Below are 144,179 nucleotides of genomic sequence, written 5' to 3' on the forward strand. Positions count from 1 at the left end.
AAAAACTTTTGTGGACCAAGCAGGTTGTGTGTTAGTGATTAGCAGACTGTACGTCAGTCCCTATACCAATGAAGGACTGCTGCAGTATAGGGCAGCGGTCAGCAGTAGTGCACGGCAACCCTATGTATTGTGGACCGATAGCGGTCCTTACAGAACAGCAGACTGTACTGCACTCAGGCCTATGTACCGTAGCACCCTATACCAAGTTACCAGTCCTTATAAGAACTTTTGTGGACCAAGCAGGTTGTGTGTTAGTGATTAGCAGACTGTACGTCAGTCCCTATACCAATGAAGGACTGCTGCAGTATAGGGCAGCGGTCAGCAGTAGTGCACGTCAACCCTATGTATTGTGGACCGATAGCGGTCCTTACAGAACAGCAGACTGTACTGCACTCAGGCCTATGTACCGTAGCACCCTATACCAAGTTACCAGTCCTTATAAGAACTTTTGTGGACCAAGCAGGTTGTGTGTTAGTGATTAGCAGACTGTACGTCAGTCCCTATACCAATGAAGGACTGCTGCAGTATAGGGCAGCGGTCAGCAGTAGTGCACGTCAACCCTATGTATTGTGGACCGATAGCGGTCCTTACAGAACAGCAGACTGTACTGCACTCAGGCCTATGTACCGTAGCACCCTATACCAAGTTACCAGTCCTTATAAGAACTTTTGTGGACCAAGCAGGTTGTGTGTTAGTGTTTAGCAGACTGTGCGTCAGTCCCTATACCGCTGAAGGACTGCTGCAGTATAGGGCAGCGGTCAGCAGTAGTGCACGGCAACCCTATGTATTGTGGACCGATAGCGGTCCTTACAGAACAGCAGACTGTACTGCACTCAGGCCTATGTACCGTAGCACCCTATACCAAGTTACCAGTCCTTATAAGAACTTTTGTGGACCAAGCAGGTTGTGTGTTAGTGTTTAGCAGACTGTGCGTCAGTCCCTATACCGCTGAAGGACTGCTGCAGTATAGGGCAGCGGTCAGCAGTAGTGCACGTCAACCCTATGTATTGTGGACCGATAGCGGTCCTTACAGAACAGCAGACTGTAACGCACTCAGGCCTATGTACCGTAGCACCCTATACCAAGTTACCAGTCCTTATAAGAACTTTTGTGGACCAAGCAGGTTGTGTATTAGTGTTTAGCAGACTGTGCGTCAGTCCCTATACCGCTGAAGGACTGCTGCAGTATAGGGCAGCGGTCAGCAGTAGTGCACGGCAACCCTATCTATTGTGGACCGATAGCGGTCCTTACAGAACAGCAGACTGTACCGCACCCAAGCCTATGTACCGTAGCACCCTAGACAGACCAAGTTACCAGTCCTTATAAGAACTTTTGTGGAACAAGTGAGTTGTGAATGATTAGCAGACTGCAGCAGAAGGGCAGCAGTCAAGTATAATATTCTTTCTATATTTGGAAGAAAGAATATTATACGTGTACAAGCCTATTACCGTACCACTGATACCAGTCCTGAAAAGAACCTTTGTGGAACTAATAGTAACAGCAAGTCTTTAAAATTATCCTCACTGCCTGACACACTGCTTCCTGCCTGTCCCTATACAAATTGGCAAAAAAGAGTAGGCTGGAACGATTAGCTGGAACAGCTCTTTTGTGGACCTGATAGTAACAGCTAATGATGATGATGATGATGATGATGAAGAAAGACTAATCTGGCTGAGCTGTCCCTAAAATAGCAGCATACAGCGCTCTGTCCCTTTATCTAAACTGACAAAAGAAACTCAGGCTGCTGACCTAACACCTATACCAGTCCTGAAAAGAACTTTTGTGTACCAAATAGCTAGCGTTTTCTCTGTCCCTACTCCACACAGGATCCTTTCCCTACAGTGACAGAAGAAAGAATGTAAAATGGCCACCGGATCGGGTGTATTTATAGGTTAGGGGGAATGTCCAAGTGTCCATGAGCTGTCATGTCTCAATTGGTTGTCCTGTAACACATGATAAACGTGTCACGAAAGGTTAAAGTTCTTGTATACATTAAACACGTAAGTCCGCCGGGGCGAACGACGGAAAAAGGCGTTCGAACCCGCGGACGGCGAAAGTCGGAAATTCGCCGCGAAACGACCGCCGGGCGAACCGTTCGGCCATCACTACTCTCCACACTTCTCTCCTATACATAGTGCCCGCTGTCATACTCTCTACACTTCTCTCCTATACATAGTGCCCGCTGTCATACTCTCTACACGTCTCTCCTGTACATAGTGCCCGCTGTCATACTCTCCACACTTCTCTCCTGTACATACTGCTCACTGTCATATCCTACACACTCCTCTCCTATACATAACGCCCGCTGTCATATCCTACACACTCCTCCTCTCTTGTAAATAGTGCCCACTGTCATACACTTCTCTCCTGTACATATTGCCCACTGTCATACCCTCCATACTCCTCTCCTATACATACTACTCACTGTCGGACCCTCCATACTCCTCTCCTATACATAGTGCCCACTGTCATACCTCCAACACTTCTCTCCTATGCATAGCACCCACTGTCATACCCTCCGCACTCCTCTCCTGTACATACTACCCACTGTCATACCCTCCGCACTCCTCTCCTGTACATACTACTCACTGTCATACCCTCCATACTTCTCTCCTATACATAGTGCCCACTGTCATACCTCCAACACTTCTCTCCTATACATAGCGCCCACTGTCATACTCTCCACACTCCTCTCCTGTACATACTACTCACTGTCATACCCTCCATACTCCTCTCCTATACATAGTGCCCACGTCATACCCTCCCTCCACAATCTTCTCCTGTAATTACTGCTTACTGTCCTACTCTCCACACTTCTCTCCTGTACATAGTGCCCACTGTCATGCCCTCCACACTCCTGTACATATTGTTCACTGTCATACCCTCCACATTCTTCTCTTATACATAGTGCCCAATGTCATACCCTCTACACTCCTCTGCTGTGCATACTGCCCACTGTCATACCCTTCACACTCCTCTCCTGTACAAAGTGCCTTCTGCCATACCCTCTGCACTCCTCTCGTGTACATAGTGCCCACTGTTAGACCCTCCACATTCCTCTCCCTCACCTGCACATACTTCCCACTTGTATACCATCCATACTCCTCCCCTATGCCTCTTAACCACAAAAACTGTTCCTTAAAATTATACTGAATATCCTCAATGTTACCAGCTCTAGAATGGGCACTTTTGTCAGTTCAACTAAAGGAAACCTCACAGTCCTCATATTTGTTCTGCCCCATTATTAGTACTTATTTCATTTTGTAATTACTATTGTGATGTATAGAGGAACACGGGGGATGTCAGCTACTATAAATATAGCACTTGTAAAGAAAAGCGTCCCTGAAAATATTTTTGAAATGTTGACAACTATGCACTTAGGCACTGCCCAAGGGCCACAGGGTCAGTAGGGGGCCCCATGAGAGGCTCGTGATATTAAAGCGGTAGTAAACTTTTCTAACATTGCGACTTTTTAGAGGCCCTGGGGTAGGTTATGCCATAATGTACAAGTATGCACAGCATATTAGCACATTAGGGTACACTTAAATTGTCAGACTGAGCCCTCCAGTGCTGTGCTGTGATCAACCGGCGGGGCCCCGTGCACTTCCATCTTCACCCGGTCTTCCTTCTGGGTTCTGTGCCTTCGGTCACTTGCCTTGGCCAGGCTGCGTTGATGTCATTCCCATCCTCTCTCTCTCACGCCCCCCTTTCTCTCACATCCTCCCTCCCTTACCCCTCTTTCACCCCCTTTCTCTCTCTCATCCTCCCTCTCTCTCTTTAATTTAATTTGTTATCACAAAAAATAGTTAGCATTTTTATTTATTTATTGTTTATAAAAGGCCCCACCAAAATCCTCAGCACCAGGCCCATGATGTTCTTAATCTGGCCCTGCCATCAGTGCCGCCTTAACTGTGCCTATCAGTGCCCATAAGTGCCCTATCAATGCCCACCAGTGCAGCCTATCAGTGCCCACCAGTGCCGCCTCATCAGCGCATATCAATGAAAGAGAAAAATTACCTGTTTGCAAAATTTTATAACAAACTATGAAACATGATTTTTTTTTCTCAAAATTTTCCTTTTTTTTTCCTTGTTTTAGCAAAAAATAAAAACCCCAGCTGTGATTAAATACCACCAAAAGAAAGCTCTATTTGTGGGAAAAAATGATAAAAATTGAATTTGGGTACAGTGTTCTATGACTGCACAATTGCCATTCAAAGTGTGACAGCGCTGAAAGCTGAAAATTGATCTGGGCAGGAGGGGGGTTTAAGTGCCCAGTAAGCAAGTGGTTAATATATGTAATGTTTAAGAGGGCTGTCAGAAACGGCAGACCTAATAGAGATAATGAGTGTCAGAGAGTGTGGACATGTTAGGGATATGCTGCAGAAGACAATACAAAACTGGGAATACGAGGCTAGTAGAGATATATGCTATTACTGTATCTTGTTCCCACTACAGACTTTTGAGGTCCAAAGGCCGCACATCATATACCAAAGGTCCACATTCAGCCAATAGGGCTGTAGGTGGGGCACTAGGGGTGTAAATAATAGCTGGTCTTGCTTCCTAGTGATTTCAATGGGGTTTGTTTAGGGTTTATGGACCTTGCACTGGGCTCTCCATACCTCCTAGAAACTGAACCCGCCTCAGCTTGGTCATCCCTACATAAAATGGAACAGAAAAAAAGGAAAAATAGAATAAAACACCTATCTGGACACACTTCTGTCTATAATTAAACATGTAATAAAATTGTAATAGTATTTAAATCAGCAATTTTGGAAACTTGCTTTTTTATCTTTGCTTTTCTTATGTAAAAACATGCACAAATATATTTAATTATCATATCTCCTTCATTTGCACTTTCTTAACTAGCCTATAGCAAGTATAAAAAAATATATACAAATGAAAGAAAAAACAAGTTGACTTTGTGTGACTTAGTGAAAGTTCAGGGCCTCAGCTGCCACTATCGATGAAATGTCTAGCATTCTGTTAATGATATGCTTACCACTGCTCTTCCTTTGGAAAATAGCAGGGTGGATTGGACTAACCCATTATTATTTCATCCATACTAGCAATTTATTTTTGATGTGCCTAGAGACACTTTAAAAAGGAACTGCATATGAATACATAAATATATAAATATATATCTCTATATATATACACACCTTAGCCACTCGCTGAGGCTTTAGAAGGATTGACCTGCCTGCCAATAGTTGGTATTGTACATACATGCAGGCTAGATAGTAGTATAGCAAAATGGATAGATTCATTAGGTGAAATATCTCTGATATTTAGAACTAGGCTCTAGCAGTATAATAGATACTAAGCATATTTTTTAAATATAAACACATTTAAAACAAAAAAAAACATTATTTATTTGCTTTTATTTTCTACTGTAAATTTAAAGTTTTAATCTTTTTAATGTCATAGTATATAACGATTAATCTTCCTTCTTTGTCTAATAATGACTTTTTATGAACAGTCTCTTATTGTTTTGGTATTATCCTTACATTTCCAACCTTTTATTGATGCTGCTGGAAGTAACTCAAGCGTTAGCTGTACTCTAGGAAATTCTACCTTGTACAACTATTTCAGAGATGGTGATATTATCCTAGGAGCAGTCGTATCATTGCATAGTTTTCCTATTTCACGAAAATATACCTTTACTGCAACTCCTGAGCCATCACCTTGTCTTGGGTAAGCTTGTAAATATAGCAGCATGACTTTGTAGTTGGTATGCTTTTTTTGAAAGAATGGTGGTATTTGTTAAAAAAAAAATCCACCGAAAATATTACTGGTAAGTTTAAACATCCCACCAGCTTCTTTACTGGGGAGACTCTGGTGGTAAGATGCTTATATTCCCACATTTGTTTGAAGAGGTCTTGTGCTCCTTGTGTGATTTTTCCTTCCGTGATTTATGGTTAATTTTATATTATGGAGAATGCAGCAGGAATAGTGAGTCTGCATAGAAGGGTGCAGAGCAGGGAACTGTGTCAGATCTAGATGACAGAGTATGTCTAAAGCTCCAAAAAATCTTTTTTGAATAAGGTAGGTAATAGTTTAAACCCCTGAAAATATTTATGTATTTATGTGTTTATTTACTTTTTATGTTTATTTTTTTTCCCTGTCTTTGCTCAATGGGAAAATGTTTCTACTGTTCCTGTTGTCTTGAGACACAACTGTAATTATCATTGTAAAAAGTTTTCCCATTGGGAGATTTCCTCTCTATTCCTGACATTGTGACAGCTTAAAATCTTAGATTTCCCCTTAAAAAAAATACCCAAAAGTGGTACTGGTAACTTGAACATCCCACCATCTTCTTTACTGGTAGGACTCCGGTGGTAAGATTTTGATGCTTATATTTCCCCATTTGTTCGAAGAGGACTTGGACTCCTTGTGTGAGTTTTCCTTCCATGATTTATGGTTAATTTTATATTATGGAGAATTCAGCAGGAATAGTGAGTCTCAATAGAAGGGTTGCAGAGAAGGGGACTGTGTCAGATCTAGATGACAGAGTCTAAAGCTAAATTTTTAATAAGGTATGGTAATAGATTAAACCCCTGAAAATATGTATGTATTTATTTATTATTTTTATTTTATTTCCCTGTCTTTAGCTCAATGTAAAAAAAATTCTACTGTTCCTGTCTTGAGACACAACTGTAATTGTCTTTGTAACACGTTTTCACTTTGGGAGATTTCCCCTCTATTCCATAGTGACAGCTTCAAATCTTAGATTTCTACTTACTTTGAGTCCTGGCAGAAATGTTCAGCACCAGGATAAATGAATTAGGTGAAAAACACCCTACTCCACACCATCCAAAATGGTTCAATAAGTTTTTATTGTTTCCAAAACGTGTGTAAACAAGAAAAAGAAGACAAAAAGGAACAGAAAAAGACCAGGTACCCAACAACGGGCTATCTGGTATAACATTTATAAGTCATTCAATAAGTAGTACAGTCAATGCCTTTTTATATATATATCCTGAGTGAAAGTCATTGAGGTAGGGTTATATACATTGTACAAGCAATGGTAGGACTGTGATCTCCCGTGGTCTGGGCACCCCATTGGGAGCCTGCTGTGCTCCGCAACCAGGGAGAACGATACACCATCCAAAATGGAACAAAATGGTTTTAGATAAACTTTAAAGCTGGTTGATTTTTTTTTCCAGGATTTTAAGTAATTCAACAATAAAGCTACATTTTATTATGCAGTCCTATAGTGTCTTTCTTTATTTATTAATGACAGGTATTTATATAGCACTGAAAATTTACACAGTGACGTTCTGTAATTTCATACAATCTACTTGGTTATGAAGATTTCTGCCTGATAAATGTAATATACGTCATTATACAAAGCTGCATTTTGATTATACAGCATATTATCATTAAGTGCAAGTCAGCAGACAGAGCACAGACTATTCCCAAGGCATGCTTCCAGCTTTGGTTTGGTCTCTGGCGGATTGCTGTGTAGCAGTAGCATCGCTTGCAGTAAAATGCATGCTTCATTATTTTCAGGAGATTTTATTCTACTAAATGATTTAGTTGGAATAGTTGCATAAACACTAGAATTTCCACTAATTTTTGTTGTGACCACTCATGCCTCCTGCTACTCCTTCAGCCAGCCACGTTAATACTTACAAATTAAAATGAAAAATAAATAAAAAGAATAAAATTAACAACATTGCTGCTCGTCAGTTGCAAGGATCAGTTCACATTTCTCTTGTAAACTTGCCAAAAGCAATATTGAATTCAGTGGTGTAGCAGCAAGAGTAGTGAAAGCAGCAACTGCTACTGGACCCATGACCCTGGGAACCTGATTCAAGAATGCTTCTCTCTTTTTCTCTGATATCACCAAAGAAGGCATTGAGATGGTGTATTTATTACCTAGAATAACCTTTCAGGCTCACATGTTTGTCATATTATATGAGGCATCTGTGGCCATCCTAGTTCAGATTTTGCCTCAGGCAGAAGACATTTAGCTGCTACTCTAACTAAGTCTGCATTTTGAGCAAAGAGTTTTAACATTGGGGTTGATTTATGAAAGGCAAATAGATTGTGCACTTTGCAAGTGGAGTTGAACTCTGCAAGGACCTTTGCTCCAGAGCTTAGTAAATGAGGAAAAACTTTATTTTGCAAGGAATACCCAATAAAATACAGGGAAAATGAAAAAACAGCACATGATTGGATGATGGGTGTCAGTAGAGCTTCCCCTCATTTACTAAGCCCTTGCAAAGTGCACAATCAACTCCAGTTTACATCATAGAGCTGTGCCAACAACAATACACAGTGCTAAATGGCAGAATCTCATTATTTTCCTGGCTATACTGGTAATCTAGTAAGTAAAGGGTCACTCATTCTAGTGTCCTTCTAAAAAAAACTCTAAAGCTGGGTTCACACTCATGTGAATTGGATGCATATTTCTCCACTTTAAATTCACAGGACAGGAGACTGTGACCATCTCGCAATGGAGCCGGATCACACATCTCCAGGGGAGCAGCGGAGAGCAAGACAGAAGGGTCCTGTGTGTTTTTGGCTCCATTTCTGGTCAAAATTTAGACCTTATTCACCCCTCAAACAGAGAACAGGGATGCACCGGACCCTCCTGCTGCCAGACGCGCCACACATAGTATGAACCCAGCCTTATACTGTTTCAAGGAAAAGCAACAAAACCCCAATTGAAGCTTTTTTTTTTTTTTTTTTACAATTTAATACTGTACATTTCTTTCTGTTTCTTGTTTTTTTTTCTGGATTAATTACTCCACATATAGATGGACATTCTGCAAAATCAGGCAAGTTTTACCCAAGGCTGGGCTCAGTTCATCCCCTTGGTCCAGGTTGTTTGTATCGTTACATACAGTAGTTAGGTTGAAAAAAGACACAAGTCCATCTAGTTCAACCTAAAAAAAGAAAATCTTCCTACACTATCCTATACCCATAGTTGATCCAGAGGAAGGCAAGAAATTAAAGAATTGACAAATTTGCTTCAGTGGGGGGAAAATTATTCCTTCCTGATCCCCCAAACTACCCCTGGCATTACCTATAAATATTAGTATCCAGTTATATATTGTGCATTTAGGAATGCATCCAGCTCTTAAAACAATCTACTGAGCTGGCCAGAACTGCTCCTTGAGTGTGAGTGCTCTGAACTGTGCCAGGGAAAAGTTACATGTACATTGCCTGGGACCACTTGGAAGAGGTTGCCCCGGGCACGGTTCACTTGTGATCTTGTATAGTTGGGTGAGTGCAAACCATGCCTGAACACAGAACTCTCCATAGATGATTTAGCACAGAAGCAAGGATCACTGTGGTCTGGATGGCAAATGTAATAATGTGGGTGTGCCCAGGAACAGTTTCTTATAGCCCAGTGTGAATGTAGACCAGCTGGGCATGGGAAGGTGGGATAGCTGAACAAGGGCACAGTTCAGTTCAACTGTTCCCAGAGTGATTGCAATCTAAGGCTGCATTCACAAAGGTGTTTTGCCCAAGTGTGAATGGCAGCAGTAGGAATCTGATAACAGACATAGACTATGATAACAAACATAGAACTTGCACCTCCCAAACAGGTCAGAAATGGTAGTTTTGATATTTTTAAAGACTATGGATATGCTATAGGTTTGGTTAGAGACTGGAGCATGCTGGAGAGACTGGAGGCATATTATACAGGTGATACTTGAAAAATTAGAATATCATGCAAAAGTTAATTTATTTCACCAATGCAACTCAAAAGCACAAAAACCTGGTTCAATGACCGTGGGATTATTGTGCTTGATTGGCCAGCAAACTGGCCTGAACTGAACCCCATAGAGAATCTGTGGGGCATTGCCAAGAGAAAGATGAGAGACATCTGACCGAACAATGCAGAAGAGCTGAGCTATTGAAGCATCCTGATCTTCCATAGCACCTCAGCAGTGCCATAGGCTGATGCCACGCCACATTGAGGCAATAATTGCTGCAAAAGGGGCCCAAACCAAGTACTGAGTACATATGCATGAGTATACTTTTCAGAGGTCCGATATTGTTCTATGTACAATTGCATGTAATATTCTAATTTTCTGAGATTGTGGATTTGGGGTGTTCATGAGCTGTAAGCCATAACCATCCCAATTATGACAAATCACAGCTTGAACTATCTTGCTTTGCATATAATGAGTCTATCTCATATATTAGTTTCACCTTTTAATTTGCATTAGTGAAATAAATGAACTTTTGCACAATATTCTAATTTTTTTGAGTATCACCTGTATAAGGCTTGTAGAGATAACTGCTATTACCCCTTTATAAATCAATACTCCCACTCCCACTAGACAAGCAGGTCAAACCTAAAAACTTTCAATTTGTATGCAGTCAGGCAGGCTCTTGCACTGCATAGTTGAAGATCAATCAGAAAATTGTATAATGTATGGCCAGCTTAAGGCTAAACATCAAGGCTTCTAGATAAAACATAATAAAATATTTTGGCTGGTGTTCGTCTATAAAATGTTTGGAATCATGCTGTATTAGGGTCCTTTCACACGGGGCGGATCAGTTCTGATCCGCCCCGTGGATATCCGTTTGCTCAGCGGGGATCACTCCGCCGATCCCCGCTGAGCAGGGAGATGACAGGTCTGTCTCTGCACACTGCGCAGGGACGGACCTGTCACAGCGCCGCTCTCCCCTATGGGAGATCGGATGACGACGGACCGCAGTGCCCGTCGTCACCCGATCCGATCCGCAGACGGATGGAAAAATAGCTTTTTCCTCCGTTACACTTTTTCGGATCGGAGCGGGTCGGATGTCAGCGGACATGTCACCGCTGACATCCGACGCTCCATAGAGCTCTATGGAGCACCCGTTCAGGTCCGCCTGAAAAACTGACAGGCGGGCCTGAACGGGACGTTAGTGTGAAAGAGGCCTTATATTAGTGAGAGTCTTTGCAAAAACCTCCTAAATAAAATAAAGAGGTGACTTATATGACTTATTGTTCACAAAAGAAAAGCAAAAATGTATAAGTATAAAACAGTTCACTGAAAATATTTGGTCTTCCTGGCTAGAAACACAATCTAACATCTCTGTAGACTGATGTTCCACTTGAAGTGCGCAGGGAGAATCAGTAATATAAATGACTAGACAGATTCAGGGGGCAAAAATTGTTTAGTAATCAAAATGAAGATAGTTCAACATGATATACAGTATGCTGTTTTTCTTGCATACAACTTGACACTGGTTGATCACATTTTTATATATCTTTACAAAATATTATTGTGTAATATCATTCAGCTGTATGGTTACCTATTTAAGTTAATACTGTTGTACTTCACGTGATTTTTATATAATTTACACTTTGTACTATATACTCAAAAACAAATAAAAAAAGAGTATAAATTCACTTAAAAAAAAAAAAAAGAAAATATATTTCATAAGTTATTAGAAAATACAGATGCAGAATTCCTAGTAAGAGTTCCCTTTAAAGTTGCTGTTTATTATTCTGTTAATTACAAATCTTCAATCTGTCAGGACCCAATTTTTGTAATTAGTAATGGAGCTCTTCTACATGTAATCCAAGTGACCAAAAATAACAAGGCCAAAAGTTGCATAGGTTATTTAAATCCTGCAAAGAAAGGCGGCAAAAGAATTGGGACCTTATATGAGGCGTGTATCCACTGGTAAATAAAGTACATACAGTATATAACAATATAACCATAATAACAAAAATAATAAATACATAAGAACAAATGTTTTATTATAAAGTATATTCCAGACAGAGATGGTATAATTAATGTATCACTGCTGTGTGCAAGTATCTGACCAGTGTTTTTCATTTGTACCATCTCTGGCTGGAATGTATTTTTATAATAAAGCATTTGTTCTTATGTATTTATTATTTTTTGTTATTATGGTTATATTGATATATATGTACTTTACCAGTGGATACACGCCTCATATAAAGTCCCAACTCTTTCCCCCCTGTCTTTGCATTGTTATAGGGCTAGAGACATATTACCATATGGCCTCATATAAAGTCCCAACCTGTCCCCCACTGTTTAAATCCTAAACTTGCAGCTTTTGATTGCTAAACACCCAATGCTGAAAATCTCTGCTGCCCTTCAAATACAAAGGGGCTTATATTCTAAAGCTGGAGAGTGCAAAATCAGACTCATTTCAGCATAGAAATCAATCAGCTTCTAATCTCAGCTTGTTCATGTCTTGCATACACATGGTCGCACAAAGTTGTTGGAAAATCCGATCGTTCAGAACAAGGTGTCGTAAAACACGTACAACAGGACTATACAGGGGCCAGTAGCCAATAGCTTTTGTCTCATAATTTATTCTGAGCATGCATGACACTTTGTGCGTCGAAATTGTCTACATATGATCGGAATTTAAACGATCGGATTTTGTTGTTGGAAAATTTTAGATCCAGATCTCAAACTTTGTGTGTCGGAAATTCAGACGGAAAAAGTCAGTTGGAGCCCACACACGATTGGAATTTCCGACAACATATTTTCCGTCGGAAAGTTTGACCGTGTGTACAGGGTATAACTTTGTGCCATTCTTTTTCTTTTTCGTTACTCAGTCTTTAGTAACTCCATCTAATAACATACATGAGTGCAGTATTCTTATGTCCGATTGCTTTTTATTACTTGTTTAATGTAAGTTTGTTCTTCCTGTTTGATTTTTCTTATTGAACATATACATGAATGTACCTATTTGTTGCTACGGTATGTACGGAATTTACAGGCTTTGATACTCCAGTGCTGTGACAGTTCCCTTTGTATACACTGTTTGTTGGTTTGCCACTCTATTGGCTTGACAAGAATACTGTAGTTTGTATGTGCAATTTTTCTCAATCAACTAAGTTTAAAAACAAAACAAAACTGGAAGCTGATTTCTATGCAGAAGTGAGCCTGATTTTTCACTTTCCAGCTTAAGTACATAAACCCGCAAAAAGTCAACAGTTGTTTACAGTGGAACTTCGATCCAAAACACAATGGGGTTTATTTACTAAAGTGCAAAATTCAGTGCAGTTCTGCATAGAAACCAATCAGCTTTCAGTTTTTTTTTTTTTGTCAAATCATAATTGAACCACCTTAAGTTAGAAGCCGATTGGCTGCCATGCACAGCTGCACCAGATTTTGCACTCTCCAGTTTTGGTAAATTAACCCCAATGTGTATTCACCTGACTCCAGCCCCCTCTCTCTAATCACAATTGGATATATTTTTTTAAACAAACATTTTTTAAATTTTTTGTGCTTAAGGATAGCACTTCCTCCTTTTTCACCAAGGTGAGAATGCATACAAATTGAGCAGATGTGCTGAAGGGCTCTGCCAGGCTTTGAGACCTGCCAGAGGCCTTTGGCACATCTGCGAAATACGTGGGTGTCTAAGAATGATGCAATCAAGGAGGTCCAGTGCATGCGTGCAACTCAGGATCCAAAAGGCTGGGCAGAGCCCTGCTGTCACATCTGTGCATGTGCCAAACCATCATTATAAATCACTAGACAGATTCAGGATGCAAAAGTTGTTTATTAATCAAAATGAAGACAGTTTAACGTGATATACAGTTTTCCGTGCATAGAAACAAGTGGGACAACTATTATTGTGTATACAAATTGACACTGAATAACCTATGGTTACAGCTATACATAGCTTTACTAAATATTAATGTGTAAATGTGTACTATCATTTAGCTGTTACCTCTTCTTAAGTGAATACTTTTTTTGTACATCATGGTTTTTTGTATACTTTATACCTTGTGCCTCATCCCCCTCAGAAAAATGTTTCACTTTTAACAAAAGAAAATCTCCTTTTTAAGTAATTACATGTGAACTATACATTAGTAATTTCATTTTTTTTTCCCTTTTTTTTAGAATAATCTTTCGTTACTATAGGCATATTCTGGCATTTATCTATGCAGTTGAGGAAATAAACACAATTCCTTCTCTACTTCCTAACATCACACTCGGATTTGAAATTTTTGATTCATGTGCATATGAAAGCAAAGCAATAGAAAGCTCTTTGAAATTACTGACAGGTGCACAAAATGCTGTTCCAAATCACCATTGTGCGAAGAGGGGTCCCTTGGCTGGAATAATTGGACATATGCTCTCCTCTTCAACTAAGACCATGGCCAAGCTTTCTGGGGTCCATTATCTCCCACAAGTAAGTATGAAGTTTATATCTGAGAATCAGTAAAGCATACCTCTGAACTGCAAAGGATAGAGTCCAGACCCAGAATATGTCTGTATTAGCACAAAGCATGTTTGTGCATTAAGGCGTTCTGTATTGAGGAAGCTCATTAATTCTGAACAGTGTACCTTAATGCATTAAAAAAAATGAACTGTCAATTTTTTGTTAATAGATCATACCACTGTACACAGATAGTTCTATAGATTGTGGTGAACAGGCATTTAAGTGTATTAAAAACAAATGGTACCAAGCTGTACTGCAGATCATGCATTACTGTAATGATTCACTGCATATTACCACAAAGCACAGATCAAAATGGGACCTAAAAGGATCTTAAGACACCTCTAGGATTTTGCAAATGTAAAAACTTAGTAAAGGATGGGTTTTCTTATAATTTAAACCTATTGCACTTTGCAAACATACAACCTATCTATATGTAAAAGTCCTTAGAAAAGATAGCAAAGTTAGGAAATGGATTAAACTATAAGTTAGTGGTGAGCACAATAGAGAGGGGTTAGAGCAAATTGTGCTATATTTGCTAATAAAAAAACAAAAAAAAAACAGACAGTAAGTGATAGTAAAGTATAAAATGTAGTGATAATTTTTTTTTTAATGAACTGCTATTGCTGATCATAGATAAAACTGATGTAGGTATAACAAAATCCTAGGTTAAAGAAACCAATTTCTCCTTTTCCTTCCTTGTGTTTAGCTAACTGACCCTTTTAACACTGTGGGCCTTATGACCCTGGCAAACAAGCCTGTCTCTCCTTTGATAATCTCTGGCATCTCTGCCCCTTCTTTTTGGTTCTCCCCTGGTGGGGCACCCTGCCCTGAGCTCCCGGGTAGAACGGCCCTAGTTGATCCCAATTCATTGCACCTGCCTATTCAGGAGAGGACTCTACTGTTTGTTATCTAACGAGTGATGCCTTTGACATCTCATTTGTTGTATGTTGGCTATCAGCTTTAAATTTGCTTTGTCTCCTAATGAAGTGAACCTTGCTTCATGAAACACATTGAGAAGCAATTTAGCAGTGTTTGATGCCTATTACATACCTTTGTTTTATGTGATGTATTATGGTGTATGCTAGTACACCTGTTTTTTTATTCAAAAGACTGTAAACTGTGTTTACTATGCTTTAGTTTGCGACTGAACAGGTAGCCAGTCAGCACAGAGGCTGCAGAGAAAGGGACTGAGGAATCTCTGTCCTCAGTCCCTTTCTCTGTCTCAAAAGTAGTTAGTGCTTTGACATGGCTAGGATTTTGTTTTTGACTTTTTGTCCTGTTTATTTTGTGGACACTGTACAGCACCTGTAAATAGCACCATTAAACACTGCACCGTTTGTTACTACATCACTGGACTGGTATCTGTGCCTGAAAGTGCGTTTACAACAGGGAGTTTTGTACCCGCTACCTATCCTCAGCTTATACTATATATATATATATATATATATATATATATATATATATATATATATGTATATATATATATATATATATATATATACACGCATATGTGTTTATGTGTTTGACCCTCTGCTGTTTCCCTTGTGGTGCTGCTGATCCCTTCGAATGAACCAAAGTTTTGGTTATATGCTCTGCTGGTTAGTCTGGGTAAGCATCTCCAGTCCAAAGTCCTACAGTCCACATTTCCCAGCATTCATGTTCCTCCTGTCCCTTGGCACTGTCTCCTCCACTGGGGTGCTTAGGCTGGAGATACAAGAGAAGCCACCCTCATAATTTCACTCACCCATCAGGTACGTGACAGTTGCCCTTACTTTCTGCTGTGCATCAATCAGTCATAATATTATGACCACTGCCAGGCAAAGTGAAGGATATGACTCCTTTTTTTGTGGAGTAGACGACCTAAGGTGATCAGATTTTTTGCCACAATTGTTTGGATATGAAGAAACATACTAGAAATGGGTAGGTTAAAACATGAAAATGGTGCACTAGATACCTTAAATTTACAGGTAATTTCAGGACGTGAATGGGTTAATATACAGGTCACATACAATGGGACGATGGAGATGAAGGGGTTAAGGTATAGATGTGCAGGACAAGGAATGTGAGGATTAATATACAGGTCAAGTTAGGACAGGATGGAGCTGACATATACTGCAGAGGGGTGAGGACAACAGAGGGGTGGATGACACTGTTTTGGGCTGTGGTTACACTTGTAGCAGTTAGAGGGATTAGACAAACGATTTAGCACTGACAGGGGTGCTTACAATGGTCAGCTTTTATTTATTTATGTAAAACCTTTATCCCAAAAGGAACAAAATTGTTGCTGAAACTGCTTGAAAAGTGTTAGAGTTTGGCTTTATTTTGGCAGTGTATCTAAATCTACTAGTATATCTAATGCCCCGTACACACGAGAGGACTTATGTCCGACAGACTTCCAAAGGAGTTCCGCCGGAGTTCCGACGGAGTTCTGGCGGACTTTTCGACCGAACGGACTTGACCACACACCATCACACCAAACTCCGACGGAGTCGAACGTGATGACGTACGACTGGATTCGACGTAGGAAGTTCATAGACAGTAGCCAATAGCTGCCCTAGCGTCGGTTTTAGTCCGTCGGAGTAGCACACACACGAGCGAATTTTTCGAAGGGGACCGGGTCCGGCGGAGTTCCGTCGGGAAAATTTGAAGCATGCTTCATTTCTAAAGTCCGTCAGACTTTAGCGAAGCTAAAGTCCGTTGCAGCCCACACACGATCGGATAGTCTGACGGACTCAGTCCGTCGGAGTTTGGATGTCGAAAAGTCCGCTCGTGTGTACGGGGCATTACACTCCCCTCCCCTCAGGACTAACAATGGTGCTGTTCAATTGTGTTTCTGTTTCTCCTTCATCCAGAGTGTAGGAATCCTGATACAGGAAATGTGTTACTGGCCAAAGCAAAAAAGAAAGTAAAAAAAAAGCCTAAAAAATCATTACCATTTTGTGTGCTGGTTACTGTCAGGAGCTTCCTTTTCATCTCACACCGCACTGTGTGAGATGAAAGTGTAAGAGGCAACTGACTGCAGCTAGTGTAAACGATGTGTGATCTGTGTGCTTGGTCACAGCAATCCCAAGGTACAGAGCCACTCTCGCTGGTCTGTACTGCCTATTAGATACATTGTGCATACTAAATGATGGGCACGAGCACCCAAAAGGAAAGTCCCCCGCTCACTTAGCTAAGCCATCCAGCCATGTACAATGGACAGACAGCAAGTGCTTAAATACCACCAATAGAAGACTCTATCTGTTTAAAACAAGATATCAAATTATTTGGGTATAGTACTAAGTAATTGTTAGTCAAACTGTTAAAAAGCAATGAAAACTAAAAGAATGGCTTGGTAATAAAGAGGTACAGTATGTACAGGCTAGTACTCATATGGTTCACCGTTATAGATGAATATAGAGCCAGGTGGAACATTTTATATTAGCGAAACAACAATTTCCACACTGAGACCTCAGAATATTTACAAATTATGTTACAGGGTAATGTGGTTTTTCATGCATATAACACGATTAGCCCCGTACCCAAAGAGTACAATGGGTCTCTTCTGAAAACCAATAGATGCTTTTGGAAACAACTGCTGCACAGATGCAATTTATTGCTAAGTATGCACTCTTGCTGCTCTCCAATTGAACTGGGTGTAATACATAAACAGGCTTTCAAACAATACACTGCATTACCCAATAAGCATTAAAACATATTCCATTGTATTACATTAATTTTAAATGGGCTGCCAATGCACCCCAGTACAGATTAAACCATACTTAATCTCCTTTTGGGTGCACAATATGCCATAATAGGTTACCTTGCATTGCAGCACGCTTTTAATTTTAATATAAAGATATATGTGTTTGTTCTTTTCTATATTAATGGGGACCCTGACATTTGAATGATTTTATTATTTTAAAGTTCATTTACTCATATTATATTGTGGAATGCAATACTGGAGCTAATATACGATTACATTTATTAATACGGAATATAAACTACAATAACAGATGTTAACTCTGGGGCTGCTATAGTACATTTTGTTTAGTTTTAGTTTTGTTTTTAGTTTAGTTTAAATTGCAATGAGAAAAAATAAACGAGTGCAATAAGTGTAGGAATCTTTCTATACAAATCATTAGGGCAGGGGTCTCCAAACTGCGGCATAGGGGCCAGATGTGGCCATTTACTTGCCTTTATCTGGCCCTTGGGCAGCATTATTCCGTCACTTGATATGACGGACCTTCCTTCCTTTGATGGCAAAAATAGGGCACCATTCCTCCCACTGACACCAATGATGGGTCACTATTCCCCCCAGGGCCACCAACGATGGGGGCACTAGTTCTCCCACTGACACCAACAATGAGGTACTATTCATCCAAGTGACACCAAAGATGGGAAACAATTTCTCCCACTGACATAAAATATGAAGCACCATTCCTCCAACTGACATCAATGATGGGGCACAATTACGCCCACTGAAACCAAGTATGGGGCACTATTCCTCCAACTGACACCAATGATGGGGCACTAATCCTCCCACTGACACCAATAATATATTTGTTTTCTACTCCCACTGGTCACAGTCTGACCCCCTTAATATTTAAAGGGTAAACTGGCCCTTTGTTTTGAAAGTTTTGAGACCTCTGGCTTAGGTTGAGTAATTGCATGAACACCTTAAGGCTTATGCACACTAGAACGCAGTACAGGAAAACACACTGGGTGTGTAATCTGCTGCAAGTGTTAATATATTCCTAACAACACTCCAAATGCGCACTGTGTTTCCCCTCCCTGGATCGCATGGTACCATAGTACCATGCAATTAGGTGCAATGGGGGTTATTTACGAAAGGCAAATATACTTTGCACTGAAAGCGCACTTGGAAGTGCAGTGGCTCTAAATCTAAGGGGTAGATCTGAAATTAGTGGAACCTCTGCTTATTTTATCATCCAATCATGTGCAAGCTAAAATGCTGTTTTTTACTTTCCTTGCATGTCTCCCTCAGATCTACAACGACTTTACTTCCAAGTGCACTTGCAGTGCAAAGTGGATTTTCCTTTAGTAAATAACCCCCAATGTGTTTTTAAAAAGTAGTGAATGCACTACTTTTTGTGTGATCCATAGTCAGACTGCATTCCTGTGCAGTTCAAGTGTGAACCAGCTCTAAAGGATAACCAAACCCAAGGGCAGAAAATGCAATATATTGTAGCTTATACTATTTTCAGCAAATACAGGAAATGCCTGTAAATCTTGCCAGAAATGCAGTGTGCTTGAAACTTAATTTGAGCTTCACCAAAGAATATCTCCCTCCCTAGCTATCTTCTGTAAACTACCAGTTGCCTTGTCTCCTCATGTAATAGAGAAGATGACGCAAACATGTTTGTAGTCCATATCAGGAGAGCAGCTAAGGTTGACAATCATGGCTCTCTCCACAGATCAGTGGAGACGTGACGTAGGCACCCAGGGACAGGAAGTGTGTTATTTGCAGGTTCCCCAAGTACAAATAAAGCAACAGAAGCTTGAAAACGAATGCAGGTTTTGGTTTTAGATACACTATAATCTTGTAGGTATTAAAAACGAAAATATTTAATTATCATTGAGATCTTCTCAAACACAGAAACGAAACAGTAGCAAGCCATAAGATTGTGAGGGAGCCTGGCAGCATGTGGGAACCAATACTGGGGTTGATTTACTAAAACTGGAGAGTGCAAAATCTGGTGCAACTCTGCATAGAAACCGGCTTCCAGTTTTTATTGTCAAAGCTTAATTGAACAGGCTGAAGTTAGAAGCTGATTGGCTATCATGCACAGATACACCAGATTTTGCACTCCAGTTTTAGTAAATGAGCCCTACTGTTTTGATATTTAATAGTTTATTGCAATAACATTTGCCAACGGCTTTAGGATAAATAAAAATAATGCATATACAGTTCAGACACCTATAACTAATTACCATGAAAGTAGCTAAAAAAAACTGCAGTGTTAGTTATAATTATAATAATATAATTTTAGTTAGAACATACAGTAGTAGATAGTAGTTGGGTTGCCTTTAAGCCAGGGGCGTACCAAACAGGGGGCGGGGGGGGGGAGTTCCGCCCCAGGTGCCACACATTGAGGGGGGTGTAAGTGGCTGGGTGGCATTGCTATGGGGTTCACTCTGCACTCAGACACTGTCTGACAGAATCCTGAAGGGAATCCCTGGCTCTGGCTGCTCTGTTTTTTGTGAGTTTTTTGTGAGCTGGAACACCCCCAGCACTGAGGCCGAAATAGTATGGTCTAGTTTCTGTTTTCACCTGCTAGCTCCACCCACCACTGCTGAGCAGCCGAGCTGAGTGTGTCATCATTCAGCGCGGGGGTGGCTGCTGTTACACTCTGTGTCCACACCATCTTCTGGAGTCTAAACCTCCCCAGCTGAAGCTGAGAGCCGAGGTGAGCTGGTGATAGGGGGTGTGTGGGTTGTGAGAAGACGCTGGAGGAGTGTGTCTGTCCTGCCATCCTTACTGTGCTGGCCTGTCATAGAAGGGGGGGGGGGTTGCTGTGTCCACCACCACCCAGGTATAGTGTAGCTGACCTGATGGGGGGTTGCAGAATACAGGCATGTGCTATGTACAGGTAGCAGAATACAGGCGTGTGCTATGTACAGGTTGCAGAATACAGGCATGTGCTATGTACTGGTTGTAGAATACAGGCGTGTGCTGTATAAAGGTTGCAGGATGCAGGCGTGTGCTATGTACAGGTTGCAGAATACAGGCATGTGCTATGTACAGGTTGTAGAATACAGGCGTGTGCTATGTACAGGTTGCAGAATACAGGCATGTGCTATGTACAGGTTGTAGAATACAGGCGTGTGCTGTATACAGGTTGCAGGATGCAGGCGTGTGCTATGTACAGGTTGCAGAATACAGGCGTGTGCTATGTACAGGTTGCAGGATGCAGGCGTGTGCTATGTACAGGTTGCAGGATGCAGGCGTGTGCTATGTACAGGTTGCAGGCGTTTGCTATATGCAGGATGCAGGCGTTTGCTATATACAGGTTGCAGACTCCAGATGTGTGCTATGTACATGTTGCAGAATCCAGGCGTGTGCTATGTACAGGTTGCAGAATCCAGGCGTGTGCTATGTACAGGTTGCGGAATCCAGGCGTGTGCTATGTATAGGTTGCACAATCTAGGCGTGTGCTGTGTACAGGTTGCAGTATCCAAGCGGGTGCTGTGTACAGGTTGCAGAATGCAGGTGTGTGCTATGTACAGGTTGCAGAATCCAGGCGTGTGCTGTGTACAGGTTGCAGAATCCATGCGTGTGCTGTATACAGGTTGCAAAATCCAGGCGTGTGCTGTGTACAGGTTGCAGAATCCAGGCGTGTGCTGTGTACAGGTTGCAGAATCCAGGCGTGTGCTGTGTACAGGTTGCAGAATCCAGGCGTGTGCTGTGTACAGGTTGCAGAATCCATGCGTGTGCTGTATACAGGTTGCAAAATCCAGGCGTGTGCTGTGTACAGGTTGCAGAATCCAGGCATGTGCTGTGTACAGGTTGCAAAATCCAGGCGTGTGCTGTGTACAGGTTGCAGAATCCAGGCGTGTGCTGTGTACAGGTTGCAGTATCCAAGCGGGTGCTGTGTACAGGTTGCAGAATGCAGGTGTGTGCTGTATATTGCTGTTTGACCACCACCCACCTATAGTAGCTGAGCTGTGAGCTTACCTGGTAAGGGGGGGTGGTGTTGCTGTGTTCACAAACCAGGTATAGAGTAGATGAGCTGGTCTGATAAAGGGGGGACTTACACCCACATCTTGCAGCCATCAGATCCGTCCAGCAAGCAGCAGGTTACAGCAGCATCTTGCCATCTTCCCTGCGGCCATCAGATCCCATCCACGGTCCAGCAAGCAACACGCCTTGTCAGTAGGTCAGTTCCCAAATCTGAATCAAATCATCAATGCCAATGCTGTCCTCAGGGACAGATTCGATCCAGAGATCGCCATACAGTGGGATATCTGGATCAGATCTGTCCCTGAGGACAGTAGATAATGCAAAGTATGGGCCATACTTTGTATTGTCAGCTGTCTCCCCTTCTCACTCTGATGTCTCCCTCATAGCAGCTCCAGTCCAGCTCTCCACTTTCCTGACCGCGGCACGATCTGTCCCAAACTGTGGCATCTGCTCACACCTGAGTGACTGACACCTCTGTCCTGTCCCGTCTATTGTCACTGGCTACCATGGATGAACAACATCGGCTGTTATTATAAGGAGCGGGAGGGGACGTCCCCATCCCCCCACAGCTCCGCCCAGGTCTCCCATCCTACCCGCAGACTTGAGCCACCAGCCAGCTGGCCAGAGACCCGAACAAAGCTGAATTTGCCTTTGATCAGGTCTCCAATGTAGAAAACTGGAAGCGACAGCACAGTGTCACTTCCGGTTTACTCGGTAGCCAACAGCGCCATTTAAAAAAGAAAGCAGAATTAAAAAACACTGATCTTGGCAGAGGAGGGTGTTTTTTGTGGGTGTTTTTACAGTTGGGGGGTGCCAGATATAGGATGGGCCCTGGGTGCCAAATGCTCTAGGTACGCCCCTGCTTTAAGCCAGTGTTTTTCAACCTTTTGTCAGTCAAGGTTTCCTTTAAACTTATGCACAATTTTAGGCACCCCATTTTAAAATGTAAAAAACTCAACTAATGATTTTACATAATGCAGCAACATCCACACACATCGGACACTCAACGCTAAAGGTGATTTATTCTTTCAAAACAAATACAGCTTTGCACACTTTTACTGACTATTATTCCAATATTCCTCTTCTGCCTCAGTTTCTCTCACTCAGCTAATGTGAATCTAGGGCAAACAAGGATGCTGGGCAGGCACCCAACGTCCTTCCTATCAACCAATGATTTAATTGTAATGGTGCATAATGAAGACCTGTGGCTTCATGTAACTAAAAGAAAGGCTTGATCCACCCACTGGCTTGTATACAATTTTTTGGCAATTTTTAGTTATTTTGCCAAGGCACCCCTGAAGAAACCTTAAGGCAGCCTGGTTGAAAATGGCTGCTTTAAGCCACCTTATCATTTTCATTAAAAATACTCACCCTGTAAAAGAATAGGCTGAAAGGAAATTTTGCAAGGAAAATCTTCAGGATTTGTGTGTATACTCAGAAAACCTCTCAAATATGTAAAAGGGACAAAAATACAATGTAGGAGTACCAGCATCCTGATTTAACAATATGAAAGAAACGGAGACCTCCCCCTATGGCCATACAAAATAAAATACAAACAAAATATGTACTATCGGCCTACACATGGAAGGGCCATCCAAAATACTAGACATGTGCAGAGTAAAATATTTCGTTTCGGAATTTCGTTTTCGTCCGAAAACTTAATTTATTTAGTTACTCCCGAAATTCGTTTTTATTTATTTCGTTTTTCGTTCAAAAATTGCATTCGTCCGAAAATCCACATGAATTACGGTCGAATCTGTCTTTGAAGGCTTATGGTGTCTGTCGAATGTATAAAGAAGATTCGACGGAGCTAGTATATAGCATACTTTAGAACCCAATTAAAGTCTATGGGACTCCAACGTTCAAAATCTAAAGTGCTAATTTTAAAGGCTAATTTGCAAGTTACTGTCCTAAAAAGTGTTTGGGGACCCGGGTCCTGCCCCAGGGGACATGTATCAATGCAAAAAAAAGTTTTAAAAACTGACGTTTTTTCGGGAGCAGTGATTTTAATAATGATTAAAGTGAAACAATAAAAGTGTAATATTCCTTTAAATTTCGTAGGGGGGGGGGGTTGTCTATAGTATGCCTGTGAAGGGGCGCATGTTTCCCATGCTTAGAACTGTCCCTGCACAAAGTGTCATTTATGCAGGAAAAAAAGTTCTTTAAAATCACTCGCAGCTATTATGAATTGTCGGCACCGTAATACAGAGAACACTCATTGAAAGTCATTGATAAAAAAATAAATAAATAAATAAAAAAAAAGCGTGGGGGTCCCCCAAATTCAATTACCAGGCCCTTCAGGTCTGGTATGGATATTAAGGGGAACCCTGCCTCAAATTTAAGAAAAAATCAGACCCCCAAAGCATCCTCCCAATGTTGAGGGCATGTGGCCTGGTACGGTTCAGGAGGGAGGGGGGGCGCTCTCTCGTCCCCCCCTCTTTTCCTGCGGCCTGCCAGGTTGCGTGCTCGGATAAAGGGTCTGGTATGGATTTTTAGGGGGAACCCCACGTCAATTTTTTTTTAAATTTGACGTTGGGTTCCCCTTAATATCCATACCAGACCTGAAGGGCCTGGTAATTGAATTTGGGGGACCCCCACGCTTTTTTTAAAATTTATTTATTTATTTTTTTATCAATGACTTTCAATGAGTGTTCTCTGTATTACGGAGCCGACAATTCATAATAGCTGCGAGTGATTTTAAAGGACTTTTTTTCCTGCATAAATGACACTTTGTGCAGGGACAGTTCTAAGCACGGGAAACATGCGCCCCTTCACAGGCATACTATAGACAACCCCCCCTACGAAATTTAAAGGAATATTACACTTTTATTGTTTCACTTTAATCATTATTAAAATCACTGCTCCCGAAAAAACTTCAGTTTTTAAAACTTTTTTTTGCATTGATACATGTCCCCTGGGGCAGGACCCGGGTCCCCAAACACATTTATTTATGTCGGATCTTTCGTTTTTCGGATTTTGTGCTTTCGTTATCGTTTGTCAAAACGAAAACGAAAATAGCTGAAATTCGGACGAAAATGCATTCGGACGAAAACGAATGCACATGTCTACAAAATACAAACATAAAATGGACTATCTCGGTACCCATGAACTATGTACAACAAAGGTTAAGACATCAATTGACAATTTTATTATTACAAAAAAAAAATTGTACTAATAAAATTGTCAATTGATGTCTTAAAATTTGTTGTACGTAGTTCATGTGCACGACATAGTCCATTTTATGTTTGTATTTTAGATGGCCCTTCCATGTGTAGGCCGATAGTGTGTCCCCAGTGGTTTTTTTTCCAGCCAGCCTACATCAGTACAAAACATAGTACTGACATAGGGGTCAGTGAGATAAACCACAGCACATGATGAGAGACGCACTAGCTGACAAGCCAAGAACAAATATTCCTCTTGCTTCCTACTTGCCAGGTCAGTATTCAGACTCTTCTTTTATTTATAGGGTCCATCTCACTGAGCTTTGCAACAACATGGTCACTTTAGGATGCAGGTTGGAAAGTCAAAGACCTCTGTTCCCTGGAACTTCCCATCTGAATTTCACAGAAACATTGCACTAGATATATATATTTACATCTCATTTAATTTTCCATCATCTTACATATTTCCTTTGCTTATAGGTAAGTTATGGAGCTCAGGATTCCGATGTAAGTGCTAAGTCAATATATCCAACTTTATTCCGGACTGTGCCATCTGAACAAAGTCAGAATGATGGTTTTGTACAGCTTCTCAAATATTTTGGCTGGATATGGGTTGGAATCATTACCACTGATGATGAAAATGACCTCCGATGGAGTAATGAAATGAAAAACATACTCATTAAAAATGAAATTTGCATTGCCTACTTCCAAATCATATCAAACAGAGCTCTCACGAGCCTGTACCAGGCAATGAATGTCATCAAAAGCTCATCTGCAAACGTTATATTTTTTTTCCCTAGTAACATAGACTTTATAAACATCATGTTTACTTTTCAGATATATTCCATGCCTGGAAAAGTATGGATTTTTCCATCAACGGTGACCCTCCCTGCACAGGATTCCTACTTAACCACATTTAATGGTTCGCTTGCATTTGCTATTCACAAAGGAGAGATCCCTGGATTAAAGGAATTTCTCTATAGCACTAACCCCCTCACCTTACCAGATGATATATTCACCGCCTTAATGTGGCGAAGTGCCTTTGCCTGCTTACCCATAAATGCAACCAAATTTAGAGACCAACTAAAGAACGTATGGAATTGCACTGGACAAGAAACAATGAAATCCTATGAGAATAATTTTGATGTCAACAACTTTAGATTAACTTATGCTATTTACAGAGCTACTTACGCGATGGCCTATGCAACACATGACTGGATATATTCAAGAAATAATCAACAGACTGATGTTATAACTTATCTCAAATCAAATTTTCATGCATCTAAGGTAAAATACATAGCCTACACTTAATTGAGGTTTTAAGCAATATAGTCTGCATTGCAAACAATACATTTCTGTCCTGTCCCCCATTCGCAAAAACTCGTAATGTTGTTGTCCCACAATTAGGGATGAGCCGAACACCCCCCGGTTCGGTTCGCACCAGAACTTGCGAACGACCCCCGCGTTCGGTACGAACGTTAGAACCCCATTGAAGTCTATGGGACTCGAACGTTCAAATTGGAAAGTGCTAATTTTAACGGCTAATATGCAAGATAGTGTCCTAAAAAGGGTTTGGCGACCTGCCTCCTGCCTCAGGGGACATGGGTCACTGCAAAAAAAAGTTTTAAAAACTACCGTTTTGGTGGGAGCACTGATTTTAATGACGATTAAAGTGAAAAAAAAAAGTGAAATATTCCTTTAAATATGGTGCCTGGTGGGTGTCTGTAGTATGCCTGTGAAGTGCCACGTGTTTCCCGTGTTTAGAACAGTCCCTGCACAAAATGACATTAAGCGGAAATAACACCATTTAAAACTGCTTGCGGTTTTAATGTTATATCTGGTTCCTGCAATATGGTTGAAAATCATTCAGAAAAATGGCATGGGTAGCCCTCCCTGCCCATTACCAGCCTATTTGGGTCTTGTACGCATATTAAGGGGAACCCTGTACCCATATTAAAAAAAGGAAATGCGTGTGGCCCCCAGGCCCTATATACTCAGAACAGAAGTATACAGGCGGTGCAAACAAGACAGGGACTGTGTAGGTTTGTTGTGTTAAGTTGAATCTGTTTGTAATTTTCAACTGGTACATTTTTAAAGTGTAGCTCCAGTCAAAAAAAATATTTTTAAGCTTTTTGGAAAACATAGGGAAGGGTTATCACCCCTGTATAATTTGTTTTGTCGTCCATCTTTTTTCATCTCACTTGCTGTTGTCTCCTTCCGTTTGCAAGTAGGAGATGTTTGTAAATTGGATGTTTGAAAGTAGGGGCCTGCCCTATATGCTCTGCAGAAATGGCGGAACAAGGTGTTGGTTTTGCAACAACATTGTAAGCCCTCAAAGTGACTCTTGGTGGGCGCTGGAGCGCCCTGCTGTGAACGATTATATCAAGAATTGTAATTACATGCCATTGTTGAACAGTGGTAGAAAAATTGACCTTTGGTGGTTGTGGTGCTGGTGCCACAACACTATAAGTCCTCACAGTTACTCTGGGTGGGCACAGGAAGGGGCCCTCCTGTGAAATATTATATCAAGAATTGTAATTACATGTCCCTGTTAAACAGGGGCAGAAAAATTGGGCCTTAGGCACTGGTGCCATCACACTGCAACCTCTGCCATACACTCTAGTTTTATTGCAGGAATTAGCCCTGCTGCAAAGCATTGCATCAAAAATTGTACTTAAACGCCCCTGTTAAACAGGGGCAGAAAAATTGGGCCTTAGGCACTGGTGCCATCACACTGCAACCTCTGCCATACACTCTAGTTTTATTGCAGGAATTAGCCCTGCTGCAAAGCATTGCATCAAAAATTGTACTTAAACGCCCCTGTTAAACAGGGGCAGAAAAATTGGGCCTTAGGCACTGGTGCCATCACACTGCAACCTCTGCCATATACTCTAGTTTTATTGCAGGAATTAGCCCTGCTGCAAAGCATTGCATCAAAAATTGTACTTAAACGCCCCTGTTAAACAGGGGCAGAAAAATTGGGCTGCTGGCATCACCCAGAACCAAAAATGTTCTTCCAACATATCAGCGGAGGAGGAAGAGGATAGACAATCAACATAACAGGACAGTCACTCAGCATCAGCATAGGCAGTCTTGAAGGGATGTGGTATTTCAAAAAAAATTATTCGGTTACATCAGCTTCAGGTGCTTGGTAGCTGTGGGTGATCCAAGACTGATTCATCTTGATGAAGGTCAGTCGATCAACTGATTCGGTGGACAGGCGCACCCTGTGATCGGTAACGAAGCCACCAGCAGCACTGAAGGTGCGTTCCGAAAGAACGCTGGATGCAGGACAGGCCAGTAGCTCAATTGCATACTGTGCAAGCTCTGGCCAGTGATCCATCCTCAAGACCCAGTAAGCCAGAGGATTTTCAGTGGGAAAGGTGTCCAAGTCTGACCTTGCCCCTAGGTATTCCTGCACCATGTAAATTAGACGCTGGCGATGGGTGCTGGAACCAATCATACCTTGGGGCTGCGGACTAAAAAATTGTCTGAAAGCATCAGTCAGACGGCCACCTTCTCCACCGCTCCTTCTGACTGATGCCTCAGCAACACGTTGTCCAGGACCAGGAGTTTGTGACCTCCCAGTCTCTGGGAACGCGTTGCACAGAGCTTTCTGCAAGGCCTCCCGGAGATGTCTCATCCTCTGCTCCCTCTGCGATGGCAAGATAAGGTCGGCAACCTTACCCTTGTACCGTGGATCAAGGAGAGTGGCCAGCCAGTAATGGTCCCTCTCCTTGATCCGAAGAATACGAGGATCCTTCCGCAGGCTTTGCAGGATCAGGGAGGCCATGCAGCGTAGGCTAGCTGAGGCATTCGGTCCGGAGTCCTCTGGGTCACTAAGGACAACATGATCCGCAGCTACCTCCTCCCAGCCACGTACAAGTCCACGTGTTTCTTGGGACTGTAAATCATCCCTATAAGACTGCTGCTGCTGATGCTGAGTGCCAGCCTCCACCTCCATGCTGACACAATCATCCTCCTCCTCCTCTTCCTCCTCCTCACCCTCTTCCTGTGTGATGGGTGGCACAGCAGGAACACTGTCTGGATAAAGGGGGCCTTGAGAGGCAAGGAAGTCCTCCTCTTCCTGCCTCTGTTCTGCCTCAAGTGCCCTGTCCATTATTCCACGCAGCGTATGCTCCAAGAGGTGGACAAGAGGTATAGTGTCACTGATGCATGCACTGTCACTGCTCACCATCCTTGTGGCCTCCTCAAACGGTGACAGGACAGTGCATGCATCCCTGATCATGCCCCACTGGCGTGGTGAGAAAAAACCAAGCTCCCCTGACCCTGTCCTGGTGCCGTAGTCGCACAGGTACTCATTGATGGCCCTCTGCTGCGTGTGCAGCCGCTGCAGCATGGCCAATGTTGAGTTCCATCTGGTGGGCATGTCACATATAAGGCGGTTCTTGGGCAGGTTCAACTCCTTTTGGAGCTCAGCCAGCCGAGCACAGGCATTAAATGATCGGCGGAAATGCACACAGACTCTCCTGGCCTGTTTCAGGACATCCTGTAAGCCGGGGTACCTGCCCAAGAACCGCTGCACCACCAGGTTAAGGACGTGAGCTACACAGGGCACATGGGTCAGTTGTCCCTGTCGGAGGGCGGAGAGGAGGTTGGTGCCATTGTCGCAAACCACCATTCCTGGCTTAAGCTGGCGTGGCGTCAACCACCTCTCGGCCTGCCCCTGCAGAGCTGACAAAACATCCGCCCCAGTGTGGCTCCTGTCCCCCAAACAAACCAGCGCAAGCACGGCATGGCATCGTTTTGCCTGCGTACTTGCGTAGCCCCTGCAACGCCTACGGAGCACCGCTGGTTCTGAGGACAGAGCACTGGAAGAGGCCATGGAGGAAGAAGAAGAGGAGGGGGTGGAGGAGAGAGGTGTGTCACAACCAATAGTAGCATTTTGGAGGCGTGGTGGCGGAACAACCTCCAACACTACTGCACCTTGTCCTGCATCCTTCCCAGCAGCCAGGAGAGTGACCCAATGGGCCGTGAAAGACAGGTAACGTCCCTGTCCATGCCTGCTGGACCATGAGTCAGCGGTAATATGCACCTTACCGCTGACCGCCCTGTCCAGCGAGGCAAGGACATTGCCTTCCACATGCCGGTAGAGAGCCGGAATCGCCTTCCGTGAGAAAAAGTGGCGTTTGGGGACCTGCCACTGAGGAACCGCACATTGTACAAACTCACGGAAGGGGGCCGAGTCTACCAACTGAAAAGGCAGCAGTTGAAGTGCTAGCAATTTAGCCAAGCTAGCATTCAACCGCTGGGCATGTGGATGGCTGGGAGTAAATTTCTTCCGCCGGTCCAGCAGCTGGGGCAGGGACATTTGTCTGCTATAATCGGACGTGGATGTACCACTAGCAGAGTTCCCGGAAGCACTTGGCTGTGACACACCTAATTCTACACCTTCATTCCTCTCAGAGCAGGTTTCAGAGAGGACTGAAGGTCTAGTGGGGTTGGAGATGCCAGCTGATGAGGAGCAAGGAGAGGTCCGCTTTGTTCTTTGGTGTGGGTCTTTGAGGTATGCTTGCCAACGAGCTGCATGGCAGGTCAACATATGTCTGGTCAAGCATGTGGTGCCCAAGCGGCTGATGTTTTGGCCACGTGAGATACGCTTGAGACATATGTTGCAAATAGCAGCGGTGCGATCTGATGCACTCGTCTCAAAAAAGGCCCACACCAAAGAACTTTTAGAATAACGCGCAGAGGAAGCGCTCTGCGCAGAGGAAGCGCTCTGCGCAGGCGGAGCTCTGCGGTGTGATTCAGTCGGTGTGCTGCCCCTAAGCTGGCCCCCGGAGGGCATCCTGCCTCGTTGGACATGTGCCTCCTCCTCCTCCTCCTCCTCCCTCCTTCCAGGCACCCACGTGGAGTCAGTGCCCTCATCATCCCCTCCCTCTTCATCGCTGTAGCAAACCTGGCAGTATGCTGCAGCTTGTGGAACATGACTGCCAGATTGCTGTCCTTCTTGAGCATCCCCTCTCTCTGTGCTCACGCTACTGCCTTCCTCTAGCTGAGTGTCATCATCAGAGCCCACCAAACACTGGGCATCCTCCTGGAGCATGTACCCAACACTGTGCTCAAAGAGTTCAGGAGACTCCTCAGGAGGACGTGGTGGGTCTAGGGAAGGAGTCACTGATGATGACATTGAGAGGAGGGACGACGATGTGTTGGCAGCTGCTTTTCTACTACCCTGAGACTGGGTGAGAGAGGATGAGGAGGATGAAGAGGGCTTGGTCATCCACTCTACCAAGTCGTTGGCATGTTGCGGTTCAACATGTCCAGCTGCAGAAAAGAAGGACAAGCATGTCCCATGGCCACGTGCTGATGACAATGCACCGCGTCCACGACCAGCACTGTTGTCTCTAGACACAGAGCCTGCTTGCCCTCTTTTATCGGCTCGCGCCTGTCTGCCTCTCCTTGCTGGCCTTCCAGACATGGTAATGGCCTGAAGGGAGTTGGGTAAAACAGTAGTTGGGTAGTTTATATTGTGCTGGAGGCACACAACACCCACTAACTCCTGCAGATGCCTTTTTTATAGAACAGCAGAGTTAAAGGGGTATATACAGATGTATACTGTGCTGTGCTGGAGGCACACACAACTTCCAATAACTCCCGCAGATGCCAATCGGGCCCAAATAGAGAACAGCTATGTAGGTGGATAATAGCGGTATGTACTGGGTACAGAGCAGGCACACAGCACGCACTATCTCCTGAGTGACACTACTGACTGCAAGCTCTATTGTTAAAGATGGACCACTAGCTATATAGGTGAGGTGAATATCACGGTGTATACTGCGGTCAGGGCACGCAGACAATAACCAGAAAACAGCAGAGTTAAAGGGGTATATACAGATGTATACTGTGCTGTGCTGGAGGCACACACAACTTCCAATAACTCCAGCAAATGACAATCGGGCTCAAATAGAGAACAGCTATGTAGGTGTATATAGTGGTATGTACTGGGTACAGAGCACGCAGACAGCACGCACTAACACTACTGACTGCAAGCTCTATTATTAAAGCTAGATCACTAGCTATATAGGTGAGGTGAATATAGTGGTGTATACTGCGGTCAGGGCACAGACAGTAACCACTACACAAGAGCAAAATAGTAAATCAGCCAAAAACGATTGGTGTGTAACTGTGTTGAAGGTACACAGAACACCCACTGCTTCAGATGCTAACAAACACTACACGAGGCCGCCTGAAAGGCAGCTTTATATAGTGTGGGGCGTGCACTACACAGCCTGAGCTATGATTGGCCACAGGCAGGATGCCTGTGGCCAACCATTGCTCTCCTCGCTACTGGCGCTGCGATTGGCCAAGCATGCGGGGTCACAGTGCATGCTTGGCCAATCGTGAGACAGCAATGCATTGCGCCATCGCAATGCATTGTGGGCCACACGAATTTTGCCGCGAACGGCCCAAACGTTCGGAATTCGGCGAACGCACGAACGACCGATGTTCGAGTCGAACATGCGTTCGACTCGAACACGAAGCTCATCCCTACCCACAATGCATCCTGTTCTGTGAACTGAGATGAAGCAGTTGAATGATATGGTCTCCCGTGCCCATTCACAGAATGGGATGCGTTGTGAGGCAATAATAGGGGGTGGGCGAGCAGCACAACTTTTCACAGTAGTAACAGCTACTGTTAACCTTTGCAGCCACGATAATGTCAAAGAAGAGAAACATTTGGAAACATGTTTCATTAAAGAGTATTGCATTCAACATGAAGAGGTAAGACAGGAGTTGGTTCTCTCCCACCTCTCCCCTGCTGCTGACTTCAGAAGAAAATAAGTTAGCCACCAGTCTCTGGTTACACGCAATACAAGGGATTAGGGCAAAAACCGAGCCTAGGATTATCCGAGTGGAATAGAGATCTTGGGAAACCCCCATAAGACCTGCATATTCTGGAGCTGTTTTTAAACTAAGCCAACAAGACCAGATTTTTGTGAATTTCGAAGGATTGTTGCATGAAATCGCAATCAGTTCTTCCAGAAAAGTTTTACCAGAAGCGATGGGATACACACTATACTGTAGCTCACAGCTAATAAAAAAAAAATTAAACTTCATCTTTAAAGTGTTAAGATCAACAAGCAATTGTGTTCTGCTATGAATGTGCATTAAAGTACCTACTAAAACAATGTTAACAATTGGGCACAACGCAGACACTTTGATGAATTACACACTGCGCAGAGAATTTCCTGATTTAGGACAAAATTCAAGCACCAGCAGGCTGACAGTGCATGTCACTGAGGTTAATTATTCAATTAAAGTGGTATTAAACCCAAAAGCCAAGATTTATTATGCTGTAACTTACTAATTCTTACATGTGCTGGTGATGTTAGTTTTCTTTTTTTAGGCTCTCTTTCTTTTTATTTTCATCTGGTGAGCCAACTAATTCTCCTAAAAATGTATCATCTATAGGGATGAGACAAACCATTAACCACTGGCAGGGGAACTTACAATGATCAGCCTCTATTTATTCATGTGAACCGTTATCCCAAAAGAAAAAAAAAATGCTGCTGTAAGTCCTTGGGTAACTGCAGTTGCTAGTGTATCTATATCTGCTAGTCCATCCAACATGACAATTCCCCTAGACTGAAAATGCTACTTTTCAAAGGTGCACCTTGTGCTCCTTCATCCAAAATGGGGGCACTCTAATACAAGAGGTGTATTACTGGCCAGATCGCCAGGCAAAAACAGATGGATAAAAAGCCTAAAAGAAAACCACTGCAGCCATCTAAGGATTGGTAAGCTGCAATATACACATTTTGGGTTTAATACCACTTTAACCTATTATACTTATATATATATATATATATATATATATATATATATATATACCACTGGATACAAGGGCGAGTTCAGAGGGTGGTGATACAGTAAATGGGAAATAATCGGAATGGTCAGGGGTTGGTAAGTGGGGTCCCCCAGGGTTCTGTGCTGGGACCAATCCTATTTAATTTGTTCATAAACAATCTGGGGGATGGGGTAAACAGTTTAATAAGACGTGGCCACTCACTAAAATTAGAAGAAAAGAGGCTTAACCTTAAGGTTCTTTACTGTAAGAACGGCAAGGATGTGGAATTCCCTTCCACAGATGGTGGTTTCAGTGAGGGGCATCGATAGTTTAAAAAAACAATTAGATAAGCACCTGAACGACCGCACCATACAGGAATATACAATGTAATACTGACCTATAATCACACACATAGGTTGGACTTTTGTCTTTTTCAATCTCCCCTACTATGTATCTATGTAACCATGTATCTTTAGGGAAACATGGGCTGTTCACAGCATCAGCCGTTGCAGATTTTTTTTTAAATGTCGCCTATGGAGATTTTTAAGGGTAAAAGTTTGTTGCCCTTCCACGAGCGGGCGCAATTTTGAAGCGTGACATGTTGGGTATCAATTTACTTGCCATAACATTATCTTTCACAATATCAAAAAAATAGCTAACTTTACTGGTGTGTTTTTTAATTAAAAAAATAAATAATTTTTTTTAAAAAGTGCGCTTGTAAGACTGCTGTGCAAATACAGAAAGTACTGCAAAGACCATTTTATTGATGAATTTGTTTGTAAGTCGGAACAGTAACTTTTTTTAAGTGCAACTCCAATCTTAGCCCTTGAACACACAATCGGATATTCCAATGGAAAATGTCCGATCGGACCACGTTTGTCGGATAATCCGACCGTGTGTAAGCTCCATTGGACTGTTTCCGTCGGAATATCCGACTGATAAAGTTTGAGAGCTGGCTATAAAATTTTCCGACAACATGAGCCGATGTGCGTCAGTTCTGATCGTGTGTAGCCTAGTCCGACGGACAAGGTGCCATGCATGCTCAGAATAAATTCTGAGATGGAAGCGCTCAGTCAGGTAAAACTACGGTTCGTAATCGATATAGCACATTCGGCACGCTGCAATGTTAAAAATTCTTTAATGCAGCACAGAATACTACAAGAATTAAGTTGTTTTGCTGCTCATATTCACACATACTTCTCCAAAATGTATTTCTTTATTCTTTTTCCTCATTACATGAATACAATATTTTAATTCGTCACATCTCCCCAATCATTCATTTGTTTTTTTTTGTTTTAAATTTTGTGGTTGTTTTTTTTAATCAAGATCTCCTTTTTTGACAGTTTGCTCATCTTTGGATTTTTTTTGGTGTGTTTTGTGTGTCAACTTAACACAACACCATTATTATCTTTTTATTTTATTGATTTCTTTTTTAATCTCTAGGAGGTTGTTTGGTGTTGGTGCCCCTTGTTATTAATTTGACTTTGTATTTTTGAAATGTACCTGCGTTCTCACAAATAAACTGTCCTTTTTGAAGTAAAACACATAGGCAAGTATTTCTTGAACCAAAAAAAACCTTTATTTGTCTTTATTTGTTTAGGTGTCAGAAACAAATAGAGGGAGGCAGCGCTGGAGAAACTGGGGAGATTAGCAAAGCTTTTGGCCCCCATGGCACACATCAACTATTTAAATGCAGAAATTGGTGGCCTGAGGAGTACATATTTGAGGGAGAACAGTCTGGTCCTGAAGAAATCCAGAACAGTAGCAGATGACATCTATGTCCCCAGGCTGTGGTCCTACAAGAGCATGCATCTTCTGTCAGACCAGACTGAACCCAGGCCATCACTCTCTGGTCTTCCTTCCATGCTTCCTTCCAGGCTGTGGCTATGGTGCTGGAGGTGTGACAGAAGGAGGAGGAGGAGCATGGTCCAAATCACACAAGTGTGTTGTTTGTGTGATTTGGCCCAACAACCCCTTGTTGAGTGTGTGGATAATGAGCTCCTCACACATGAGGTGTTGCCCCTCCTCCATTTGCTGGAGCTTGCAGGCATCCAAGGCAGCAAAGACCTCTTGATATGTGGGGGTGGCTTTGGGGGCCACTGAAGCCTCCCCAATTAGCTTCAGAGCCGACTCCTCCAAATTCCCCCCTTTCTGGCCCTTTTGGGTGGAAGGCGGGGGGGAGGGACCTGTGATTGAGTCAGGCTCCTAGGCCTGCCCACCTCTTGGCTGCCACTTACCCCTGCCTCCTCCTGGCTGCCACGTTCCACAGCCACCTCCTGGCTGCTGCATTCCACACCCTCCTCCTGGCTGAGGTCTTCCTCTGTATGAAAAAGGGGCCTAGTTTTAGTTTTTGGTTCATCAAACACACACAATTTTCAACTCTTGACTGTTGAAAATTGTTAACAAATAGAAAAGACTATCATTCTGAGCCCAGCATTTTTCATTCTTGGCCCAAATGTTTTGGCCACTACTGTCTATTGATATGTGAAACACTTTCTAAAATCAGCAATTAGTGAGTAAAAATCAAGTTAACATCATTCACTTTTACTCCAAAAATATGTAGAACAATACTATACCTGGCTCAAGCTGGGCTCCTCTAGTTCTTCCTGTCTGGAAGGCCCAGGTTGAGTGTCGGAAGACTCAGCAGGGGTAGAATGAAGCATAGAAGGAAGCGTGGAAGGAAGAGTAGAGAGGGATTCCCTGACCTCAACCTGGTCTGACAGAAACTGCATCCTCTCATAGTACCACAGCCTGGGGACATAAACTTCATCTGTTGCTGCTCCAGTTTTCATGGACTCCACCACCAATTTTCGTTCTTAAATATCTAATGTCTGCCCTGAGGACCACCGGCTTCACAAACTCCAGCAGTTTCTCCATCGCTGCCTGCCTCTTTAATTTGTTACTGTAGTGGGGATGTGTAGCTTGGCACAGACAGGTCAGCTCCCTGTACTTGTCGATGAACAGGGGGAGAAAGCTGTGGTCGTTAAACCCATCCATATTATCTGCAAGACACAACACAAGACAAACCCTAATGTCAGACTAAACTCTCCTAATCTTGTCCCAATACAGGCGTCAATCTAGAAGCAGTATAGGCTAGTGATGTACCAAGTTAAAATTGTACCTTCGTTTGAACGATCGGCGCATCAGCTTCTCCCTCTGCTCACAGATCTATGTACGACACACACGTGTTGCGTTTTATATACAGTGCGCATGCATGAAACTCCGCCTGCCCCTGACGTTCTTTCTAGTCTATTCCCCACCCCTTCTCTTTCGGCGCAGTGGGGAGAGCACATGGTGGAGACACAGCAGGGGCATGCTAATTCCACTAACGATGAGGAGGACGAGGAAAGCCCGGAGCCTGAAACATCCCGATCCCGGGGGAAAATATTTAAGGCCTCAAATATGTCTTTTGGAGAGATGTTGGAGATGGTGGACATATTGAAGAGGAATGACTATGATGGGAAGTATGGACCTTACCCAAACCCAAATGTCAGAAAGGCCAAGATCATGACTAAAGTTGTGAAGAGTCCTAAGAAGAATTTTGGGGTACGACGATCCAAGGATCAACTGAGAAAGTGCTGGTCAGACCTGAAACTGAGGGAGCACGATCAGTACAGAAGGATCAAGCGAGTTCTTCAAAAAAGTAAGTAGTGGTCGTGTGTTCATATTATTATTATTGCTTGCATACTGCTCCATGTGCTTTGATTTAATGTTGTACAGTTTAAAATGGGCACTTCCATGTTCATGGGTTCAATCGTTCGTAATAAACATTGTTCGTTAGCCCACTCCAAAAACGATGTTTTTCAAAATTGCACTCGACTACATTTGTTCACACAACAGGTAAGTATTCCAGCTTTAGAAAGTGTCAAAAATAATGTTTTCAGCTTTGAACTCTGCCAAAACAGTAAGTTAGAAAAATTTTACCAAAAATAATGTTTTATATACACCAAATATGTTGGTTTGTTGTAAAACCCTTTTCTAAACGCACATGTGAATGTGCTTTGATTAAAAAGTTAAATTATCAACAATGTGTGGCTTCCTTTTTCAATGCGCAAAAGCAGTATTTGTAGTAAATTTGTTGTTTTCTGTGGCAATGGGTGTTATTTACTAAAGGCAACTCCACTTTGCACTCCAAGTGCAGTTTCAGGTGCACTTTTGCAGTGCACTTGTAGTGCATAGTGGATTTGCCTTTAGTAAATAACACCCAGAGTGATGTTTAAATTTCCCCAATCACGCCATTTTCATGACCCCACATATTTCTGCCATGGTGCTGAAAATGAGCAATATTTTTGTCAGTAATGCACTACATAAATTAACAACAAAAACAAGGTGTGTGTGTAGCAGACCCACAAGATAATAAGATTATCTGAAGAAGAGACTGTCACCTCACCTCGCTCTGAAATTGGGTTTGCACTGTTGTAGAAAAAGGCCCAAAAAAACCCCAAATAAAACCTAGGAGACACCTTAAACAAAGCCAAGCAGTAAATGAAAACAAAGATTATTGGAGTTTCAAAGAAAAATTTATTTAAAAAATGCCTCTCAGACATTGTCTGGCATATCAATGGCCCCCCCTACCCTTAAAGTACTCCACATATCTTTATCTGACCTTGCGGGCGCTTTGGGGGGGCCAGCCAGGACAACATTTTCCGGCAAGTCTACATTAGGCCCAACTGAGACCACATAGTTTGCTGAGTGTTTTTTCAAAAAATTGTGCAGAATGCAGCACGAAAGCACAATATGATTGAGTTTATATTCCACCATGTATATTGGAGTCAAAAATAGGCAGAATCGGCTGGCCATTATCCCGAAAGTGTTCTCCACTACTCTTCTGACTCTGGCCAGCCGCAAATTAAAGATCCTCTGATCCGGGGTGAGGGTCCTCATCGGGAAAGGCCGCATCAGATGGTTTGCCAGAGCAAACGCCTCATCCGCGATGAAAACAAAGGGGAGTCCTTCGACATTCTCCTCTGGAGGTGGCAAGCTCAGACTGCCACTCTGGAGACGCCAGTAGAACTCTGTCCGCGCTAACACTCCACCATCCAACATGCGGCCATTTTTCCCCCGCGTCCACATACAGGAAGTCATATGTCACTGACACCACCACCAACATCACAATACTATTATACCCCTTGTAATTATAATAGTAGGACCCCGAGTTGGGGGTTGGGACGATGCCGACACGTTTCCCTTCAATTGCACCTCCACAATTGTGAAAGTCCCAACAGCTGGCAAAGTGGGAGGCCACAGTCTGCCATTCCTGTGGTATTGAAAGAAACTGTGGAGTCAAACAAGAACAAAAAATTAGTCATTTTGCACATCAACATTGCAAGCAGATTAGACACAAACATTTTTGGTCAAGATCAGTATAACATTTTTGGAAATAAGTATTTAACACCAAAAGTATAAGGTCCCCTTATCAGATTCCCCCCCCCCATCTGATGGGCCATTGCCAAAAATTGGGGGGGGGGGGATATTTTGGACAGCTAACCCTCTCCACTTCATTGAGAGCTGAATGCATAAATAATGTGTGATACTTCGGCCAGCCCCTCCTTACTTACACTATTGGCAGTGCATCGGACAGGTAAGAAGTGTCATAATACAAAAAAAAGGAACAAATGGAAGCACATTTTGACATTCTGCTATTACCTATCAAGATAATAATAGGAGAAAAAAAAACTTTAAACTGTAGCATTTGAAAGTATTGAGGCAGGCCCTTGCACTACATGCTTTGGTGAATTCATCCATAAATATCACCAGAAAAAAAGGTAGGTATAGTGTGTATTGGGTTTGGCAAAGTCAGCAGATAGAGGATTGCTATCAGCTGACCTAGCAGTTGGGGGGAGGGAGGATCCTAATGAGTGTGGCCCACCAAAAAAAACCTCTGGCACTCTGCATGAATTTAAACACACACATAACATTTGTACACATTTTAAGGGGTGTTTAGGGGAAAGCAATAGTATGGAGCTGACAAAATGCATTGCTAACTGACTAGGCTATAGGTTTATGGGCCCAAAAGAGCATGCTGGGAAAGTTAGTGAAGGCAAATATGTATGAAGGACAAAAAAAGGAACTTGAAAAGCTTCCAGCATGCATGAGGACAAAGGGGCCCAGCATATCAATTACAGCATATTGCAATCATGGTAATTAGGGAATGAGGAAAGAAATATAAAACTTTAGCAAACATTAAATATATAGAATGTAATGTTAAAGGAGAAAACTTACCTTAATATAGTCCTTCTGCAGGACCTGAATGATGTCAGAACAGGTCTCTGGAATAATGATTCCCAGAGCCTGGGGGGAGATGCCTGTCGAGAAATTCAGGTCCTGAAGACTTCTCCCTGTCGGTAAGTACCACAACGTGGCGATGAGCCTCTGCTCCAGAGTGATGGCTTACCGCATGCAGGTATCCTGCCTGCTAATATAAGGGGACAGCAAAGCCAGTAGACGGTGAAAAGCGGGGTCCGTCATCCGGAGATAATTTCTGAAATCATCAGGATTATTCTCCCGGATCTCACAAAGCAAAGGCATGTGCGAGAACTGGTCACGTTGGAGCAACCAATTCTTGGTCCACGAACTCCTCCTCGCCCTGTTCATGGACTGGGCTTGTGTCAAAGCTAAAAGCCCAACACCAAGCCCCTGCACAGCACACACTCTACGTCGCGTACGTACACAAAACATGGCTTAAAACGGTCGGCTGGTCAGAACGGACAACAGAAAGCACCGAAAAACAGCAAGGCCTGAAAGAACAAACTGAAAACCAGAAACGAGCGGACAATAAGCACTGTAAATCAAAGCATACTATACCAAGATACATGTGAAATAAAAAATAAAAAAGGTATGGCGCTAAACCCTATCAGTGATAAAATGAATTAACTTATCAAGCCCTAGTGTTTGTTTTTTATATATAAAAAAGGGAAGAGAAAAGAAAAAACTGTTAGTGCTACCGTGCAAAGATATCCTAAAGCAATTTTGTCCAAAGCAAACTATGTGTAGATAATGTGTAAATAATGTGAAATCAACATTCACATTTCATTATAATAAAACAACAAATGAGTGTTAGTTGTCCTGTGCGTATCAAGTTATTAAAAACATTCATTAAATGTGCAAAAAGGTGAAATTGTTATTAGTATTCGATGATATATTAGTTGAAAACAGATTGTGCAAACATGTGCAAAAAATTGTGCAAAAAGACAACTACAGATCAGAGCAACCAAGGATCAGAAATCATTCAACCAAAAAACCGCATAAAGGCGTTAAATGTGCAGATCAACAATGTTTTCAACCAATAATCGCATGAAGACGCTTCTGAGTCCAATATAAGTCCAAAATTAATATTTGGCTTGATAGTGCTGCCTCTTCGGATTATTGTTGTAATGATTACAAAAAATCAATGGGGGGTATTTGATTCACTTGTGCAAATAGTGTGGACTTTCACTTAGAAAACTTCATCCCCGGTGCGCCACTCTGTGCTATGGTATATAAATGCTCTCACCAGAGTTAATGCCCTCGTGGGGCTAGATGAACCTTCACAATGTAAGCCACTGTGTCGCTCTCTGGCTGCTGCAGGTGCACTGGGTGAAGCTTCGTTGTTCCGCCCGTGTAATATCCAACGTTAATGTATAAGGAAAGACATATCCATAGTGTAATACGTTCTTAACCAAATCGTTCGTTTATTAAATTTAAAATCTACTCACATTTTGTATTAAAAGCATATGCGTATAGTAAAAACTCCGTTCGTCTCAAACGAGTGCACACAACGTGGCCACGCCCTACGCGTTTCGTCACTACGACATCCTCTGGAGCGGCCATATTGGTGCACCTTATTGCTTAAATAGGGTGTAGTGCTCCACTACGCCTGCGCTGAACTAACAGCGCCATTTTGGATATGGGATGCCCTTTCTTTGCTAGGGATAAAAGCAATTTTGCCCCCTAGCGCCCTTAAGAAAAACCGATGTAATAGGCATAATTAGTCTTGGAGCACTGCAGCCTACCTATGAGCCACACTCAATTTAGATGACATTCCTTAGTCATTTCCCATTTGACCGGATGTTTATAATTAGTTTTTTCTTGTCTGGGAATAACACTAAAAATACAGTAAATAAATAAATATATGCATATAAATACATGTAGATTTCGCATATATAAAAAATACAAAAAATATAAAAAATACTTATATAAAAAATACTTATATAAAAAAATTCATATGTAAGCAGGGGGGTACACATTAATATTAGAGAAAACACATGAGAATTTATAAAAATTATATGAATTATAAAAATTATAAAAATTACATGAAAAGGTTTTTATGTATTTAAAAAATCTTTTGTACATACTAATAAAAGAGGGAATTATTCCAGAGGAAAGTTGTTTGGGGAGACATTAATTTAAAATAAAACTCTATATGGAGGTGCTAAGGAGATCTAACTAGCATCGTCCTATAGGTGGTTGTGATATTGTAACTGTATATTACGTTCAGGGGAACTTTTGGATAATTTTAAAAGAAGGGGGTCTTATTGTAGTTCAGACATCTCTAACGTATTTTGAATGGATAACATTCGACCTGAACCCAAGAAAGGTTGGGCCATGAGGTGTAGAATAGGCTACTATATATGTGGTTAGGTCTTGTCGGGATCCTATAATATGTGTGTGTATAGGTAACATTCGACTGCGGAATATTCGTCCAGCATTATCCAATGCTGGGGCGATCAGTTAATTGTTAAAAGTTAGTTAAGAAGCAATTGAGGTCTAGTTCTATGTTCATTCCCCTTGGCTGGAGGGTATCTAAATTAAAAATCCATTTAGTTTCGTTCCTGGATATTTTGATCGTTTTGTCTTCTCCTCTCCAGTGGCCTCTTATTTTGTCTATTCCGTAGAAAGTCATTTGTCCAGGATCCCGATTATGGAAATCCCTAAAGTGTTTGGAAACGCTGTGTTTCTGGAAGCCTTTTTTGATATTTGCAATGTGTTCCCTTATCCTGACTTTTAACTCCCTGGTGGTCCTTCCCACATATTGCTTGTGGCAAGGACATTCAATGACGTAAGTAACGTGTGAGCTGCTACAAGTAATCAATTCCCTGATTTTATATTCTTTTCCATTAGAGGTGGATTTAAAACTCGTTTTCTTTTTTTCAGTTTTTTTACTATTTCTACATGGAAGGCAATTTCCGCATTTATAGAATCCTTTTAAGGTCTCAGAGATTCTTATTTGTTTTGGTGGGTCCACCACATTCTTTACTAATTTGTTTCGGAGTGTTGGAGCCCTCCTGTAGATGAACCGTGGTTTGTTCGGCAACATGGCCTGGAGTGAGCTGTCTGCTTGTAGAATCGGCCAGTGTTTTTTAATAATACGTTCCACATCTTTATGTTGTCTATTATACCCTGTGAGGAATGCAATGTTATGGAGGTTTTGTTTTGGTTTTACTTTCTTGCCTTCAATTAATTTTTTCCTGTCCATATGTTTTACTTCATTTTTTAATTTACGGAGATTTTTTTCTTTATATCCTTTTTTTCTAAACCTTTCGATGACGATTTCCGCCTGCTCGTCAAAATCATCTGTTTTGCTACAGTTCCTATATAGCCGTAGAAGCTGGCCTTTGGGTATATTCCCTAGCCACCTGGAATGGTGGCAGCTATTTGTGGGAATATACCCATTGCGATCCGTGGTCTTGAAGAAGGTTCGGGTGCCAAGATTTCCTTCATGTTTGTAAATTTGGAGGTCCAAATAATCTACAGTCTGGGTGTTAAACTTTCCTGTGAATTTGATATGGTATATATTGTCATTAATTTCTTCAAAAAAGTCTTGTAGTTGTTCTACCGTGCCTCCCCATACCAATACGATATCGTCTATATATCGCCGGTAAAATTTCAAATTTTGCCTATGCACTCCATAAATTTGTTCTTCCTCCCATCGGTTCAAAAACAAGTTCGCCACACTTGGAGCGTACTTTGCCCCCATTGCCACGCCTTTCGTCTGTGTGTAGAAAGTTCCATTATACCAGAAATAGTTCGATGTCATTGCCATCCTTAGGCCTTCAGTGATATATTTTATTTGCTCCTGTTTTAAATCCGATAGTCCTTGTAATGCCCACTCCACACTGCTGATGCCATCCTCTTGTTTTATGTTTGTGTATAGCGATTCCACGTCTATCGTCACCAGTATGTCACTTTCACTGATAGGGATTCCATTCAAGTCCTCTAGTAATTGCTTGCTGTCCCTTAGGTATGACCTTCCTTTTGTTACCAGGGGCTGTAGGAAACCGTCCACATATGCCCCTAGCCTGGAAAACAAAGAATCAATTCCACTTATTATGGGTCTCCCAGGTGGGTGAGTTTGATTTTTGTGGATCTTAGGGACGTAGTAAATAACTGGGGTCTTAGCCGCCTTTGGAACTAGGTATTTCGCCTCTTTTTTATTCAGAATGCCTAGATCTTTACCTTTTTTGATATATTTCTTAAGTTTAGTTTCATATTCTGATTTCGGGTTTTTCTTCAACTTCTTATATGTGTTGGGTATGTTCAACAAGTTCTCCATTTCTTTCTCATAGTCATGTCTATCCAAAATGACAAGACCACCTCCCTTGTCTGCGGGTCTGATGATGATTCCCTTTCTTTTTTCTATAGATTTAATAGTGTCCCATATTCCTTTTCCTTTGGTTTTCCTCACCTCTATGTTCCTTAGGTCATGTTCGACCATCTTCTTAAAAACCTTAATGTTTTCGTCCTGCTGGACTTTGGGATTGAAGGTTGAGTTGTTTCTTAATTGCGAGTGCTGGTAGAATGTGTTATTATCTTCCTTCGTGTGGGGATTCTTGGCTGCAAAAAATTTTTTGATGTTGAGTTTCCTCACGAATCTTTGGAGGTCTATATATGTTTCAAATTTATCTAATCCCTTATCTGGGGCAAACTTTAAGCCCATGTCCAGCACCCTGAGTTCTTCCTCCGTAAAAACCACCTTACTTAAATTATAGATGCCCTCCCCTATTGTTCCCTTCTTCTTTTTCTGGAGGCCTCCTCTCTTTCCTCGTATGCGTTTTCTGCTCTTCTGTCTTGTATCCAGTGAGCTTCTTCCCCTCTTTGATTCCGATGATGGCCATTTCCCCCATAGTTCCTCCTCGTATTGTCCTCTCTGGTCCATCTCGGATTCCATCCACCATTTCTTCTTGGGTGTCCGTACTGTTGGTTCCTTATTGGATATCGAAAAGGTCTCCATTCTCTCTGGGGTCCATGTCTCGTATCTCTCGGGCCTGGTGGTCTGTGTTCCTGTCCCCTGGGAAAAAAATCTCTTTCAAATCTCCGGTTTCTAAATGGGGTGTATTGTGGGTATTCCCTTAAAGGAGAGTATCTGTTGTGGTGTCTCGGGATATTCGGTGTATGGGGAGTTTGGTTCCCCCTATACCTGTCTTGCTCATATTCTCCTATTGTCCTCCTTTCAGGTCTCCTATACCCTGGTGTATGTGGAATGTCATTTCTTACTGTTCCGTCTTGTATGTGTGTGGGTTGATTCCACTCCTGTTCTGTATCTTGGGTTGGATTTTCCCTGGATTCTTCCATTATGGATAATTCATTGTCTTCCTCGTTATAGTTGCCCTCTATTTGCCATTTGTAAACCTGCTGGCTTTTATAATCCAGCACATCCCTCTTAAATTTCTTTTGTTTCTTTTGTTGTATTTCTTTATCATACTTTTTTATGTGTTCTTGTAAAATCTTCTCCCTATCTGTATATTCTGCTGTTTCTTTAAATGGTATAAGTTGATCCCTGAGTTGTGATATCTCTGTTTCTATGTTTTTCAATTTGTGTTGGCGTCTGATTACTATTTTCTGTAAAAGTGCTCTTTCGCTCTGATTGAAAAACTGGTACCACTCTTCCATAAGGTGCCTATCGCTTATTGCATCATTTGGGGAAACATCCCATCTTAATCTCCTGGGGGTAATTTGTTCCGCTATGTACTTTTCAAGAATGGCCACATCCCACCATACCCTCAATTGCTTCTCAAGGCTATGTTTCAGGTGTTTAAATAAGCTGTCCAAATCCTGCTTAATGACCACATGTTCTTGATTAAATACCTCCACAAGATTTACCATTCTGCTATTAACATATTTAAAAATATCCATTGCTGCAACTTTGAATTAGGGTCCAATAGGTCCCTTGAGTATAGATAAATGAATAAATAAAGTCGCGCTATGGACAAACAAATCTCCGCTGTGATAGGAATATGTGGTAAAATTAAAAGAAGGAAAAGAAATATGCTGGGTTAGAGCTGCCTGTGCCTGAAGCCCTCACTTCCTTGTTGGGGAGGAGAGGGAAATGAAATGTGAAATAAAAAATAAAAAAGGTATGGCGCTAAACCCTATCAGTGATAAAATGAATTAACTTATCAAGCCCTAGTGTTTGTTTTTTATATATAAAAAAGGGAAGAGAAAAGAAAAAACTGTTAGTGCTACCGTGCAAAGATATCCTAAAGCAATTTTGTCCAAAGCAAACTATGTGTAGATAATGTGTAAATAATGTGAAATCAACATTCACATTTCATTATAATAAAACAACAAATGAGTGTTAGTTGTCCTGTGCGTATCAAGTTATTAAAAACATTCATTAAATGTGCAAAAAGGTGAAATTGTTATTAGTATTCGATGATATATTAGTTGAAAACAGATTGTGCAAACATGTGCAAAAAATTGTGCAAAAAGACAACTACAGATCAGAGCAACCAAGGATCAGAAATCATTCAACCAAAAAACCGCATAAAGGCGTTAAATGTGCAGATCAACAATGTTTTCAACCAATAATCGCATGAAGACGCTTCTGAGTCCAATATAAGTCCAAAATTAATATTTGGCTTGATAGTGCTGCCTCTTCGGATTATTGTTGTAATGATTACAAAAAATCAATGGGGGGTATTTGATTCACTTGTGCAAATAGTGTGGACTTTCACTTAGAAAACTTCATCCCCGGTGCGCCACTCTGTGCTATGGTATATAAATGCTCTCACCAGAGTTAATGCCCTCGTGGGGCTAGATGAACCTTCACAATGTAAGCCACTGTGTCGCTCTCTGGCTGCTGCAGGTGCACTGGGTGAAGCTTCGTTGTTCCGTCCGTGTAATATCCAACGTTAATGTATAAGGAAAGACATATCCATAGTGTAATACGTTCTTAACCAAATCGTTCGTTTATTAAATTTAAAATCTACTCACATTTTGTATTAAAAGCATATGCGTATAGTAAAAACTCCGTTCGTCTCAAACGAGTGCACACAACGTGGCCACGCCCTACGCGTTTCGTCACTACGACGTCCTCTGGAGCGGCCATATTGGTGCACCTTATTGCTTAAATAGGGTGTAGTGCTCCACTACGCCTGCGCTGAACTAACAGCGCCATTTTGGATATGGGATGCCCTTTCTTTGCTAGGGATAAAAGCAATTTTGCCCCCTAGCGCCCTTAAGAAAAACCGATGTAATAGGCATAATTAGTCTTGGAGCACTGCAGCCTACCTATGAGCCACACTCAATTTAGATGACATTCCTTAGTCATTTCCCATTTGACCGGATGTTTATAATTAGTTTTTTCTTGTCTGGGAATAACACTAAAAATACAGTAAATAAATAAATATATGCATATAAATACATGTAGATTTCGCATATATAAAAAATACAAAAAATATAAAAAATACTTATATAAAAAATACTTATATAAAAAATACTTATATAAAAAAATTCATATGTAAGCAGGGGGGTACACATTAATATTAGAGAAAACACATGAGAATTTATAAAAATTATATGAATTATAAAAATTATAAAAATTACATGAAAAGGTTTTTATGTATTTAAAAAATCTTTTGTACATACTAATAAAAGAGGGAATTATTCCAGAGGAAAGTTGTTTGGGGAGACATTAATTTAAAATAAAACTCTATATGGAGGTGCTAAGGAGATCTAACTAGCATCGTCCTATAGGTGGTTGTGATATTGTAACTGTATATTACGTTCAGGGGAACTTTTGGATAATTTTAAAAGAAGGGGGTCTTATTGTAGTTCAGACATCTCTAACGTATTTTGAATGGATAACATTCGACCTGAACCCAAGAAAGGTTGGGCCATGAGGTGTAGAATAGGCTACTATATATGTGGTTAGGTCTTGTCGGGATCCTATAATATGTGTGTGTATAGGTAACATTCGACTGCGGAATATTCGTCCAGCATTATCCAATGCTGGGGCGATCAGTTAATTGTTAAAAGTTAGTTAAGAAGCAATTGAGGTCTAGTTCTATGTTCATTCCCCTTGGCTGGAGGGTATCTAAATTAAAAATCCATTTAGTTTCGTTCCTGGATATTTTGATCGTTTTGTCTTCTCCTCTCCAGTGGCCTCTTATTTTGTCTATTCCGTAGAAAGTCATTTGTCCAGGATCCCGATTATGGAAATCCCTAAAGTGTTTGGAAACGCTGTGTTTCTGGAAGCCTTTTTTGATATTTGCAATGTGTTCCCTTATCCTGACTTTTAACTCCCTGGTGGTCCTTCCCACATATTGCTTGTGGCAAGGACATTCAATGACGTAAGTAACGTGTGAGCTGCTACAAGTAATCAATTCCCTGATTTTATATTCTTTTCCATTAGAGGTGGATTTAAAACTCGTTTTCTTTTTTTCAGTTTTTTTACTATTTCTACATGGAAGGCAATTTCCGCATTTATAGAATCCTTTTAAGGTCTCAGAGATTCTTATTTGTTTTGGTGGGTCCACCACATTCTTTACTAATTTGTTTCGGAGTGTTGGAGCCCTCCTGTAGATGAACCGTGGTTTGTTCGGCAACATGGCCTGGAGTGAGCTGTCTGCTTGTAGAATCGGCCAGTGTTTTTTAATAATACGTTCCACATCTTTATGTTGTCTATTATACCCTGTGAGGAATGCAATGTTATGGAGGTTTTGTTTTGGTTTTACTTTCTTGCCTTCAATTAATTTTTTCCTGTCCATATGTTTTACTTCATTTTTTAATTTACGGAGATTTTTTTCTTTATATCCTTTTTTTCTAAACCTTTCGATGACGATTTCCGCCTGCTCGTCAAAATCATCTGTTTTGCTACAGTTCCTATATAGCCGTAGAAGCTGGCCTTTGGGTATATTCCCTAGCCACCTGGAATGGTGGCAGCTATTTGTGGGAATATACCCATTGCGATCCGTGGTCTTGAAGAAGGTTCGGGTGCCAAGATTTCCTTCATGTTTGTAAATTTGGAGGTCCAAATAATCTACAGTCTGGGTGTTAAACTTTCCTGTGAATTTGATATGGTATATATTGTCATTAATTTCTTCAAAAAAGTCTTGTAGTTGTTCTACCGTGCCTCCCCATACCAATACGATATCGTCTATATATCGCCGGTAAAATTTCAAATTTTGCCTATGCACTCCATAAATTTGTTCTTCCTCCCATCGGTTCAAAAACAAGTTCGCCACACTTGGAGCGTACTTTGCCCCCATTGCCACGCCTTTCGTCTGTGTGTAGAAAGTTCCATTATACCAGAAATAGTTCGATGTCATTGCCATCCTTAGGCCTTCAGTGATATATTTTATTTGCTCCTGTTTTAAATCCGATAGTCCTTGTAATGCCCACTCCACACTGCTGATGCCATCCTCTTGTTTTATGTTTGTGTATAGCGATTCCACGTCTATCGTCACCAGTATGTCACTTTCACTGATAGGGATTCCATTCAAGTCCTCTAGTAATTGCTTGCTGTCCCTTAGGTATGACCTTCCTTTTGTTACCAGGGGCTGTAGGAAACCGTCCACATATGCCCCTAGCCTGGAAAACAAAGAATCAATTCCACTTATTATGGGTCTCCCAGGTGGGTGAGTTTGATTTTTGTGGATCTTAGGGACGTAGTAAATAACTGGGGTCTTAGCCGCCTTTGGAACTAGGTATTTCGCCTCTTTTTTATTCAGAATGCCTAGATCTTTACCTTTTTTGATATATTTCTTAAGTTTAGTTTCATATTCTGATTTCGGGTTTTTCTTCAACTTCTTATATGTGTTGGGTATGTTCAACAAGTTCTCCATTTCTTTCTCATAGTCATGTCTATCCAAAATGACAAGACCACCTCCCTTGTCTGCGGGTCTGATGATGATTCCCTTTCTTTTTTCTATAGATTTAATAGTGTCCCATATTCCTTTTCCTTTGGTTTTCCTCACCTCTATGTTCCTTAGGTCATGTTCGACCATCTTCTTAAAAACCTTAATGTTTTCGTCCTGCTGGACTTTGGGATTGAAGGTTGAGTTGTTTCTTAATTGCGAGTGCTGGTAGAATGTGTTATTATCTTCCTTCGTGTGGGGATTCTTGGCTGCAAAAAATTTTTTGATGTTGAGTTTCCTCACGAATCTTTGGAGGTCTATATATGTTTCAAATTTATCTAATCCCTTATCTGGGGCAAACTTTAAGCCCATGTCCAGCACCCTGAGTTCTTCCTCCGTAAAAACCACCTTACTTAAATTATAGATGCCCTCCCCTATTGTTCCCTTCTTCTTTTTCTGGAGGCCTCCTCTCTTTCCTCGTATGCGTTTTCTGCTCTTCTGTCTTGTATCCAGTGAGCTTCTTCCCCTCTTTGATTCCGATGATGGCCATTTCCCCCATAGTTCCTCCTCGTATTGTCCTCTCTGGTCCATCTCGGATTCCATCCACCATTTCTTCTTGGGTGTCCGTACTGTTGGTTCCTTATTGGATATCGAAAAGGTCTCCATTCTCTCTGGGGTCCATGTCTCGTATCTCTCGGGCCTGGTGGTCTGTGTTCCTGTCCCCTGGGAAAAAAATCTCTTTCAAATCTCCGGTTTCTAAATGGGGTGTATTGTGGGTATTCCCTTAAAGGAGAGTATCTGTTGTGGTGTCTCGGGATATTCGGTGTATGGGGAGTTTGGTTCCCCCTATACCTGTCTTGCTCATATTCTCCTATTGTCCTCCTTTCAGGTCTCCTATACCCTGGTGTATGTGGAATGTCATTTCTTACTGTTCCGTCTTGTATGTGTGTGGGTTGATTCCACTCCTGTTCTGTATCTTGGGTTGGATTTTCCCTGGATTCTTCCATTATGGATAATTCATTGTCTTCCTCGTTATAGTTGCCCTCTATTTGCCATTTGTAAACCTGCTGGCTTTTATAATCCAGCACATCCCTCTTAAATTTCTTTTGTTTCTTTTGTTGTATTTCTTTATCATACTTTTTTATGTGTTCTTGTAAAATCTTCTCCCTATCTGTATATTCTGCTGTTTCTTTAAATGGTATAAGTTGATCCCTGAGTTGTGATATCTCTGTTTCTATGTTTTTCAATTTGTGTTGGCGTCTGATTACTATTTTCTGTAAAAGTGCTCTTTCGCTCTGATTGAAAAACTGGTACCACTCTTCCATAAGGTGCCTATCGCTTATTGCATCATTTGGGGAAACATCCCATCTTAATCTCCTGGGGGCGTCTTCATGCGATTATTGGTTGAAAACATTGTTGATCTGCACATTTAACGCCTTTATGCGGTTTTTTGGTTGAATGATTTCTGATCCTTGGTTGCTCTGATCTGTAGTTGTCTTTTTGCACAATTTTTTGCACATGTTTGCACAATCTGTTTTCAACTAATATATCATCGAATACTAATAACAATTTCACCTTTTTGCACATTTAATGAATGTTTTTAATAACTTGATACGCACAGGACAACTAACACTCATTTGTTGTTTTATTATAATGAAATGTGAATGTTGATTTCACATTATTTACACATTATCTACACATAGTTTGCTTTGGACAAAATTGCTTTAGGATATCTTTGCACGGTAGCACTAACAGTTTTTTCTTTTCTCTTCCCTTTTTTATATATAAAAAACAAACACTAGGGCTTGATAAGTTAATTCATTTTATCACTGATAGGGTTTAGCGCCATACCTTTTTTATTTTTTATTTCACATTTCATTTCCCTCTCCTCCCCAACAAGGAAGTGAGGGCTTCAGGCACAGGCAGCTCTAACCCAGCATATTTCTTTTCCTTCTTTTAATTTTACCACATATTCCTATCACAGCGGAGATTTGTTTGTCCATAGCGCGACTTTATTTATTCATTTATCTATACTCAAGGGACCTATTGGACCCTAATTCAAAGTTGCAGCAATGGATATTTTTAAATATGTTAATAGCAGAATGGTAAATCTTGTGGAGGTATTTAATCAAGAACATGTGGTCATTAAGCAGGATTTGGACAGCTTATTTAAACACCTGAAACATAGCCTTGAGAAGCAATTGAGGGTATGGTGGGATGTGGCCATTCTTGAAAAGTACATAGCGGAACAAATTACCCCCAGGAGATTAAGATGGGATGTTTCCCCAAATGATGCAATAAGCGATAGGCACCTTATGGAAGAGTGGTACCAGTTTTTCAATCAGAGCGAAAGAGCACTTTTACAGAAAATAGTAATCAGACGCCAACACAAATTGAAAAACATAGAAACAGAGATATCACAACTCAGGGATCAACTTATACCATTTAAAGAAACAGCAGAATATACAGATAGGGAGAAGATTTTACAAGAACACATAAAAAAGTATGATAAAGAAATACAACAAAAGAAACAAAAGAAATTTAAGAGGGATGTGCTGGATTATAAAAGCCAGCAGGTTTACAAATGGCAAATAGAGGGCAACTATAACGAGGAAGACAATGAATTATCCATAATGGAAGAATCCAGGGAAAATCCAACCCAAGATACAGAACAGGAGTGGAATCAACCCACACACATACAAGACGGAACAGTAAGAAATGACATTCCACATACACCAGGGTATAGGAGACCTGAAAGGAGGACAATAGGAGAATATGAGCAAGACAGGTATAGGGGGAACCAAACTCCCCATACACCGAATATCCCGAGACACCACAACAGATACTCTCCTTTAAGGGAATACCCACAATACACCCCATTTAGAAACCGGAGATTTGAAAGAGATTTTTTTCCCAGGGGACAGGAACACAGACCACCAGGCCCGAGAGATACGAGACATGGACCCCAGAGAGAATGGAGACCTTTTCGATATCCAATAAGGAACCAACAGTACGGACACCCAAGAAGAAATGGTGGATGGAATCCGAGATGGACCAGAGAGGACAATACGAGGAGGAACTATGGGGGAAATGGCCATCATCGGAATCAAAGAGGGGAAGAAGCTCACTGGATACAAGACAGAAGAGCAGAAAACGCATACGAGGAAAGAGAGGAGGCCTCCAGAAAAAGAAGAAGGGAACAATAGGGGAGGGCATCTATAATTTAAGTAAGGTGGTTTTTACGGAGGAAGAACTCAGGGTGCTGGACATGGGCTTAAAGTTTGCCCCAGATAAGGGATTAGATAAATTTGAAACATATATAGACCTCCAAAGATTCGTGAGGAAACTCAACATCAAAAAATTTTTTGCAGCCAAGAATCCCCACACGAAGGAAGATAATAACACATTCTACCAGCACTCGCAATTAAGAAACAACTCAACCTTCAATCCCAAAGTCCAGCAGGACGAAAACATTAAGGTTTTTAAGAAGATGGTCGAACATGACCTAAGGAACATAGAGGTGAGGAAAACCAAAGGAAAAGGAATATGGGACACTATTAAATCTATAGAAAAAAGAAAGGGAATCATCATCAGACCCGCAGACAAGGGAGGTGGTCTTGTCATTTTGGATAGACATGACTATGAGAAAGAAATGGAGAACTTGTTGAACATACCCAACACATATAAGAAGTTGAAGAAAAACCCGAAATCAGAATATGAAACTAAACTTAAGAAATATATCAAAAAAGGTAAAGATCTAGGCATTCTGAATAAAAAAGAGGCGAAATACCTAGTTCCAAAGGCGGCTAAGACCCCAGTTATTTACTACGTCCCTAAGATCCACAAAAATCAAACTCACCCACCTGGGAGACCCATAATAAGTGGAATTGATTCTTTGTTTTCCAGGCTAGGGGCATATGTGGACGGTTTCCTACAGCCCCTGGTAACAAAAGGAAGGTCATACCTAAGGGACAGCAAGCAATTACTAGAGGACTTGAATGGAATCCCTATCAGTGAAAGTGACATACTGGTGACGATAGACGTGGAATCGCTATACACAAACATAAAACAAGAGGATGGCATCAGCAGTGTGGAGTGGGCATTACAAGGACTATCGGATTTAAAACAGGAGCAAATAAAATATATCACTGAAGGCCTAAGGATGGCAATGACATCGAACTATTTCTGGTATAATGGAACTTTCTACACACAGACGAAAGGCGTGGCAATGGGGGCAAAGTACGCTCCAAGTGTGGCGAACTTGTTTTTGAACCGATGGGAGGAAGAACAAATTTATGGAGTGCATAGGCAAAATTTGAAATTTTACCGGCGATATATAGACGATATCGTATTGGTATGGGGAGGCACGGTAGAACAACTACAAGACTTTTTTGAAGAAATTAATGACAATATATACCATATCAAATTCACAGGAAAGTTTAACACCCAGACTGTAGATTATTTGGACCTCCAAATTTACAAACATGAAGGAAATCTTGGCACCCGAACCTTCTTCAAGACCACGGATCGCAATGGGTATATTCCCACAAATAGCTGCCACCATTCCAGGTGGCTAGGGAATATACCCAAAGGCCAGCTTCTACGGCTATATAGGAACTGTAGCAAAACAGATGATTTTGACGAGCAGGCGGAAATCGTCATCGAAAGGTTTAGAAAAAAAGGATATAAAGAAAAAAATCTCCGTAAATTAAAAAATGAAGTAAAACATATGGACAGGAAAAAATTAATTGAAGGCAAGAAAGTAAAACCAAAACAAAACCTCCATAACATTGCATTCCTCACAGGGTATAATAGACAACATAAAGATGTGGAACGTATTATTAAAAAACACTGGCCGATTCTACAAGCAGACAGCTCACTCCAGGCCATGTTGCCGAACAAACCACGGTTCATCTACAGGAGGGCTCCAACACTCCGAAACAAATTAGTAAAGAATGTGGTGGACCCACCAAAACAAATAAGAATCTCTGAGACCTTAAAAGGATTCTATAAATGCGGAAATTGCCTTCCATGTAGAAATAGTAAAAAAACTGAAAAAAGAAAACGAGTTTTAAATCCACCTCTAATGGAAAAGAATATAAAATCAGGGAATTGATTACTTGTAGCAGCTCACACGTTACTTACGTCATTGAATGTCCTTGCCACAAGCAATATGTGGGAAGGACCACCAGGGAGTTAAAAGTCAGGATAAGGGAACACATTGCAAATATCAAAAAAGGCTTCCAGAAACACAGCGTTTCCAAACACTTTAGGGATTTCCATAATCGGGATCCTGGACAAATGACTTTCTACGGAATAGACAAAATAAGAGGCCACTGGAGAGGAGAAGACAAAACGATCAAAATATCCAGGAACGAAACTAAATGGATTTTTAATTTAGATACCCTCCAGCCAAGGGGAATGAACATAGAACTAGACCTCAATTGCTTCTTAACTAACTTTTAACAATTAACTGATCGCCCCAGCATTGGATAATGCTGGACGAATATTCCGCAGTCGAATGTTACCTATACACACACATATTATAGGATCCCGACAAGACCTAACCACATATATAGTAGCCTATTCTACACCTCATGGCCCAACCTTTCTTGGGTTCAGGTCGAATGTTATCCATTCAAAATACGTTAGAGATGTCTGAACTACAATAAGACCCCCTTCTTTTAAAATTATCCAAAAGTTCCCCTGAACGTAATATACAGTTACAATATCACAACCACCTATAGGACGATGCTAGTTAGATCTCCTTAGCACCTCCATATAGAGTTTTATTTTAAATTAATGTCTCCCCAAACAACTTTCCTCTGGAATAATTCCCTCTTTTATTAGTATGTACAAAAGATTTTTTAAATACATAAAAACCTTTTCATGTAATTTTTATAATTTTTATAATTCATATAATTTTTATAAATTCTCATGTGTTTTCTCTAATATTAATGTGTACCCCCCTGCTTACATATGAATTTTTTTATATAAGTATTTTTTATATAAGTATTTTTTATATAAGTATTTTTTATATTTTTTGTATTTTTTATATATGCGAAATCTACATGTATTTATATGCATATATTTATTTATTTACTGTATTTTTAGTGTTATTCCCAGACAAGAAAAAACTAATTATAAACATCCGGTCAAATGGGAAATGACTAAGGAATGTCATCTAAATTGAGTGTGGCTCATAGGTAGGCTGCAGTGCTCCAAGACTAATTATGCCTATTACATCGGTTTTTCTTAAGGGCGCTAGGGGGCAAAATTGCTTTTATCCCTAGCAAAGAAAGGGCATCCCATATCCAAAATGGCGCTGTTAGTTCAGCGCAGGCGTAGTGGAGCACTACACCCTATTTAAGCAATAAGGTGCACCAATATGGCCGCTCCAGAGGACGTCGTAGTGACGAAACGCGTAGGGCGTGGCCACGTTGTGTGCACTCGTTTGAGACGAACGGAGTTTTTACTATACGCATATGCTTTTAATACAAAATGTGAGTAGATTTTAAATTTAATAAACGAACGATTTGGTTAAGAACGTATTACACTATGGATATGTCTTTCCTTATACATTAACGTTGGATATTACACGGACGGAACAACGAAGCTTCACCCAGTGCACCTGCAGCAGCCAGAGAGCGACACAGTGGCTTACATTGTGAAGGTTCATCTAGCCCCACGAGGGCATTAACTCTGGTGAGAGCATTTATATACCATAGCACAGAGTGGCGCACCGGGGATGAAGTTTTCTAAGTGAAAGTCCACACTATTTGCACAAGTGAATCAAATACCCCCCATTGATTTTTTGTAATCATTACAACAATAATCCGAAGAGGCAGCACTATCAAGCCAAATATTAATTTTGGACTTATATTGGACTCAGAAGCGTCTTCATGCGATTATTGGTTGAAAACATTGTTGATCTGCACATTTAACGCCTTTATGCGGTTTTTTGGTTGAATGATTTCTGATCCTTGGTTGCTCTGATCTGTAGTTGTCTTTTTGCACAATTTTTTGCACATGTTTGCACAATCTGTTTTCAACTAATATATCATCGAATACTAATAACAATTTCACCTTTTTGCACATTTAATGAATGTTTTTAATAACTTGATACGCACAGGACAACTAACACTCATTTGTTGTTTTATTATAATGAAATGTGAATGTTGATTTCACATTATTTACACATTATCTACACATAGTTTGCTTTGGACAAAATTGCTTTAGGATATCTTTGCACGGTAGCACTAACAGTTTTTTCTTTTCTCTTCCCTTTTTTATATATAAAAAACAAACACTAGGGCTTGATAAGTTAATTCATTTTATCACTGATAGGGTTTAGCGCCATACCTTTTTTATTTTTTATTTCACATTTCATTTCCCTCTCCTCCCCAACAAGGAAGTGAGGGCTTCAGGCACAGGCAGCTCTAACCCAGCATATTTCTTTTCCTTCTTTTAATTTTACCACATATTCCTATCACAGCGGAGATTTGTTTGTCCATAGCGCGACTTTATTTATTCATTTATCTATACCAAGATACAGTTCGCAATGACCAACAAATGCGAACTGACTACACGCACTGATAATCAGATACGCGCCGACAAGCACAAACTGAAGAGCAGTAACGATCTGAAGCACAAATCTGAAAAGCGTCTCAGAATCGTCGCAGAAGGAGCCCAAAGGGTGCCGCACGTGGTGCTGAACCTCCCTTTTCTAGTCCCGTCGTACGTGGTTTACATCAGCGCGTTCTTGTCGACCGAGAATTCCTGCAACTTTGTCCAACCATGTGAATGCAACACCGCTTCCGGACTAAATCCGTCAGAATTTATCTGACGAATTTTGTGGTCGGAATGTCCGACCATATGTACAAGGGCTTAGAGATGGGAAGTGAGATTGAATCCATCTAATGAGGATACAGATAGCAGTAAAAACTTGCAGTGACTCTAACCCCACACCACACAGTACTGTACATACTAGATAAAAATAATAAATAAATACAATGTAAACAGGTGTTTGCTTTAACATATTATTTGTTAAATATGTCTATAGCTGGTTGTGGTTTATCAAATGTATCACCTTCCATTAATGTCTAGGACAGATATAACCTTTACCTGACCTTGATCGTTAATGCCTTGTGACTTTTGGGGAAACCGAGTATTGCACTGTGCTCAGTACTAATCCTCATTCCCTACACCCAGTTTGTCACACCTCATTATGCTCACAGTTTTGTCATAGCATTCCAATCTCTTTGCTGAGGTTTACATGCACATCTGCAAAGAAGTACCATGGCAGCTCCAATTTCTGTACATATAGTGGTTGCAATTTATAAGGCCTGGTTTCATACCTATGCAATATGCTTTTGATCTGTTTCTGTTTTAGCACATGTGTTTTTCACAATTTTTTTTTTGCTTTTTTTTGGCCAATTTCTTGTTGGGCAGATTTAAAAAATGCAAAACGCACCAAAAACGCATAAAAAAACGCACTTCATGCTTTTTTGTATTCTGTCTCCACTGAAATCTAGTAAACCAAAAATGCACTGTTTGCATTTAAAATAGTCCCTGACCCTTTCCAATTATGCAGCGGCTGAAAAAAGCATAGATGTAAATGTGTCCTATAGGAAACCATGTTAAATGAACTGTTGTGTGTTTCTGTAAAGAGCAAAAAGCACCAAAAAATGCATAGGGGTGAAAAAGGCCTAAAATAGCCCCCAGTGCTTGTCTGTACTGTGCTTCTAATAATAGGTTTCCATTATTGTGCTCAGGGCCAGATTAAGAGCATCATGTGCTTGGTGCTGTGGATTTTGGTGGACCTTTTACTGGGCACCCTTCTCTTTTCCAAGAGCCTGTGCTGGCATGCGCCCAAACTCAAAAGGGCACAGCCACACAGACATAACACTAGGGAAGCCTGGCATTTGATTTTCCACATGCACTTTGAGCTGAAAGAGTGCAGCTGTGCAGGCCTAACACTATGGAAGCCCCAGACTTCTGTAAGAGCCCTGCATTGACATGCCCCAGGCTTCTGTTAGGACTGCTCATGCAGTGCCCATTATCAATCCCCTCACCCTGCCCAGGCGGTGCATGTGGAATGCAGGGCCCGTCAAGGGAGATCTGTTCCCATGGGCCCATTGCTTTCCATTGGCAGTCTGCCCCTACGTTAATCCAGCCCTGATTGTGCTTACACCATAACATTCTCGCATACAACTGGCAGAGAGATATCATCTGCAGCGTTAGTACACATTTGCTTCTCATGAACAGGCAGCTTTTGCGCCAACTCTTCCCTCGCCCTCTTTCTTTTCCTGTACTATTGTGATGGTGTTAACTGTATCACTGCATGAGGTTTTTGGCACATACTATAGGTATTCAATTAATAATTGCACTGCTGATTGATACCTTATTAGTGTCTGTGTGCCCATTTCTGTAACTCTCTTGAGATTCGCTGTAGCCATAGGCGTGTGCACAAGGTGTTCCAGATGTACCTGGGCACACCCTAATCACCCCGTGCTTTACTAGTTCCCCCTGCTTCCTGGAACTCCCTGTCTTCTCCATGCAGTGCTGCCAGCTTCCCTCCTCTCCTCTCCTCTCCCACCAGCTGCTATGGGGAATGCTTCAGAATGGAGAGCAAGGGAAGGGGCCAGTAAATGAAATATTTCATTTACTGGCCCATTCTTTTTCTGAAAGAACACAGTGAGTGATCTGTAGTGATCGCTCCTGTGTTCATTCTTAACTAAAGCATAGTAAACTCAGCACAGAGCACTTCCCATTTCTTCACCATCCAGTGCAGCTGAGGCTGCAGAGAAAGGGACTGGGGAATCTCTGTCCTCAGTCCCTTTCTCTATTTCAAAAGTGAGACCAAAGGGGTCTGTTTAGACCCTTGATATTTCACCAAAGCCCCTCAATAGGGCTCCTAAAAAAATTGTAAACAAATTATAGAAAATATTGTAAAAAATCATTTTAAAAAAAGTTGTAAAAATAATGAACAAATAATAACGATAATAATAATAATAAAAAATAAAAAAACGACTCCACTGTTCTGCTGATATTCAAGTATGGGTGTTTGTGCTTCTGGGGTGAACACACCTTCAGGCAATGCAATAGGCTGCGCACACCAATGACTGTAGCTGACAAATATACTGTACCTTCCTTAGTGCAAGGTTCCATTTTGTACAGTATTCTTTAGGAACGTGTACATATGCTTAGCTTCCAATAATTTCTAATGTGTTTTAGGTTATGCGCCTTTCCATTTTATAGCAGTTCATTCTCTCTGCAGCACCATTTAATTCTGGATTTAATAGTAGAATTCCCTGCTTCCTCAGACATGCCTGCACCACTTGTGTACTCTATGCCATTATCTGTATTTTAGACATTTTGCCAATTGTGTTGCTAACTTTGACAGGATATTGCACATTTTATTTGGAATTTCATCCATGCTGTGTACATGCACAATATACCTTGGGTAGTCATCAATGAATACAGGAAAATACCTTTTCTTTCTTGGAATCTGAACTTTCATATGACCTCATAGATCTTAGTGAATTAAGTTCAGGAGCAGTCAGGCTCTGCTGTTATTTTTGGGAAAATATCTTCTGACCATTTTTCCTCTTATGCAACTGGTCAACTTCATTAATTAACTGCTTGGGTCATTTTATGCCACTGACATGCGTATCTCTAGCTACCTTCTTAAAGTTATAATAAAGTCTCAGTTTTTCTTCTTTAAAAGTAACAAACATGTCATACCTGCTCTGTGTAGTGGTTTTGCACAGAGCACCCCCAATCTTTCTCTTCTCGGATCCCCCAGCCGGTGCTCCTGGCCCCTCCCTCCTGTCAAGTGCCCCCACAACAAGCAGCTTGCTATGGGGGCACCCGAGCCGCAGCTCCCTGTGTCCATTCAGACACGGAGCCGTAGTTTGGCCCAGCCCCCTCTGTCTCCTCATTGGCTCAATGACTTTGATTGACAGCAGTGGGAGCCAATGATGCCATGCTGCCATCTCAGCCAATGAGGAGGGAAAGTCCCGGTCAGCCGAGTCTCTCCTGCAACATCGCTGGATCGAGATGGGCTCAGGTAAGTATTAGGGCTGCATTAAGTTAAAAAAACTTTTAACTTTATAACCACTTTAAGTTTCAGGTTTCCTGTGTCCAAGATGATAGTGCCAGGTTTAAGTACATTTAAATATGTTTTCCTCTTTGACAGTGTTAGGCCTTGTTCACATCATGGTGCAGAGATGTCAGTCTTACTGCATGTGTTCTACAAGGGCACCAAAAAAACAATTGTTCTCTATGTGCCTTGTTCACACCAAAATGTGCAGCTTTTTTTGCGCAGGAATTTGCAATGTGTATGCAATTTTCTGCAGGTGAAAAAAATTATTGGTGTGAACAGGGCACATAACTAACGCGCATGAAAACTGATGTCAACGTGCATGAAACAGAGTTTCACTCTGCAAGTGAAATCTGCACGGTTTTCCCTTTAGTTCTCATCAGTTTTCATGCACATATGCTGTGAACAAGCCCTTAACCACATTACTGCACTTCAGCTAATACAAGTCTACTGTGATTTTTCCTATAGCTAGGATGTGGCTTCCTTTTCTGTTAATACAACTGTGACCTCTGAATGTCACTACATTTCCTTGCTTGGTGAGCTTCTTCACTGACAATAAGTTACTTAGGAGAATAGGAACATATAGAGTACATCATTGACAGGTTTTTTCTGGTGACTGTTTGGGATAGAGGGCAGTGTAGATAACCTTTCCCTATTCCTTCTGGGATCAAATACTGTATATTTGCCACACCAGGTGGAAAATGATGAGGCACTCTCTTTGGAATAAAAGGCGCATTCAGCATCCAATGCATCTTTTATTACTTCTCTAAGAACTCTTGCACAGGGCCTTACATTATTGCGTATAGCTGTACAGAGTAAAATACACCTGAATATGTACCCAACCATCGCCAGTCCTGTCTGCATGCACACACACATGGGCCTATTAACATTTATTCACAAAATGGCTGAACAAAATTAGTCATAGTACCCCCTACTTATTCACAAAATAGAAATGTTGGTAGTAAATAAACACATCATTTTTTATTATTATTGTGCAGAGTGCCCAATTCAGATCTTTACCGGACCTTCATCTAGGATAAAGGTCTGGTATAGATGAATGGAATCCCCAGCTGCTTTGTTTATACACAGAATGAAGCAGTCAGGTGCCCTCCATGCCATTTGTTTGATCATCTGTGTACAATTTGATCATCATTTATGCCCAGGGATAGAGTTCTTTAATCTTCTGATCTATTCTGTACACTTATCTGTGGAATGGTTTGGTCTGGGCTCTTGTGTACACTTCTATGCACACTCTTATCAGCAGCATCTTTATTTTACACTTCTAGGTCTAGTAGTTCTGGTTTGTCAGATTAGCAACTTAAAATTTTAAATCAAAGGACAGTTGGTAGCCATTATACTGTATAGGCTTTCTGACCTTTCACTTTGTTGGATACTGTTTTGCTGTAACTCTGAGTTGCATCTGTATCAGCAGTAGTGGTACTTCGCTGGTAGCTGGACACATAACCTTTTAGAAAGCTGCTGCAGATATAATTTATCTGTCAAGATGGAGCTGGACACATGGCTGAGTCTTTACTGGAAAAGAACTTGAACACAGAGACAGGAAATTACATCATGACCACACAGCTCCATTAGAAAGAACATTATAATATTCAAGCATTGAACAAAACACTAGCGCCTAGTGGCAGAACCAGTAATCACAGTATGATATATAAAATATTTTCTTCATCTCTGTCTGTATAAATATAATGCTATCTATCTATCTATCTGTAAATGTTTGTACTTGAATCTTAATTGAATGGGGGTCCCATAGCTCTTTTCTCAAAGGACCTCTTTGGTTACTTTGTCCACCACTGGATCTAATGTGTATATGTTTTGTCTCAATACTATTACTTTTCTAGCTAAATAAATACCTCGACAATGTTACATTTAAAACATCATCGGGTGAGAATTTTCAGTTTGAGAACAGAGCACCTGCAGGCCAATATGAAATAATGAACTGGTTCATCACTCCCAATGGAACTATTCAATATAGACAAATTGGAAGCTACACAAGTATTTCACCTCCAGGAAAACAATTTTCTATCAATGAAAAGCTCATCCAATGGCATAAAATATTTAAAGAGGTAAATCCCCTTACACTTGTTATAACTGCTGAATTTGACCAACCTCTTGTCACAGCTAGGAATGAGGTTCAGATTTGCACAACCACAAACTCGTAGTGGATTCCTGAAATTCCAGTTTATCCAAATAGTGACATTTTGTCCAAATTAACAATCCATAATGCATGCATTGCACAGCCAGCAGACACAGAAGGACCAAAAATTGAACCATAGCTAAGACATTGGTGTTTTAATTTCCTTGGGGGTATATGTTTTTATGTTGCTAGGGCCTTTTCTAAGTTTGGGGTGCTCAAAGTGCTCCTGTTCTTAAAGCTTATATTTGTGGCACTCTGTTGCATTGCCTGAAAGAAAAAAAACTAAGTGCAAAAACACTAAGTTATAGATCTGGGATGGGATGCCATTCATAAAGATTGATGAAGTTCTCTTTGGCATCATCCCAACCAAAAATATAGAAAATACCCAACACAAGAGCAATGGGACTTTAATTATGCCTTTAAGAACTGAGCGGACACTAAGATTTATATAAAACATTATACATGTTAATAAATTACCTATTTAAAAACAAAAACACGTCATTAGGCATACCATGCAACATAGAGTAACAAAGTAAAACTGATACAGAACTTGAGTTCAGTTGATCAATTGTTGCATAGTAAGTTGGTCTACATGTTTCATGGGAGCCCATGCTTCTTCAGGACCATGTAACATGAATATCATTTATAGCTCTGACTACATATATCTAAAATGAGAGGAAAAAAAAGACCATGAACTTATCATAGAAAGTATACAAAATAATATATATTTATCTATATATATATATATACATATATATATATATATATATATATATATATATATATATATATATATATATATATATATATATATACATAAAGGGGTCAAGTCCTGGGGAAAAAAGATCCACTCCCCCACCAAAAAAATGTAAAAATGATACGCTCATATGCACGAACTTGGTATTTTTCATCCAATTTTCATATTGTGTGTATGAAGATTAACTGTTAGTACATAAAAAGAACAATCCTCAATAAACATAAATTAAACTTTGCCAGGTATTGTGCTCAGCTTACCACCCCAAACTGATGTTCCACCCTCAGCTCACCTCTCTCCCTGCATGTCCTGTGAGCAGAATAGCTGATCTACCCGTCAGCTAGACCTAGACCTGATCTACCCATCAGCTAGATGTGATTGACAGGTAGATCGAAGCGGAAGCTGTCATGGGGCCCACTACTGGCAGTGCCTGCATGGTTAGGTGTGCGGCACTTACTATTGCGAGCTGTGTCGGCAGCTGCTGGTGTAGCACCTGACACACAGCTCGCATACTTCAAAGTCTTGCAGGACACGGCTGCTAACGGGAACTGAGTTCCTGTTGTGGAAAAAGTACAGGAACTCCGTTCCCATGCATTCCCGCAGGACTTGAGCCCTATATATATATATATATATATATATATATATATAAAATATATTTAGTTTTTTATTAATTTTGTATGTTTTCTATGATGAGTTTATTGTCTTTTTTCTCTCATGTTAGATATATGTAGTCAGAGCTATATATGATATTCATGTTACATGGTCCTAAAGAAGCATGGGCTCCCACGAAACACGCAGATCAACTTACTATGCAACCATTGATCAACTGAACTAACTGAACTCAAGCTCTGTATCAGTTTTACTTTGTAACTCTATGTTGTATGATATACCTAATGATGTGTTTTTGTTTTTAAATATGTAATTTAATCAAATTTTGTATAATCATTTATATAAATCCTAGTGTCCGCTCAGTTCTTAAAGGCATATTTAAAGTCCAGTTGCTCTTGTGTTTGGTTTTTCCTATAAGTGCAAAAACAGTGTGCACCTAGACCACCTCACATTATATCAAACTCCCCCGTTCCCTTAGTAAAATAAAAATTAGACAGACAGGTTAGGCCTGTTCTCCCTGATTAAAACTGTCCTGCTCCTGGCCAATTTTTAAACAGCTGATTTGTACAGCTCTGCCACACAACACAGCCCTGCCAGACAGGCAGTAGACCTGATTTTTACATGTGAACAATGGTGGCACCGGCCATTGATTTGTACAGAGTATAAATCTGACAGCCGCTACTCATAGCAGTTAGAGTGTGTAGGCAGCGTTTAGTACCGCTGGCAAGTGAGATAATGTACATGTCACAGAAGTGAGCTGGTGGTAGGAACCCTGTTCTTTTCCTCAGATCCTCAGAATGAATAATGATGTGCTTATCACAAAGTGAGCTACGTTTGTCTCATGTAATGATTACCTGTGCTCATTTCCTCCCTAGGTACCTCGTTCTGTATGCAGTAACAGCTGTCTTCCAGGATACAGAAAAGCTCTCCAAAAGTCCCAGCAAAAATGTTGCTATGACTGCGTTCTGTGTTCAGAGGGGGAGATATCTAACAGAACAGGTAAACATCATCACTCATACATGATTTGTGCTGAAACCTTAGTAGTGACTCCGTCTACATATCAACTTTGCATAATTTTTAAAATGCATTAAAGTTTTTAAAGTATGTTAATATGAGAACACTCAAGTTTGTAAGATCTATTACTTAGTTACTCCTAAGACCATTTTGCTCTTGAGGGAAACGTGGTTCAACCTCCACATACAGAAAGACATCTTTACACTAAAGCTGTATACACACTCTATGAACTACAACCAGTTTCCTGAGGAACCTGTCAAAATTTACCACATGGGCCTGTCGACCTCAACCCACCTGGCATCCTTTAATTGAAAAATCGTAAGAGCCAGGAGAAACTCATCCAATCAGATACACATGCTGTTCAGTTATTCTTATGCCGCGTACATATAATCATAAATTCGGCCAGCAAAAGACTGATGAGAGCTTTTCATCGGAAAATGCGACCGTGTGTATGCTCCATCGGAATTTAGCTGGCTGAATTCCTGCCAGCAAAAATTTGAGAACATGTTCTCAATTTTTCAGACGGAAAAACTTTCGATCAGAAATTCTGATTGTGTGTATGCAATTCTGACGCATAAAAACTCACGCATGCTCAGATTAAACTACAAGATGGGAGATATTGGCTAGGCTACTGGCTATTGAACTTCCCTTTTATAGTCCTGTTGTACGTGTTGTATGTCACCATGTTCTTGGCGGTCGGAATATGGTGTGACCGTGTGTATGCAAGACAGCTTGAGCGAAATCCACTCGGAATTCCATCGGGAAAACCATCGAAGCTTTTTCTGATCAAAATTCCGATTGTGTGTACGCGGCATTACAGCCAGTGGTTGCGGTTGTCACAATACAATAGCAACAGCAGGAGATTCTTCCATCCGTATAGTGTGGGTGGGAGATTCTTTTAGATTATTTTTGTTTCACCCATAGGCTGAACAAAAATAGTTTATATGTGCATTCCCACATCAAATGCTGTAAAAATATAGGTGCCTTCCATAAGAGCTGGCTATAGCCAAATAAAGCCAAATGTGCTTCTAAATGCACAAAATATAAATGACTATTAATATCTATAAAGAATTGCATTTTAGGATTTTAATTGTGTCTGATTGCCTATGGAAATCAGGAAGGAATTTTTCCACTGTTAGAGAAAGTTGAACTTCCTTTTTTTAGGGGATTATGCCTTTTCTTGCATTGGCTGTAGGTTTAGGGCCTATCCACTTGTACGGGCAGCTGTGCATTGTGGTAGGCATTAATGTACATTGATTCATAGTAAATAATGCCAATGCTCCACAATGTATGGCCATGTGGTGTAGGTGTACTGCATTGCATTGTGCAAGTTTATTGGGGGTGCCTTTCAAAATAAATGGCACTGCTGCACACATGTTGCCATGTACTGGGATATCAACACCCATTAACACCTATTACAGCATTACTGGATGTTACTGTTACATTGTAGATTTGAAGGGGCCCTTAGACTTGTGAGGATGCAAAGCGTTTTTACATATTTATTTTGTTTTTGGTTGATCTCCATGGGCATGTATCTTTTTAGATGGTAAGCTCTAACGAGCAGGGCCCTCTATTTCCTCCTGTATTGAATTGTATTGTAACTGTACTGTTTTCTCTAATGTTGTAAAGTGCTGTGCAAACTGTTGGCGCTATATAAATCCTGTAAAATAATAATAATCTTTTTTTTTAACTGAATAACTATGGAATCTGCACAAGCCTCTCCTTTTGGAAATGTTCAAATTAGTTCATGGAGATGTTACTAGACCGGCCACCGCTGCTCCTAACTGCATGTCAAATGCCCTCAAAAGAGCAATCCACTATGGAACACTCTTTAGAGAGCAACGGTCATATAAATGAGCCTTTAATGTGATAGATTATGTGATTTTAGGTGCACTATGTATTTGATTTTTTTTAAATGACAGGGTAACTTTAATGCAGCTACATATTTTATAATACTTATTTATTATTAGATCTCTTTTATCTTGTAGATATGGAAAACTGCATCAAGTGTACTGAGCATCAGTGGTCTAATGAGAGAAGAGACAAGTGCATCCCCAGAACCATAGACTTTCTCTCCTATGAAGATGCTTTGGGAATTGCATTATCTATCCTTGCTGTTCTGCTTTCAGCCCTCACTGTAACAATTCTGTCTATATTTATCAAACACAAAGAAACTCCCATAGTGAAAGCCAACAACAGGGACCTTAGTTACATCCTTCTCCTCTCTCTCACTTTGTCCTTCCTCTGTTCTCTATTATTTATTGGACGCCCCCAGACCATTACTTGTTTCTTCCGCCAGGCAGCTTTTGGCATTATATTTGCCATTGCTGTATCCTCGGTTTTGGCTAAAACCATAACTGTTGTCATCGCTTTCAATGCCACAAAGCCTGGCAGCGAATCAAGAAAATGGATTAAGGCCCGGGTATCAACATACTTAGTATGCATTTGTGCAATGGGTGAGATCCTAATATGTTTTGTATGGTTTTTGTGCAATCCACCCTTTCCAGAGTTTGATACATCAGAAAGATCGCTAAGGATGACACTTCAATGTAACGAAGGGTCTTCTATTGCCTTTTACTTTCTTATAGGGTATATAGGTATTCTGGCTGTTTTTAGCTTTATAGTTGCCTTTCTTGCCAGAAAGCTACCCAATACATTTAATGAGGCAACACATATTACCTTCAGTATGCTGGTCTTCTGCAGCGTTTGGCTGTCTTTTTTCCCTGCATATCTAAGCACAAAAGGTAAGTACATGGTAGCCGTTGAAATATTTGCCATGCTGGCTTCCGGTGGTGGATTACTGTGTTGTATATTCCTCCCTAAGTGTTATATTATTATGATACGGCCAGAATTAAACTGTAAAGAACAGCTGATTGGAAAAAAATCCATTAAGTATAATGTTGAAAGTAACTAATTGATATAAAATGGTTGCATCAAGAAGAATAGGAAAGGTGATTTGTGACTTTTATCTGACAGTAGATGTCAGTGTAATTCCAGAAGAGAATAAGTAGTTCAGAGCAAATGTAACCGGAACAGCAAATGGTGAATCATGGCGTTTGTAATCTAAAGGTTTCTTTCCCTAAACTGTTGTCACTTACCTTTCTATAGAGAGTGCTAAACACATCTGTGACTTACCTTTCCCCTCTTGTGCATTATGTTATTACTGGAAACAGAGAATACGTTTGATGACCCTACAGAGAAAAACAAACAGCTGAGATCTGAGCCTTAAAGATGAACTCAAGCCTAGCTTCTAATCTTGCATAGATGTACAGACTCTTCTTTCCTGTATTTAAAATGCTAATTCAGATTTTACAGCTTGCCGTGAGCTTCTCACAGTGTGCATTAGAATCTGCACCTCATTCCCTGGCTGGAAGATGTTGAGCATTAGCCAGCATGTTTCTCCCCAGCTTAACTGTCCCCTTCTTCTATTGGAGTTCCATTCTGTCAACCATGAAGTTTCATCACATATGGGCATTACCTAGGGTGGTCTGCATGCAAATACAGCATGCAAAGGAATTCCACTCTTACAGACTGATAGTGACCCATTAAGATGTTTTAATATTTGCATACCCCTCCCAAAAGACAGCTTACTGTTTGTTTAAAGGCTGAGAGCACTTGAGAAGAATACTAAGGCAGGGTGCTGTGATATTTATAGGAAACTATGTACAGCACACTGCTGGTCCTCCCACTAGTCATAATCTGCTTAAATGATAAAGAGAAGTGCAAAGACATAGTATAAATGTCATTAGCATGTTGACGATAGGGGAAAGAAGAAACCAGGGAAGGCAATATATACAGACAGACTAAACTTCAGCTTTAAAAAATATTGTAAGGGGTTGATTTGCTAAAATCCAAAAGAACGCTCACTTCCCAAGGGAAAGGCACTTTGCAAAGAAATTTCTCTAGAGCTAAGTGAATTTGTTGCAATTGCACTCTGCAAAGAATACCCAACCACACACAAGAAAAAAAACAACATTTTTTACTTGTACATGATTGAATGATGAAAGTCAGTAGAAATTCAACCTCATGCACTAAGCCCTGTGGGACATCCCTTCCCTTGCAAAGTGGACAGTCTATTAACCTTTAGTAAATCAAACCCTAATGTCCCTTTCACACGGGCTGTCCGATCAGGTCCACCTGTCAGTTTTTCAGGCGGACCTGATTGGACCTTCCAGTCTCTTCTATGGAGCGTTGGATATCAGCAGACAATGGAGCGAAGCAAAACCAGTGTGGAACGTGGCCGGAAATGACATCCCCAGAACAGAAAACAGCCAGACTAAGCAGGCAGAGAGTAGGCTATGCATTCCGAACTCCAGCTCCTTCTACAGGCCAGGTGATGTAATTTCCGGCCATGTTCCACGCTGGTTTTGCTTCCTGGTGGCCACAGGACCCTTCATCTATCCCTGTAAATCCCCAGGAATGATACAGAACCCCCAAAAAAAGCTGAGGCATGGCATCCCCCCTTCCCCTGGTTTTGACGAACCTTTTACATTATTTATATTATAATCCTGTAAGTGATTTTTAATCCTTGTGCAGTAAAAGAATGTTTTAACCTCTACACTTAGGTGGCGCTTCCCTTTTCTTCCCCCTTCTTGTCTTGATACAAAGCTGGCTATACTCTGAGGATAGCTGCCGCCACCCATCTCTCTTATATGCACGTATATATGTGTATATATTCGCTATGTACTAACGGACGCCATATGGACTATTTGGTGATTGAACTCCTTATTACCCTTGATTTACCCTTTAGATTCAGCTCTCATTTTGCACCAGGAAACACTGCCAGTTGACATGTCCGCTGACACCCGTCGCCCATCCCATCCGATCCTGTCTGCCAAAAACAGATGGATAGTGGCCCTATTCCCAAATCCGTCCAGTAGATCTGATGACAATGGAAGGAAATGGACAGGCGGTCCGTTTCCATCTGATTGCCCCATAGAGGAGAGTGGACTGTGTCCGTGTCCGCTCTGTATTGCTCAGCAGGGATCAGCGGAGAGATCCCCCGCTAGGCAAGCGGATTCTGCTTAGTGATGGCGCCCGTGCAAAAGGGGCCCAAGAGTGGTTTTCTTGTCCACCACACTACCTGTAGTGCTTACCCCTGGAAGGGCCAATGGACATGACTCAGGTCTCCCTTAGGACCCTTTCACACATGAAGACTGTTCAGTTCATCAGTTCAGTAATGTTTTTTCAAAGAAAAAAATGATGAAGTTTACATCAGTTTCTCATAAGTTTCTCATAAGTATTCATCAGTTTTTAAATAACTTTTTATACATCCACTACCAATGCAAAAACAGGTTAAGAAATTGACTGTTGACATCATTTTTTTGCCCATTCCGTTTTTTTAACAGAAGAAAAATAGGGTTTTGATCTGTTCAAAAAGCAGATGTTGACGGAAGCGGATGTAAACTGATGTAAATAGATAACCATCCATTTACATCTGTTTTTCCATAAAGATGCATTGCTGTCCATTTATCATCCATCAACGGATGGATGAAAAACAGACAAACGGTTCATATGTGTGAAAGAAGCTTCCAGGCGCAATCACCAGTTCCAAGCACACTGACTAACGCAGGCTAGGGGAGTTTTTGTAGATTTATTGCAGGGCTTCAAACAGCAGAGAGGGGTGAGGGTGCAGGATGCGGTAAAGCGGATACAGAAGAACACTCTCTTAAACACAAATCCTCTAGCAGCAGCCTTTGTTGGAGGTAGAGGGGATATCCAGTTATTCTGAGACTCTTTATGAGCAGTCCCAGTCCTTGCAGGTATTCAAACTCTAAAGCACATGCACACCTGGAGTCTTAAGGAAGGATCCTGAAGTCCACAGATAGCTTTTGCCCACACAATTCTTCTTTGTTAAAAGGTTCCCTCTTTAGGCCAACTTCCACAGGCTATGCAAATATATTTCAATACAGATTCCTTCAGGCCCTGAGCCAAGCACATATTGAGGGTTAACATCAGCTCTTCAAATCATAGGCTACATCCTAGGGGCAACAGCCCCAAGAGAAAGACCCTCTGAGCAAGTCTCACAAATATTTGTCTTCTTCCCCAGCCACCTTCTGGGTGGCCCTTCCAAGGACTAGCAGAAACAAGATAAATATTCATAACGTCAGTGGCTTGCCATTCTACTCTATCTCTGGAAGCTTCCTTCAGAGGCACACATGAGCAATCAACCGCCAAGCTTAATGAAACTTGATCAGACCTAGAAAACAGGTTGCTGCTCCACTGACTACAGCAGAGCCAAAAACCTAAATTTAGCTTAATTAGGGCAGGGTGCTACATACTCTTTAACCACTTGATGACCAGCTCACATGCCTATACATCGGCAAAGTGGCTCATTGCTGCAAATCGCCGTATGGGTACGTCGGATCCTTTAGGAGCCATAGCAGGCACGGGGGACCCGATGTGCGTGGCCGACAGGCGCGATAACTGCCGGCCACCTGCGATCGTGGGCACGAGAGCCAGAATGGGGATTTGTGTATGTAAACACTCAAATCCCTGTTCTGACAGGAGAGACAGATCTGATGTTCCTAGTAATTACGAACAGGGATATGTCTCCTCTTCCAGTTAGTCCCATCCCTCCACAGTTAGAAACACACACGAGGGAACACATTTAACCCCTTGATCTCCCCCTAGTGTTAACTCCTTCCCTACCAGTGATATTTACATAGTAATCAGTGAATTTTTATAGCACTGATCACTGTATAGATGTTAATGGTCTCAAAAGTTTCAAAAGTGTCGGATCTGTCCGCCGCAATGTCGCAGTCCCACTAAAAATCGCAGATCACTGTCATTACACATAAAAAGCCATAAAAATTATATAAATCTATCCTCTATTTTGTAGATGCGATAACTTTCGTGCAAACCAATCAATATACTCTTATTGTGATTTTTTTTCAACCAAAAATATGTAGAGGAATATATTGGCCTAAATTAGTTTTATGAAAAAAAAAAAAATTGGCATATTTATTATAGCAAAAATTAAAAAAAATTGTTTATTTTTTCAAAATTTTCGCTCTTTTTTTTGTTTATAGCGCAAAAAATAAAAACCGCAGAGGTGATCAAATACCACCAAAAGAAAGCTCTATTTGTGTGCAAAAGAAGAATTTTTTTTTTGGTACAGCGTCGCACGACCACGCAATTTTCAGTTAACCACAATTTACCCCCTTCCTGACCAGAGCACTTTTTGCGATTTGGTACTGCGTCAATTTAACTAACAATTGCACGGCCGTGCGACGTAGCTCCCAAACAAAATTGACATCCTTTTTTTCCCACAAATAGAGCTTTCTTTTGGTGGTATTTGATCACCTCTGTGGTTTTTATTTTTTGCACTATAAGGCTGGGTTCACACCGCTGCGGGGGGAGAACCGGATGTGATTCGCACAGCAAATCACATCCGATCTCCGTAGCGCTGCGAGTTCAGCCATACAGATAGTATGGCTGAACTCGCAGCGGTCCCGCAGCAAACTCGCACGGGACCCTTTTTTGGGTCCGCAACGGAATCGGATCGCATGGGGGTTCACACCATGCGATCCGATTCCTGTGCGAGTCAGCAGATCGCACTGCGATATGCCGACGGATCTGGGGGTGCCATTAACATAACATTGACACCCCCAGCCGTCCGCATAGGGCAGTGTGAACTGCCGGCGGGAGGTGTGCGATGCGGGAAAACGCCGCGGATTCGCGGCGTTCCCGCATCGCAGCAATGTGAACCCGGCCTTAACAAAGAAAAAGCGACGATTATGAAAAAAATTCATTATTTTTTACTTTTTGCTATAATAAATACCCTCAAAAAATATATTAAAAAAAACATTTTTTTCCTCAGTTTAGGTCAATACATATTCATCTACATATTTTTGGTAAAAAAAATGTAATAAGCGTTTATTGATTGGTTTGCGCAAAAGTTATAGCGTCTACAAAATAGTGGATAGTTTATGGCATTTTTATTAATAATTTTTTTTTACTAGTAATAGCGGCGATCAGCTATTTTTATCATGGCTGTGACATTATGGCAGACACATCAGACACTTTTGGTGCTATTTTGGGACCATTCACATTTATACAGCAATCAGTGCGATTAAAAATGCACTGATTACTGTGGAAATGTGACTGGCAGTGAAGGGGTTAACACTAGATGGCACTGCAGGGGTTGAGTGTGTCCTAGAGAGTGATTCTAACTGTGGGGGGGGGGGGGTGGGCTATGTGTGACACATCACTGACCACCGCTCCCAATTACAGGCAGCTGTGATCAGTGACAGTGTAACTAGGCAGAATGGGGAAATGCTTGTTTACATTAGCATATCCCCGTTCTTCCTCTCTGTGAGACGATCGCGGGTATCCCCACAGACATCACCTGCTATACAGACCTCGCGAGATCATGTACATTAACTGTATGACTGTAAAACTGTAAAAAGCGGTTAAAGCAACGCAGTGCCGCATCGCAAACAATGGCCTGGTCATTAAAGGGGGAAATTTTCTGGGGCTGAAGTGGTTAAGTAACTATTAACGGTTTACATTTTCTTTTTCTCACCTTGGATACATAGAAGCATTCTTAACTTAGAAACCTTTAAAATCAAATGTAGAGAACAGATAGATGTGCAAGAACACATGCCATCCAATAAGAACTAATTTCTCCGTATTGTAGTGTTGGCAGAGCGATAAAGCATGATACCTGAGTGGCTGCAAGTTGTCAATTGCTCTTTGAAATACTAAGTACTGGCCTATGAAAGAAGACTATAAGAACTGTCCAGAAATTGTCACATCCCAATAATGAGAACTACATATAAGCCCCATACACACGATCAGATTTTCTGCTGATTTTTTCCTTCAGATTTACTAAAGCCATATAATATGAGGTAAAAAACCTTAGGAGTTTCAATGTGTATGCAATCAGGCAGGCCCCTGCACTACATAGTTATGGTAAATCTGAAGACAAAAATCAGCAGAAAATCTGATAGTGTGTATGGGGCTATAGGCATAACCTCTTGGTGGGATTTTTGAGGCACAATTTGAGACAATAGTTAATTCATAATTTTATTTTCACAAATGATACTTGGTTATCAACAAACACAAATCCTAATTCTGTATGTACTTCATAATCTAAACCAAGGGTATCCAACCTTTTGGCCTTCCTAGGCCACATTGGAAGAAGAGGAATTGTATTGGGCCGCACATAAAATACACCAACAATAAGATTAGCTGATGAGCATAAAAAGTCGGCAGATCGCAAGTTACCGATCACTGATATAGAAAATGTACCTATCTGAGTAATAAAACTTTTGTGTAATATTTTTTATTATAAAAACGGAAAATTTATATCAAATACTTACCGTAATTTTCCTTTCCTGATAGGCTCCATGGCAGCATACGTGTGGGTAGCCCCGCCTCCACGATTACCCAATAGGACCCAACTCCCATAAATCTTTGCTCCTGGCCACTATCAGTGTTCCGTAGCTAGCCGACTCCAGACATTTGGGAGGGAACTCCTGCTGCCATGGAGCCTATCAGGAAAGGAAAATTACGGTAAGTATTTGATATAAATTTTCCGTTTTCCTGAAAGGCTCCATGGCAGCATACGTGTGGGAAATAACTCGCCAAACACACCCGGGTGGGCAAAATGTCGAGCAAAGAACAAAAGTTTATTTAGCATTGTCAACCGACAAAACTTGCAAACCAAAATTAACAGAAGACAGAGCCGCTGGCTCTACACAGTAATGAGAAACAAAGGTATTAATAGAAGACCAAGAGGCCGCTCTGCAAATAACTTCAGGCGCCACATGGCGAGAAGCTGCCCACGATGTTGAAATACTCCGTGTTGAATGAGCCGTTAATGCCTCAGGAGGAGCCAAGCCCTTTGCTCTGTACGCCCTCTGAATGATCTGAACGATCCAGGTAGAGATAGATCTAGCCGAAGCTCGCAATCCTTTATTCTTGCCATGAGGGAGAACAAAAAGAAATTTCGTTTGTCTAAAGGGAGCTGTGACTTCCAAATATTGTTTAAGCGCGTGTCCTACGTCCAGAGGATGAACATCCTGACTCTCTGAGTTTTTGAAAGTGGGAAGCACAACTTCCTGATTCTCATGGAAGACCGAGGTTACTTTGGGATGCGATCCCAACATGGGAATCAATACTGCCCTATCTGGAAAGAAAGTCAGAAAGGGTTCTTCCGAACCTAGATTCCTAATCTCAGAAACTCTCTTGGCTGAGGTTATAGCTACCAAGAAGATGGTCTTGAGAGTGAGATCCCTTATGGACAGAGGCTCCGTAGAATCCTTTCCAAGGTTTGAGAGAAAATCCAGCACTAAAGGGAGGTCCCATTTAGGAAACCTTGGTTTTCTTTGGGGTCTGAGCCTGGTAGCTCCCTTGAAGAATTGTTGTACCAGTGCATGGTTTGCCCAGGAAATACCCGTAAAGGCTGAAATAGCCGATACTTGGACTCTCAATGAACTGATAGCTAGAGGTAAATCAAGGCCTGTTTGAAGAAAGCTTAGTATGTCTTGTATTGTTGGAGAACTGCAAGAATTTTCTCTGGTGGACATATGGGCCGAAAACTTGGACCATATACGCTCATATACCCTATTAGTACTCCCGCGTCTGGAATTGAGAAGGGTTGGGATGACCTCTTCTGGACAACCAAGAGCTTCTAGCCTTTCCCTCTCAAAAACCATACCTTGAGGTTCAGACATGATGGGCATGGATGTAACCTTGTGCCTTGAGATAGCAAATCCGACCTGAGAGGCAGGGGAACTGGCTCTTGAAAACTGAGGAGCAGCAGTAGAGGGAACCAAGGTCTGTTGGGCCAGAAAGGAATCACTGCGAGAATCTCCGCCTTCTCTGACCTGAGTCTCCGAAGGAATTGCAGGATCACCGGAACTGGAGGGAAGGCGTAAGCTGTCTGAAACTTCCAAAGTTCTGTGAGGGCATCTATCCCATATGCCTGGGGATCCCTGAACCTTGAGTAATATTTCGGAAGCTTCCGATTGCACGGGGAAGCGAACAAGTCGACTTCCAGGGACAATCCTAAGGTCAGGAGCCAATCGAATACTTCCCGGTGTAGAGACCACTCGTTGTTGTCCAACTCGACACGCGATAGGAAGTCCGCCTGAACATTCTGCACCCCTGGGATGTAGACTGCAGAAAGGTTGGACAAATTCTTCTGAGCCCAATTCATTATTGGCTCCGTCTCCTGTAACAGGGACCAGCTGCGAGTTCCCCCTTGCTTCTTTACGTAAGCCACCGCGGTTGTGTTGTCCAACCTTAGCATGACCGAGGCATTCGCTGTCAGATGATGGAATGACCGAAGCGCCTGGAAGGCCGCTCTTAGCTCCAGAACATTGGAGACGACTCTCTGTGATGGAAACGCCCACCTGCCCTGAGCGACCTCCGAAAGGCAGTGAGCGCCCCATCCTCGGTTGCTGGCATCTGAAGTTACCGTGACCCATGAGATGGGAATGATTGAATGGTGGTTGCGCAGGTTCTTCCCCTGTAGCCACCAAAGAAGAGACGTCCTCATGGCTGGAGTGAGGAATATGCGCTGTGTCTGGCTGGATAAGTCCCACTGTTGTAGAAACCCCTTCTGAAAGGGACGAGTGTGCCACTGGGCCCACTTTACCATGGGAATGGTGGCTGACATTGTGCCAATCACCCTCAGACATTGGAGAGCCGAGAGATGGGATGCTGCAAGGGCTGCATGAATCCTGTCTCGTATGACTCCAACCTTCTCTTCTGGAAGGGCGATAGTACCTTCTGCTGTGTTGAACTGCGCCCCTAGGAAAACAAGAGACTGAGTTGGATCTAGGTGACTCTTTTCTAAGTTCAGAAGCCACCCGAACTCCTGTAGAGTGGAGATGACTAGGTCTTTGTGCTCCAAGAGCTGATCTTTGTTCTGGGATAGCAGAAGAAGGTCGTCGAGATAGTGATGGAGACGAACACCTTTGACTCTGAGAAAGGCCACAACTGCCAAAAGAATTTTGGAGAAGACCCGTGGGGACGTTGTTAACCCAAAGGGAAGACATGTAAATTGAAGATGTTGAATGCCTACTGCAAAGCGGAGGTATTGTTGAAACTCCTTTGTCACGGGAACATGGAAGTAAGCGTCCTTCAAATCGACTGATATCATCCAGTCCCCCAGATACAGGGACTGCTGGATGGTAAGCAGAGATTCCATCTTGAACTTCTCTTTGCGAATGAAGGAATTGAGATGGGTCAAATCTATTACCGGCCTCCATGTGCCGTTTTTCTTTTGAACCAGAAACAAAGGGGAATACATGCCCTCTCCACGTTCTTCTTCTGGAACGGGAACGGCTGCGCCTTGATCCAGTAAAGAGTTCACGTAGGTCAATAGGACTTGTTTCTTCTCTTTTGATTCTGGAAGATTTGTGGGAATAAATCTTAGCTTTGGGGTACTGATAAAACCCCACTTGTGACCTGAGGAAATTGTTTTTACAGTCCAAAAATCCCGAATTGAGGCCGCCCAAACATGCCTGAAGTGGAGAAGACGAGCCCCCACCTGACAAGTTTGAGCGGGCCCAATTTCAAAAGGATTTCGCGGAATCCTGCTTGCCGGACGCACCCCCTTTTGAGGTATTTTTGAAAGAAGATTGCCTGGATCTCCATGACCTTGAGAATTCTCGACCAGGTCTATAGCTCCGCGCCTCCCTGGCACGATCAGGGCCTTGTCTTCTAGGAAATGGACGCCTTTGATTTTGAAGACGTCTGTCCTGGGGAAGAAACCCAGATTTCCCACCTGTAGCCCGGGATATGGCAGTATCCAGCTTGTTACCAAACAAAGATGACCCCTCAAAGGGAATACGGCACCAGGCCTGTTTGGATGCTGGATCCGCCAGCCATGGACGGAGCCATAACGCACGGCGAGCTGAGACTGCTGCTAACATATCCCGAGATATCAGGCAGATAACATCAATAGATGCCTCCCCCAAAAAGGCAGACGCCATCCTGATTTCTTGAATAGGGGAGTCTTTTGCTGACTCAATAGAAATACCCCTCAGGAATTCCTCTACAGAGTCAGCCCATGATTCTATGGCCTTGGATACCGCTGCCATTGCAAGCACTGGTTTGCAAGCCATTCCAGAAGTCAGATATATCCTCTTAAGGTCTGAATCGATCCGCCTTTCCAAAGGATCTTTAAAGGATACCGTATCCTCTAAGGGTAGGGTTACATATCTCACCAAACGCATGAGTGCTGCATCCACCAGTGGTGCTGACTCCAGGTGCTTCACATCCTCTTCTTTAAAGGGATATAATTTCAGGATTTTTGACTGCATGGAACCCTTTTTATCCACCTTGCTCCATTCCTCGGTAATAATGTCACCCAACTCTGAAAGGAAGGGAAAAAATTGTCGCTCCTTATTGAGCTGTTTAAAGAACTTTCTCTGCTTTGGTGGGGAAGTAATAGGGTCTTCCCACTTCAGAGCCTCTCTCACTGCTTTGACCAATGAAGGCACCAGTCCATAGTCAAAACCTAAACCAGGATCCTCACAGTCAGATTCACTATCTGAGATGGGAGCAGATAGGCGGCTTGGCTGAGAGGATTCCCATGTCTCCTGCAATGGGTTCTCTCCAGGTGGAGGAGCCAATAATTCTGACGGGGATTCACACAGCTGTAGAGCATCCCTCTCCTGCAGAGACTCCTTCACAACCCGTCTTACTATTGACTCCAAACGCTGGTCTGCATCATCCCTTTCATCTGCAGCTTTGGAGAAGCAATGATCGCATAAGGATACGTCCGAAGGAACAGGCATCCTGCACCCCCAGCATGATTTTTCCGTACGCTTGCTGGAGTGAGCAGCAGGGGGGTGAGAATAATTCTTTTTATGCTGTTCAGATCTTGACCTATGCTGGCTAGATCTTGAGGAGGATTTATGGCGGTGTGATCTTGATGATCCACTGCGTCTAGAAGTGATAGGTTGTGGATCAGACCCAGAAGGGCTGTAAGGGTAAAACAGACAGAGAGAGAAAAGGATAAACAGTCAATCCTACCTATGCCAAACACTCTCTCCAATATATAAAAAGCATAAAATACTAAAGACCTACCTAACATGAGCGGGCTGGCCACTAGGAGGCAGTAAGGCGTCCATATTCACAATAAACCCACAGTTTAAGAAACACTGCAACCAAAGAGAAAAATAAAACACACATTTTTTTTTTTTTTTTTTTAAAAGCATTTCCCCAGCCTAAGGGACATGCTCTTACCTTAAACCGCCGCGCTGACAGCCCCGGGAAGTCGCTGCGACCACTGCAAACATTCCCAGGGTTCTGACAGCTTCCAAAGCCTTTTAAATTTGGCGCCCGTGACGTCATCACCGACGTCAGACGCGAGGCGCTCGCGCGCATGCGCGGGAACCAAGCCTCGGTCTCATACCGGGTTCGCACATGCGCAGAACGCCTGCATAACCCGGAAGTAGGAGAGAGGTTTGCTGGAACACGGAAGCGAACGCAAACGGCATGGAGGAGACCGCAAGACAAACAAAAGAAATACACACAAATACAATGCTGCCATGGATAGATAAAAGGCTCACCACTCCACCAACGATCACCTGGCCGAACGGACTGGAACACACACGCCATACCTCCAGCAGATAATGGTCACCCATAGCAACGGGACACAGACCGTGCGCACTCAGGTAGGAAATCCTTTCTTCAGCGCTACTCTGCAAATACTCTCCATACCCTGCTTAACAGTCAGGGCCTATCGGAGGAAAATTTCTCAGTCAATCAGCCAATCGATCGTCGTGAAGTTTTATTTCCAGGAAAGAAACCATCTGGTCCTACTGGGGAGGACAAAAAAGGAACACTGATAGTGGCCAGGAGCAAAGATTTATGGGAGTTGGGTCCTATTGGGTAATCGTGGAGGCGGGGCTACCCACACGTATGCTGCCATGGAGCCTTTCAGGAAAGTAGTTTTTTCTTCAGTTTAGGCCGATACATATTCTTCTACATATTTTTGGTAAAAAAAAATGCAATTAGCAATTATTGATTGGTTTGCGCAAAAGTTATAGCGTTTACAAAATAGGGGATAGTTTTATAGCATTTTTATTAATATTTTTTTTTTACTAGCAATGGCGGCGATCAGCAATTTTTATTGTGACTGCAACATTATGGCTGACACATAGGACATTTTTGACACATTTTTTGACCATTGTCATTTATACAGCAATCAGTGCTATTTAAATGCACTGATTCCTGTGTAAATGTCACTGGCAGTGAAGGAGTTAACCACTAGGGGGCAGTGTAGGTGTTCTGTATGACGTTATGTGCTTTTTTTATTGTAGGGGCGTGGCCTGGCATGTCACGTCACTGATCGTCCTTCACTATAAAAGGGACAAGACATTCGGTGACAGCCACAGTAGGAAGCACGGGGAGAGGTTTGTTTACACAGACCTCTCCTCGTTCTTCAGCTCTGTGACCCGATCGCGGGACACCAGCGGCGATCAGGTCCGCTGGTCCCGCGGTCACGGAGCTCAGGACTGGGTCGGGAGCACACCGCTGGCGAGCTGGGCACTTAAAAAGCATAGTACAAGTACGTGCTTGTGCCCAGCCGTGCCATTCTGCCGACGTACATCGGCGTGAGGCGGTCCTTAAGTGGTTAAGTACGTTTTCAATTTTGTGTTGGCCCACATAGCTGTCTTGGGCCACAGGTTGGACACCCCTAATATAAAGTTTAATCATCAGATGCACTGCAGGGGATGGTGTTGCTTTTATACCGGATTGTACCCACGGGTGATACCACACACGAAAACAGATACTGCAACTCTTATTAAAATTGGTAAAGTGTGGGCAAGGATGTTTCAGTGTTACTAAACAAACTGGAAACATAGGTGTGAAATATGTACTTAAACCAAAACTACATCCAAAAATAACTAGATAAAATTAGTAGCTCAATAAAAGTTAAAATAAAATAGCACTTCTTTTCATGCACAAGCTGCCACTGTCCTAGACCTACCACTGCCTGTGACTGTACAGTAGTAACCTCTTCTCTCCGTCACTTTCCCCTCTCCTCCTTTCAGCATGCTCCTTTTCAGTACATTAACTGCAAGACGATGATACCACATTAAATTCAGATACTTAAACTGTTTGTTAGTGTAAGTATATTTTAATGATGTATTATTGATTACAGAACTGCATTATTTTGTGTTTTATTCTGTATACATACCTGGAGTTCACCTTTAAGTTGAAAACTTCCTGAATAAATGTGTTTCTGTGAAAATCAGTAAAATAATTGTATATGAATATTATTATTTTTTATTCACCATCATTTATATTGTATTGATGTAAAAAAAAATTCTAATCATATTTTTCTGAGAAAAGTCTAGTTTTAATAAACATAATTCTAATAAACCTAAGTGATTTATTATTAATGGATGTGAACACTGTCTTGTATTATTATTATTGTTATATTACTAGCATTGCTTTTGCTTCAAACAATTAGGAATAAGCTTTATAAAACTAAGTGCCAGGTTATTGTGGTTAGCAAAATATCAAAGCTCATGCCTATTCACTGCTCATGCAGACAGGATCTGAAGCTACTACCATCGTTTCAACCAGCCCTAGTTCCTTCATCTTCTCTTCATTCTAGGTGCTTACAGTAATACTAAAGTTTCTTTTTTTAAGTTTAAATGTTATACTTAAAGAGGAGCTGCACCTTTAAAAAAAAATATTAAAAGCCAGCAGCTACAAATATTGCAGCTGCTGACTTTTAATAAATGGACACTTACCTGTCCCAGGGTCCAGCGATGTCGGCGGCAGATGACGAGCAATCGCTCATCTCTCGGCTGGCCCTGCCGCCATCCTCTGTCAGGGATCGGGAAGTGAAGCATTGCGCCTCTCCACTGGTCCCCGCTGTTTCCTAGGAACTGTGTGTTTCCCAGAACACAACGGGCAGGGGCATCTGTGTCTATCTGCGGCTAGCTTGTCCCGGAAGTGGGTGCAGATACCTGGATTATCCAGGTATCTGCACCCCCCTCCCCCCTGAAAGGTGCCAATTGTGGCACCGGAGGGGGTGGGGGGATCAGATGAGTGGACCTTCCACTTCAGGGTGGAGGTCCGCTTTAACCGCTCTATGCAGTGGTTTTACCTAGAGCAGCCCAGATCCTCCTCTTCTCAGTTCCCTCACCAACGCTCCTGGCTTCTCCCTCCTGCTGAGTGCCCTCACAGCAAGCAGCTTGCTATGGGGGCACCAGAGCCTCCTCTGTGTGTCAATACAGATAAGGAGCCATGGCCCGGGCCCTGTCCCCTCTCTCCTCATCGGCTTATTGACTTTAATTGACAACAGCAGGAGCCAATGGCACTCCACTACTGCCTCAACCAATGAGGAGGGGAAGCTGAGACTCTCGTGCAACATCACTCGATCGAGATGGGGCTCAGGTAAGTATTAAGGGGACTGCTGCACACAGAAGGCTTTTTATCTTATTGCATAGAATACACTAAGAAGAAAATCCTTCTGACTGGAGAACCACTTTAACAATACAGCAGACTGGCACGAAGTGACAAATCTCAAACCTTTTATTGGCTGCTGCTGGACCAACTTATTTTAAGACAAATCCTACACAGTCAAGAGCGTAAACATATTTCCTCTGCCCAGGCAGCCCAAGTGCTGCATACAGCTTGTCATTAACATTAAATGTGCTCATGTATATGGTGATACTTTATTAAACATGAGTACATGCCCCATAAAGAATGAGGAAAAACATCTGGTTACAAAGGATGGGGCGATGGTGAAGGTATTGAATTTATTCTTCTCCTCAGTCTTCACAAGGAAATCGGGGGGCTTCAGTAACCAAAATGGCAGTGTTTATCCTTAGGACACATCACAGGAAGCACATCCATGGTTAACAGAGGACAGAATTAAAATTAGGCTTGGGAAACGTAACATTAACCACTTCAGCCCCGGACCAATTGTCAGCCTAAGGACCAGAGGTCATTTTACAATTTCGCACTGCACTGCTTTAACTGGTAATTGCGCGGTCATGCAATGTTGTACCCAAACGAAATTTGCGTCCTTTTCTTCCCACAAATAGAGCTTTCTTTTGATGGTATTTGATTGCCTCTGCGATATTTCTTTTTTATGATATAAAAGGAAAAAGACTGAAATTTTTTTAAAAAATATATATTTTCGACTTTTTGTTATAAGAAAAATCGAATGAACTAAATTTTAGTCATACATTTAGGCCAAAATGTATTCAGCCACATGTCTTAGTGTAGTAGTAAAAAAATGTCAATAAGCGTATATTTATTGGTTTGCGCAAAAGTTATAGCATCTACAAAGTACATTTTCTGGAATTTACACAGCTTTTAATTTATGACTGCCTATCTCATTTCTTGAGGTGTGAAAATGGCAGGGCAGTACAACCCCCCCCCCCCAAATGACCCCATTTTGGAAAGTAGACACCCCAAGGAAATTGCTGAGGGGCATGTTGAGCCCATTGAATATTTTTTTTTTGTCCCAAGTGATTGAATAATAACACAAAAAAAAAAAGTTTACAAAAAGTTGTCACTAAATGATATATTGCTCACACATGCCATAGTTATATGTGGAATTGCACCCCAAAATATATTCTGCTGCTTCTCCTGAGTACGGGGATACCACATGTGGGGGACTTTTTGGGAGTCTAGCCGCGTACGGCACCCCGAAACCAATCACTGCCTTCAGGATTTCTAAGGGTGCAAATTTTTGATTTCACTCCTCACTACCTATCACAGTTTTGAAGGCCATAAAATGCCAAAATAACACAACCCCCCCCCCCAAATGACCCCATTTTGGAAAGTAGACACCCCAAGCTATTTACTGAGAGGCATGTTGAGTCCATGAAATATTTTATATTTTGCTACAAGTTGCAGGAATATTAAAATTTTTATTTTTTTGCACAAAGTCACTAAATGATATATTGCTCACACATGCTATGGGCATAAGTGAAATTAGACCCCAAAATAAATTCTGCTGCTTCTCCTGAGTACGGGGATACCACACATGGGGGACTTTTTTGGAGCCTAGCCACATACGGGACCCCGAAAACCAAGCACTGCCTTCAGGAGTTAAATATAAAACGCTATAAAAAAAAACTGTTAGCGATCGCAGGGATCAGGCCTGACTCTGCGAACGCTGCAGTTATGTGTTTAGTGTTTTGTAAGTGACAGTGATCGATTGATACTGCACTTGGGTGGTCTGGGCGGAGAGGCAAAACGCAGATGCTAGCAGATATCTGGGCTGATCCCGCTAACAATGCGTTTTTTTGGAACCCTAAACTGCTGGGGACGCTAGTATAGATCTGATCAGATCAGATATTGATCTGTTCAGATACTATACCACTACGGGAGGTGTATGCTTTGCGCGTGGGTGTTAGCGGTACTGGCACTAACCTAGCACTGCCTGGGGCGACGCAGACCCTGACCCTAAAACCTAATTGATATCACCCGTCGGGTTATCAGGGGGTTAAACCTTTATTGGGTAATAAATGGTGGGTGCCCTGATGCTATAAAAAGCAAACTAACTAACCAGAGTCACCCGTAACACTTATACGGTGATCACTGGTGAAAGGGTTAACTAGGGGCAATCAGGGGGTTAAAATCTTTATTAGGTAGTATATGGGGGTCCCTGACGCTATATAAAACCTGGCGGTGAACCTAAAAAAATAACTAGCTACCTAGCGGCACCAGTGACACTAATGCAGCCATCAGAAAAAGATCGCTGATGCCGCGACGGACTTAGTCTGGCGGACTTCCCGCCAGACTGCTGGCGGACTTCGCGCCAGACTGTCCGCCGGACTTTCCGACTGTCCGACTGTCGCCATGTGGGTTGATGTCACATGGCGACAGTCCCAGCATCCTCCGGGACTGTGACATCGTAAGGGGGCGGGGTCACCATGTGACATCAACCCATGTGACATCAACCGATGACCCCGCCCCTTGTCCCTATATAAGTCACCACGCAGCGCGTCCCTGGCATTGTGGCCGGAGAGAGCTTCGAGTCAACATCTCCAGGAGAAGAAGGAGAAGAAGAAGAAGAACAGAAGGTGGCGGCGGCGGCAACAGAAGACCGGGCCACCGCCTTTAAAAAAGCTATAAGAAGGCGCGGTGGCCCGGCAGAAGAACCGAAGAGGGGGACAAGACCCCCGAAGTCGGAAGAAGAGGCCGCGGCGACGAAAAAAAGAATGCCGGGCTCCTCCGCTAGCAAAAGAGCTACAAGAAGATAGTGGAGGAGTCCGGAGAGAAGACCCCCGAATACGGAAGACCCCCGGAGCTGTGCAATAAACTATTTTAGCTTGTGTGTTGTGTTTTTTTGCCGCGCGGCCCCCACTTCCCCAAGGCACCCCCCATGTTGAGGGCACGCGGCCTGGTACGGCTCAGGAGGGGGGCCCTCCTTTCCTGGCTGGCCGGGTAGCGTGCTCGGACAAGGGTCTGTTGTGGACTTGGGGGGGACCCCCACGCCGATTTTTTTCAGAGTTGGGGCTTCCCTTTAAGTCCATACCAGGTGGCGGGGCCAGCGGCGTCTCCTTCGCGGGCCCCGCCTACCTGGGGACCCGCTCGAAATGAGCGGACTTTTCTCCGGGCGGGAAAAGTCCGTTAATTTCAAAAGTACGGCGGACTGGCACACACACGGCCGGATTGTCTGCCGAAATGCGAGTCCGGCGGGAAGATTGGAGTGCAAAACTACTTTCTAAGTCTGCCGTACTTTCGTGTCAAAAAAGTATGCTGGAGCCTACACACGGGGGGATTGTCCGGCGGACTTGAGTTTGCCGGACTTTTCCACCTGCTTGTTTGATCGTGTGTACGCGGCATTAGTGACACTGGCAAAAGGGGGTGAAAGGGTTAACTAGGGGCAATCAGGGGGTTAAAACCATTATTGGGTAGTATATGGGGGTACCTAGCGCTATAAAAACCTGGCAGTGAACCTAAAAAAATAACTAGCTACCTAGCGGCATCAGTGACACTAATGCAGCGATCAGAAAAACGATTGCTTAGTGACACTGGCAAAAGAGGGTGAAAGGGTTAACTAGGGGCAATCAGGGGGTTAAAACCGTTATTGGTTAGTATATGGGGGTACCTAGCTCTATAAAAACCTGGCGGTGAACCTAAAAAAATAACTAGCTACATAGCGGCACCAGTGACACTAATGCAGCGATCAGAAAAACAATTGCTTAGTAACACTGGCAAAAGGGGGTGAAAGGGTTAACTAGGGGCAATCAGGGGGTTAAAACCATTATTGGGTAGTATATGGGGGTACCTAGCGCTATAAAAAACTGGTGGTGAACCTAAAAAAATAAATAGCTACCTAGCGGCACCAGTGACACTAATGCAGCGATCAGAAAAACGATCGCTTAGTGACACTGGCAAAAGGGGGTGAAAGGGTTAACTCTAGGGGCAATCAGGGGGTTAAACCTTTATTGGGGGGGTAGGGGGCTACCCTGGACCTAACACTAACTGCCCTGACAGTTTTTACTGTCACAACTGACACTAAATGCAGTGATCAGTAAATAAATGATCATTGCAGTGACACTGTGACTGGGAGGGGGGGTGGGGGGGGATCGGGGGGCGCCCCGAGGAGAATGACATCACTTCCTCCCTGTCCCTGCCGATCGGACCCCCCACCCGCTGGAAGGCAAGCACGTACATGTACATGCTTGTGCCTGTCGGTGCCATTCTGCCGACGTACATTGCCATGCGGCGGTCCTTAAGTGGTTAATAAATCACAGGGACCAGATGGCTTGCATCCGAGCGTACTTATGGAACTCAGTCAAGTAATTGCCAGACCATTGTTCCTAATTTTTCCTGACAGTCTACTGACTGGAATGGTACCAAGTGATTGGAGAAAAGCCAAACTAGCACCACTGCTTAAAAAGGGCCCAAAATACATCCCTGGGAATTACAAACCAGTTAGCTTAACATCAATAGTATTCAAGCTCTTGGAGGGGATGATAAGGTACTATATACAAGATTTTAGTAACAAGAACGGTATCATTAGCAGTAATCAGCATGGAATCATTAAGAATTCTTCTTGCCAAACCAATCTATTAACCTTCTATGAGGAGGTGAATTGCCATCTAGATAAAGGAAGCCCCGTAGACATTGGGGTTGGGGTTGATTTAATAAAACTGGAGAGTGCAAAATCTGGTGCAGCTCTGCATTAGAACCAATCAACTTCCATTTTTTTTTTTCAAAGGTAATTTGAACAAGCTTAGAAAAGTTAAAAGCTGCACTGGATTCTGAATTCTCCAGTTTTAGTAAATCAACCCCCTTGTCTTGCAAAGCAAATGTTTTCTATTTTTTTACAGGCATTTATACAGCGCTGACAATTTTGAGCACTTTCACACTGAAGCATTGCGTTTTGCCGGCACCGCAAGGGCAGCGCAGTGTACCTGTGGATTTTGTGCTTCTTACCTGTGCTTTGTCATAGCTTCTATTACATGGAGCAGTTTTAGTGTGTTTTCTGAAAACACACCAAAACTCCTGCATGCAGAACTGGCAATACAAGTCTAAGCGCAGGTAACCTGCACAAAACCTTTTACAGCCACATTAACCACACAAAAATTGTTTGGAACAATAAGGTATATGTAGTGGGTGCCCTGCATCCGCTTGTGTCTCCATGCCAAATTGGCTGAGGCTCTCCTGTGAGGAAGAGAAAGAGACTCCAACTTGATTCCTGAAGGAGTTCAGTTACCACGAGGCAGGAGAAGAGACTGAACCCAAAAAGGAGGTGTTGCCTCCCAGGTCAGTCCACAGCTCGCTTGCAAGCTCCACAGCTGGTCAAGGACATCTGACCTGTGAGATTATCATCCCAGGTGCTAAACCAGTCCCACCTACATCGATGGTGTGAAGCATTTTAATGTGAGGTTACCAGTTTGGTTACCAAAAGAGCTTGCCTGTTTTCAGGACGTTCATTTGGGCCTGACTGCAGGATTTGATGAGAGGGCAGTTGCTCATTTGCAGGGAAAACAAATACACTGCAAACAGACAGAGTTGTTTCACTTTGCTCATCCAGCTTTATGAACACTGTATACAGAAAACATTGCTCTTAATCACCTTGCTGACACTTGTAGTGCCACAGAACACTAGGCTATTCAGATACAGAGACACTGTATACAGACACCATTGTCCGTTCACCCTTTTGAGGAAGATCCTGCACTCTTTACTTGATAATCCGGGTCAGTTGTACTGTTTGGCCCTGGTATTCAGGAGTTTACGTACACTAACGAGCATGGCTAGCTGAAGACCCAAGGCCTCATCCTTCTTCAAAGGGACTGAAGTTACTGGTGCCATATGGGCATGCACACACGCGTCCAGGGCTCTGTATATGTAGTGGGTGTGTGGGATAGTCTACCTTGTGGACCGATTTATTGAATGTTGATTTGGGTACAGTGTTGGTAATTGGGCCTGTGGTGTCAGGGGATAGGAGAGAGAGGTCTGACTTAAGAGAGGGTCATTTCTCTGCTCTCCTAATCTGATTTAAAGTTGGTATTGTTGAAGTGTTTGCCTCTGCTCTTGGGGTTATTCTCCTGGGGTTTGTAATCCATTGAAAGCAGCCTGAATATAGTATTGAGCTATATTGCACTATTACCAGGTGTGCCAGAGGGGGCTGAGACTGTTATTGGGGTTGAGAGGCAGAGTACGAAACCAAACATACTTAAGTGGCTCTTCTGGGTGGTAGCGCTACACATGGGGGCTCGTCCGGGATAATACCACTACTTTGCAATCAACCCTTCATGACAGCACCCCTACAAGTGCCAAGATGATCCCAGCTGCTATGGCCCAGTTTTGTGATGAAGAAGGTGCTCACCTAGAGTCTGGAGATGTCTGGACTGAAGAACAGATAAGCCAGGAGGTGAAGACATTCATTTCAGACCAGAAGGCATGGTTGATTGCTTTCAGACCAGATCAAGACACCTCTTGCACCCATGTGCTACTAGAATGGAAGCAGGGGAGGATTCCTAACCATTTCCAAAGGTTCCAGTGTGCAGTCAGCTGACCAGGCTAAGTTTCGTCAAATCCAGTCACACACACCCAAAAGGTGTCTGCAAAGTACTACTGAGTTAAGGTCACAAAGGCAAAGGTCCCTTAAACACTGTCTTTGGCCATGATTGGGCTGGAGTTTTTTGCTGCTTTGGGAGACTTTGGGGGTTATCTATGAAAGGTAAATCCACTACAAGGGCAAAGTGTGAAATTGCACTGAAAGTGCACTTGGAAGTGCAGTCGCTGTAAATCTAAAGGGGTAGATCTGAAATAAGGGGAAGCTCTGCTGATTTTATTTTCCAATCATGTGCAAGCTAAAATGCTGTTTTTTATTTTCCTTGCATGTGCCCCTCGGATCCACAGCGACTACACTTCCAACTGCACTTTCAGTGCAATTTCAAGTGCACTTTGCACTTGTAGATGGCACTTGTAGTGCAAAGTGAATTTGCCTTTTGTAAATAAACCCCTTTGTGTCAAAGTTGCCAAGGGACACTCCAACATGCTCTGGAAATGAGTACCAGAAACTCAGGCCTTTCTCTGGAAGACAACCAGTACCTACAGGGGTGTACAGTTTTGAAGAGTGGCTGGACCAAGCAACCCAAGTTCTGGATGAATGGTATGTCCGAGAGACCCGTAAGAAGCAGAGAATTACAGAGAGTCTAAGGGGTCCAGCAGCAGAAGCTATCCGCAATCTGAAGCTTAGCCAGAAGGATTATGTCGCTCAAGACTACCTGAATATCCTGCAGGATGTATTTGGGAGCACTAAAAAGGACTCAGATCTCTTGTATGGGTTTGAGCATACTTACCAGCACAAAAGGGAGAAATTATCCGATTATGTAAGGCGTGTGGATAAGATTTTGCATCAACTCTTATTGAAGAAGGGTTTGGACTCCATGAAGTGGATGCGGTCCCTGCACAGCAAATCTTGTGGGGTGCCCAGCCACTGGACCCCATCACCATTCTACTAAGAATTCGGCAAGATGGTGGCATATTGAAGTATCCAGATCTGATTCTCATTCTGCGGGAAGAAGAAAACAAGAAGTCAGAAGTAGATGTCGGTTTCAGAGTGGCCAGTGTGGATGGTGCTAACTCAGTGGTTGAGCTCCTCAAGACGCAAATGTCACAGATGATGGAAAAGATGGCCGGCTCCTAGGGTCAAGTCACGAAAGTGGACACCATCACCACCTCCAAATTATGCAAAGAAGCAGAATCGTCGGATCTCAAATTTGAGATATCCACTTCGAAGGTGCATGTATCCCAGATGATGAAGATGATCAACATGCTGGCAGCGAAATTCACTGAGTTGTTCGTTGAATGGGGCCGTAGGGCCTAATGTGCCTTCCGGTTTTGTCAACAGTGCCTGGCAAGAGGACAATGAATTCAGACGTCTGCCTAAATTGTGGAGGTGTAAGTCACCACCAGCGAGAATGTCCTAGTCCATGAGGCGGACAGAAGACTAGCATGGACCGCAAAGAAGTGATCCAAGGATGGAGAGAAGGCCTGGGCATGCGTGTATAATCTTCACGGATTCTGCAAGAGAACAATGGAGGACACCTGCAGTTTATGCTGTCTCAGTGATAAATGACTACCGGCTTCAAGAACACCGCCAGAAACTGAATTCTCAATGCAGGAAGCCAAAGGAAGCACAAATCCAGTCACCCAAACCTGCTGTTCCAGATGCTTTCACCAAGCCTCCTGCCTAGTTGGTAGGCCCTCTGCCTGTAGTGTCTGTTTTGTTAGAAGGATTTTACATGAGAGCCATCCATGATTCGGGTGCTCAGATTACTTTGCTGACCAGGGACTTTTATAAGAGGTATTTGTTGTATATGCCCCTGCAAAAGTTGGAAGATATAGAGATCCAGGGTAGGGGGTGTGTCCAAGATGTCAGCGTGAGCAGACGTGGGTCCTGATACCCATTTAACCGGGTTACCAGAAGCCTTATATCGGCAAAAAGCCTCGATGAATGCCCCCTCGACCGGCTGGTCGAGGCAAAGGGGGTAAGAAGCCCAAATTCCCCCCAAATATACCGCGGCTTAGCGAGCAGCCTCCTCGCATCAACATGGTGTCTCAAACAGATACGCGAGAGGGACCGGCATCTTCCCCCCAGGCATCCCGGAGGTCATGGCAGCAATCGCCACCTGCCAAGCGGTTTTCGCCTCATGCCAGGCGGCCCTAATATCCAAGATTGAAAAGGTGCAGATGGATGTGGGTCTCATCGGGCAGGACCTAGATAAAGTCGGTTCCAGGCTGACGACGGCCGAACATCGCATTGGTCTGGTGGAGGACGCAGTGGGAGAGAACGCGGGAGTGATCCGCACTCTGCAATCCAAGGGGAAATTGCTGGAACGCCGGGCCGAGGACTCTGAGAACAGATGCCGATGGAGCAACATCCGTATCATGGGACTGACCGAAGGTACTGAGGGTAAGAACCCCACGGTATTTGCGGAGGAGCTGCTTCGCTCCCTCCTCCCGGCGGCTCACTTATCCCCATACTTTACGGTGGAGAGAGCGCACAGACAGGGCGGCTCTAGGCATTGTGAGGCCTTAGGCAAAACTTAGACATGAGGCCTCACTGATGCCCTTAAAATACGCAGCAGGCGTTCCCAGATTGAGATCCTCGTGCGGTGGATGGGAGAAGTGACGTGCGCGGACGCAACATCACTCCTCATTGGCTGGCGGGCAGAACATCAGGAGTCTTAGGTTAGGCGAGAGGTGAGTGTAACAGGGCTCTTAACGTTGCCTGCACACAGCAGCATTAAGATGTCTTGTCACGTTTTTAAAGTGCTGCAAATCAGATGTTCGGCATGCTTAGGGCCCTTTCACACCGAGCCGCCTAGGGCGTCAGTGGTAAAGCGGCGCTATTTTTAGTGCCGCTTTACTGTCGTTTTAGCTGCACTATTGGGGCGTTAGTGGGGGGGTTTTAACTAGCTAGCGGCCAAAAAGGGGTTAAATCCACCTGTAAAACTCTGCTGGAGCAGCGTTTTGCCAGCGGTATTGCAGCGCTGCCCCATTGATTTCAATTGGGAGCAGCGGTGGAGGAGCAGTGAACTCCAAAGAAGCTGCTGGCAGGAGTTTTTCTGATGCCCTGCCAGCGCACTGCTCCAGTGTGAAAGCCCTTAGGCTTTCACACTGGAGTGCATGGAGCAGCTGTTTTAGGGCATTTTGCAGGTGCTATTTTTAACGCTATTACGCCTGCAAAACGCCCACAGTGTAAAAGGGGTCTTAAGTGAGACAGGGCTTCTAACGCTGCCTGGGCACAGCAGTGTTAAGGTAAGTTGACCAGATTTTTAAAATGAAATCCAGGGACATATTTTTATTTTTTTACTAGTAATGGCAGCAATCAGCGACTCATAGCGGGACTGCGATATTGCGGTGGACAAATCGGACACTAAGTGACACTTTTGACACTTTGTGGAAACCAGTGACATTAATACAGTGATCAGTGCTAAAAATATGTACTATCACTGTACTAATGACAATGGCTGGGAAGGGGATAACATCTAGGGCAATCAATGGGTTAAATGTGTGCCTAACAAGTGTTTTCTCACTGTGGGGGAGGTGCTTTTACTAAAGGAAGACATGGATCACTGTACCTGCTTTGCAGGAACACAGGATCAATGTCTTCCATACTGACAGAATGTCGAACTGCCTTGTTTACATAGGCAGACCGCCAGGCAAGTCCGCCGGATCAGCTGATTGGCTCTGATATCCAGAAATGCAGGATAACGTATATAAGTGATCCTGCGCAGCGCGACCCCCCTGTAGCAGTAAATTGGCTATCAGGCGATCAGAAACTGGTTACGATCATCAGCATTATGATAACTCACAAGCAGCAGGCACTCTATCATGGCTCTGGCTGGTTCTGTCACAGTGTGTCACATAACATGGCTGCTGGGTGCTGATTTTGTTAACTTCTGACCAATAAGTGCCCCCCGCTGCCTGTGAGTTCTGATCCCATCCATTATACCAGAGAGACAGACACAGTGCAATGTAGTCTATTCACAGACACCCCCAAAGCACTCCTGTGTTGAACCCTTGAAGGCACTGGCAGCCCCACGATTGGATCTGCTTCCCCTCTATTCCTGCTGCTGGACATCTTCAGATGAGCTCAGCTGCCTCTCTCTGCCCGCCGCCTCCGCCGGCCTCACAGCCTCTCGGATCTCACTCTCTGGGCCCCGGCTACTATTAGGTGGACAGCGGAGGAAAATGACTGGCTGGGATTTGAGCCAAGGCAGAAGAGCATGTGAGCGGAGCTGAATGGGCATATCCCGGAAAGGGAAGAAATAGTCCATCCTCTCGGACCAGCACATCATCATCAGAAAGGGGCACAGATAATGGAAAAAATACAACCCCCTAAGCTAGTAGGAGCGGGGGGGGGGGGGGGGGTGTAATTCCGATTTTTTTTTTTTTATTCTGCACTGACTGTCTTTGAAAATTGCCCTAACTCCTGTTGAAGTCAAAACCGGGGACAGACTTGGTCCGTGGACAGTGTCTTCAATCTGGGGACTGTCCCCTGAAACCGGGGACATCTGGTCACCCTATGTTAAGGTCCCCTGTCAATCAAAACTGGGATAATGTGTGTAGCACTACAGGAGCCGCTTGGTAATTTTGGGTTCCCTGTTCTGCGTCTCAACTCCAAGAACACCCGGTGACACACCTGGTTGATTGAATCACTACATACACGAGTAGTGTATAGTACCTTTCACCTTACTGTAGGATATAAGCAATAAACTACACTATTTGTCTATAATTAGGAACTTGCATAAATGACAAAAAGTGCACAAAGCAGAGTAGAACTCAGGTAATAAAGGTAAACAAATATATCTATAAAAGCAGCTATATATCAATAGCAGAAAAATCAATATTAGAATAGGTAAATCAATATTTAGTAATACAACTGTAATCTAAATGTGTCTAAAGGAATAGCAGTTTCCTAGTGGTTTTTGAGTGCACTCAAAGAAATGCACTCGATAGAAGGTGGGGTCCCTGTTTAAATGGCAACAACAAACTGCGCAGCGCCGGTGCAAGGATTTTTGTTTACTTATCCCCAGTCCAAGAAGTGACGTCATACAGGGGAGGGCTAGCAGCCTGTCCAATCAGGTGGCCCCTTCGAACCACCAAATCAGCTCATCCATGCCCACCTGTTTTTTCAATGCAGCCTCACCAGTGCCGCCTTATCAGTGCACATCAATGCAGCCTCACCAGTGCCGCCTTATCAGTGCACATCAATGCAGCCTCACCAGAGTTGTAGTTTCCTCTGCACTGCTTGGGGACTTGAGTGTGGACTACAACTGCCGGAATGCAACGGCCGCCGGGCCAACCTCCTACAGGAGAGAAAAAAATAAAGGCAGCGGGCAGCAGCTGCCGGCTGTTTTCCCCATAGGTTAGGGTGGCCTAGGGGGCAATTGTCACTGTGTCCCCTGGCCCAGCCCGCCCCTGACGTCATACATGACACTTCCCAGTCTGTGTACAGGAGGGTGGCTAAGTGGATGAAGGTCTGCTGAGCTTTTGCCACCCTTCTCAGTGCCACCCACCATAAAAGCAGCGGGCCCGCAGGTGGGACAATGATGCCCGGTAAACACGGTGAAGGGGGTTGCACATCGTGGCAGTGGTGGAAATGATAGGCGGCTTCACAGCCACTTGTAACATTTCCACATGAAAGGTGACAGTCGGCTTTACTAAAGTACACATACTCCTAGCTGCTATAGTGGATTGGTGGCCGGCAAAGCGGCGCTTTGCAGGTGGTTTTAACCCTTTTTTGTCCTCTACTGGGGGTTAAGAGCGCCCAGCTAGCAGCTGAAAACCTCTGCAAAAACGACGGTAAATGGCCGCTAAAAATAGCGGCACTTTACTGCTGACGCCCCAGTCCGAAAGCACCCTTCGGGCCAAAGAATAGCAGGGTGGGCAGTTCCTATAGATGGCAGTAGATAATGGCCGACCGACCCTCTTACCATACCTGGGGGTAGAGCTCATTCTGGGTTGCCTGTGGAGATTCCGCTGGGTAGCACCCAGATCTGTATTCTGGACATAACTTCATGCCTTAATTCACAAGGGATGGTGCTAGGCTGTGTGTCTTTCCCTGGTGGTGCAGTGCAATGAGATTCTCTCTCTCTCGCTGGAGTTCTGGGTGCACTTCCCCAAAAGCTCTCCTGAGCTCCTGGCTCTCTTTCCCTCCTCTTCAGCTGGACACGCTGGGGGCTGCAGTTTCTTCCAATGGAGTTGCAATGTCCAGACCTCGGGACTACAATTCCCACAATTCTTCTCTCTGCTTCAGTTTAGTGTTTTTTTTTTCTTGCACAATAAGAAGGAGGGGGAAGAAACATAGCCAGCACAGCTCCCGACTACAGTGATGAGAGGAGGAGGGGGGAGAAGAGCCCACAGCTGCTGCTGCTGCTGCTGCTCTCTCTGTCCACACAGACACAGCCGCTCCGATCTTCTGCTGCTCTGGAGGGGGAATGGGCAGGAAGCACAGAGAACCCTCCAGTCTTTCAGCGGCGGCTCAAGCAGGGGGGTGAAGGAGGTCTCCTTCTCAGACGGGGAGAGCAAGGGATGGGGATCCTGGCACTCTACACATATCGGGCAAATTCGGCGATGGCGAGGCCCCTGCGATCGTGAGGCCTAAGGCGATCGCCTAATTTGCCTAATTGGAGAGCCGCCTCTGCGCACAGACTTCCACCACAAGCAGGCCCACAAGTCTCTCCTCCCTGAACTTTTATTATGCGTCTCCTAAATTTTAGCGACTGTGATGAGCTGCCATTAAGGCAGGTCTCTGCGCCAAAGGAATAAAGTATAGTGTACTCTTCCCCACCAATTTGCGGGTGATTGATGGGGAAACAGTCCGTTTTTTTACCAAACCAGCTCGCTGGCTGGAACCCAATAGAGTTACAGTAACTCTACATGTTCTTCTTGACGACCATGTTCCTTGGTCTAAAAGTTTCAAGATGTTACTACACATTTAACAACACTGTGGTAACTCATGGAAAAACGTAACAGACCTATTCTTTTCACGGATATGCCTCACATATTAACCATTGGCTGGCAGCATGCAAACATGAACCATACAATCACACGTTCTCTGCCAGACTCTCATGTGGAGGTACCCTGTTGGCAGGCATGATGTTGCATATAATTTTCTAACAGTGTGTGTCTTGTCCCTGTCTGCTAGCATCTGGATGGCCGCTATCTCCTTTACTGGCGGTTTAGTTACATAATGGCAGCTTGCCTACTGTACTCTTGTTTGGTTATCGCATTCTTATCTGTTGCCATGGCAAGAAGTAAGTTTGAAGCCCCTGGCTTGTCCAGGAGAATTACATACTTTGTAATGTTATAGCAGCATCTCTTGGGTACTCTGTTTGCTCCCTCTGTAACCGCAAGTTTTGAGCTTAACCTGTTTTTTCCCTCCTTTACACCTACTGTTGGGACACAGAAGATGCTAAACTGCTGATACTTGGGGAATATACGCAGGCCTCCCTGACATTGGTTGCCTTCTGGCAGGTTAAATTGGGAAACATGCAGTCTTACCTTCGGTGGGATCTGCAAGGGGGAGGGGGGGGGGGAGGTCAGCCGTTGCTGACCAAGTTTTGGTTATATATCTGGGTTTGATTTACAGTTTTCAGTTTGAAATGTTCTGTTTATTGTTTGTTCCTTTATGGGATGATCCTCTCGTTATTATTGGTACTTGCAGTGTTGGAGGGGCTGGGATGATAAGTGCAGACTGGTTGACCCCTGGAGGGAGTGGAGTATTTCCACGCACAGCCCATCACACGATTCACAATTGCTCTCTCAGACTGCAATGGCCCAGATATCAGTGATTTCGTGGAATGTGCGGGGTCTGAATTCCGCCCATAAAAGATCTCTGGTGTTCAACTATTTAAGGAAGTATTTTACGCACATCTGTGCTTTACAGGAGACTCATCTCCTTGGATCTCGAATCCTAAGCCTTAAAAAGGCCTGGGTGGGGTCTCACTATTATACAGCGTACTCCACTTACTCCAGGGGTGTTAGCATCCTGATACGTAAACAGCTGCCCTTCCAGCTCTTGAGTGTCAGGACTAGGGATGAGCCGAACACCCCCCGGTTCGGTTCGCACCAGAACTTTCGAATGGACCCCAAATTCGTACAAACTTTAGAACCCCATTGAAGTCTATGGGACTCGAACGTTCGAAATTAAAAGTGCTAATTTTAACGGCTAATATGCAAGATGCTGTCCTAAAAAGGGTTTGGGGACCTGGCTCCTGCCCCAGGGGACATGGGTCAATGCCTAAAATGTTTTTAAAAATGGCCGTTTTGGCGGGAGCACTGATTTTAATGACAATTAAAGTGAAAAAAAAAAAGTGAAATATTCCTTTAAATATCGTGCCTGGGGGGTGTCTGTAGTATGCCTGTGAAGTGCCACGTGTTTCCCGTGTTTAGAACAGTCCCTGCACAAAATGACATTTAACGGAAATAACGTCATTTAAAACTGCTTGCGGTTTTAATGTTATATCTGGCTCCTGCAATATGGTTGAAAATCATTGAGAAAAATGGCATGGGTAGCCCTCCCTGCCCATTACCAGCCCCTTTGGGTCTTGTACGCATATTAAGGGGAACCCTGTACCCATATTAAAAAAAGGAAATGCGTGTGGCCCCCAGGCCCTATATACTCAGAACAGCAGTATACAGGCGGTGCAAACAAGACAGGGACTGTGTAGGTTTGTTGTGTTAAGTTGAATCTGTTTGTAATTTTCAACTGGTACATTTTTAAAGTGTAGCTCCAGTCAAAAAAACTATTTTTAAGCTTTTTGGAAAACATAGGGAAGGGTTATCACCCCTGTATAATTTGTTTTGTCGTCCATCTTTTTTCATCTCACTTGCTGTTGTCTCCTTCCGTTTGCAAGTAGGAGATGTTTGTAAGTTGGATGTTTGAAAGTAGGGGCCTGCCCTATATGCTCTGCAGAAATGGCGGAACAAGGTGTTGGTTTTGCCACAACATTATAAGCCCTCAAAGTGACTCTTGGTGGGCACTGGAGCGCCCTGCTGTGAACGATTATATCAAGAATTGTAATTACATGCCATTGTTGAACAGTGGTAGAAAAATTTACCTTTGGTGGTTGTGGTGCTGGTGCCATAACACTATAAGTCCTCACAGTTACTCTGGGTGGGCACAGGAAGGGGCCCTCCTGTGAAATATTATATCAAGAATTGTAATTACATGTCCCTGTTAAACAGGGGCAGAAAAATTGGGCCTTAGGCACTGGTGCTGGTGCCACCACACTGCAACCTCTCCCATATACTCTAGTTTTATTGCAGGAATTAGCCCTGCTGCAAAGCATAGCATCAAACATTGTAATTAAACGCCCCTGTTAAACAGGGGCAGACAAATTGGGCCTTAGGCACTGGTGCTGGTGCCACGACACTGCAACCTCTCCCATATACTCTAGTTTTATTGCAGGAATTAGCCCTGCTGCAAAGCATTGCATTTAAAAATTGTAATTAAACGCCCCTGTTAAACAGGGGCAGAAAAATTGAGCCTTAGGCACTGGTGCTGGTGCCACCACACTGCAAACTCTCCCATATACTCTAGTTTTATTGCAGGAATTAGCCCTGCTGCAAAGCATTGCATCAAAAATTGTAATTAAACACCCCTGTTAAACAGGGGCAGAAAAATTGGGCCTTAGGCACTGGTGCTGGTGCCACGACACTGCAACCTCTCCCATATACTCTAGTTTTATTGCAGGAATTAGCCCTGCTGCAAAACATTGCATCAAAAACTGTAATTAAACGCCCCTGTTAAACAGGGGCAGAAAAATTGGGCTGATGGCATCACCCAGAACCAGAAATGTTCTTCCAACATATCAGCGGAGGAGGAAGAGGATAGACAATCAACATAACAGGACAGTCACTCAGCATCAGAATAGGCAGTCTTGAAGGGATGTGATATTTCAAAAAAAATTATTCGGTTACATCAGCTTCAGGTGTTTGGTAGCTGTGGGTAATCCAAGACTGATTCAACTTGATGAAGGTCAGTCGATCAACTGATTCGGTGGACAGGCGCACCCTGTGATCGGTAACAAAGCCACCAGCAGCACTGAAGGTGCGTTCCGAAAGAACGCTGGATGCAGGACAGGCCAGTAGCTCAATTGCATACAGTGCAAGCTCTGGCCAGTGATCCATCCTCAAGACCCAGTAAGCCAGAGGATTTTCGGTGGGAAAGGTGTCCAAGTCTGACCTTGCCCCTAGGTATTCCTGCACCATGTAAATCAGACGCTGGCGATGGTTGCTGGAACCGATCATACCTTGTGGCTGCGGACTAAAAAATTGTCTGAAAGCATCAGTCAGACGGCCACCTTCTTCACCGCTCCTTCTGACCGATGCCTCAGCAACACGTTGTCCAGGACCAGGTGTTTGTAACCTCCCAGTCTCTGGGAACGCGTTGCACAGACCTTTCTGCAAGGCCTCCCGGAGATGTCTCATCCTCTGTAGGCCTGTGCAATTCGTTTCGTAACGAATCAAAATTCGGCCGAATTTTGCATCTTTCGGACATTCGAATGCATCCGAATGTCCGAATAAAAAAATAACAAATTACAACGAATACGAAAGAAATATAACGAATGAATTCGAATGAATTCGACAAGATTCAAAATTATTTCAACCGCATTCGAAATTATTTCAACATGATTCGACATTATTTCAACTGCATTCGAAATGATTTCAACATGATTCGACATTATTTCAACCGCATTCGAAAATATTTTGTGACCCGACTTTAGGGCCATGTATCTCAGGGTCACTTGGATTTGTTGTAGTGCTAGTATTATTGTGTTTGCATACCAAATTTGGGGTTTCTAGCTATAAGTGACCCCGAGATATGTGGCCCCGAAATCGGGTCGCAAAATGTTATTAGTTATTAGAGCAGAGAATGACATTTTGCGACCAGATTTTGGGGTCACTTATAGCTAGAAACCCCAAATTTAGTATGCAAACACAATAGTACTAGCACTACAACATATCCAAATTTGGCACCAAGTGACCCCGAGATACATGGCCCTAAAGTCGGGTCACAAAATATTTTCGAATGTGGTTGAAATAATGTCGAATCATGTTGAAATCATTTCGAATCCGGTAGAAATATTTTCGAATTTGGTTGAAATATTTTCGAATGTGGCCGATTTTTCAAATTCGAATTTAAGGAAGTTGACGAATATAACTTATAAATTAATGAATTACCGAATTAAAACGAAACGAAACTAAACAAATGTTTTCCTTTTGCACATGTCTAATCCTCTGCTCCCTCTGCGATGGCAAGATAAGGTCGGCAACCTTACCCTTGTACCGTGGATCAAGGCCAGCCAGTAATGGTCCCTCTCCTTGATCCGAAGAATGCGAGGATCCTTCTGCAGGCTTTGCAGGATCAGGGAGGCCATGCAGCGTAGGTTAGCTGAGGCATTCGGTCTGGAGTCCTCTGGGTCACTAAGGACAACTTGATCCGCAGCTACCTACTCTCAGCCACATACAAGTCCACGTGTTTCTTCGGACTGTAAATCATCCCTACAAGACTGCTGTTGCTGCTGATGCTGAGTGCCAGCCTCCACCTCCATACTGACACAATCATCCTCCTCCTCCTCTTCCTCCTCCTCATCCTCTTCCTGTGTGATGGGTGGCACAGCAGGAACACTGTCTGGATAAAGGGGGCCTTGAGAGGCAAGGAAGTCCTCCTCTTCTTGCCTCTGTTCTGCCTCAAGTGCCCTGTCCATTATTCCACGCAGCGTATGCTCCAAGAGGTGGACAAGAGGTACAGTGTCACTGATGCATGCACTGTCACTGCTCACCATCCTTGTGGCCTCCTCAAACGGTGACAGGACAGTGCATGCATCCCTGATCATGCCCCACTGGCGTGGTGAGACAAAACCAAGCTCCCCTGACCCTGTCCTGGTGCCGTAGTCGCACAGGTACTCATTGATGGCCCTCTGCTGCGTGTGCAGCCGCTGCAGCATGGACAAAGTTGAGTTCCACCTGTGGGCATGTCACATATAAGGCGGTTCTTGGGCAGGTTCAACTCCCTTTGGAGCTCAGCCAGCCGAGCACAGGCATTAAATGATTGGCGGAAATGAACACAGACTTTCCTGGCCTGCTTCAGGACATCCTGTAAGCTCGGGTACCTGCCCAAGAACCGCTGCACCACCAGGTTAAGGACGTGAGCTACACAGGGCACATGGGTCAGTCGTCCCTGTCGGAGGGTGGAGAGGAGGTTGGTGCCATTGTCGCAAACCACCATCCCTGGCTTAAGCTGGCTTTGCGTCAACCACCTCTCGGCCTGCCCCTGCAGAGCTGACAAAACATCCACCCCAGTGTGGCTCCTGTCCCCCAAACAAACCAGCGCAAGCACTGCATGGCATCGTTTTGCCTGCATACTTGCGTAGCCCCTGGAAAGCTTACGGAGCACCGCTGGTTCTGAGGACAGAGCACTAGAAGAGGCCATGGAGGAAGAAGAAGAGGAGGGGGTGGAGGAGAGAGGTGTGTCACAACCAATAGTAGCATTTTGGAGGCGTGGTGGCGGAACAACCTCCAACACTACTGCACCTTGTCCTGCATCCTTCCCAGCTGCCAGAAGAGTGACCCAATGGGCCGTGAAAGACAGGTAACGTTCCTGTCCATGCCTGCTGGACCATGAGTCAGCGGTAATATGCACCTTACCGCTGACCGCCCTGTCCAGCGAGGCAAGGACATTGCCTTCCACATGCCGGTAGAGAGCCGGAATCGCCTGAGAAAAAGTGGCGTTTGGGGACCTGCCACTGAGGAACCGCACATTGTACAAACTTACGGAAGGGGGCCGAGTCTACCAACTGAAAAGGCAGCAGTTGAAGTACTAGCAATTTAGCCAAGCTAGCATTCAACGGCTGGGCATGTGGATGGCTGGGAGTGAACTTCTTTCGCCGGTCCAGCAGCTGGGGCAGGGTCATTTGCCTGCTATAATCGGACGTGGGTGTACTGCTAGCAGAGTGCCTGGAAGCACTTGGCTGTGACACACCTAATTCTACACCTTCATTCCTCTCAGAGCAGGTTTCTGAGAGGACTGAAGGTCTAGTGGGGTTGGAGATGCCAGCTGATGAGGAGCAAGGAGAGGTCCGCTTTGTTCTTTGGTGTGGGTCTTTGAGGTACGCTTGCCAACGAGCTGCATGGCAGGTCAACATATGTCTGGTCAAGCATGTGGTGCCCAAGCGGCTGATGTTTTGGCCACGCGAGATACGCTTGAGACATATGTTGCAAATAGCAGCGGTGCGATCTGATGCACTCATCTCAAAAAAGGCCCACACCAAAGAACTTTTAGAATAACGCGCAGAGGCAGCGCCCTGCACAGGCGGAGCTCTGTGGTGTGATTCAGTCGATTCAGTGCTGCCCCTAAGCTGGCCCCCGGAGGGCATCCTGCCTCGTTGGACATGTGCCTCCTCCTCCCCCTCCTCCTCTCTCCTACCAGGCACCCACGTGGAGTCAGTGCCCTCATCACCCCCTCCCTCTTCATCGCTGGAGCAAACCTGGCAGTATGCTGCAGCTTGTGGAACATGACTGCCAGATTGCTGTCCTTCTTGAGCATCCCCTCTCTCTGCATTCACGCTACTGCCTTCCTCTAGCTGAGTATCATCATCAGAGCCTACAAAACACTGGGCATCCTCCTGGAGCATGTACCCAACACTGTGCTCAAAGAGTTCAGGAGACTCCTCAGGAGGACGTGGTGGGTCTAGGGAAGGAGTCACTGATGATGACATTGAGAGGAGGGAAGAAGATGCGTTGGCAGCTGCTTTGCCAGTACCCTGAGCCTGGGTGAGAGAGGATGAGGAGGATGAAGAGGGCTTGGTCATCCACTCTACCAAGTCGTTGGCATGTTGCGGCTCAACATGTCCAGCTGCCGAAAAGAAGGACAAGCGTGTCCCATGGCCACGTGCTGATGATGACAATGCACCGCGTCCACGATCAGCACTGTTGTCTCTAGACACAGAGCCTGCTTGCCCTCTTTTATCGGCTCACGCCTGTCTGCCTCTCGTTGCTGGCCTTCCAGACATGGTAATGGCCTGAAGGGAGTTGGGTAAAACAGCAATTGGGTAGTGTATATTGTGCTGGAGGCACACAACACCCACTAACTCCTGCAGATGCCTTTATTATAGAACACCAGCAATAAAGGGTAGATAAAGGGGTATACTGTACTGGAGGCACACAACACCCACTAAGCCCTGCAGTTGGCTCTATTAGAGAACAACAATAAAGGGTAGATACAGGTGTATATTGTGCTGGAGGCACACAACACCCACTAACTCCTGCAGATGCCTTTATTATAGAACACCAGCAATAAAGGGTAGATACAGGGGTATACTGTACTGGAGGCACACAACACCCACTAAGCCCTGCAGATGGCTCTATTAGAGAACAGCAATAAAGGGTAGATACAGGTGTATATTGTGCTGGAGGCACACAACACCCACTAACTCCTGCAGATGCCTTTATTATAGAACACCAGCAATAAAGGGTAAATACAGATGTATACTGTGCTGTGCTGGAGGCACACACAACTTCCAATAACTCCTGCAGATGGCTCAAATAGAGAAGAGCTATGTAGGTGGATATAGCGGTGTGTACTGGGTACAGAGCACGCAGACAGCACGCACAAGCTCCTAACACTGACTGCAAGCTCTATTATAAAAGATAGCTATATCGCTAGCTATATAGGTGAGGTGAATATAGCGGTGTATACTGCAGTCAGGGCACGCAGACAACAACCACTACAGAAGAGCAAGATCAAAAAATCGGCCAATAACGATCAGTGTATACTGTGTTGAAGGTACACAGAACACCCACTAACTGCTTCAGACGCCAACACACTACACAAGGCCGCCACGCTGGCGGCCTTATATAGTGTGGGGCATGTACTACACAGCCTGAACTATGATTGGCCACAGGCATCCTGCCTGTGGCCAATCATGGCTCTCCTCGCTGCCGGCCCTGTGATTGGCCAAGCATGCGGGGTCACAGTGCATGCTTGACCAATCATAAGCCAGCAATGCACTGCGCCATCGCAATGCATTGTGGGCCGTGAGCGCCACACGAATTTGGCGCGAACGGCCCATAACGTTCGGAATTCGCCGAACGGGCGAACAGCCGATGTTCGAGTCGAACGTATGTTCGACTCGAACACAAAGCTCATCCCTAGTCAGGACGGACCTGGGGGCAGGTGTGTCCTTCTCCACGCATTGATTGCTAACAACCCGTCTGTTCTGATGGGGCTATACCTCCCTCCCCAGGCTGATCCGGCTTTACTTTACACAATTATGCAGATGGTGATAGAATATGGGGTGGAAGACATTCTGGTAATGGGTGACTTCAACTTGACCTCTACACCAGACATGGATAGACTACACTCTGTGTCTCTTTGGGTGCCAGGTTTGTCAGACTGGGCCGCTTCTTTCACTCTTACAGATGTATGGCGCCACTGCAATCCTGGTACTAAGCAATTTACCTGCCTCTCCACCACATTCAAGACTTTTTCCCGAATAGACATGATGCATGCATCACACTCTATACTCATGAAAGTCACGAATATCAATATCCTGTCCAGGGGAATTTCAGATCATGCCCCATTGATTCTCAAGGTATCTTTTGCACCCCCGTGGGAAAGGCTGTGGAGGCTCTCTAGATTTTGGATTGAGGATGAGGGAGTCCAGGAAGCTGTGCAGGAGGGGCTGTGTAACTACTGGATAGATAACGCTGGCACTGCTACTCCTCTGCTCACCTGGGATGCCTTCAAGGCCTGGACCAGGGGAGAGTACGTGGCACGCATATCTGCAGCTCTGGCAAACCCCGACCAGGTCACTTATGGTGCATGGCAGTTGGCACTGCGACAATTATCACTGTGCAGAGTGGAGGCGACACAGAAGTCACTTCTTACCACAGCCCACAAAATATTTAAATATGGCAACAAGAGTGGTCATCTGATGGTGTGGTTAGCCAAGGGCCAGTTCGCTACTACCCATATTGGTAGAATCAGAGACTCGGAGGGGGAACTGTTGCAATCACCTAGTGACATTAACACCAGATTCGCCCAATACTACAGATGCCTGTACTACTCCCGGGTGGATTACTCTCTTCAGGAGTTATCCGAATACTTAGCTGATATTCCTCTCCCGACTTTTGGGGATGAGGTTTGTTCAAACCTGGAGGCTGATATCACCCTGGAGGAGGTTCAGACTGCTATATCCCAGCTCCAGGCAGGGAAGACTCTAGGGGCGGACGGTCTGCCGACTGAATTTTACTCCCAACAGCACTTACTGTCCCCTCAGTTGGTGGCACTGTATGCCCGATTCTTTGAGTTAGAGGTGCTCCTTGATTCCATGTCTGAGGCGGTTGTGGTCTTGATTCCTAAACCAGGGAAGGATCCTTTGGAATGCTCTTCCTACAGACCAATCTCCCTCCTAAACATTGACACCAAGATTTTGCCAAAAATATTGGCAAATAGGTTGTCGATTGGCTCTGGAGGAGGTAGTCCATCTGGATCAAACTGGATTCATGCCCGGGAAGGGAACCGATCAACATCCGACACCTCTTTCTCAATATGTCTACGACACATGAAAACAGTGGTAAATGAGTCATCGCCTCTTTAGACGCTGAGAAGGCGTTTACTCAGTGGAGTGGATCTTTCTGCGGGAGGTGCTGAAAAGGTTTGGCTTTGGCCCTAGATTCATCAGGTGGCTACACATGCTGTATCAGGCGCCCATATCTTGGATCCGAACTAATGACAGGCTGTCGGAACCCTTTGCTTTGCAGAGGAGCACACGCCAGTGTTGTCCGTTGTCCCCAGCCCTATTCACCTTATCACTTGAACCCCTGGCAACCCTAATTTGGAATTCAGATAGGGTGAAGGGACTAAGGGTGGGCTCCCTAGAAGAAAAAATCTCTCTCTATGCAGATGACACCTTACTGTATCTGCAAGACGCGGGCGAGTCACTAACAGCTGCACTAGAGATTTTTGACACATTCAGTAACTACTCTGGAATACGCATTAATTGGTCTAAATCAAACATTTTCCCTCTAGACCCCCAGGCCCACAACCCTGACAGGGTGATAGCGTTATGCTGGGTTGACCAATTTAAGTACTTGGGTATTCAAGTTGGCAGGGAACTGACCAGTTTCATGGATCTGAATCTGCGCCCGGTCATGTCCCAACTTAAGACTAGGTGTGCTTCCTGGACCTCCCTAACACTAAATCTTATGGGCCGCATAAATTTGTTGAAGATGCTGTTTCTTCCCAAGTTTATATATATCTTCTGCAATAGCCATGTCTGGATACCCAACTCCTTTTTTGTAGAACTGGACAAATGCGTGGGATCGTTCATTTGGGGGGGAGAGACCCCTAGATTAGCTAGATCAACCTTAACTCTTCCTGTTCACTATGGGGGGGTTGGCTCTGCCAGAGTACCGGACCTATTATTGGGCGGCCATGCTGGTCACGGTCAGGTAGTGGTATGTACTCTCCAAGCAAAATGCATCTGTGTGCTTAAAGGCAGCTATTATCAGATTGCTCCAAGAGCTGGGCAACCTAGTCTATAGGGGACATAGGGCATACAACAGCCTCCCGCGACCAACTAGAACAACCCTGTGGGCTTGGACGGTGGCCAGACAGAGACTTATTTGCCCTCAAAACTGGTCTGTCTTCTGCCCATTATGGGGAAACCCCAACCTCCGACAGTTTAGGACAATCCTCGAGCCACATCTTTGGGCTAGGTACAGCATTGAAAAGCTTGGAGATATTATCTCAGAGGGGGCTCTATCGCCATTCACATCCCATACAGACACCATTGTCTTTTCACCTTGCTGAGGAAGATCCTAAATTCTTTACTTGATAATCCGGGCCAGTTGTACTGTTTGCTATACAGTACAAGACAGCTACAGCCCAGGCCTTAATTTCCGGGAGGGCATCAATAGACATCCTCCCATGCATGAGCTGCCTACCTGTGGGGCACGCACAGCGTGCTCTGTGATCACGAGTCAATAAGATCCTGGCCCCTTACCACATGATCACCTGCCAGCCAATGACAGCTGATCACATGATGTAAATAGAAGATCAGTAATTGGCTTTAATTCTGCTCACGTGGACAACTTTGATCAGAAAAAAAGCTTATCACCGGCTTCTGTCAAAGGGACATCGGTCTCGAAAAGTGCCTCATCTGTGCGCAACAGTGCCACCTGCCAGTGCCCACCAGTGCCACCTATCAATGCCCACCAGTGCCAGCTATTAATGCCAAGCCATTCAGTCCATATCAGTGCTGCCAATCAGTGCCCATCAGTGCCTCATCATCAGTGCCACCCATCAGTGCGGCCTATCATTGTTACCTACTAGTGCCCATCAGTACCACCTATCAGTGCCCTTTAAGTGCCACCTATGAATGCCCTTTAGTGCCGCCTATCAGTGCCACCTCTCAGTGCCCATCAGCGCCACCTATCAGTGCCCACCAGTGCCACCTATTAGTGTCCATCAGTGCTGCCTTATCAGTGCCCATGAGTGCCTCCTTATCAGTGCCCATCAGTGCAGCATGTGTGTCATGCTCTGTGATCACTGGGGTAAATGAGACTCAGCTTATCACAGATCACGTGATGTAAACAGAAGATCGGTAATTGGCTTTTTTTCTCCTCAAGTTGACAGCGTGAACAGAAAAAAAAGCAGATCACCAGCTTCTGTCAAAGGGACATTGATCTCGAGTTGTGAGAGCCACCGCTGTCTCAAATGTGCCCACCAGTACCGCCTGCCAGTGCCCACCAGTGGCACCTATCAATGAACACCAGTGCCGCTTATTAATGCCCAGCCAGCCAGTGTATTTCAGTGTCCACCAGTGCCGCAAATCAGTGCCCACCAGTGACACCAATCAATACCCACCTATTAATGCCCATCAGTGCTGCCAATCAGTGCCCATCAGTGCCTCATCATCAGTGCTGCCCATCATTGTCATCTACCAGTGCCCCATCATTTCCACCCATCAGTGCCATCTATCAGTGCCCTTTAGTGCTGCCTACCAATGCCCTTTAGTGCCGCCCGCCAGTGCCACCTCTCAGTGCCCATCAGTGCCACCTATCAGTGCCCACCAGTGCCGCATCATCAGTGCCCACCAGTGCCACCTATCAGTGTCTATCAGTGCCGACCTTATCAGTGCCCATCTGTGCAGCTTCATCAGTGCACATCAATGAAGGAGAAAAATTACCTGTTTGCAAAAATTTAAAACAAACTATAGAATTGTTTTTTTTTTGTTTGTTTTTTTGCAAAAAATAAAAAACCCAGCAGTGATTAAATACCACCCAAAGAAAGTTCTATTTATGGGGAAAAAAATATATAAAAATTTAATTTGGGTAGAGAGTTGCATGACTGTACAATTGTCCTGACAACATATGTAAATCGAGGGATGGTTTGATCTCGGGTGCCGATATCGCTGGTCCCTGGGACAGGTGAGTGTCCTTATTTTAAAAGTAAGCAGCTGCAGCATTTGTAGCTGCTGACTTTAAAAAAAAATTTTTTTGCAGGATTCCCGCTTTAAGGTATGTGCATTTCCATATTCTAATCAAGTTACATTTACTTTAAAAAAATTATCTTTTCGTTTGACTGAAATCACGGGACGCATATATTTGTCAAATGTGCAACAGCACGAGTTTTGATGCTGTAAATTATAAAGAGTTTGATGTCTTTTGGAACTTTGAAAACCTGCACAAGGCAGTTCCCATACGTTTGAGGCCCATCAGAACAAAAGAGCACCACCAAGTCACTACAAAGCCATGCAATGCCATTAAAAGGTAAGAGTGAAAAAATTATTGTTCACATGCTTAAAATGTTGCTTAACATACCATCCAATATGTTTATTTTATTTGCCGATTAATATATTTATAATAAATGGACATATGTTTGTTGTATACACCTATTGAGACAACTCACTTGTGCGCACGCAAAGCTTGCGCTTACTGCATGTGGCAGAATGCAACCAAGATGCAGGGTGAGGGGCTGCCAGCTGTTAAGCTAAAAACTATTTTGTACCACAAAAATTTATGTTTCAGCCGGTTCGGTTTTATGAGATATTGGAATTCAATTCAAATTATGTAACATCAAGCCCACTTTGCACCCAATGTTATTAAAATGTAAGAACAAGATAGCATTCGTTTGCACTGCATCTGTGCCGATTTGCGCTGCAAAAATGAACGTATGTTTGGTTTCAGAGATATTGCGCATTATAGTTAATAAAACCTCTCCCACTTTGCACCACATGTTATTAGAACTATACTATAAACAGCAATTATTAACTATACTAATCCAGAAAGACTGAAAACACATAAAGTGAATTTAGTAAAGAGTGATAAATATAAAAATGGAAAAAATTAAAATCAGAATAACAATAGATATAAAAAATATATAAAAAGATAAATTAAAATGAGAAATTAAAAATGAAAAACTAAAAGCTAAAAAAAAAAAGTAAATATGAAGAAATATGGAAAGTGGTTGTAAATATAAAAATAAAAAAATGAAAAAAATATAAAATAAAATAAATGTAAAACATTAAAAATTTAAAAAATTGTGAAAAAAATTGTGAAAAAAATGATAATAATAAATAAAAAATAAAGAAAGAAAGAAAAAAATGTATATTTAAGAAGCAATGGTGGGTGCACCCAGGAGTGAAACTGGTCTATAAGATAGTATTCACCTCTAATTCTATTAATTCTCTTACTTACTTACTCTAATTAAAATATTAAGTTTATATATCTAGTATGTTTCATGTGCGCAAAGTTTTCTAAACCTTTCTCCTTCCCTTCCGGTAAGGTACCTGGGATTGATTGGATAGCTGTAACTTTGAGTAATGAAGAGTCTTCATTGTGATAAGTTTTGAAATGATGTGCTATACTGAATCTAGGAGGGTCATCTTTAACCTGATCTCCAAACCTAGCTTGAAGAGTCCTGATAGTGCATCCTACATAACACTACTTACAGGGACAGGTAATAAGATAAATTCTGGATGAGCAAGTGAGAAATTTCTGGATGGTATATGAATTACCTCTTCGATCACTGAATGTTTTTTGGCCATGTGTGACATAGGCATATGTAAGGCAGGGCTTTATGCAACATCGGTACATGCCAATAAGAGATAACATTTTGGGAATTGTGATCTGAGCTACATTGTTATTGTTATTACTTTTAATTTTGCATGGAGCAATGTAATTTCTAATATTTCTTGCCTTCTTGAACACCACATTTGGTTTGGAAGGGTCACATAGTTTGGTATCCCTTAGTAAAATACCCCAATATTTATTTAAAGATCTTTTAATGGCCCAATGTTTGGTGTTGTATTGAGTGATGAAAAATTGGCATTTTCTAGGAGGTTGTTAGTTATTGGAGGAAACAGTCATTGTATATTGGTCAAGATTTTTTTGCATTGCCTGATCTATGTTCTCCTCATGATACCCTTTTTCGATGAATTGCTGTTTAAGGATCAGACTTTGGGAAGTATAGTCCTCCATGGTACTGAAATTCCATTTCAACCTGCAGAACTGGCTGTAGGGCATATTCTTTATCCATTTCTTGTGATTACAGCTGGACTTATGTACATATGAGTTCCCCACAGTTGGTTTGAAACGTGTCCTTGAGGAGATGTTCCAATCTTGATAGTGGAAAAGTTCTAGATCCAAGAAAACAAGCGTATGAGGATCTGATACCAAGGTGAACTAGATCCCAAGATGATTGTATCTGCCATAATACACTAGATGACGTGAAAATAGATTTTGGGCCCATATCTGCAAATCTTTCCAGTATGACTTGAATAAATTTGCATAGCTGGGAGCAAAAATAGTGCCCATGGCTGTCGCACATATTTGAAGAAAGTATTCACCATCAAACTGAAAATAGTTATGATTAAGTATGAGCTCAATCGCTAGGATAAGAAAACTTGCTTGCAAAGGATGGAGATAATCCTCTTTAGACAAAAAATACTGTGTTGCTGTTAGTCCTTCTGAGTGGGGGATTAAGGTATATAGTGATGTTATATCAAGGGAAATCCAACGATATTCATCACCCCACTGGCAATGGGCGAGAGTTTCAAGTAGGTGACCAGAAACTCTTATATAAGCTGGGAGTCTTTGTACTATTGGTTGTAGGAAATGGTCAACATAATCCGAGAGGTAGCTAGTGAGCTCTTCCATGAGGGCCACTATAGGTCTTCCTGGAGATCATATTGGATCCTTATGTATTTTGGTAGGAAATGAAAGTACAGGGTAAAAAAGAAATCATGGTATGGGAATTGTTTTTCGTGGGATTGTAAAATTCCCATCTGATCAGCTAATTCCACCAACTTCTTCAGTTTACCCTTGAAATTCCGAAGGGGATCTTGTTTAAGTTTCTTGTATGTGTCAGTATCCACCAGGAGTCTCTCTGCTTCCGCAAGAGTCCTCTTTATCTAAAATGACTATTCCTCCTCCTTATCAGCTTGTCTGATCACAATCTCAGAATTGGATTATAAAGTTTGTAGAGTCCTTTGTTTTTGACAGGTAAGGTTATTGTGCATATTGCTTTGTGCACATAGAGTCTTAAGGTTTTCATATACCAAAGAATAAAAAGTCTCTACATAGGGACCTTTGTCCTGACAGTGATTCAATTAAGACAGAGGTTTAAAAGGAGTATGAATCATTGGCCTATAATCTTGTAACTAGTAATCCTGCTTTTCTACAGAATTAGTGGACCATAGATCTTGTAATATTTCAAGAATGTGTGGATCCAAAGGTTCAGAAGAGTCAATGGTGGTATCAGTATTGTCTGATGGTTGCAGGACTGATGTCCTATCTGTGATATTCTGTCTATGATAAAATCTGTTGATTGATAATGATCATGTGAACCTGTTGAGGTCCTTGAAGAGATTAAAAATGTTTGGTGCAGTGGAAGGTGCAAAATTGATTCATTTATGCAATTGTGATATTTCATAGGGAGTAAGAGTCTTTGGTTATATATTATAGATCTTTACTGTAGATCTGGGGTCCCCGGGACTCTCGCATCTTACTCTTTTTATGTTGAATCTTTCTAGGAGCCGATTGCAAGTGTGAGGGGTGATTCTAAATAAATTGCCCTTTGGAAAAGAGGAGCATTTAGGGAGTGCTCCTTCCAAATAATTTGTTCCTTTAATGTCCGTGGCTGTGGAAGTCTTGCTGTATGTAGTTCTTTTGGGAGAATGATCCTTAGGGAGAATACTCAGACTAGACTCCTTGATCTTAGATGGATCATTACCACCTGGATGTGTGGCTTTATTTTTATAATCTGGTCTATTATCTCTATGATTAGGGGGTTGTCCATAGGGATATTTGGAGTCCTAGTTATTTTTCTTTGGTTGATTAAATTTCTTAGATTTGTTCCAGTGTCCTTTTTTGGAGTTCTGTCCGTTATCATACCAATGCTTATTATTATGATGTTCTGTTCTGGTATTGCAGCGATTCCCTACAGTACATGTTGATAGGGTATAGGGGGGAAGATCTTTAGTAATCTCTCTTGATTAGGGATGAGCTTTAGGCTTGTGCAATCCGTTTCGTAACGAATCGAAATTCGGCCGAATTTTGCATCTTTCGGGAATTCGGATGCATCGAATTACAACGAATATGAAAGAAATATAAAGAATGAATTTGAATGAATTCGACATGATTCGGTAATTCTTTAAAGATCTAATGAAACAAAAGGTCAGCTCAAAGTAAATCTTATAGTCCAATCAGCTAATTAATTTTTTGCTGGAGGATGGATTACTGGCAAAGTGCATTCCTGAGAACTGAGTTAGAAGGGTGTTGTATTGTCTTTGAGCCGAAGTACTAAATGATTTCAACATGATTCGAAATTATTTCAACCGCATTCGAAATTATTTCAACCGCATTCGAAATTATTTCAACATGATTTGACATTATTTCAACCGCATTCAAAATGATTTCAACATGATTCAACATTATTTCAACCGCATTCGAAAATATTTTGTGACCCGACTTTAGGGCCATGTATCTCGGGCTCACTTGGTGCTAGAAACTCCAAATTTGGATATGTTGTAGTGCTAGTACTATTGTGTTTGCATACCAAGAGTTAGAGTTAGAGTTTCTAGCACCAAGTGATCCAGAGATATGTGGCCCCAAATTCGGGTCACAAAATGTCAAGCACTTTTCTGCAGCAGAGAATGACATTTTGCGACCCGATTTTGGGGCCACATATCTCGGGGTCACTTATAGCTAGAAACCCCAAATTTGGTATGCAAACACAATAGTACTAGCACTACAACATATCCATTTTCCATTTTCGAATGTGGCCGATTTTTTGAATTCGGTAGAAAACTAAAACGAAATCCGAAAACGAATTTAAGGAAGTTAACGAATATAACTAAACAAAATTAATGAATTAACGAATTAAAACGAAACGAAACTAAACTAATTTTTTCCTTTTGCACATGTCTAATCCTCTGCTCCCTCTGCAATGGCAAGATAAGGTCAGCAACCTTACCCGTGTACCGTGGATCAAGGAGAGAGGCCAGCCAGTAATGGTCCCTCTCCTTGATCCGAAGAATGCGAGGATCCTTCCGCAGGCTTTGCAGGATCAGGGAGGCCATGCAGCGTAGGTTAGCTGAGGCATTCGGTCCGGAGTCCTCTGGGTCACTAAGGACAACATGATCCGAAGCTACCTCCTCCCAGCCACGTACAAGTCCACGGGTTTCTTGAGACTGCTGTTGCTGCTGATGCTGAGTGCCAGCCTCCACCTCCATGCTGACACAATCATCCTCCTCCTCTTCCTCCTCCTCATCCTCTTCCTGTGTGATGGGTTGTAGTGCTAGTATTATTGTGTTTGCATACCAAATTTGGGGTTTCTAGCTATAAGTGACCCCGAGATATGTGGCCCCAAAATCGGGTCGCAAAATGTTATTAGTTATTAGAGCAGAGAATGACATTTTGCGACCCAATTTTGGGGTCACATATCTCGGGGTCACTTATAGCTAGAAACCCCAAATTAGTATGCAAACACAATAGTACTAGCACTACAACATATCCAAATTTGGAGTTTCTAGCACCAAGTGACCCCGAGATACATGGCCATAAATTCGGGTCACAAAATATTTTTGAATGCGGTTGAAATAATGTCGAATAATGTTGAAATAATTTCGAATGCGGTTGAAATAATTTCGAATCATGTTGAAATCATTTCGAATCCAGTAGAAATATTTTCGAATTTGGTTTAAATATTTTCGAATGTGGCCGATTTTTCGAATTCGGTAGAAAATTAAACGAAATCCAAAAACGAATTTAAGGAAGTTAACGAATATAACTAAATGAAATTAATGAATTAACAAATTAAAACGAAACAAAACTAAACAAATTTTTTCCTTTTGCACATGTCTAATGAGCTTCGAGTTCGAGTCGAAGTCATGTTCGACTCGAACATTGCCTGTTCGTCTGTTCAGCGAACAGTGAACAATTTGGGCTGTTCGCGGCAAATTCGAAAAGCCGGAACACCCTGTACAAGTCTATGGGAGAAATCTAAAGTGCTAATTTTAAAGGCTAATATGCAAGTTACTGTCCTAAAAAGTGTTTGGGGACCTGGGTCCTGCCCCAGGGGACATGGATCAATGCAAAAAAAGTTTTAAAAACTGCAGTTTTTTCAGGAGCAGTGATTTTAATAATGATTAAAGTGAAACAATAAAAGTGTAATATTCCTTTAAATTTCGTACCTGGGGGGTGTCTATAGTATGCCCGTGAAGGGGCGCATGTTTCCCATGCTTAGAACTGTCCCTGCACAAAGTGTAATTTCGCAAGGAAAAGTCTTATAAAATCACTTTGAATTGTCGGCTCCCGTAATACAGAGAACACTCAATGAGTGTTCTCTGTATTACGGAGCCGACAATTCATTCATTGATAAAAAAATAAAAAAAAATTAAAAATAAAAGCGTGGGGTTCCCCTAAATTCAATTACCAGGCCCTTCAGGTCTGGTATGGATATTAAGGGGAACCCCGCATCAAATTTAAAAAAAAATTGACGTGGGGGTCCCCCTAAATATCCATACCAGACCCTTTATCCGAGCACGCAACCTGGCAGGCCGCAAGAAAAGAGGGGGGGAGGATAGAGCTTCCCCCTCCTGAACCGTACCAGGCCACATGCCCTCAACATTGGGAGGATGTTTTGGGGGTCTGTGACCCCTCAAAGCACCATGTCCCCATGTTGATGGGGACAAAGGCCTCATTCCCACAACCCTGGCCGGTGGTTGTGGGGGTCTGCGTGCGGGGGGCTTATCAGAATCTGGAAGCCCCCTTTAACAAGGGGACCCCCAGATCCCGGCCCCCCCTGTTTGAAATGGTAAGGGGGTACAAAAGTACCCCTACCATTTCACAAAGAAAGTGTAAAAAATGGTTAAATTAGACAAACACACTTTTGAAAAATTCCTTTATTAAAAAAAAAAGAAATAAAAAAAAGATTGCAGCTTGCTATCATCTTGCTATGAGATGATCATCCATTGCTGGATAGCAAGAGTGGATTAGCGCCGCTGGAATCTTTTTTTTTTATTTAATTTTTTTTTTAATAAAGAAATTTTTCAAAAGTGTGTTTGTCTTATTTAACCATTTTTTACACTTTCTTTGCGAAATGGTATGGGTACTTTTGTACCCTCTTACCATTTCAAACAGGGGGGGGCTGGGATCTGGGGGTCCCCTTGTTAAAGGGGGCTTCCAGATTCTGATAAGCCCCCCGCACGCAGACCCCACAACCACCGGCCAGGGTTGTGGGGATGAGGCCCTTGTCCCCATCAACATGGGGACATGGTGCTTCGAGGGGTCACAGACCCCCAAAGCATCCTCCCAATGTTGAGGGCATGTGGCCTGGTACGGTTCAGGAGGGGGGCCGCTCTCTCGTCCCCCCTCTTTTCCTGCGGCCTGCCAGGTTGCGTGCTCGGATAAAGGGTCTGGTATGGATTTTTAAGGGGACCCTCACGGCAATTTTTTTTTTATTTGACGCGGGGTTCCCCTTAATATCCATACCAGACCTGAAGGGCCTGGTAATTGAATTTAGGGGAACCCCACGCTTTTTTTTTTATCAATGAATGAATTGTCGGCTCCGTAATACGGAGAACACTCATTGCGTGTTCTCTGTATTACGGGAGCCGACAATTCAAAGTGATTTTAAAATACTTTTTTTCCTTGCGAAATGAAACTTTGTGCAGGGACAGTTCTAAGCACGGGAAACATGCGCCCCTTTACAGGCATACTATAGACACCCCCCAGGTACGAAATTTAAAGGAATATTACACTTTTATTATTTCACTTTAATCATTATTAAAATCACTGCTCCTGAAAAAACGGCCATTTTTAAAACTTTTTTTTGCATTGATCCATGTCCCCTGGGGCAGGACCCGGGTCCCCAAACACTTTTTAGGGCAGTAACTTGCATATTAGCCTTTAAAATTAGCACTTTAGATTTTGAACGTTCGAGTCCCATAGACTTTAATAGGGTTCTAAAGTTCACACAAAGTTTAGGTCTGTTCGCAGGTTCTGGTGCAAACCGAACAGGGGGGTGTTCGGCCCATCCTTACTCTTGATCCCAGTGTATTCCTGATATGTGGTATGTCTTGATGGATCTCAGGTGTTTCAGAAGAGTGGTATCTATGAGATCTTTCTCTGGTCCACTGTAGTATCCTACCATGTTGGAAGTCAGAGATGTCTCTTTACAGTTTTCCTATCTTTTTTTTTGTATAAGAAATTCTTCATTCTCCTGTACAAACTTCTGCATCTTATTTTCTAGTTCTGTATAATTTTTTGTTTTCTTTCCATCTGGACAATTCATCCCAGATGGCATCACTTTCCTCCTGCCATTTCTCCAACATTCTATGTCCTTGCTCCTTGATGATATTTAACCATTCAAGGGTACATTTTGTAGAGGCGATAAGCCATTGCAAGTTGTGCTCTTCATCAAGAAAGTTGCATTTTTTAGTAGCTCTTAGGCCTCTAGGGGTGATTTTGAGATCTAATATTTTTTAACAAGCTCAATATCCCAACCATTGCATAAATTTGTATTTTAATAGCACCCCCCCCCCCCCCCCCATTTTTCATGAAAAACAGCGGAGGGAGTAGAATGGATATCAGACGTCTCTTGTGATCTGGACATTGCTGCAAGTATTAAGGATTCAATTCCTTCCATTTTTTTTCTCTCACCATATTATCTGTAGACGAGGATTCCATCATTCATTAATTCATAAATCAAGTACAAGTATGGCCAGGAGCAGCTATATTACCCAATAAAAATAGAAACACAACCATAAAAGACTACAGCACTAACACTGTGTCCATCATGTAATTGTAGTTAGTCATAAAATGAAAAATAAGTATAAACTTAAATATGAAAATTAAAAATAAACAGAACGATTGTAGAGTTTATATTCCCGGAGGTATGGGATTTGTCAAGAAATAGGCTAATCATCATGACATCATGTCTTATTCATGGACTGTTAAGTTACGGACAATAGTACTCTTTATGTATTATCAGTTTGGCAATCATTAACACTTATCACTGGGTGTTTTGACGATTTTCATTATTAGCGCTACTATTTGCTTTCATTCACATAGTAAATGATGTTTATATATATTGTTTCAATTTAAAGTGGCAGCTTTTCTAAGTTAGTGTGTTCCTGGCACAGTGGCTAGACTTCAGGTGTGAGTGTACAGATCTTGTGGACCATCAGATTTTAATAGAAATAGGTTAACATAATGGTGCTGGTGATGAGGTTGCTTTCAATTGTGGGCTGGGAATCCACAGTCTGTAATGAAAAGAGGGAAGGGAAGAAAGTGCCAGACCAGCAGAGTGTTGCACAATTTATTGAGTAAAAAACAACACACGGCCGCATAGGGCAGCCAGTCTCCCTGCACGAATTCCAGGCTCAACCAGCTCCCTGTCACTGCCAGCCTGTCTTCTCCACCACGGACAATTACATGTCTCCCAGCTCACCACCGGAATATATATCCATTATCCCCCCGCCAGCTAGTTTTATTTGTTTTACAATGTTTTTTACAACAGTGGTCATCAACCCTGTCCTCAGGGCCCACTAACAGGCCAGGATTGCTGCTCGGTGATTGCAGTATTCTAGTCTACATCTCCCGAAGGTAATATATAAAACCTGGCCTGTTAGTGGGCCCTGAGGACAGGGTTGATGACCACTGTTTTACTCAGTAAATTGTGCTACACTATCCCAGTCTGGCACTTTATTCCCTTCCCTCTTTTCATTACAGACTGTGGATCCCCAGCCCACAATTGAAAGCAGCTCCACCAGCACCATTGTGTTAGCCTATTTCTTTTACTTGACAAATCCCATACCTTTGGGAATATAAACTCTACAATAGTTGTTTTTATTTTTATATTTATGTTTAGAATTATTATTCTTTATATGACTACCTACAATTACATGATGGGCACAGCGTTAGCGCTGTAATGTTTTATGGTTATGTTTCTAGAATAAATTAACCTCCCTGGTGGTACGATTATTTCGGATTTTAGGTGCTAAAAGCGGTACAATTATTTTGCATGAAAATTTGGCGTTTTATATTGTAGTCCTGTAATTCTTAGGAATAACTCTCTTAAATCTGTCCAAACCAGAATCTAGCAGACATCCCGGGTATAATAAAGTTTGAAAAATGAAATCATAAATTATAATATAATAAATAATTATAAATAATTGTACCAAATAACAATATATCAATAATAAAAATTATTCAATAATGTAATCAAATCAAAAACACTGAAATTTGCTCAGTTGCAGAATTGTCACTGTCATTACTTTTCAGTATTTGATGACGGATCGCCCCACAAATCGCTGTCGCTCAATTCTGCAAGTGATTCTAATTTATTATCGTTGTTTTCTAGCTGGTCTAAAATCATTTTTGATGTAAAGGGACAGTTTTGGTTGCTATGGACAATCTCCAGTTTCCAGGCATAAAGAACAGTTTTTATAATATAAAACTGCATGCAGGACACTGGGCAGACCACTAGGGACAAAGGGGATGTGAAATAATTACATACAGCAATGTAATCTGTAAGATTACATTATACTGTATGTATACTGTGTGTTTCACTTTTTGAATTCGGCGCCGATCTCCGTCCCCGTGCGTCGCAACGCTCGCAGGGAACGGAGATCGGCTATGTGATAGATTGAGCGAGACACGGCTCGCTCGTACAGCGGGGTGACAACGCTGGATCCGAGGGAGAAGGTAAGTAAACATCCTCCTGGATCCAGCGATGCAGTCCAGAGTCTGGCTCGGGGTTACCGCTTTTGGTACAAAACTTCCAGCCCGAGCCAGACTCGAGAAGACCATCAGGGGGGTTAATATTCTCCCCAATTAAATAAATGAAAGCCCCAACACTGGGGGCGCTGAAATGAGGTCACAAAAATGTGGCTTTTAAAGCTGCTTTTCTCCTGTTAGGGTAAAGCCTTTTTTTAATAGCTGGACAAACCCCAAGTGTGCATGAGGCTTTATGCTTTTTGAGAATTTGATAGAAAATGGCCTGGGTCAGTGAGAACAAGGACAGCAAGGGCCAAATTAAAATTTGAAATTGCCAGAAAAAAGGCATTTTTTTAAACTGAATGAATCCAATTGGGGTGCAGTTGTTGTATGTAAGCCAAGTTAACGTAACTCTATGGTCAAATATACATTACATGTGTATGCTGTTTAGTTTTCAAAAAGCTGCGCTAAAAATGATCCAAAAATTATTTGTGAAAAATAAAATAAAGAGAAACAGTATCAAACAATATTATACCAAACTCTAATTAGAAGAATGTGTATATTCAAAAAATAGTCCATATCACCATCTACACACAAAAAAAAAAAATTTCATATAGAAAAATAGATTCTTTTTGATTGTAGTCTCCACCGTGAAACACACCACACCGGTAAAGGAAAAAGGTGTCCTCAAAGATGCAGAAACAGATTCCCACCACCAATATTACTGCCGCTTACCAGCTAGACTGGTCCCATCACAGAGACCAGATATGGCCACAATAAGAAAGCACTCCTTCTGCGCATGGACCACCAGGAGGATAAAGCTCTGTTCAGACGTTTGGACAGGTCCTACGGCCACACCACTCATTGCCCGGTACATACAGAAACAAGAAGGGTCGCCATAGTGTAGTAAATTCTTACGTTTAATAAATAAATAAAAGGTTGCACTTACATCAAGCTGAGAAAACAGTTCGCTGTGTTACAAACAACAATATTGCCGGCCGGCTTCGTAAACGTGTATGCTGTTGCTGAGGCTGTCTTTGAAAATCGTACTGGTTCATAAAACAACATAGAGCTTTATGGCATTCCTCAAGCCAGTAATTTAACCTCTAGAGATCCGCGCCATAGACGAATGATGGCTACAGCGCGGACCTACATTACCGGGAAGACATCTATTGACATCGTCCCATGCATGAGTGGCCTGTGTGCCCCCCCTGAAGGGGGCGCGCGGCGTGCTCTGTGATCAGTGAGTCTATGAGACTTGCTGGATCACAGATCGGAGTAAGGGGTCGATCCTGACCCCTTACCACATTATCAGCTGTCAGCCAATGACAGCTGATCACATAATATCAACGCAGCCGGTAATTGGAGAAAAAAAGCAGATTACCGGCAGCAGTGAGCGGGACATAAGTCCCGATCACTGCGATGTGCCCCAGCTCCTCAGTGCCCACCTGTGCCCCCTACAAGTGCCGCCTACCAGTGGCCACCAGCGCCACCTGTCAATGCCCACCAGCGCCTGTCATTGCCCACAGTGCCACCTGCCAGTGCCCACAGTGCCATCTGTCAGTGCCCACAGTACCACCTATCAGTGCCCACAATCATTGCCTGGACAGTCCTGCTGCACATCAGTGCCATCTATCAGTGCCCATCAGTGTCACCTACCAGTGCCCATTAGTGCCCATCAGTGCCACCTATCAGTGTCCATCAGTGCCACTTATCAGTGCCCATCCATGCCACCCATCTGTGCCACCCATCCGTGCCAAACATCCTTGCAACCCATCAGGGCCCATCAGTGCCATCTTATCAGTGGCCATCAGTGACGCCTTATCTGTGCCCATCAGTAACGGCTTATCTGTCCCCATCAGTGTCACCTTATCTGTGCCTATCAATGCCACCTTAACTGTGCCTATTAGTGCCCATAAGTGCAGCCTATCAGTGCCCACCAGTGCAGCCTATCAGTGCCTACCAGTGCCGCCTCATCAGCGCATATCAATGAAGCAGAAAAATTACCTGTTTGCCAAATTTTATAACAAACTATTAAACATGATTTTTTTTTTTCAAAATTTTCCATATTTGTTTGTTTATTTAGCAAAAAAATAAAATAAAATAAAATACCCCATCTGTGATTAAATACCACCAAAATACCACCTATTTGTGGGGAAAAAATGATAAAAAATTTTTAATTTGGGTACAGTGTTGTATGACCGCGCAATTGTCATTCAAAATGCGTCAGCGCCAAAAGCTGAAAATTGGTCTGGGCAGGAGGGGGGTTTAAGTGCCCAGTAAGCAAGTGGTAAGCAAGTGGTTAAAGGATAGTTTAAAGGATTAAAGTTTTTTTTGTACGCTGCCCTCAAAGCTGCATGAAAGACCCCCTTCCATGCTTTACAGTATATTTAAACTTTTTTTAAGGCATTTTTTATTACATGTCCACCATAGTAGCACCCAGGTTTACCATTCCTATTTTTACATTAGCATTTCTATTATCCCTAAAAATGGGCATCACTTAGGTCTGGTTCATATTTTCCTGTTCAAAATACATGCATAATGTATTTTTAAGCGTGGTTTTCATTTGACATTTTTTATTTCTGCATTTGTTTTCATAGTGGAAAAGTTGAAGTTATACTACTTTGATTTATACAATGTGCTATACATTATATACTCCAGAGTACCTGGTTGTAGACACTATGCTAAACTATTCTATATAACACATGCTTTTACTCTGTAAAGTTTAAGGGGACCCATTCACATTATGCATTGGGTCATCTATCTCTGGCACCATGACTCATTTAATTCAATGTTTTTAATGCATGCCAGGCCGTGTGGTGCACTACAGTAATATTGCTTTGCCTACTAGTGTAGTAGTGTGTTGGGTTGCCATTCAAATGATGGCCACTGCAAAACATTACAAGCTAATCATTAATTTGTGTTGCAGTAACCTGTGGTACAACATGTATTGTACCTCGTGTTACTGCAACACATCAGTGTTAATGGGCATTAAGTGATGTCCCGCGTTCTTTTTAGGCTCTGAAATTTGCACAGTGAGATATTTTCTCATGGAGGCCCTAAATTAAGTTGGAAGCCATAGAAAGTTTCCCATTGCAGTCATTAGGTGGGCATCCTTAATGCACCTCCAGGCTTGCAGAATCAAATCCTGCTTAGAGCAATACAAACAAGTCTGACTTACTTGTAGGCCAGTACCTACAAATGGGTAAATGTGTTTTTTTCTGTGTTCCTGTTTTTTTTCCCTGTCTGTGCTCATGTCCTGAAGTTAACTGAGCCAGCCAGGTACAAATTGTTACAATGTAGATGTGTGTTGGATCTGACATCCACCAAAAATTGTAGGCTGCTATGCTGCTGCTGCAGAGGGAGGGTGCCAGTTGGGGTCCTCTAAGGGTCTGGAAACCCGACGACTCTATGGACTCTTATCTGCCAGCTATGGACTTATTGCCTTTGTGGAATTACTGCCAATTATGGACTTTAAGGATAGATACTACTTCTTGTAGATTACTTGCCATAATTGAATTTTGCTTCTAAAGGACTATGGACTTGCTGCAATTTAGGTATGATTACCATATGGGCACTAGAGAACCTCTGTACAAAATTATATGAGAAGTGGCTTTGCAAAGACTGTTCTTCTATGTTTGCATTTTCTTCAGTAAAAACTGTTTCTGTTCCATTAAATGCCTGGTCTCTCTAAGTGGTGTATTGCATGACATACCTAAAAAACAGGGCTTGTAACAAGGGGACTGTAGGTCAACCGTTTGCCGACCACCTCACGCCGATATACATCGGCAGAAGGGCTCGCACAGGCAGAATCACGTACCTGTGCGTTGCCCTTTAAGAGGCGTGAGTCGGGTCGCGGGTCCCGCAGACTCATCGCCGCGAGGATACCTGCGATCACCTCACAAGGAGGAAGAACAGGGAGATGCTAATGTAAATAAGCATCTCCCCGTTCTGCCTAGTGACATTGTCACTGATCTCTGCTCCCCGTGATCGGAGCAGAGATCAGTGACGTGTCACACACAGCCACGCCCCCTCACAGTTAGAAACACGCCCTAAGACACACTTGACCCTTACCCTGCCCCCTAGTGGTTAACCCCTTCACTGCCAGTGTCATTTACACAGGAATCAGTGCATTTGTATAGATGTGTCTGCCATAATGTCACAGCCACGATAAAAAAACGCTGATCACCATCATTAAAAAAAAAAAAAAAAAAAGGTTAATAAAAATGCTATAAAACTATCCCCTATTTTGTAAATGCTATAATTTTTGCGCAAACCAATCAATAATCGCTTACTGCATTTTTTTTAACCAAAAATATGTAGAAGAATACGTATCGGCCTAAACTGAGGAAAAAAATATTTTTTTTATATATTTTTGGGGAACATTTATTATAACAAAATGTAGAAAATAATGCGTTTTTTTTTTTAAATTGTTGCTCTTTTTTTGTTTATAGCGCAAAAAATAAAAACTGTAGGGGTGATCAAATACCACTAAAAGAAAGCTCTTTTTGTGGGAAAAAAAGGATGTCAATTTTGTTTGGGAACCATGTCGCATGACCGCGCAATTGTCAGTTAAAGCGATGCAGTGCCGAATCGCAAAAAGTGCTCTGGTCATAAGGGGGTAAATTCTTCCGGGGCTGAAGTGGTTAAAGGAGATACAGTACATTTTAGTCCAGCATGTAGTTTGCTGTTCAGGGTAGGCTTTTGAGCCATTGCTAGGGACAACCGTACATATGTCCTTGATTAAGCAACCAGCCAGCCAGGGAATGGTAGGTTGATGGTTACTCTGGTAGTGAAGAGAATTAAGTGCTTGGAACTTCACTTGCGGATGTCTTTTTACATACTGGGACTGGACTCGCGGCACATTGTACCTAGGGACCTAGCCTGGGAGTCATGGGAGTCATGGGAAAGTATGTTATGTAGAGAGGGGCCCCCTGAGGGAAAGAGCTATCATGCACGTACAGAGTGAGGTTCATTTTCTGTAGCCCTTAGTATTTGAGGACATATCGTTGAGTTCCTAAATAAAAGTAAAATTGTCGTGCTTATCAAGGTGGAAAAAACAAAAACAAAGTTATATGCAATGAAGATAGATAATAAATTGGTTATAAAATAGTGTTATTGAGTGAAAAAATATATAAAAACTAAAGACGAATTCTGAAAAGTACACATGAGATATATATAAAAAAAAAAAGAGAAATAGAATTCGCACAGGGTGGAACAATGTGCTGATGTAATTACGCCCCACGTGACCACGGAAGTGCAGGTGATTTGAATCTTGTTTGCCGGCAAACAAACTTGTACAACATTCTTTATCCTTTTATGTTTGTAAGTACTCTTTTGGCTTTTATCAATAAAAGTTGAAGCCTTTATCACACTATTTTAGCCTTCTCTTTTACCTATATGCCCCGTGATATTGGGCTGATCGAGACCCCCAGATGCAAGCTGGTTATCCAGGAGGAATCTCTTTGATCTACTGCTAAATCCAGAGGTGTAGTGGATTATCTTACCCCACAGAGGTATACCTACATTCGCATGTGACCTCGCTAGCAATAGGAGGTCCACATTATCTGGTAGGAATCTCCACTAGGGATGAGCTTCGTGTTCGAGTCAAACATACGTTCGATTCGAACATCGGCTGTTCGCCTGTTCGGCGAAGTCCGAACGTTTTGGTCCGTTCGCGCCAAATTCGTACGGCCCACAATGCACTGCGTTGGAGCAGTGCATTGCTGGCTCATGATTGGCCAAGCATGCACTGTGACCCCGCATGCTTGGCCAATCGCAGCGCCAGCAGCGAGGAGAGCCATGATTGGCCACAGACAGGATGCCTGTGGCCAATCATAGCTCAAGCTGTGTAGTGCACGCCCCACACTATATAAGGCCGCCAGCGCGGCGGCCTTGTGTAGTGTGTTGCCGTCTGAAGCAGTTAGTGGGTGTTAGTGGGTGTACCTTCAACACAGTACACACCAATTGTTTTCGTCCGATTTTCGATCTTGCTGTTGTGTAGTGGTTGTTGTCTGCATGCCCTGACCACAGTATACACCGCTATATTCACCTCACCTATATAGCTAGTGATCTATCTTTTATAATAGAGCTTGCAGTCAGTAGTGTTAGGAGCTTGTGCGTGCTGTCTGCGTGCTCTGTACCCAGTACATACCGCTATATCCACCTACATAGCTCTTCTCTATTTGAGCCCACTTGCCATCTGCAGGAGTTATTGGAAGTTGTGTGTTCCTCCAGCACAGCACAGTATACATCTGTATATACCCCTTTAGCTCTATAATAAAGGCATCTGCAGGAGTTAGTGGGTGTTTTGTGCCTCCAGCACAATATACACCTGTATCTACCCTTTATTGCTGTTCTCTAATAGAGCCATCTGCAGGGCTTAGTGGGTGTTGTGTGACTCCATTACAGTATACCCCTTTATCTCTGGTGTTCTATAATAAAGGCATCTGCAGGAGTTAGTGGGTGTTGTGTGCCTCTAGCATAATATACACTACCCAACTGATTTTTTACCCAACTCCCTTCAGGCCATTACCATGTCTGGAAGGCCAGCAAGGAGAGGCAGACAGGCGGGAGCCGATAAAAGAGGGCAAGCAGGCTCTGTGTCTAGAGACAACAGTGCTGGTCGTGGACACGGTGCATTGTCATCAGCACGCTTGTCCTTCTTTTCGGCAGCTGGACATGTTGAGCCGCAACATGCCAATGACTTGGTAGAGTGGATGACCAAGCCCTCTTCATCCTCCTCATCCTCTTTCACCCAGTCTCAGGGTACTAGCAAAGCAGCTGCCAACGTATCATCTTCCCTCCTCTCAATGTCATCATCAGTGACTCCTTCCCTAGACCCACCACGTCCTCCTAAAGAGTGTCCTGAACTCTTTGAGCACAGTGTTGGGTACATGCTCCAGGAGGATGCCCAGTGTTTTGAAGCCTCTGATGATGACACTCAGCTAGAGGAAGGCAGTAGCATGAATGCAGAGAGAGGGGATGCTCAAGAAGGACAGCAATCTGGCAGTCATGTTCCACAAGCTGCAGCATACTGACAGGTTTGCTACAGCGATGAAGAGGGAGGGGATGATGAGGGCACTGACTCCACGTGGGTGCCTGGTAGGAGAGGGGAGGAGGAGGAGGCACATGTCCAACGAGGCAGGGTGCCCTCCGGGGGCCAGCTTAGGGGCAGCACACCGACTGAATCACACCGCAGAGCTCCGCCTGTGCAGGGCGCTGTCTCTGCACGTTATTCTAAAAGTTCTTTGGTGTGGGCCTTTTTTGAGACGAGTGCATCAGATCGCACCGCTGCTATTTGCAACATATGTCTCAAGCGTATCTTGCGTGGCCAAAACATCAGCCGCTTGGGCACCACATGCTTGATCAGACATATGTTGACCTGCCATGCAGCTCGTTGGCAAGCGTACCTTAAAGACCCACACCAAAGAACAAAGCGGCCCTCTCCTTGCTCCTCATCAGCTGGCATCTCCAACCCCACTAGACCTTCAGTCCTCTCTGAAACCTGCTCTGAGAGGAATGAAGGTGTAGAATTAGGTGTGTCACAGCCAAGTGTTTCCAGGCACTCTGCTAGCAGTACACCCACGTCCGATTATAGCAGGCAAATGTCCCTGCCCCAGCTGCTGGACCGGCGAAAGAAGTTCACTCCCAGCCATCCACATGCCCAGCGGTTGAATGCTAGCTTGGCTAAATTGCTAGCACTTCAACTGCTGCCTTTTCAGTTGGTAGACTCGGCCCCCTTCCGTGAGTTTGTACAATGTGCGGTTCCTCAGTTGCAGGTCCCCAAACGCCACTTTTTCTCACGGAAGGCGATTACGGCTCTCTACCGGCATGTGGAAGGCAATGTCCTTGCCTCGCTGGACAGCGCGGTCAGCGGTAAGGTGCATATTACCGCTGACTCATGGTCCAGCAGGCATGGACAGGGACGTTACCTGTCTTTCACGGCCCATTGGGTCACTCTTTTGGCAGCTGGGAAGGATGCAGGACAAGGTGCAGTAGTGTTGGAGGTTGTTCCGCAACCACGCCTCCAAAATGCTACTATTGGTTGTGACACACCTCTCTCCTCCACCCCCTCCTCTTCTTCTTCCTCCATGGCCTCTTCCAGTGCTCTGTCCTCAGAACCAGCGGTGCTCCGTAGGCGTTCCAGGGGCTACGCAAGTACGCAGGCAAAACGATGCCATGCCGTGCTTGCACTGGTTTGTTTGGGGGACAGGAGCCACACTGGGGCGGATGTTTTGTCAGCTCTGCAGGGGCAGGCCGAGAGGTGGTTGACGCCACGCCAGCTTAAGCCAGGAATGGTGGTTTGCGACAATGGCACCAACCTCCTCTCCGCCCTCCGACAGGGACAACTGACCCATGTGCCCTGTGTAGCTCACGTCCTTAACCTGGTGGTGCAGCGGTTCTTGGGCAGGTACCCTGGCTTACAGGATGTCCTGAAGCAGGCCAGGAAAGTCTGTGTTCATTTCCGCCGATCATTTAATGCCTGTGCTCGGCTGGCTGAGCTCCAAGAACCTGCCCAAGAACCGCCTTATATGTGACATGCCCACCAGGTGGAACTCAACGTTGGCCATGCTGCAGCGGCTGCACACACAGCAGAGGGCCATCAATGAGTACCTGTGCGACTACGGCACCAGGACAGGGTCAGGGGAGCTCGGTTTTTTCTCACCACGCCAGTGGGGCATGATCAGGGATGCATGCACTGTCCTGTCACCATTTGAGGAGGCCACAAGGATGGTGAGCAGTGACAGTGCATGCATCAGTGACACTGTACCTATTTTCCACCTCTTGGAGCATACGCTGCGTGGAATAATGGACAGGGCACTTGAGGCAGAACAGAGGCAGGAAGAGGAGGACTTCCTTGCCTCTCAAGGCCCCCTTTATCCAGACAGTGTTCCTGCTGTGCCACCCATCACACAGGAAGAGGATGAGGAGGAGGAAGAGGAGGAGGAGGATGATTGTGTCAGCATGGAGGTGGAGGCTGGCACTCAGCATCAGCAGCAGCAGTCTTGTAGGGATGATTTACAGTCCCAAGAAACCCGTGGACTTGTGCGTGGCTGGGAGGAGGTAGCTGCGGATCATGTTGTCCTTAGTGACCCAGAGGACTCCGGACCGAATGCCTCAGCTAATCCTGCAAGGCCTGCGGAAGGATCCTCGTATTCTTCGGATCAAGGAGAGGGACCATTACTGGCTGGCCACTCTCCTTGATCCACGGTACAAGGGTAAGGTTGCCGACCTTATCTTGCCATCGCAGAGGGAGCAGAGGATGAGACATCTCCGGGAGGCCTTGCAGAAAGGTCTGTGCAACGCGTTCCCAGAGACTGGGAGGTTACAAACTCCTGGTCCTGGACAACGTGTTGCTGAGGCATCGGTCAGAAGGAGCGGTGGAGAAGGTGGCCGTCTGACTGATGCTTTCAGACAATTTTTTAGTCCGCAGCCCCAAGGTATGATCAGTTCCAGCAACCATCGCCAGCGTCTGATTTACATGGTGCAGGAATACCTAGGGGCAAGGTCAGACTTGGACACCTTTCCCACCGAAAATCCTCTGGCTTACTGGGTCTTGAGGATGGATCACTGGCCAGAGCTTGCACAGTATGCAATTGAGCTACTGGCCTGTCCTGCATCCAGCGTTCTTTCGGAACGCACCTTCAGTGCTGCTGGTGGCTTTGTTACCGATCACAGGGTGCGGCTGTCTACCGAATCAGTTGATCGACTGACCTTCATCAAGATGAATCAGTCTTGGATCACCCACAGCTACCAAGCACCTGAACCTGATGTAACCGAATAATTTTTTTTGAAATATCACATCCCTTCAAGACTGCCTATGCTGATGCTGAGTGACTGTCCTGTTATGTTGATTGTCTATCCTCTTCCTCCTCCGATGATATGTTGGAAGAACATTTCTGGTTCTGGGTGATGCCATCAGCCCAATTTTTCTGCCCCTGTTTAACAGGGGCGTTTAAGTACAATTTTTGATACAATGCTTTGCAGCAGGGCTAATTCCTGCAATAAAACAAGAGTATATGGGAGAGGTTGCAGTGTGGTGGCACCAGCACCAGTGCCTAAGGCCCAATTTTTCTGCCCCTGTTTAACAGGGGCATTTAAGTACAATTTTTGATGCAATGCTTTGCAGCAGGGCTAATTCCTGCAATAAAACAAGAGTATATGGGAGAGGTTGCAGTGTGGTGGCACCAGCACCAGTGCCTAAGGCCCAATTTTTCTGCCCCTGTTTAACAGGGGCATTTAAGTACAATTTTTGATGCAATGCTTTGCAGCAGGGCAAATTCCTGCAATAAAACAAGAGTATATGGGAGAGGTTGCAGTGTGGTGGCACCAGCACCAGTGCCTAAGGCCCAATTTTTCTCCCCCTGTTTAACAGGGGCATTTAAGTACAATTTTTGATGCAATGCTTTGCAGCAGGGCAAATTCCTGCAATAAAACAAGAGTATATGGGAGAGGTTGCAGTGTGGTGGCACCAGCACCAGTGCCTAAGGCCCAATTTTTCTGCCCCTGTTTAACAGGGGCGTTTAATTACAATTTTTGATGCAATGCTTTGCAGCAGGGCTAATTCCTGCAATAAAACTAGAGTATATAGGAGAGGTTGCAGTGTCGTGGCACCAGCACCAGTGCCTAAGGCCCAATTTTTCTGCCCCTCTTTAACAGGGGCGTTTAATTACAATTTTTGATGCAATGCTTTGCAGCAGGGCTAATTCCTGCAATAAAACTAGAGTATATAGGAGAGGTTGCAGTGTCGTGGCACCAGTACCAGTGCCTAAGGCCCAATTTTTCTGCCCCTGTTTAACAGGGGCGTTTAATTACAATTTTTGATTCAATGCTTTGCAGCAGGGCTAATTCCTGCAATAAAACTAGAGTATATGGGAGAGGTTGCAGTGTGGTGGCACCAGCACCAGTGCCTAAGGCCCAATTTTTCTGCCCCTGTTTAACAGGGACATGTAATTACAATTCTTGATATAATATTTCACAGGAGGGCCCGTTCCTGTGCCCACCCAGAGTAACTGTGAGGACTTATAGTGTTGTGGCACCAGCACCACAACCACCAAAGGTCAATTTTTCTACCACTGTTCAACAATGGCATGTAATTACAATTCTTGATATAATCGTTCACAGCAGGGCGATCCAGCGCCCACCAAGAGTCACTTTCAGGGCTTACAATGTTGTGGCAAAACCAACACCTTGTTCCGCCATTTCTGCAGAGCATATAGGGCAGGCCCCTACTTTCAAACATCCAACTTACAAACATCTCCTACTTGCAAACGGAAGGAGACAACAGCAAGTGAGATGAAAAAAGATGGACGACAAAACAAATTATACAGGGGTGATAACCCTTCCCTATGTTTTCCAAAAAGCTTAAAAATAGTTTTTTTGACTGGAGCTACACTTTAAAAATGTACCAGTTGAAAATTACAAACAGATTCAACTTAACACAACAAACCTACACAGTCCCTGTCTTGTTTGCACCGCCTGTATACTTTTTTCCACTTTAATCGTCATTAAAATCAGTGCTCCTGCCAAAACGGCCGTTTTTAAAACTTTTTTTTGCATTGACCCATGTCCCCTGGGGCAGGAGCCAGGTCCCCAAACCCTTTTTAGGACAGTGTCTTGCATATTAGCCGTTAAAATTATCACTTTTAATTTCGAACGTTCGAGTCCCATAGACTTCAATGGGGTTCTAACGTTCATACGAATTTGGGGTCCGTTCGAAAGTTCTGGTGCGAACCGAACCGGGGGGTGTTCGGCTCATCCCTAATCTCCACTAACAGTGTGACTGTCACAGGAGGATCTCCATGCATCTTGGTGGTAGATATAATTATTTTGCTTGATTTTACTTCTTTTTTTTATATGTATCACGTGGACTTCCACTCATACTGTATGTACTTTTGAGAATTCGCCTTTATTTTCTAAATTTTTTTTACTTGATAACACTATTTTCTACCCAATTTATTGTCTTATTCATTTATACGTTAAAGACCACTATCTTCATTGCGTATAACTTTGTTTTTTTGTTTTTTTTTCACCTTGATTAGCATGACTATTCTACTTTTATTAACATTTGCTATGGTTATATGACCTGATTTGTCGATGCTGTTTTTTATTCAATTTTGTGTTTTTTAGCGCCGTATACCACCTTGTTTTGATTCAATTGTTGGGTTTTTGGATGTTGGTAAAGGCTCTACAGCACTGACTCACCACCCAGGAGTTGGTGTACTCTAACTGTAGTAGTGTCTGCAGTGCTTAATGTTAACGGCACAGCAAGTTAACCTGGGGTTGCTGGAGGGTTAACTGTTCATTGTGGCTTGCTTCTAAGTCTGGAGTTGTGCTTTATTGCTGATTTCACATGACGGTAAACTCCTGCCTAGAACCTAGGCAATTAGCGAGTGTAGCTTTTAGTGTCCCCCACTACACACTTGTACAACATTTTCATAGCATATGCAAAACAAGAAACAGAGAAACATGAGAGGCAGGTTCTATACAGATGATAGTTTTGTAGAGCCTTCATCTTGCAGTGTATCCACTTCTTTTCTCATTGCAGCAGGGACTGTGTACATATAAGGGAAACTTTATTAAAATTAATAGGCTGTAAATACATTTTACATTACATTGTGGTGAGTGTACAGTCAACAAGCAGTGATTGCCCTGCGAACAATCCAATGGAAAACAGTACTTTGATTTGATGCTATGATGGTTTAATAGGGTTATGTTGAATTTTCAATTTTTATAATGTCTGTACTTTTGTTTACTTAAGGTTGATCTGAAGGCCATTGGTTAATTTAGTGCAAAAAAGTTTTAACAGCGCCACAGATGTATATGTAACAACTAAACTAACCAAACTGCAGCTTTATTAATATTGATATTAATCAATGATAGTTTAATGAGAGTCTAAATTAGCGCAGGTTCATAATATTCTACAACATCATATATAATTTTGTGAATAGTTATATGTCTTATTGTGCAAATACTTAAAATTGGAGAAAATGGTGTACAAAAAACCCCAGTAAATACAGTGCAAAAAATTGTGAAAATCAACAATGAGTAATAATAGCCTACTATATAGATAACAAATAAAGTGCAAAATATATATGCAGCAATGTGCAAAAACGATATTATATATGGATGACAACATGTGCAAATAAGCATTAACAAAGTGCTAAAATTGCAATGCAATCTTCAAAGTGCTGAATTTGTGCAAATCTGCAAAATAAAAATAAAATCACAACTATATAATGTAACAATATTCAAGCAATTTAAAAAAAATGCCCAAAACAGTGAAATAGTGAAATGTCTCAATAACGTAAAGGTTTGCCAAGCCACCAAACACCCAGTGTTCAAAGAGTGAGTCCTTTACCAATCTCACCAAAAGGACCTTAACAACTGAGACCGTGATCCTTCCAATAAGCTCCCACGAATTCTCTTATGCCGCGCACACGCGATCAGACTATCCGGCGGACTTAGTCTGGCGGACAAACCTCTGGAAAGTCTGCCAGATAGTCTGATCGTGTGTACGCGGAATTAGAGTCTGAATCCCTTCCACTTTTTCAAGTACTGAGTTGATTTTCTCTGTTCCTGCAATCTATGATTGCTTCTACTTCTAATTACTCTTCTCCATCAATCATTACTGACTCAGGAGGACTGCTTTCAGGAAACAGATCTAGCAGTGCAGGTTTCAGCAATGTTACATAAAAAACAGGGTGGATCTTAAAGGAATCTGGTTACACAAAATGTTTAATCTTGGATAGACAGTCCACAACCACAAAGATGGCAGTGTAGCCTTCGGATGGGGGGAGTTTCACAATAAAGTCGATCAACATCATTTTCCATGGCCTGTCTGGATTTGGCAGAGGTTTAAGTAGACCCTAAGACTTGGTTCTGCTAGTCTTGTTCCTAATGCATTTAACACAGACTTCAACATATCTTTTCCAGTCCTTTTCCAGATTGGGCCACCAAACCTTACGTTGTAACTAGGGATGGCCGAACTGTTCGCCCGTTAGTCGTTTCACAGCAAATTTTGCATGTTCGCGATTCGTCCAATCATTTGCCGCTGTTCGCCCGGCGGACATATGTGTTTACAGTGTGAAAGAACTTTGACCCATGATGACACATCCACCATGGGGTACAGGACAGCCAATTGAGACATTTCAGCACATGGACAATTGGACATCCCCCCTACCTTATAAATAGACCTGATCTGGCGGCCATTTTACATTCTGTCTTATTTCAGTGTAGGGACAGGACGCTGTGTGGAGCAGGGAGAGACTGTAGTAACACAAATCGCTAGTTTATTAGGTCCACAAAAGTCCTTTTAAGGACTGGTATGGTATAGGTGTAGTACAGTATATAGGGTTGAGTGCACTGCTGTGCTGGTGATTGCAGCAGCCTGTCTTTTGTCAGTGCAGGGAGGGACAGGACGCTGTGTGCAGCAGGGACAGTCAGTTTAATCACTAGCTATTACTATTAGGTCCACAAAGGTCCTTTTAAGGACTGGTATAGGTGTACAGTATATAGGGTTGTACACGTATAATATACTTTCTTCCAAATATAGAAAGAATATTATACTTGACTGCTGCCCTATTCTGCAGCAGTCCTTTATCAGTGTAGGGACTGAGGTACAGTCTGCAAATCACTAGCTACTTGGTCCACAAAGGTCCTTGTAAGGACTGGTATAAGTGTACAATATATAGGGTTGTGGTGCACTGCTGCAGATTGCTGCCCTATTCTGTAGCAGTCCTTTATCAGTGTAGGGACTGAGGTACAGTCTGCAAATCACTAGCTACTTGGTCCACAAAGGTCCTTGTAAGGACTGGTATAGGTGTACTATTTGGAGGGTTGTGGTGCACTGCTGCAGATTGCTGCCCTATTCTGCAGCAGTCCTTTATCAGTGTAGGGACTGAGGTACAGTCTGCAAATCACTAGCTACTTGGCCCACAAAGGTCCTTGTAAGGGCTGGTATAGGTGTACTATTTGGGGGGTTGTGGTGCACTGCTGCAGATTGCTGCCCTATTCTGCAGCAGCCTTTATCAGTGTAGAGACTGAGGTACAGTCTGCAAATCACTAGCTACTTGGTCCACAAAGGTCCTTGTAAGGACTGGTATAGGTGTACTATTTGGTGTGCAGTATATAGGTGTGTAATACACGTATAAAATACTTGAACTTATAGAAAGCATAGTATAGTGCATTTCACTGTGCAGCATTGTGACCACTGAGCGGTTCTGCAGCGATACTACAGAGAGCGACAAACGCAATAAAAAAAAGTATTATAACTGGTGTGATAGACCAGTGGCCCCCAAAAACAACAGATTGAAGCAGGGTGTTATATACCTTCTTCCACATACATACTGCACTTCTCTAGAGACTTTTGTCACAGGGTCATTTAAAAATGACAGACAGAGGAAGAGGCAGGCCCTTCCGTAGGGGTGGTAGGAGTAGGGCAGGAGCAACAGACTTGAGCCAAAGTGGCAAATTGCAGAAGGTGCGTGCGATTACGTCAAAGGACGCACCAGACTTGGTTGAGTGGCTCACTCAGCCTTACTCTTCTGCAGCCTCCTCATCCTCTCGATCTGCACCCTCTTCTTCACTCTCTGCTATGTGCACCCCCAAAGACACTACCACCAACATCACCACCACCATATACCTTCCACTTGAGTCACAGGAATTATTTTCTGATCCATATCAAGACATTTCCGATGCGCAGCCACTCTTGGCATTGTATCAGGAAGAGGAGGTAGCAACAACCGCCGCTCAGCAGTCTGACGACAGTACCCAGATCAGTCCAAGGAGGAGGTTTGTTCCTGCTGTTGCTGCCTACTCCGAGATCTCTAATTATAGTAGTGGGGAAGGTGACGTTGATGATGATGTGTCTAGTGATGCCACGTGGATGCCCACAAGAGAGGAAGAGGTGGGGAGTTCAGAGGGAGATATGGACCAGCAGATAGGGAGGTGAAGCAGGAAGAACTTAGATTGCACAGGAGGGACAAAGCAGAATGCAAATGTATCAGGAGCAAGGCATCAACCATGTACGGTCACATCTGGCGCTCCCAGGATGCCGGCACATGGCTCCGCAGTGTAGGCATATTTTAACGTGTCCGCTGCGGACAATAGTGTTGCCATCTGCAATCTTTGCAGTCAACGCATAAGTCGCGGTAAGCCCAACACTCACCTAGGGACGACCGCCTTAAGAAGGCACATGAGCTGCCATGACCGAGCCCTGTAGGAGCAACGGAACACACAAAGCCACACTCCAGGCTCTCACCGTCCAGCCTCGTCTTCTACTTCTTTTTCTCCTCTCTCTTCACAATTGTCCTCCACTCCACCTTCCATCACGGCAAGCTCACGTTTTTCTGCAAAAAGGCAGGCTTCTGTGGGTCAAATGATCGAGCATACAAAATTATGACGCCGGATAACCCTCTTGCCCAACGGTTGACGGCTGGCTTGTCAGAACTCATAGCCCGCCAACTACTGCCATATAAACTGGTGGACTCGGAGGCCTTTCGAAAATTTGTGGCCATTGGAAGACCACAATGGAAGGTCCCAGGAAGGAAGTATTTCTCAGAAAAGGGCATCCCAGAGCTATATGGCCATGTTCAGCGGCAAGTGAATGTATCTCTGGCACACAGTGTCGGTGCCAAGATACATCTGACCACAGACACGTGGTCTAGCAAACACGGGCGGGGAAGTATATCACTTTTACTGCCCACTGGGTGAACCTTCTGACGGCCGTCAAGCATGTAACTCGTGGCACTCGTGTAGATTTGGTTTTACCACCACGGATTGCATGCAGGCCTGGCTCTTCTTCTCCTCCTCCTCCTACTCCATCCTCCTCCCTCTCCTCCTAGGCTGACTCCTCCTTTTCCGCTGGTAGCGTCTCTTCCGCTGCGCCACCCAAGCTTTCCAGAACCTATTCGACATGCCAGGTGAGACGTTGCCATGCCGTGTCTGTTGTGCCTGGAAGCCCTGAGCAGCACTGGCCCGGCACTCCTTTCAGATTTGCGTTCACAGGCAGATCAGTGTCTAACACCGCTCAATTTGACAGTTGGTAAAGTGGTGTGTGACAACGGTGCCAATCTGCTTAGCCCATTGAAACGGGGCAAAATTACGCACATGCCATGCATGGCACACGTCTTAAACTTGGTTGCGCAGCGATTCGTTGTCAAATACCCTGGGGTCCAGGACATCTTGCGGCAGGCAAGGAAAATCTCGGCCATTTCAGAAGATCTTACACGGCTATGGCTCACCTTGCTGACATTCAGCGGCGACACAATCTGCCGGTCAGACGTCTTATTTGTGATTGCCCGACGTGATGGAACTCAACCTTTTATATGCTTGATAGGCTGCTCCAGCAGAATCGTGCAGTTAACGTCTACCTGTATGAACTCTGTGGCAGAACAGGTTCTGGGGAGCTGGGGGGTTTTTCACCACGCCAGTGGCTGCTCATGCACGACGCATGTAGACTTCTGTGGCCATTTGATGAGATCACCAAACTGGTCAGTCACAGCCATGGCGCCATCAGTGACATGGTACCTTATGCCTTCTTTATGGAGCGTGCATTGCGCCATGTCATTGATCAAGCCGTGGAGGAGCAGGAGCGAGAAGATGATTAAGTTGCAATGCTGGATGAATTCCCAGGGGGGGCTACTCTATCTGAGACAAGTCAACAACAGGAGTCTGAAGAGGAGTCAGAGGAGGATGGTGCCGGAGCAGATGAGGAGGAGCAAGAAGAGCATGCTTTAAACCTTTCTGGGATCCCTGTTGTTGTGCGTGGATGGGGAGAGGAGAACGAAGAGGATGACATTATCCTGGATGATGAGTAGGAGCCTGGCCAGTGGCCACCACACCGCTTCCAGTTTACTGCAAATGGTGGCCTTCATGCTCCAGTGTTTTAACAGGGACCCCTATATAAAAAGCATAAGGGTCAAGGACCAGTACTGGGTGGCAACGTACTTAGACCCCCGGTACAAACACAAAATGGCGGCCACCGTCACAGAGGGCTGTCAGAATGGAGCACTTCCAGGCCTTGCTTCGAGAAATGCTGCATTCTGCTTTTGCGTGCGCTGGCAGAGGAGCAATTCCCACTCCCAGAGAAATAGTTGCGGGTACCAATCCAACAGCGCCTACAAGAAGAGGGCGATTTGAAGATGTGTTGGTGACTTCTGATATGAGGTCATTCTTTCAGCCAACCCATCGACAGGTCTCATCTGGATCCAGCATCAGGTAACGCCTAGACCGACAGGTGTCCAACTACATCGGGTTAATGGCCGATGTGGACGCTCTGAGAAGTGATGAACCCCTGGACTACTAGGTGGGCAGGCTTGACCTCTGGCCAGAGCTTGCCCAATTTGCAATGGAACTGTTGGCTTGCCCCTCGTCCAGTGTCCTATCCGAAAGGACGTTCAGCGCAGCAGGGAGGATCGTGACCGATAAGCGCACTCGCCTAGCTCGCGACAGTGTTGACTACCTCACATTTCTGAAAATGAATGAGGCATGGATCTCGGAGGAATTCAACACATGTGACCAGTAGACCATGTATATCTCTATAAACAATTTATTTCATCGAGCACACAAACCTTTTTTCTACATTTGGCTCACTTCCTTGTACAAAAAAAGCACACCGTACTATATGCCCGTACCCTCCTGTTTGAAGAGGTTGAGCGGTGTCATATTTTTGGGGCCCAGCAGAGAGTTGCTGGTATCAGTGCTGCTGTCAGTGCTCTCTATCTCAGTGCTGGTGTCAGTGCTCTATATCACGGTGCTGGTGTCAGTGCTCTATATCACGGTGCTGGTGTCAGTGCTCTATATCACGTTGCTGGTGTCAATGCACTCTATCACAGTGCTAGTGTCAGTGCTCTATATCACGGTGCTGGTGTCAGTGCACTCTATCATGGTACTGGTTTCAGTGCTCTCTATCATGGTGCTGGTGTCAGTGCTCTATATCATGGTGCTGATATCAGTGCTCTATATCACGGTGCTGGTGTCAGTGCTCTATATCACGTTGCTGGTGTGAGTGCACTCTATCACAGTGCTGGTGTCAGTGCTCTATATCACGGTGCTGGTGTCAGTGCTCTATATATCACGGTGCTGGTGTCAGTGCACTCTATCCTGGTGCTGGTGTCAGTGCACTCTATCACGGTGCTGGTGTCAGTGCTCTATATCATGGTGCTGGTGATCATCTCCTGCACCCTCGTCATAGCCTACGCTGACCTTTCCTCTCCTCCATTGCCTTCATGCGCTCCTGAGTCCTGAATTGTCAAAATTTCACATATAAAAAAAGAATGCTTGTAGTTGTCGATCCCAGATTCACTTCATACATGTGTTATGTGGTGGGACTATGTGTGCACAGCTAGTAATTATTTTGTGGCTGGAAATATGAACTGTAGGTTTTTAAAGTCCGCCTACCATTGAAGTCAATGGGGCCCGCCGCAAACTTTGCGGTTCGCGAATCTTTGGCCGCGTTCGCGGGTCACGTTCGCGAAACGTCCCGTTGGAAGTTCAACCATCTCTGGTTGTAACAGTTCGATAGTTTTATGGATTCCAAAATATCGTGCAAGGGCATGGTTATGGCAGAAACCAAGAACAGTGACCCGCAAATTTTCAGGTACGAATATTTTATTCTCATGTCACAACAATCCTACCTTTGCTTGCAGGGTTACCCCAGAGGGTGGGGGAATTCCGACAGATGCCTGATAATTTGTGGTAACAAGTCTTGCAACAGCAGGAAGTTTCCAGGAGATAAAATTATAGCCGGGATTGCAGATTGTTCTGCATCGCAGGACATGTGAGAGAGTGCATCTGGCATTGTGTTTTTTGACCCCGATCTGTAGGCAATATGAAAAGTAAATGTGTGATAGGGGAACAATGGCTCCCTACCTGCGCAAATAAATAAATTATGGAATTGTAAAAACAGCTGCCCGTTCAAAAAGTTAGTAAAACCAATGTGATGAAAGTGTGTGTGGTGAACCACGCTAATAATCTGTTGAATATCTAATGGTAAAGTGCAAACAGTGTAAATCAAACGTCCATGTCAAAAATGCTCAAAAATGCAAATGGACTTTTTGGACTTGAGAAGAACCTTTGATTCACTTTTATTTTTTATTTTGCACAGCGGATGATATGTTTGGTTACTATCTGAAATGTTGTGTAGGTCCCATTGGAGTGAATCCGGTGGTTTTGTAGATTATTAGCGTGGTTCACCAAACACACTTTCAATATGAAAAGTAAATCTGGAGAAAAAGAGTGCCCATCTGGCCTGTCGTGGCTTCAGACCTTTTGCTGCTCGCAAGGATTCCAGATATTTATGGTCTGTGTATACCAGAATTGGATGAGCAGCCCCTTCTAAGAGGTACCTTCATTCCTCCAGAGCTGCCTTGATTGAAAGAGTTCACGGTCTATGACGTCATCGTTTTCTTCTGCAGGAGATAGTTTGAGTGAGAAGAATGCAACAGGGTGTAACAAGGTCTTGGCCTCACAGTTGAGTAATAGGGGTATTATTGCAGAGAATACCTTGATGAATTTTCGATAAAAGTTTGCAAACCCTACAAATCGTGGTACCCCTTTCTTGTCTGTGGTAGCCGGCCTGTCCAAAATGGCAGAAACCTTCTGGGGGTCCATCTTTATGCCCTCTGTAGAAAGAATTAGACCCAGGAACTAAATATTCTGGCGCTCAAATGCACATTTGTTGGGTTTTGCGTACAGGCCATGCTGTCTGAGTTGGGCCAAAATACTTCTGACATGTCCCCGATGAATCTCCAAGGTAGCAGAGAATATCTAGATGTCATCTAGGGACACGATGACAAATAAGTCCAGATAATCTCAATAAATGTAATTGATAAAGTGCTGAAATGTTGCCGGAGCATTGTAAAGTCCGAAGGGCATTACCAGGTACTTAAAGCACCCAATTTGGGTGTGAAATGCAGTCATCCATTCGTCACCCTAATGAAATTGTATGCCCTACAAAAGTCAGATTTCGTCAAAATGGTGGCAGAGCAGAGTCTCTGAAATAGCTCTGGCACCAAGGGTAAGGGATAATGGGTCTTGATGGTGACTTTGTTCAGATCACAGTAGTCCACACAAGGATGAATGAAGTAGTTCTTAATTTTCTACAAAGAAAATCCCCATTCCAGCTAGGGATGTGGAGGGACGAATAAAACCTTTCTTTAGGCTGTCATCAATATATTGCTTTAGGGCTGCAAGTTTAAGTTCTGTAAGGGGAAAGATTCGCACAAACTGTATTTCAGCCCTTGGAAGGAGCTTGATCGGGCAATCGTATGGTCTGTGGGGAGGAAGAGTTTCTGCTCCTTTCTTACTAAACACATCCAAGAAGTCATGGTAAGCCGTAGGAACAGATGAACATGCTTCAACATCAGAGCCCAGCAATGAAGACAGCTGAGTTGATAGTTTGAAGAGGCAATGCTGCTGACAATAGGGTGATAAGAACTCGAATCCTCCCATACCCCAATTAATGCAAGGATTGTGTGTCTGTAGCCATGGCATTTCCAAGATGACAGGGAATAAGGCAGAAGCTATGGCATCCAGGCATAGCAGTTCTTTGTGAACACCGGATATGATAGCAGGTAAGAGAAAAGTCTCTTGCGTGACAGGCCCCGGATTTAATGCTTGACCCATCTGCCAGGTGAATTGAGAAGTCCATGAGATCTTAGCTGTAAGGGAACCTTGTGTTGCATGGCGAATGACAAGTCAATGAAGCAGCTACAGGCTCCAGAGTCAATTATAGCGGGTGCCTGGATAACCCCTACCGGAAGCTGCAATGAGATTAGGATAGCCAGGTGAGAAGAGTTGTGGGACAGCAGCAAATGGTTGGCAGAAGAAAGGGTCAGTCACTTACGACTCTTGGCTGGGCAGGTCCTCACATAATGTCCATTCTCCCCGCTGTACAGACACAGGTTGTTCTGTCGTCAAGGTTGGTGCTTCTCTGGTGAGAGGGAAGGACGAAGCATGCTGAGCTTCATAGGTTCTGGTGTGTCAGGTGCAGGTGTGACTGAGGCTGAAGGTGCTGAACCCGGAGGACTGAAGACTCGGGGCATCATCCATACAGGCCGAGACTGCCTGGCAGACCTCTCTGACCTGCATTCTCTCAGGCGTTGGTCGATCTGGACCACCAGGTTTATCAGAGTTTCCAGAGATATTGGCACCCCCACATGGGCCAATTCATCCTTTAATGCAGTGGTCATCAACCCTGTCCTCAGGGCCCACTAATAGGCCAGGTTTTATGTATTACCTTGGGGAGATGCAGACTAGAATACTGCAATCACTGAGCAGCAAATGATATCACCTGTGATGTATTTCAGTTATCTTGCAAACCTGGCCTGTTAGTGGGCCCTGAGGACAGGGTTGATGACCACTGCTTTAATGGTTCAGATAGGCCCAATCAGAATTGGTAGTGGAGGGCAGCATCATTCCAGTGTCCACGCTCCAGCGTCTAAAGCCCATTACATAGTCCTCAGCTGCTCTGTGGCCTTGCTGGAGTGCATGGAGAGCTGCTTCGGCTGTTGCAGTTCTCTGGGGATCTGTCGGCTGTTGCAGTTCTCTGGGGATCTGTATATAACTGGGCCATGGCCTCAAAAAATAAAGTCAGATTTGACAGGCACGAGTTCTTCTGCTCAAGTAAACGGTGGGCCCAGGACTGGGGTTCACCTTGTAGAAGGGAAATTACATACCCCACCTTCGTAGCTTCAAGTGAGAAGGTTAGGGGCTGTAAGGCAAGTACAGTTCACAGGCAGGCCCTGAATTTGCTGCGATTGCCTGAGAATTTTTCTGGAGCCATGTACTCAGGGTTCTGGTGGTAGCATCACAACAGCAGGTACAGCAGAGGATCCCCCAGGTGCAGAGGAGGCAGAAGCATCAGAATCTGCCGTAGGTGAAGATAATGCTTGGACACGCTCCTCAAGCCAGTTGTAGCCCTCCTTCAGGTTCTTGACCGCTTGTTTGAGTGCTGTAAGGTGAGGACACAGCTCATTCATAGGAGAGGTTCTTCGTTCAGGCTCAGACATGGCTACTTTGTACTATCATGTACTTGGTAGCAGAGCCTGAAATGATGAGGAAGGCCTCTCTTACACCTCAGACTCAGGGCCCCTGGTAGTGTAAACAGAAGGTGCAGGAGTGCAGAGTGGCATAAGTGCCTGTGGGTCTTGCCAGTAGCAGTGGCGGTTACCACACTAGACAGGAAAGGTCATCAGTAGATTTTAGTGCAGGGACCCACGATCCTACCCATAGAGTTCGCGGTTGGTGGGCACGCGATGGCACAGCAGCAAATTCAAAGGGACGTACAGGTACGCGCATTTGCGCAGGCGTGCCATTCTTTAGACTTATATCTACATGTAGTGGTCGGGCAACCGGTTAACTATGAAACTATTGGAATGCAGTAAAAATGTGGAAATACTTGTCAGACTAAGTTCTTATCAGGGACAGAAAATCAAACTCTGGACTGAACACATTTCTTTCAGCAGATGGTATCTGAGGCAATAGGTGAATCACTAGTAAGTTCTGTGGATGGCACAATCAAGAAGTTCTCTTTGCAAGGTACTTGGTGTTCCTGGATGTAGAAGAAATGTTATTGTCCATTTACATGGGGCTTAGCACACCCTGCGAATTCCAGCAGCTTCTTTGTACAAACAGCTGTTTGTACAGTGAGCAATTACCTGCGGTTAGAGACCGATGATCCTGGCTGCCTTTTTGCATCTTAGCCACAATCACTGCAGGTAATCACTGGCTGTGTGAACAGGCATTAATAGCTGTTGTTTGCACCAGCCTGTCCATGCTTTGTATGGGCTGAGTGGCTGTAGCTCTTTGTACACACCAGTAATTCCAGACACAGGAACCCGCAGATTGTTGCCAGTGGAATTCGTAGGGTGTGCTAATTGGCCGTGTGAATGGACCCTTAATATGTTTTGGAAGAACAAAGGTGTCCTGCTCATATGATTGTGTATGTGACAATTGATCTATTTGATATTCATTGATTTTGTAACAAAAGGCATTGTGAGATATTTAGGTTTCAAATTGTAGACTGGATAAAAAAAAGGCTCAACACATTTCAGTGGCATTCGGGTACAGTGGTGCTAATGTGCAAGGCTCATAGAATCTCATTTAAACTGAGTATAAATTATTAACAGAAGAAAAGTTATGGCTATTTGATTATTTGTGGATTCAAATGTTTTGATCAAATCACATATTAAATGGGTAGTAAAATTGAAGGATGTGTGGCTATCATAATAAGACCCATACAGAAAATAGAGGTATGGTTGTGCCAAAGACAGGATGAAACAGACTGTTCTGAAAACACTGCCAGAAGTTCTATGTCTTCTCCTCTATATCAAAAATATGTTTTTATACTGACTGGAAGGCTTATTTGTTTATTTTGTGTACTGTATGTCAGGAATCCAGCTTTAATTTTTATATTTTATATTATTTGTTCTGTTTCAAACGCATCAACCTAT

The 144,179-nt window shown here is 43.3% G+C and overlaps 1 protein-coding gene across 1 annotated transcript; it reads left to right on the forward strand.

Moving 5' to 3' along the window:
- Window positions 1–17,552: 17,552 nt before the first annotated feature.
- LOC143932974 (vomeronasal type-2 receptor 26-like) lies at window positions 17,553–72,463 on the forward strand. Its single transcript, XM_077455899.1, has 5 exons — window positions 17,553–17,642; window positions 25,489–26,295; window positions 62,839–63,063; window positions 65,373–65,496; window positions 67,500–72,463. The coding sequence occupies exons 1-5, from the start codon at window positions 17,553–17,555 to the stop codon at window positions 68,423–68,425; spliced, it is 2,172 nt and encodes a 723-aa protein (XP_077312025.1). The 3' UTR covers window positions 68,426–72,463.
- The last annotated feature ends 71,716 nt before the right edge of the window (window positions 72,464–144,179 follow it).

The sequence above is a fragment of the Lithobates pipiens genome, unplaced genomic scaffold (genome assembly GCF_037356315.1).
Source record: "Lithobates pipiens isolate NorthernLeopardFrog02 unplaced genomic scaffold, aLitPip1_a1.2 Scaffold_27, whole genome shotgun sequence".
Lineage (NCBI taxonomy): Eukaryota > Metazoa > Chordata > Amphibia > Anura > Ranidae > Lithobates > Lithobates pipiens.

Coding starts and splice junctions, on each gene's coding strand:
- LOC143932974 (XM_077455899.1), top strand. CDS start 17,553: ATGAATATAGAGCCAGGTGGAACATTTTATATTAGCGAAACAACAATT. Junction 17,643..25,488: donor TTTACAAATTATGTTACAGG/GTAATGTGGTTT, acceptor CTTTGCTTATAG/GTAAGTTATGGAGCTCAGGA. Junction 65,497..67,499: donor GGAGATATCTAACAGAACAG/GTAAACATCATC, acceptor TTTATCTTGTAG/ATATGGAAAACTGCATCAAG.